The 114,986-nt window shown below is 46.4% G+C and overlaps 2 protein-coding genes and 1 long non-coding RNA gene across 32 annotated transcripts; all 3 read right to left on the bottom strand.

Annotated features, from left to right (window-relative positions):
- Positions 1–947: 947 nt before the first annotated feature.
- On the bottom strand, positions 948–66,276 carry LOC125739825 (supervillin-like). 12 transcript variants are annotated; one of them, XM_049010295.1, is made up of 43 exons: positions 65,528–66,276; positions 59,333–59,554; positions 42,573–42,636; positions 41,849–41,931; positions 41,298–41,352; positions 40,837–40,964; positions 39,897–40,593; positions 34,589–36,358; positions 34,078–34,236; positions 33,450–33,487; positions 32,215–32,279; positions 31,120–31,256; positions 30,745–30,840; positions 29,534–29,810; positions 28,991–29,068; positions 27,202–27,820; positions 26,250–26,412; positions 23,579–23,705; positions 23,383–23,430; positions 22,861–22,947; positions 19,994–20,062; positions 19,312–19,459; positions 17,852–17,947; positions 17,662–17,748; positions 17,388–17,565; positions 17,104–17,276; positions 16,721–16,876; positions 15,176–15,312; positions 14,286–14,433; positions 13,204–13,349; positions 12,768–12,943; positions 10,875–11,022; positions 9,903–10,179; positions 8,439–8,593; positions 7,658–7,763; positions 7,358–7,565; positions 6,842–6,975; positions 6,310–6,465; positions 6,075–6,218; positions 5,782–5,903; positions 4,774–4,929; positions 4,004–4,024; positions 948–1,835 (listed from the first exon to the last, which is right to left on the bottom strand). In XM_049010295.1, the coding sequence occupies exons 5-43, from the start codon at positions 41,303–41,305 to the stop codon at positions 1,749–1,751; spliced, it is 7,725 nt and encodes a 2,574-aa protein (XP_048866252.1). In that variant the 5' UTR covers positions 41,306–41,352; positions 41,849–41,931; positions 42,573–42,636; positions 59,333–59,554; positions 65,528–66,276; the 3' UTR covers positions 948–1,748. The 12 variants fall into 12 exon arrangements, with proteins under 12 accessions (XP_048866252.1, XP_048866243.1, XP_048866248.1 ...); XM_049010286.1 differs by lacking the exons at positions 59,333–59,554; positions 65,528–66,276 and adding an exon at positions 44,885–44,950; XM_049010291.1 differs by lacking the exons at positions 30,745–30,840; positions 59,333–59,554; positions 65,528–66,276 and adding an exon at positions 44,885–44,951.
- A 7,103-nt stretch (positions 66,277–73,379) lies between these two features.
- LOC125739826 (junctional protein associated with coronary artery disease-like) lies at positions 73,380–83,592 on the bottom strand. Its single transcript, XM_049010299.1, has 3 exons — positions 83,262–83,592; positions 74,487–78,307; positions 73,380–73,485 (listed from the first exon to the last, which is right to left on the bottom strand). Exons 1-3 carry the CDS (start codon positions 83,495–83,497, stop codon positions 73,451–73,453), a joined length of 4,092 nt encoding a protein of 1,363 aa, XP_048866256.1. The 5' UTR covers positions 83,498–83,592; the 3' UTR covers positions 73,380–73,450.
- A 5,505-nt stretch (positions 83,593–89,097) lies between these two features.
- On the bottom strand, positions 89,098–93,074 carry LOC125739827 (uncharacterized). 19 transcript variants are annotated; one of them, XR_007397325.1, is made up of 10 exons: positions 92,984–93,074; positions 92,717–92,808; positions 92,465–92,630; positions 92,087–92,178; positions 91,841–92,000; positions 91,468–91,598; positions 90,718–91,002; positions 90,562–90,639; positions 90,477–90,515; positions 89,964–90,032 (listed from the first exon to the last, which is right to left on the bottom strand). It is a non-coding gene; the product is annotated as an uncharacterized LOC125739827 (long non-coding RNA). The 19 variants fall into 19 exon arrangements; XR_007397324.1 differs by lacking the exon at positions 92,984–93,074 and adding an exon at positions 92,855–92,917; XR_007397328.1 differs by lacking the exons at positions 92,087–92,178; positions 92,984–93,074 and adding an exon at positions 92,855–92,917 and having other exon boundaries at positions 92,545–92,630.
- Positions 93,075–114,986: the final 21,912 nt, after the last annotated feature.

The raw sequence follows: 114,986 nt of genomic DNA, 5'->3' as shown, positions 1-114,986 counted from the left end.
GAGGGAAATTTAATTCTATACCAAAGGATGAAAACATTACTTAGAATGTACCTGATTCTGCATGGAAGCTGCAAATTTAACAGTTTGATAAATATTTCTTAGTTACGTTAAAAAAATGAATAAATACGCCCACCTGATATATCTGCCCTGTGAGTCATCTTACTTTGTTGACATTTTAAAAAGTTAAGAATAATACATAGAAATGGCTTATCAGCTGTGGAATAATAATGATTTATTTTAAATGCAAGCCTAGGGAAGCTTGTAATGTTTTAGCATTTCCCACTGAACTAAAGTGATGCTTTTAACATTAAAGCATTAAACATTAAAAGGATGTGCAGTATCTCAAACAAATATAACCATGTGACCTTCCTCCCCCCTGGGCTATGTTAGGTAGGACACTGATTTTGTGGACTTCCAATCAGAATATCTTGTCATAGAGCCCAGCAACATTTTTGTTCGACAATTCTTTGAGCTTGGCCCTGTCAATTCTGCCCACATACCGCAAGTTTATACATAAACACAGAGGGAAATTTCTCTAAAATCACTTACGTGAAACCCAGTCATCAGGGGTAAATTTTGACCTCGCTTGTGCTCACACTGATCGTAAGCAATCGAAGCTGTTAAACTTCTTCACACAGGGACTAAATAAAGCTATTATGAGATGCATATTGCCCCCTGCTGGACCTTAATCGCCCTGCAGGGTGAAAGTGGAGCCGGCTGTAGGCGTGACAGACTGGTGGTGTGGAACAGGCCAACGTGTAATTAAATGTTAAATGAGTGCCTTGTCACCTGGAGACAGGCGGTGGGTTTTTCTTTTTAAAAAGTACTCTCTTCCAGAAAGCGGCCATTTACTCTTCAATTGTCAGTCGCGATGTGACCGTGCCATTAGTTTAATTTAGATGCGCAATGCGATTTGACTAAACAAAATTGCAAACAGTACTCTAACGGGGATTTAAAGATTTTATTTTGTCTCATTTCCTTTATATCACAAAGAGGTTCTTCTGAAACGCAGACTAAAATCCTTCTGTATATAAACTGTACACAAAAGCAAGGCACTATACATGGTTTAAACGCACAAGGAAATTTTAATTCCATGCCTTTAAATTACAAATTGGATCTTAGCACCTGTAAGCAGAGGGTCACAGACACGTCAGAATGCAAAATAAAAAAAAGTAAATCCTTGGCATGAATATATTTTTTTTCTCCATTGCTTCCATTTAAGAGTCAACAGAAAATTAACATTCCTATCAACATATGACACAACATATGACCCCTCAGTATGAACACATCTGTTTTTTCCTTCATTATTAGGTGTTTACATAAATACAAATTATTTATATATTGCACAAACACACAAAAGAAAATGCTTTGGATAGACAGGCTGTACGTGACTGGTTTGTTTGTTACTCGGGGGTATATGGTAGATGGTACTGGTCAGTGAAAAGGACATGTGCATGTTTTAAAAGCAGCTTCTTGACAGCCCCTGGAAAAAAGCGTCTCTAAAACACTGGGAACCCTTCTACAAAGACATAAAATTGAAAAAGAAGAACACCCAAAAAAGCCCCCGGGGAACAGATGCCCATGTCTCCAACTGCTTCCTGGAGGTTTGACCGATTCTGTTCCATGCCCATTCAGCACTTGCGATTCCCTTCGTGCCTTCCGGTGGGAGGTTGGATCGACGCCAGCGGCCGGCTGGTGAGCTCCTCCCCTCTTCGACTGCACCCTGACCACCGCAGACTGCATTCTCTCTAAAACAGACCCTTGGTCTTCTTCACGTTCACTTGCTTCCATCCAGGCAATCCTTCAAATTCATCTCGGCTCATCCCCAGAGCTCTCTGCCAAAATAAGCGCTTCAGTTAATCACAGCCTTAGCAGCAGAAGTCCAGAGGAGCCAACATCGGAGTCATCAGAGAGGGTGACCGGATAATCGATGTCAGGTAGGACACTTCCAGCTAGGATACGGTTTGTAAAGTACCATTTCACTTTAAAAGACCTTCATTTCACTTTAGCACTGAGTTCTTGCTGAGTGCTGACTGGTCAGTCTCCTATAAGTCATTTGGTTTTCAAGTAGCTTGTAAAACTAGAAGTAGCTCATAGTTTCCCCCCTGACATTGACTAGGTGCCAGTCCTAGACTCACCTGAATCTGCATGTTGCACTAAATGGGCGCCTAACTTTTATGTATATTCAAGTGATTCAACAGGTTTGAATGATCAAAGTAGTATTTCGAATCACCTGCTTTCAAATATATTTTGTGTTGGTACCGCAGCACACCCAAAACCTGGTCAAATCTCGGATTGTGAGTAATTTGGTTTTTAATAAATTTTGACTTGATAAATGAGCAAGGTCTTGCAATACGATTATTATGTATATGCTTTGTCTGCCTAGCGTCATGTAATCACTCGTATAGTCAAAATTTTGTAGAAAAGCACCACCTAATAAGGGTGCAGCAGTGCGAGCGATGAATCTGTTTAACGACAATGCAATGTCACATTTCCATGAAATCGAAAAGGAGGCAAAAGCAGCTGTCATTGGATACGTTCCTTGTTAAACTCGCTGAAAAAGTAAAAGATTCCAGTGAGCCAACAGATAGCAGTGATTCCGTTAGTTATAGTGAACGTTGCTCTACAAAATAACCCTCCTCTTCTCCTCTCTTTCGTCTCCCTCACACTATCCATGATTCTTTTCAAAGGTAAAGTGCAGGTTAATTTGTTTTATGTATTTTTACTTTCTATTTTGTATTAATCATTTTTACATTAATATTTTTGGTTTGTGGAATGAATCATCTGAGTTTCCATTATTTCTAATGGGAAAATTCGCTTTGATATATGAGTGCTTTGGATTACGAGCATGTTTCCGGAACGAATTATGCTTGCAATCCAAGGTTTTACTGTACACAGAAATGCCTGTACAGAGATGCCATATTTAAAAACACAAATATACTTCAGTGGTTATCAGGATTCCAGTATCAAGCAAGAGTCTGCTGTTAACTTCAGTACGAGTATTTATCCACTGCTGACATGGAGATGAGGTTAAATTACCAGTATAAAGGCAGATAGATCCTGCAGAGCATCTAATAAATATGAAGCAAATAAATACAGACATATATACAAAAATTAAATATATTAAGTGACACAGTGGGTAGCACTGTAACTTCAAACCTCTAAAGCCTGCAAAGAGGTACATTGGTTTTTTCTTGCAGACCAAGAAATGTTATTAGGTGAACAGGTGTCTCTAAATTGTCCATTGTGTGTGTGCATGTGTTTGTGTGGGTTATGTTTATGTTACATTTTGGGGACCAAATGTCTCCCACAATATAATAAAATCCTCTTATTTTGATTATGTGTGCCCATTTTCTGGGTCCCCACAAATATCTGTGAATGCAATAAAAAAAGTATTTTGTTTGGTTACTTATGGTTAAGGTTAGGGCTGGGTAGGGGTTAAGGTCATCATGTTGCGATTAGATTTCTCCCCATAGAAATGAATGGAGAGTCCCCACAAAGATATAATTACGAACATGTGGTGTGTGTGTGTGTGTGCCCTGTGATGGAGAGACATTCCATCCAGGGTGTATCCTGCCTTGTGTCCTGTTCTTCAAACTCACCGTCTCTCTGTAATGGGTGAGTAATTTGGAAGATGGACGAACAACAAATGTGATTAAATAAACAGAACACATACTTCGCTGTATTATGCATTTTAAGTTAAATGGTCACAAATGGGGGAAAAAAAAACCGAACATTATCATGCTTGTGCTGATAGTGAAAGAATAAATGTGAATTAAAGTTAAACATAAACCAAAAAAAAAAAACCACATTGGCGTAAAGATCCCTTGTGAGAGTCCATGTAGTGACAGGGAGTGAGAGTCATAGCTGCACGCAGAACATCAGAGGGCCATGTGCATTAGGGAAGCCTGTGCATTAGGGTGGGGACATAAGCAGGGGGTGTCAGGGGGGAGGGGGGCGGCAGAGAGGCAAGGGGGCCTGGCAATGCTGGAATGGGACTCACCCGTTCAGGAGCCCCTATATCCTGGAAGGCGGAGCTTAGAGTTAAACCACGTCTCAGCGCTCAGAACACAAAACAGCATTTTTGGTGACCAAAGGAGAGCAATGTCATAAAGAGCCCTTTGTAAAGTCAGCCCCCTCCCAAGCCCGCTCACTCAGTCGTACTGAGGGTGGATTTATCTCCCCTTTGGCCCTCGTTGGCTTTGGGGAATCAAGACACGGAAGAGCTGGGTGTCAACAGGAAGTGGTCACCCAGGAAACACTAGGAGTCGTCATGAACATGGTAAAGGTGCATGATCAAGCTCTGCTCTGACTAGCCTTTAAAGTCACTACTGCCCTGGGCAGTTACTAATATCTGCTCCAGTCAGATGCGTAATTAAGCTGGAGGACACATATTTAGAAAGTACACCCCTAGTTGCTACAGTAATATGAGCCTGAAATCTTCAATAGCTATTAACTAATACCCTTAAGTCTTCTTTCGTAATTTTTTATTTTTTTTTTTTTGGGGGGGGGGGGGGGGATTGGGTTGTTTAATGCTCGCCCTTTCTCATTCTTGGATGTGATGCAAACTTGGAAGGGAATTTTAGATAGATTTAGATAGACGGATTTAAGAGCTTCTCAAAGAATTCATATATAGCAAGGCTGCCACTGACTAACCCAAATACAGACTAGTACATCACAGTGGGAAAGTCAGATTTTATTTCCACCCTGAGTTTTTAATCTAAAAAACAAAACATGTTCCTCCTCATAGAGAGGGAGGGGGTGCATCCTCACCTCAAAGTCCTCATCTGACAGGTAGATCTCCAAGCGCAGTGGGTCCACCCCCTCTGGAAGGGGTCGTGCCAAGAGTTCCTCCAGCGGGTAGCAACTCTTGGACAACCGTGCCAGCACCTCCTCGACTAGGATGATCTGGTTGCATACCTCAGCTTCCTGGAGCATGGTGAGGGTATAGGTGGTGAACAGGAGGTTGGTGGGTGAGTCATACACATGTATATATCTCATGGCATCGATTCCCAGGAAGCCATTTTTCAAACACGTCATTAAAATGGTCTCCCAATTTAAGCTTTCATGGTGGGGGTGTGTGGCTCAGGGGTTTAAGCTTCTCTGCCTGTGATCGGAAGGTCATCAGTTTGAATCCCATCCTTGGCACAGTAGTCATGTGTCTACCCCCCCCCCCCCACAAATACCAAATAAATTGCTGACCCTGTGCTTTGACCCCAAGCTTTATTCTCGACTGTATGTCTGCTTGCATCAGAAGTCGTGCACTTTCACACTAAGTAGTGCACCAAAATATTACAGTGTCTAAAAGTGATAGCGTCCATTGCTTAGTGAACAAAAAGATCCCAGATGGCTCCCTACATCCAGTCAAAATACAAAGTGTGCGAACACTGTATACTTTTCAATCCCACAATCCTAGACGTGACTTTTGAGGTTTGTTCGGTACTTGTCATGCAGGACATTCATCAGTAAAGTTCGAAGTGTCCGGAAGATGTGCGCAGTTTTGTACACGTGCACTGAGGAATCACACTAAGTGTCCTTTGAAGATGTGTATTTTTTGCTAATTTAAGTGGAAGGTGGGTTTCAGATGCAGTCTGTGTTTGTGTGTGTAGGGGATATGTGAAAACTAAAGAATTCCAATGTACCAGTACTTGTGGAAATGGTAAATTAAACATCATATAGAAACACATGCACCTTGAATACGTGCAGTGCTGGCTTGCCTGTGCGGCTGCCTGATGAAGAGAGGGGGCCAGTGGCAGCCAGGGGGCGCCAGAGAGAGCTCACCCGCTCTGTGATCTCAGCGATGTCCTCCCGATGCTCCCAACTGGGGAACATGTTGGTAAAGGTGAGGGGCTCCAGGCCAGCGTGGATCAGGTACGACTTCTGCGGCTTCTTCTCATTCTTCTCTGTTGAGGGGGAGATTTTTTGCTGATGACACGTGTGCAGAATCCCATCCTCACAAACCAAACCAGGAAGCCACCCCATTGATACAATCTAATCCCTTTAAGAGGCCTTCAGCTTTCTGGTAAAAGAAACAAAGTCCAGGCTTCAATTGGTGAAACCAGACCACAGCAGACCTTTGCAGTACTGCAGCACCGTTTCCATGGCGCACTTTCTGTCTGCGTCCCACCGGATGCGGGCGGAGCCTGTGTTCTCGCAGTCCTGGGGCCACCAGCCCTGCCACAAGTACACCTCGTGGAAGTTGTCCACCAGGAAGAGGGCTGCGTCACAGAAACGGCATGTATGGTCAGAACAGGAAGTGACATCACATTGTGCGTCTGTTGCAGACAGGAGCAGGGGGAGATGGGGCACCTGGCTGGGAGGCGGCATACAGGTCCTCTTGCAGGAAGGGCAGCGAGCTGACCAGCTCAGCCACCCTGGAGGGGTAGAAGAACTCCTCTGCCAGAAACTCCCCCGACGAGCTGGTCAACTGGAAGAGCCGTGGAGTGAAGTTGAACTTCCCAGGATCTGGGACCAGAAATGAAACCGGTTACTATTGCTTATGCAGTGTCACTGCTTGTATGTGTCATATATACAATAGAGACATAAATGCTACCTGTTAATTAATTGTGACCACTAGATGGCAGTGATCACATTATTTCGCACATTTAAGAATGGATTGTGATGATTCATCAGTATTATGTAAGTGTAGGACAAATCACAATACAGTGATAATCTAACTTTACCTGGCCTATCCAGTATGGAGTTGCCAGATGAAAGAACTGTTCACTTAATTTTGAGAACAATAAATTCACTGATATGTGTTTGTGTTCGACGGGACTCAATCTGGACTCAAGGACCTGTACCCCTGGAAAGCCAGTACATACCACAGCACCCAGGTTACCTTGCAGCATGCAGTCGTAGGCCTTCCTATCCCTCCTTCCCACCGCCTCCCAGAATCCCGTGGGCTCCGCCCCCTCGTCGCACTCGTGAATGGTCACTTTGCTGCTGCTGTGCAGGCCCGCCTCCAGGGGGCACCTGTGCAGACGGAGGTCACGAGCTGCGGTTACCGGTGAGGGTCACTATTGCGGTGCAGGTTTCAGACCTTCTGGTCCTCCAGGAGGACACTAAGTACAGCTTCTATAAGGTTTACTTAACTTAAGACTTAGACAGCAACGCTCTCCATTTAAGAAGGCCTACCACCACTTCCATGTCATCAACACTGATTATGTGGTAAGATGCCCAGTGAGAGAGTGGAATCAGTATGAATCTTCTTTCTTAGTGCAAACCAGAATGTAAAGCCAGGAGAACTGAGAACCTCCAAGAAACATACCGGCTTCCTTTGTTACGAATCAAACGCACTGCGACGCACATATCCCGAGAACCCCGCCCAGAAGCCTCCCCATTGGCCCAGACTCACTGCTCTTTGATCCGATTGGCCGCCGTCCGGCCTACTTGGCGCGTGTGTGGCTGGGCCTTGCAGCCGTGCCACAGGTAGATGACTGCCTGGTTGACGCTGAGGAGGATCATAGAAGCCCGGGAGCGGAGGCTGCTGCAGTGGCAGGGCACCTCCAGCAGATGGCCCTCCACCGGCACCTCGCCGCGGACGCAGTACAGGCGCCACTCACCTGGACTCGCATGGAGGGTGGTGATTAGACGCATGTGCAGACATGCACACACACGCAAGCGCGTCACGCTCACAGGCGGCGCCGGTGCTTACTCTGCGTGTTCTCCTCCTCCTCCTCCCTCTTCCCCGAGTGCACAATCATCCCGCCGCTGAAGCACTGCAGGAAGCACGGCAGCTCCTTCCCCTGCTGCACCTGCACCTGTAGAGGGACACACAGCCACGGAGGTAACCTCACCTGTCGCCGGGAGGTTGTTGGTTCTCTCATGAATTTCTCTATATAAATATCTGGCTTGAATGAATAAAATTACCTACTGGGTTAAAACTGCCTATTATGAAACACCATTAAGATTTTATAATAAATAGCAAAAAAAAAGTATATATACATTTTGAAAAACAGTAAATGAAATGATGAACGATCATAATAACAAAGGTATATGCGCACCCACAGACGCATATGGCCACACTAAAATAATGCCAGATTCCCTCGAATATGCTCCTGTTAATTATGTGGTATGAGTCAACACAACACAGACTGCACAGTTACACCACTCATTTTTGTTTAAAATAGAGGTTCCCAACATTTTAATGACCATGGATTTGTTTATGGTTTAAAAGTTCACGCACCAGTAAAACTTCAGTAAAGGGGAGAGAGGGGTGGGAGGGGAAGATTTAATAAGTTTAGCCGTTTTCCTTTTTTTCAGATTTCATGGGGGGTCTTTTAAAACGCTGTGGCTTGAAGATGATTTATTTTTGGAAACTGGCCAACCCCTCCGCCACACCCTCAATGTTCCGGCCTGGTGGAATCCTGGTTATGGACCTGAGATTAGGAACCACTGGGGTGAGAAGTCGGGGGGGGAGGGGGGGGGCAGCTTACCTGGGCGCCGCGCTCCTGGTCCAGCTCCACAGTCATCAGAGCCGATGTGCCCTTCTCGCTCACCGTGGAGTGCCGACCCTGCCAGAAGAAGTAGCAGCACTTCTCCTTGCCAGTCCCACCCACACGGATCTGCTCGGGGTTCTGCCTCCTGCCCACTGCAGACACACATCACGCCAGGAAATGTGTCACTGCCTCTACTGCGGACACACATCTCGCAGGAAGCGTGTCTCTCTGCTCCTGCCTCTACTGCAGACCCACATCACGCCAGGAAATGTGTCACTGCCTCTACTGCGGACACACATCTCGCCAGGAAGCATGTCTCTCTGCTCCTGCCTCTACTGCAGACCCACATGATGCCAGGAAATGTGTCACTGCCTCTACTTCGGACACACATCTCGCAGGAAGCGTGTCTCTCTGCTCCTGCCTCTACTGCAGACCCACATCACGCCAGGAAATGTGTCACTGCCTCTACTGCGGACACACATCTCGCCAGGAAACGTGTCTCTCTGCTCCTGCCTCTACTGCAGACCCACATCATGCCAGGAAATGTGTCACTGCCTTTACTTCGGACACACATCTCGCAGGAAGCGTGTCTCTCTGCTCCTGCCTCTACTTCAGACACACATCCCGACAGGCAGTGTGTGACTGTCTGTACTGCAGACTACATTTCACCAGGAAACATGTCACTGCCTCTACTGAAGACTACATTTCACCAGGAAGCCTGTCACTTGGCTCCTGCCTCTAATGCAGACACACATCCTGCCAGGAAATGTGTCACTGCCTGCAGACTACATTTCACCAGGAAGTGTGTCACTGCCTCTACTGCAGACTACATTTCACCAGGAAGTGTGTCACTGCCTCTACTGCAGACTACATTTCACCAGGAAGTGTGTCACTGCCTGTACTGCAGACACACATCATACATGGAAGTGTGCAACTCTGCTTCTGCCTGAACTAAAGCCACACATCACAGGAGGAAGCGTGTAACTCTGTTCCTGCCTCTGCTGCAGTTACCATCCCCAACACTGAACTGTCAGCACTCACAAACTGGACATCTGGTTATTAAAACAGGGTTATCACTTAAAAAAAGATATAAACCTGACAAAAGGTGATGTTCATGCAATGATGTGCTAATCACATTATTTCTATCTCTAATCTCCCTTTTGCTTGCACAATTATCTTCTTCTAAAACGAGGGCATCACCCCCAGTGTAGTACCAATTTCTTAAAACACAGCATCCTCAGGACACACAAAACGATTCATCGGCCCTTCAGGATAAAAGTAAAACCTTATTATCCATAATTAATGGCAGAGCTGCCATGATGGAGATGTGATGGGGTGAAGGAGGTTAGCATGTGAGTTAGAAGAGGGTGGGGCTAGACTGTCATTGGCGGGGGTTGTGAAGTAGTAGGCGGAGCTACAGGAGATGGGGCAGCGGAGTGGTAGACGAGGGGTGGCACTGACCTGCTGCGCTCACCATGTACCGCCACTTGACCACGTACGCGTCGCCCTCGTGGAACTGGCCGATGCTCTGTCGGGGCAGCCGGCTGTAGTCGAACTCCAGGATGTGCCAGACATCCACGCCCAGCGTGCTGATCTCGAAGCGCCGGTGGTCGTCACCCTCCAGCAGGCCGTAGCCCCTGCCCACGTCCACGCCCTCCAGCATCATGCTGACCGGTGTCTGCAGCACGGGCAGCATCAGTGATGCGTTGTACGGCTGGCACGTGTAGCCCCGCTGCTCCTAGGACGGCAGAAAGACGAGGAGCACAGGCAGGGTATAAAACACGCACGCACGCATGCTGCATTACACCTGGTGCTCGAAATTGGCATCCCTGCTGTGGTCGTGAAGCAAACTGGACGGCATCCAGCACGTTTAGACGTTTCCGTGACACTGCGGTTGTCATCATGCCAAGGAATTAGCAGATATCATCAAGCCGTGCATGGCCCCTGAGATGCCTACACCTCACCCACAGACACAAACACGGACTTTTGTTTTGTTGACAGAATGCTCCATGAAATTAACTCCATTTTGCAGCCTGCAACATTTAAAACTGAGGGAAAACAGGGCATGTATACCTGAGAACACCTGGGACATGAAACGTCAGCCCCAAGGGATTGTGGGTGTTGTGTCATAGGATTAACGGGGCATCATTGGGTCACAGACTTGGATGTGAAAGTTGTCAGTTTTGGCCCAAGGAGGGGGCCTGCTGTTTTACCGGGGTTCGTAACCAGGCAAAAATGCTTAAGGGAGTTTATGCACATGCTATTTTGGACATACCAATGGAAAAAGCACACAGAGACATATGGGAAATTAACTCAGGATATAAAAGGACACATTGTCTGTAAAACTAGGAACGGGTGATGGATGTGTTTGTGTTTGGCTCATAAAGAGGTGTAAAAGACAAAGTGCTCAGGCGTCACACAAAAATGCCGTACCTTCTGCTCGCTGACTTGCTCATTGTCGTTCTGCTGTGCTGGTTTCTTAGATTCCTTCCAGTCCAGGAACTTCTCCTTGAACAGGATGGTTTCGTTGTGCTCCGTGAGCCGGCCAAAGACCGCCCAGTCAGGCCGCCCCTGGCCTTTCCTACGTGACGGAACACACAAAACATCAGGCCTCCTGACCAGGCGAGAGCTCCTCACGAGCTCTTCCAGGGGTTCTGTCTGGAGAAGGGCCTTGTTTGGTTCGAGGCATTGCGATTGGTCTACGGTTCAGAGTTGGGATGTTTGCTACACACTCGCCTGTGTTTATGCATACCAACAGCTTTACGTCAAGCGCGAAACATCCGGACAGGTGGGAACGAGAATCTGGAAGAGAGCTGGCTTCCAGACTAAGGCTACAGCAGTTTGGGTTTGCGGGATAGTAAATATTTTCACATTTTTTAATAAAACAAAAAATCCATGGTTTATCAGGTTGGATCTGTGTAAAAGGCCACACTCTTTAAATATTATGTGGTGTGACCACAGGCTGGTCCAGGCTGGAGGTGCAACGTGTTGTGTAATATGGGTGAGACAGGCAGTGCAGGTCATCTAGTCTTCAGTGAACCTATGGTAGATATCATATGTCTACGCACCCTTGAGGTCATCACGTGCTCTGCATGTAGACAAGAGCCCTTGTCTTAACCAATGGGGTAGGAGATTGCCTTTTTAAGGGGAGCTGCAGAAATATATAATACCTGACAATTTTCGGGTTCACTTCTTTAGAACGGGGATATTTCTTTGCTGTCAACTACAGGGCGCCCTGCCTTAATAAAATCAATTTTATCTTACTCTTCATGTCAGGGAAATTTACTTCATGCCTAGTGCCAAGATGAGCTTAGAGAAAGGGAAGCACGTCTAGGTTTTTACTTCCACAAACCCAACTAAAGACTGGCTGAAACAGAAAGTTCAATGGCTTCGAATGGCCCAGTCAAACCCTCTGGCCTATAAAATATATTACGGAGACATATCCAAATACATTTATTGCATTAATCAAAGCAAAAGGTGCTTCAACAAAGTATGACTTAAAGGGCGTGCATACTTATTAAGTCAAGGCATTCGAAGTTGTTTTAGAAAATACTTTTCCTAAAAATGATAAGCGGATTATTGACGATATTGACATACATTGTTTTTTATTCTCTCCCGTTTGTTTTGAGGTTAGAAATAACTCAAGTGGCCCACTTGAGATGAAGACTGCCTAGCCAGTAGCTCCCAGGTTACGTAAGTTTGAGACCTCTGGCGTACATGATGTTATTAAATGCAAATGCAAAAACTCACAGAATGGCGTGGTATCATGGTTTGTCTTCATTCCGGTCTTTACATCAATAAAAGCTTAAGTATCATTAAGACTGTGTAGAGCTTATCCACACACAGCATGTATAAAGGGGCGTGAAATCAAACCGATACTTGAGATCATTTGTTCCGACAGCTGATGGGTTTCTAAAGATGCTGTAGGTTTTTGGCTAAATACTTTTCAACAGGACTAATCGATTTTTAGTGTGTCACACTGATTTGTAATTGGATGCTGTACCTATTTATGCTGTTGTTGTGTTGTCTTTTTAAAACAGCTTATATATATATAGGTCGTGTTGACTGCAGTCTGCAATCCACAATAAAGCCAATCTACTCTAATCTCATGTGGGTTTTTTTTTTATTTTATTTGACGCTTTTATTCAAAATAACTAACAGTAAAAGAGTTATAATCTATTCATGCTGCTGGGGATTTGAACCCATGACCTTATCATCATTAGCACAATATTGTATATCTCTACATGCCGAGCTACAGCTAACAAGAATACGGGCAGTGGGGGTGGGGGGGGGGCGCTGAAGGACCCCAGGGAGGCCAGATCTTGCCTGGGTATGAGCGCATTGCAGCCGCTTGGGTCCAGAGGGTTGATGTCACAGTTGGTGTAGTCGAAGGTGCCGTTCCACAGGTGCTTGGCCAGCTGGAAGGCCACCTTCCTCTGCGCTAGCGTCACCTCCTTTCCGTGCCACACGTAGACCTCGCTGCCGAAGTCAAACACCAGAACCTGCGAGGACAGAGAGGTCAGCCGTAAATCACAGAGGGACATTCTGGGATACATATGTTTGTCTTTTAGCTACATTCCTGAATTGATTTCCATTAAAGGTTCGCCTAAATACATCATAGATGCCTTTAACTAGATATGCAGTTAAAATACAGATACATAATACAGGAATAACAGAACTAACAAAGGCAGCCTTGCATGAATGGAAAAATAAGGACGTACTGTACGTTTCAGATATGCTGGGAAATGCTCGAGTGACTGACCTCTTTGGAGTCCAGCAGAGAGTATTTCGGAGCCTTTCCCCAGAAGTCATCATCAGGGACCAGCTTGTCGTCCACCAAGCGATATGTGCAGTTGGTCTCCACTATGGCGCTTTCGTATAGCTCGTCTTCCTCAGGGGGTCCAGTCGCTTCAGTGGGTGTAAATGCAGCAGACAGAGTCGTTACACCCAGAGGCACATTACCATGGTCAGATACCTCCCTATTATTTTCTACGATAGTGCAGTTGTCGACCGGGACATGGGTGGGGGGTGGGGTGGGTGGTAAAAGTTGTCCACTGCGGGGGAAAGGTTAAGCTTTAAGGACACTTTTAGCAGAGACTTCTGGGCTTCAGACCAAGTAAGCCCATGCATTACAGCACCCCTGGTTACGTGTAATGATGTGCTGCCTCTCTACTTTCTTGTAAGAAGGTCATTTTAATCGTTAACAGTCAGGCTCCTCCAAAAAGCCGTTTATAAAAGCAAGAATTGCATGCTTCTCTTGGGACAGAAACTCCCAGAAGACGACAATAAGAAATGACTGCAGCAAATCACCATGACACAGATACAGAGGGACACAGATAGATGCACAAATAGACAGACACGGCTAAACATGCATAGAATGAGACAGACACTGTCAAACGCACAGATAGGCACACACAGAGAAAGGGAAGGCCACAGCCAAATGCACACAGAAAGACACAGACACGACCAAACGCACACAGAAAGACACAGACATGACCAAACGCCCACAGAAAGACACAGACACGACCAAACGCACACAGAAAGACACAGACACGACCAAATGCACACAGAAAGACACAGGCAGACACACAGGGAGACAGACAGGGTGAAAGGCAGACACAGAAACACTCTTTATTTTATATGTATTCTTTGTAGAGATTTCAACTTTTAGTCAATCAACCCCAAAACTAATAAAATTAGTAGAACAGACTGAAAAGTGATCTTTGGTCTTGTGTGAATATTTCCCTAAATATAAAAATACAATAATCCTGATGAAAATATGTACAGAAACACAAACTCACACATACACACGCACACACCACTGTGAATCAGGGTCCCCCTTACGTTGGTAACTGTCCTGTCCCCCGAGAATGTTCCAGAACTCGTTGAGCACATGAGCCTGGCTCTCAGCGTTCTCCTCGATGGTCTGCACTTGGTCTGCTCGGCAGCCCAGGTCATGCTTAGTCTGGATGAACATGGCCAGTTCAGCAGCCTGATGAGCAATATTTTTTTAAAAAAGGGCAAAGATTAAAAATGCAGAAATACTGCTCCAGCATATAGCACATGCACTAAACGCCATGAGAAACGACATGTGCTGAAATAACCTTCAAAGTGATTCGGGGCATTGTGCCTTACTGCTAAAGGCTCATAATAAAGTTAATAGTACCCTATTTTTTACCCTTTATGCCCAGTTATGTTGAGGTGTCCTGTGACTTTTTTACAGGAAGTCATACGTGTATTTTTATAGATAAAATTATAAAATATTTCACAGGGAAGTATTTGTGGTACTCCTGCTGCAAGAGGAACACCTGCTGCTGGTGAGAGATGTCACAATCCTGCTCTGATCAACAAGCAATCGTTAGTCAAAATGCAGAAGAAATAAAGGTCGAGAGCAACATGCAAGGTGTTCTGCAACCTCTGTAAATGCAAGACGCCACCACTAACGCTAAGAACAATCCTTCACAAAAAAAAAAAAACTCACTAAGAAATCTAGATCAGAAAGACAGATGGAGGTGATTTTCTGCTTTTTCCAATATGCAACTTAAAACCGCTGGATGGAATCAGCATCTGGCCGTCTGGAAAGTTCAGCATTTATATTGACCTGTGCTCCAGCAATGCAGACCAGGGAGCGCAATTAGCACGAGCATCCATGCGTAAAATCGCATTAGTATCAAAGGGTGAGGCAGGCGACCTCCCGTTGTCTCGTCGCGAGCCGGTTCCGGCTCCTGACTCACCTTGGCCTTCTCGATGACGTTGGCGAATTCTCCGATCCACAGGAAGCAGTGCTGGGGTGTCACTAGCAAGAAGCAGTCGCCGCTGTTCAGAGAGGAGGACCTTGGCTCCACCAGCCGCGTCTGCACGTGCCTCCGGCCTGGACACAGAGAACAGAGTCCGGTCGGGTTTCCGTTCGTCAAGAGAAGGACAGACCTCAGTAGGGCACCCGGGACTTTGAGGACAACCTTTATGGTATCCAGTTCTAAAAGTGGGCGAAATACAAAACTGTAAGCTTGTTAAGTCATTCTGCTTAAAGGTTTTGGCAAACAACAAAGATGGCTACATTTCTCTGCCTCATGCTCTCTGCATGACTGACATAAAAGGCAATTAAATACAATCTTTGTCAAATATCAGGACCTGAACACACATGAACCAAACAATCAAGAATGCAAATGATCATGAACACCTGTGGGAGGAAGCAAAAATGTCTGGGGGTCCCGGAGGGTTGGGTTGAGAAACTCTATCTAGTGAATCTAGAACAGAGTCTCCAAATACAATTCTGAATAGTTACTATCCAAGAGGATTTATTCTGCCTGGCTTCTGATGAGCCACACCTGTTCCTGGTATTTACTTGATAAAGGTGTGGCTCATCAGAAGCCAGGTAGATAGAACACCTACTGGACAGGAGCTCTCTAGGACTGGAGTTGGAGACCCTGCTCTACTGACAAATGACCAAGATCTGTTAACACAACTCAAAGGACATGCTTCCAAGTGCTAGTCACACCGAGCCTTGTTAGGCTGACGTAGCTCTCCCGGACTCCAGAATCTAGTGACCCTATCTAGTTGAGATATTCTATCTAGAGACATGGATTGCTCAGTAGAGCCGTGGAGTTCTTTATTCATAAATTAAAATATCTTCGTTAAGGAGAACGAGCCAAGAAAATGATAGTGGTTTCTTTTTTCAGCATCTATGGTATCCAGTTAACATCCCTTACTAACAAAGAACCATAGATATAACATTACTGCGTATCTATAAGGGGATCTAAAGCCAAGAGAAAGGGGAGCAGAAAAATGTCATAAAGTGAAAGCCCTAGAATAGTCTCCACCAAAACCTCAACTGCAGCAGATGCCTTATATGTGGCCAAAGGACCACTAAATATGTCTCTTAAGCTTCCCCTAGCCTGCCCTCAATTCCACATATCTAGGCCAACGTTGACGTCGATGTTCGGACACTGTCTGTGCAAGTCACTGCGCCTAAGGAGCAGGACTTATGCAATGTTTTTCTTATAAACCCTAGACAGCTCCTCACCATGGAAATTGGCTCAGAATTGACATCTTTCTTACATCTATGTGATGACGATAGGAAGTCCTGATTAAATTGTAACGGTCGACCATTGTGTTCTATGGGATCGGAGCAGGTGAGAGCAGCGAATAGCATGGTGGTTAAGGACTTTGGGACAAAGAGCTTGCATCCTGCTTTTAGGGCACACTTGACCTGAATCGTTCTCAGGATAGCAGGCCGCTAAGCATGGACATGAAACGGACAAAAAGATCAGTTTGGCTACCTTTGACCTGCATGAGCATGAGCGTCTTGTAGGGCACGGCACTGTTGTTGGACATCTGCTCGGAGATACTGACACTGCGCAGGCTGATATTGCTGAAGCTCTCCTTGCTGGCCAGGCCCGCCAGTGCTGCCTCGGAGTAGCTGGAGGATTTTGACACTGTGGTACAGACACGTACACGCAGACATATAGTTGAGTAGGCTAAGATTATGAAGCAGTGTTTCCCAATCCGGTCATAAGCGACCCGCAGACAGTCTATGTTTTTGCTCCCTACCGGGACTAAGAGGGGCTAAAAACATGGGCAGATGGTGGATTGGAAAATATTGTTCTAAACTCTAAGCATGAGCAGCAATAAAAGGGAAATGAAATAAGAAGAGGCTGCTCACTTTTCTCGCTCTTCATCCTCCTGGATTCCAGCACGCCCACATTGAGCCGCTGCTCTGTATACTCTTGCCGGATATCCTCACGTGCCGCTAGCATCTTCAGCGGGTTGCGCGATGCCTGCACCTTCCGCAGTGGCCGGACCTCCCGCTTGTGTTGCACCATGGCAGATGTTAGCCTGATGAAGGCGACAGGAGAACCAAGGAGACGGAGAGGTAGACATAAGGCAAAATAAGCACTCTGTCAATCTGAGGACCGAATGAGAGGGTTTATAGAAACCGTAGCCTACTTGGGCGTATGTGTGCCAAAGATGGCGTCGAAGTCTTCATCGATCTCTATCCTGCCACTCATTCGAGGAAAATCAGTCATGCATTTGTAGAACTTAGAGAAGATCTCATCGTCCAGCTTCATCACCTCCTTGACGGCCTTCTCCGTTACAGTTAGAGTTGTCTCCTGGAGGCCTGCCACTTAATCATAGGGAATGGGAGCCATTAGACATGTCAGAAAGTGGAAAACACTGGGAACAGCCATTGCATCACCACCTAACGGGCTATGACACCTACTTTTACTGTTTATCCGCCCAAGAAAGGATTCCAATTTGTCAAGCTTTCGATCAGATTCCAGGTTCATATCTGGTCTCACCTCAATTTCTGCAAGAGAGAGAAACCCTTTTGGAAACCAAGAAACTGAACCAGAATCATATAGAGTCAAGTTCAAAGGATAACAAGGACATAAAGCTGCCACGTGACTAACCTTCCTGGGGTTTGCTGATGGCAGCCATGTTGCCACGCGTATGGATACCCAGGGGGGAGATTATCGGGGTTAGGAGACTGGCGGGCGCAGCTAATCCTGCAAGGAGCAGAGATCTTAAGTCATGACACTGATCACAGTCAAGACAAGATCACCTGACCTGTGTCAGGTTCGTCCGATGAGTCACATAACTTTCTGTCAACTGAATTATATAATCTTGTATTATACATCTGTGGCCAGTTTACAAGATGCACTTGCTGGATAACAGGCGTAGGGGAGAATTTGATATGGGGGGGGGGGGGGGGGGCAGCTTCATAATTTAAATTTAAATCTGTTTATTAGGAAGGGGTGAATTAAGCCCCTTAAGATGGGATATGTGTAAACTGAAGGATTCCAATATACCTGCACACATATTTCTGCAAATGGCAAATAAAGCATCATTTCATTTAATTTAATTTCATTTCAAACAGCCTACTCCTCCAAACAGAAAATAATAAATAAAATAATAGTAATAGGGTCAAACGGTTCACTTTGGCTAAGCAATGGATGAGATGCGTGATGTAAGTGACTCTGAACATTACAACAAAATATGGAACAGTGTTCATTTGTTACAGCTGGACATTCACTTACTTGAATAATTACTTAAATTCTGGGCATTAAACCAGAACAGAGAGACACAGTAGGTTTTGGATTCAATTATCACAGCTTAGCTTTTTCTTCTATTACTCTCTTATGTCATGCTTACAATAAATGGGAAACTTCACACTCCTCTCTATTCCTTGGATACATAGAATATCAAAGTACTCAACCATTTTATCTTTAATTTTATTGCATCAGTTTTTCTGTTAATACCCCTGAATGTAAAGCCCCATGATTCCTGAATCAACACACCAAAAGAAGTGAATTTCTAGACAAGGACATACTAGGAATGCAATGAGGACCAGCCACCATTATTTTGTAAGGTTCCCCCTTAATTGAAGGTTTCCCCTTCACTGCTTTTCAATAGACTCTGGAGGTCAGTGGTACAGGATGAATGGATCATACCATTAGGCTAGAGTTGTCATCACAAGGAGTGAGAAAGAAAATGGTTTGAGCCAGTAAACAATCACTGTTTGTTGCCAATGCAAACTGCATCAAGGCATCTAATCTCAGGATACCTAGTTTTAACCCCTAATTCTGGCAGTTTTGATGCCAGTCGCTTAGATCAGTGGAAATTACACTTGACCGGGAATTGCACTACCAAGAAAAAGTGATTGAGAAATACTTCCTTGCCAGAGGTTCAATGTTCCCTCACAGAGATCAATCCATGATCAGATTAAAGGGATGTGGGGGCAAGATCAGGGGTAGAAGGGGCACGATAGGGGTGGAGTATGAAAGGGAGTAAGTAGGGTAATGAAATGGGTAAAGGTAGGGGTAAAATTGAAGGGAGGAGGCGAGGGAGGTAGGCGGGGTTATGCCCTGACCTTTCTTGACCATGCGCGCAGCCACAGTGAATTGAGAAGAGTCGTTGGCTGCCCCCTGGCCAGTGGATTTCCATGTCTCCTCCTTGGAGCTAATTAGCTGTTTCCTCTCCTCGATAGTCATCTCGGCTTCATTCTCCTCGCCGATGCGCTGGGGGGGGGGGGGGGGGGGGAAAGTGGAGCGAGGAAAAAACATATACAGAAATGCCATCGTCCTTTGAGATGAACCGCGCCAACCACTTCTCGAAGTGCTCAATTTATGGACTTAATGTGCCTGCATGAATTGGAAATGAATGTCACTACCGGTGTAATTAGAAAAACCAAAGACACAGGCATTATCTTGGGCTGTTCGGTGTAAATCGTGCGGCAGCTCAGAGTGATGTCGTAACAGGCATGTTAAATTCACCAAGCCAATGCCGGCTAAAGAGGAGTGGTCACCACATGCTTAACGTCCCACCAGCCTGCAGGGATTGCAGAATGAAAGGGGTTAAATGCAGAAGCCGCATATCTCGGATGTTGTCGGGATGTTGATGTGACTCTTGATGTTTGTTCTCCGATAACCAGAACGAAGCATTCACATCAGGCCTGTCATGCTTTGTAGGGTACGCCCGCACCACGTCTGACCGCGAGGCTAAGCTGCATTTGGTCCCACACCGTCACGGTGGAAGCCTGCCAGAACATTCACCTTCCGTCTCCATGGGTGAAGGTGATCCACCTGTCTGGTGGGAGGCTCTGTGGTACTGGGGGGGCTGGCCTTTGGGTAAGGAAGTGGGGGGTGGGAGGCAGCAGGTGGCAAGAGAAGAAGAGGAGGCGAGAAGTGAGGAATAGGAGGCAGGAGAGGAACCGCGTGGGGAGGAGAAGCGGTCCAGCCAAGACTCACTAATGACTGAAGCGGAAAGCAGGGGTCTATGTGAGCTGGGACTGGGGATCAGTCACGCAAACAGGCAGGCAGGGCTCACACATCTACATGGGCGCTTCTGATTTGCTTTACTGTAATCACCCAGCACTAATCTCAGACCAGCAAAATACCAGGAACCGGAGAACAGAGGAGCCGTCAAAGGAACTGATTTTCAAAAAAAGTCAATGTCTCTTTTTCTTATAAGTAAAAATAAATTACTTGAATTCCCATACGGACACTTTGACGGTCCACCTCTGACATCCTGGTATATACAATAAGGACAAGCCTGCTAAGATTGTTGATAGGTTTGCGTTTCATAAAGCCTCAGTTTCTGCTAAAGAATATGCTTCCTGTATTGTTGGGACAGAGCACTATGATAGATAGTCAGCTAGCCCAGGACTGGCTCGAATGCTCAGATTAAGGGTCTGCTTTTGACTTGGTTTTAAGATGTACTAACTGCAGTCCCTGTAGCTAATAGATGAGAATCCTAGGGTTTAAAAGCTCAAAGATTAGATTCCGGGCACATCGCTAACCAGAAGAAGGCACGACAAACAAATGTCTGCAGATGATAACGTGCGGCTTGTCATTTGCGACTCAAAAGTTAAGGAATATTTAAATTTGTAATTGCAGTAATTAAGCAGTTCCTGTGCAATACTTCTCCCAGTCCAGGTCCTTTGACATTAATATGACGCTTTTGCTAGCAGTACGGTCTCCACTGCAACTATCACCCAAGCGCTAATGAAATATGACCCCAACAGTCTAAGTGAGAATGAGATTGACGTCATTATAGAGCTCAAAGAAAGTGTTAGAATCTAAAGGTCCATTAACAATGGTGTACAGAGGGGATGTAAACTCCGGTAAGATACACTTCCCAAACCGTCTCCGTAAGCCTTGCAGAATTCTTGCCGTGGTTAACAGATAAGGCCCAGTTACAGTAACAGCCCATCTTTATTAGTGAGTCCTTCTCAAAATACGCACTGATACCAAATTTTCTTCAGTTATAATATCCATCCTCACATATCAGTTAATTTGGACAAAAGAGGAATCCTGGGGTTTTTTGTTATATACATTTTTAAAACAAACCTGGTAAAATGCTTCTATCCCTCTCTGCCGGTATCCCCCCAACATGTGACCCCCAACAATGGGTGTCGCTGCTATTAAATCAGGGGGGATGTGTTATTCGTTTTGACCCCCCCCCACATTTAACATAAAATATTAATTTTATGCCAGTGTGCCCCCCCCCCCCCCCCACATTCAAAATGCTTCTGATGCCCCTGCCCCCAACACATTTATTTTTATACATCAGACCTATTTATCATTGCCGGAACTGATGTTAACACAACATCACACAAAAAGTGATTAAATGGACAACATGTAAATGTAAGTCGGTCCTGTTCTGATTCTGATCTCTGAAATACTGCAAGAATGAAACAAGGTCTTGCCGTGAGGATACAGAGATATGTGCATTTCTCTCTGTAGCAGATTACACCACTGCTAAGTCCTACTTTCAGGCAGCAGGAATCACACACGTCCTGCAGCCAAATCTGCAACCAGAAGCATGTAAATGTGAACATGTCCTGCCTTTCTGTCTCTTTATTATCCTGTCATTAATTTAAGGAATGACCTCATAATTCTTCTCCTCACAAAACACTGAAAGGTCAGGGCTGTTCATCAGACTGCTAATTACTATGTAAAACCTGGACTCAGATAACAAGATAAAGGTCTTAAGTGATTCCTTGAATAAATAAAAATGCTTCTGGCAGTAAAGTCTTCAGCTGTAGTCCTCCTGGCTCACAGATGAGCTTGCCAGCCAAACTAAAGAATGGTCCTTTGGTTCTACAATCAAGATCTACAATTCTAGTGCATGATTAGTACGGTAAGTGTACGATTCATAAGATTTGTGTTTGATTAGCCGCACCTGGCTGCTACTTACCCTCTTGGAGCTTAATTTTTTTACACACTGCTTCTGCATTTTGGCTTAGTTTTTGTTAAATAAGTAATAATATGTTATGTGTTGTTGCACATCTACTTTTAAGACCCGCTAAGGACCAGATGATTTTTTAAATTATGTCTCGAAACGTAAAACCTTAGAATTGACTTTCTTTTTCACATGACTGTAGTTTATCCTACCCTTGGACTCCCAGAGATTTTTTTCCCTACAAATACTATACAGGTTTTTTCCTTTCCCCTATCGTCTTTGCTCTGAGAATATCGGTACTGTGCAACCTGAGCTGCTGTTATTTCTATCCATGATGCTATTTCTGTGCGTTGTGGAAACTGTGCTTGGAATTACGTAAAAATGCATTGAACAGAACAACTTTTAGGAGGCTATTTTAATATTAGCAGATGAATTTGGAAAGAAAAAATGTGTCTCTTGAATGTTTTTTAGGTTTTTGCATATTTTTGTAGCTGTCCCAGCAAGACAGCAAAATTCATTCCCTGTCACCTACCCCGAGCACACACACACACACACACACACACACACGCGCACACACACACACACACACAACTGCGTAGAAGCATCAGTTCCCAATGCGATTCTGACATTCCAAAAGCGCTATGGCAATGAAGCGAACAGAAGCTGAAGGAACAAGGGGTAGGAGGCAGGCAGGATGCTGAAGCAACACCCTGGGAAGGTACGTGGAAGAGCTCACCTGGGGCTGGGAATCAATGAGCTGGCTCATTTGCCCAGCAGGGAGAGGAGGAGGAGGAGGAGAGTATGTGCAGGAAAAGACAGGATCCTACGGGCAGGACCAGACAGACAGCCCCATAGGATAGATGGACAGACAGGGAACTAATTACAAAAGGACCGGGGCAGTGTTGGAAGATGCTACGAAGACTGGGACCAAATAGACCACAATCAAAAGGTCATGCTTTGATTGTTTGTTATATTGATCGGCTGTTTTATTTGTTAATGCAATAGCCTCGTAAAGACAGCTGCTACTGCCAGGGGTCATGTGAGCACACACACCCCTCGCACAAACGGAGCGAGCGGATAGACCGGCGCACGCTACGCTCAAGCGTCAAGACCAGCGCGAGGGGAAGAGGAGCTTCACCACTTCAAACCCAGCCTGAGGATGAGGGTGAAACACGGAGGCATGACTGCAAAAAAGTGTCACAGGGTCACGATCTCCCCCCTGGGTGACCAGTGCCATTAGCGTACGTGTCGGGCTTACCCAGAATTCATCAGACACTGCCAAGTCATCAATCACCCTCCCTTCCTCCTACAAACAAAAACAAGGTGGCAAGTTGGAGCCATGTCGAATCAATCCTCCATGAGGTGTACATTCATTGGTTCCTGACGGCTGCCACTCAAAATCAATCCGCTTCTATTTGTTACTTAAGAAGGCGGGCCTGGTGGGAGGGGCTTACCGTTTTCTTGAGACTCTGCTCCTGCTCCCACAGCTGTGTCTCACTCTCTGCCACCTGTATCGCCTCCTGCTTCTTGTTAATCCTGTTCCTCCAGTCCTCCTCCCCGCTCTTCTTCAGCAAGGCCACCCTAGGATCAGAAGAAGGAACCACTCTTGCCATCTATGTTTCATGGCTGCTTATTCAGTAAAGCAGGATTTCTCAATCCGGTCTTCGGGGATCTGCAGACAGTCCACATTTTGCTCCCAGCTCGAAAAATGTGGGCTGTCTGCTACGGGGCTGGAAGGGAGCAAAAACATGGATCGACCGTGGGTCCCTAAGGACCGGATTGGGAAACACTGCAGTACAGGGTCTGACACAGGTGTATAAAAATGCTGCCTTCCATTTTAACTCGAATTTATTTCATTCTGAGTTCCTAGTTGGAAATTACACCTGGAGCGTCCCCGGAGTTAAAGTGCCTAATCGGAAAGGAAGAGGAATCTTCACAACCCCAAACTCAGATTTCAAAATGGCTGCGCCCTTTATCAACAGAAGTTAAAGCTGTAGTTTTATGCTGTTTATTAGCACTTACATCTTATTTGCGGCTCATTAAATTGGTCGTACACACAGTTCTGTCCAACCACTATCCATGGACATGTTGCTGCAGTGATTTTATGCACAGAATACCTGCGTAATGTGTTGTTATTCACTGATATTGCTAACACTGGATAACCTGGTTAGAACTGGGACCTGTTTCACAAAGCAGGATTTCTTGCTTAGCCGGATAACTTGTCAGATTTAAGGTAGTTTGTGCTATATGTACGTGAATGAAGATAAAGGCCATTTAAACTGGGGTAAATTAAATCCGGCTAACTAAGAAATCTTGCTTTTTGAAACAGGTCCTTGTTATTACAAAATGACTTTTCGACTTGCTGTACTGGAACGCCGTTAACTCGGGTGTGACGTCAATCCTTGGTCTGACTTATGACCCCCGAAGTAAATGGAATCCAAGATTAAACACACAGTCACACAACTTCCTACAACACAAATCAGCAGCGGAATGGGTAGTTGTACAGGAGACCTTAGTGACTGTCCTCTGAGCACCATCAAAGTGACATCAATTCACCAAATTTCTGGACTGCTTTGCCTTGGTCAACTGCATGTGAGGTGATCGCGAAGTGGAAAACGTCTCTGGGTGAGTTCAGCTGCGAAGTGGTCGGCCACACAAGCTCACAGAACGAGATCTCATAACCCAGCACCAAAACTCAAACTTAGTGGCTGCAAATCCCACCAGCAATGTTCTGCTGTCTAATGGAAAGCCTTCCCAGAAGAGTAGAGCCTATTACAGTGAATTCATATTAATGTCCTTGATTTTGGAATGAAGCGTTGGACAAACTGGTGTCCAAAACCACCCTATGGGGCACAGAATTTGAACCAGCAACCTTCTATTCAAAGACACAGCATTCTAACTTGCTAAGCCACACAGCACCTCATGCGTTTACCCTATGAGGGGAAACTGAATAAAGGGAAGAATATGTACACTAAAGAGAATAAATCTACATCATTAGGGGTGTGGGGTCATGGATATACCCCACTGAGCCACCCCTGTTTCAAACGAATGCGATTAGCTATCCATAAACCTAAGGAAAAATGAAAAGTTCTGTTACTGTAATGGGGACAGCCCCATGTGGAGATGGATGGATTGGGTCAGCGCCCAATGAATGCGGAACACAAGCTTATATAATGACCCACATTCTATCATAGATCTGCAGTGGCGCAGTTTACCGGCACGTCCAGTAGGGGGTGAACTGCCAAACACTGCCCTGGCAATACTAAGAACTTCAGCGAGGGGACGAACCTCAGGATACAGCAACCGGCCCAAGAAAGCCTCGGGTGTTTCAATTGGTCCTCGTCTCGCTCAGACACCCATTGACTGACCAACAGGAAATGCCGCCCAGCTCTTGCTTTTAATCCGAGTGTGTAAGACTGTCCTCCTAACCAGCTGATGCCATGTATCACCTGACTAGCCAGATTTTATGGCCCTTGTAACCAAACTGACATCACACAGGGCTCGCTTTCACTCACAAGATTGACAGTCACAGGGAGGGGTCACTTAACCTCTAGGGGTCCTGAGAGCTGCCCCAGCCTTTCGGTATAAATGCCCCGATGACAGGCACACGACCCAGTCCCCCCTCCACCTGACACGCACCCACAGAGTCTCCCGGAGCCAAATCTCTGCATTCTGCGCTTCCAGAAATAAATCCCATCTCCTGGACAACAGTAACCTACATTCCTCAATGTGATCCAAGGTGAGACCTGTGTACCCGTGTCACCACAATCAGCCCCCCCACCCCACCCCAGGAAGGGGGGCCCTGGGAACAAGGGGCGGTGCGATTAAATGACATAAGAATAAAGAATCGATTGCATCTTCAATGGGGAAATCATAGTGTGAATCTCATTGCTGTAGACAGCATTCAGACAATGACAATCTCACACACACACATACACACACATACCCACACGCGCGCGTGTGCACACCCCAGTGACACACCCCTCTGCCTGCCACCACCCCACACTGTCTCCACAGCACAATAGCATGCTGATTGACAGTGACACTTTCCCAGGAGACGGCCACCGTTCATTGCAGCTGTCGCTAACCACTCGCACCCCCCACCGCCGCTTCCTCAGGACTCACCTCTCCTTGATGGACATCTGCCGCGATGACATCCCGTCTGCGTCCTCTCCCTGGCGGTCTGCCGGGGTCGCCTCGCCTGACTGCTGCTCGGGCGGAGGCTGGGAGCCGGTCCTGGGAGCCGCTGAAGCCGCTGCTCTTGCAGAGACACTGCTCTCCTGCAGCTCTGCGTGCGCGCACACACACACACACACACACACACACACACACACACGCGCGCGCATGTGCGCGCGCACACAGCCACGCAGAAAACAGGACAGGCGTTACAACCCCAGAGCGATCAATGACTGTCGGCTGGCAGCAGTGTCTGACACGCCCACGTGAGCACAGAGACACGCACACACACACACACACACACTCACGCGGGATGGAAATGGGGCCGCAGGCTGTGGGAAAGCAGCTGTAATGAGTCTCTGAGTTTCTCGCAGGATTGTGTGCTGATTACCCGGGCAGACGTGCCGCCTGCTTGTGTCTCCCTGCACGGGCGAGTGCAGCCTCTGTGCCGGATAGGCGGTAATAAGCGTGATCTACCCCCCACCCCCCCCCCCCCCTGTCTGTCAGTGAGCTGAATACAGATCAGCCCCGGCACACCCGCCCCAGAATTCCCCCCCCCCGAATCCATCTCCGCACGCACATGCTCAGAAAAGATTAGACAAAAAGGCAGACTGGGGACACAGGGATGGCATGGAGGGAGCGAGGAGCTGGCGTGGTGAGAGACGTACGTGCAGCCATCTCACTTGCTCTTAAAAGTAGTAACAGCACAAATCATGCCAGCAAACATGTTATTTCCATGACAAAGTGAGTGCATGAAAAGCATATAGATGAGACTGAGCCCTCCGAGGGGCGCTCTGCATGACAAAAGCCCTTCTGGGCAGCTTGAGGTCCCCGTTGAGGGCTCGTTTGCAAGCTGTGGGGGTATCGATCGCTTCACACCAGCACCTGTGCCCCCCCTTACCTGACACCGTGGTCTGAGAGTGCACCGCTACCGTCGTCTCTGTCTCGTACAGGTTCTGTGAGGACGTCCTCAATTCCTTCACAAGGCCCCCATGTTCTTCTGTTGCCGGGGCGACTGTGCTCTCGGGTCTCCGTGGGGGGGCGCCTTGCCTTGAGGGCGGGGTGGGGCCACATTCACTGCATGGGCTCGGCTGGATGGCTGGTGGATGTTTCACTTCGTCCTCCCCCTTAGGGGGGCGGGGCTTCCTCCAACTAGCCCCGCCCCCTGCAGCTCCACAGCTGTCACCAAGCTCTGCTTCTGTCCCCGCCTGCTGCCGCAGCCCGACCAATGAAATATTGTGGGAGGAGCTTTTGATTTCTGTCGACCGATCCAGGTGGGGCGGGGATGGTGGTTTGGGGGCACTGATGTCACTGATACGGGCGGGGCTGCGGCGTTTGGGCGGAACCGGAGTGGCATCCAACTCGCTGGCCCCCACCCCCGGGCTGAATGCAATGGTGGCAGATCTGCTCAGGTGGACATCACCCACGTGGGCAACCGAAACCGTGGTGGTATGTGCTGGGCTCTGCCGGACCAGCAGGGCCGACAGAGGTTCAGGCTTGACCTTTCCTCCATTCTGAACCTATGGTAGGGGGATACGGGTGAGAGCAACGTAAATCACAGGAAAGTGCCACAGGTGTACAAAGGCTGCCAAATACACTGAACGGTGAGGTTGGCGTCATGGTGACTCACCTCCTGCCCATCAAAGCAGCATGTTAATTCACCTCTAATTACCCACTAATTAATCCCATTAGAACCCATGCTTCCTGGGCCTGAAAATGCACCCCAGAGCATGTTACACATGCTGACACCATGCGATTCCCACACGCTCGACTGAGGCCGAAGATTAGGACCGATGGGGGAGACATGAGGAACGCCTAATGTGCAGGGAGCATCTTCACTTCCCCTTGGAGCAACAGGTCTCAGGACACATCACTCCCACCGAACTTCATCAGACCTCATCGCTATACGTCAGAAGAGCAGTTATTGTGAAGGCCCATGTGGAATGTCATGCAGAATTTGGAGACCATACAAGAGAAGATCGCGTCAACTGAGAACAAAAGTATGATCCTCTAAAATGACAAGACGTAGACAGTTGTTGAGAAAACGCAGACAACACAGATCGAAGGTGCAACTTCAATGCCCTGACAGATCCAAACTCACATGTTTATGATGCGAAAATAAGAGTGGAAGACATTTCATTATATTTGGCATCTCTGCTGAGGCTCTTTTCCACTGTAGATCGCCCCCTTTCTGCCCGGAGGTTACATATCATTCCTTCAACTATGGCCATTCCGGCGTCCTTGGGTGAGGGGCCACACGCCGCAAATGCTCACATGCCCACGATTTTCTTTAGGGAAATATGCCGCCACCCCAGTCCCAGCTTTTCAACAGTCATTAAGACTATTTTAATACTTAATATTCTGTTCTTTGACAGTGACTCAGTGTGTGGCTCTATAGCCACCTCCACAACAGAAAAATGTGACATCTCTAGGGTTGGGGATTCAGTTCCTGTCAGCAGCTCTGCATGTGCATGTTTCCAACTACTGGAAAATAATCTCTATAAATGTCCAAATGACAGTTCGCAAAAAACATGTTTGCACAGATGCAGTAAACTTGTTTGTAGAAGCAGGCAAACATCACCATGACATATAATCAAACTTGATGCAGTTTGAATCATCATCTCAGGAGACACAGCAGGTCAATAGGTTAACGCGAGCTCGGGCAGAACAATGCAGGTGACCCCCCTTACGCTTTCAGGCTGAATGTCTTTCTGCTGCTCCTCTACATCATCTTTTGGCACCAGAGGAGCACCCGATGTAACCTCTTCCTGTACCAGAGACACGTTGGTTTCACCACGGTGGTACGAGAAGCAGAGTGCTGCTGCTGTGCGAGATCTCAGACACGGTCCAGAGAACCTGGAGGTCTGTCCGAGTCCACTCCTAAGCCTCAGCTTGTAGGAAAAATTTGGGATTGCAGGACCGATGGTTCTTAAGGAAGCTCGTCATTAACAGAGATGTGCAGATATACTTGAGACTAGAGTATGCTTAGCCAAGAACCGTGAAGTGCTGGGAAATGTCCCTGAAGTAGGACAAGATCTCAAATAACATCCCTGGGTTGCTTTCAGGTTTGTCCCTGACGAGGAACAGGGGAATCTGAAAGGAACCCACTGTTATGAAATGACTTCTTTTTTTTTTAACTCAATGAAAGGTGCTGAAGTGGTTGGTTGCCAGGCAACCCCTGTGAGGTTCTGATAGGTGCATTGCATTTATGATTGTACCGGGATGCTCCGTACCTTCTCCACCTCCCCAAGGGTGATGGGCTGGGTCTGATAGCGGCTGGAAGCTCTGCGCTGAGCGACCCCACTCACCACCCCTTCCGTCAGCCATTTGGATGTTGGCTTCTGTGCTAATCGGTTGAAGAGCGCCATCTTTTCTGTCAGGCTGAGGGCAGACAGGTCGGGCTCCTCTGGTACCTTTTCTTCCACTGCTATTCGTACCGCTGATGTCATCACCGCCTCAGTTGAGTGAGTCTCTGGAGTGACGGGGCTCTGCTGCGAGGACCCTTGTAGGCTGGGAGGATGAATTACAGGAAGAGATAGCAACCTGTCACCGACTAACTTAATTTCCATGAGAGAAGATGAAAGGGCATGTTGTTAAATACCGAATTAAATGAGCTAAATCAAATGTGCTGGTGGGAAATGGACAAAAAGGATATGCATACAATGGAATAACTGGCAATAAATACGTGAAACAGCTGGTGATCTAAGCAGGAATGGAGAAAACCAATGCAAATAGCTTTTTCATCAAAGTCAGATTTAATTCACACAGATAATGCAAAAGCTTGTAGCAATATGTCAGGTGAATTTAGTTTTTTCTTTACAATATTTTTTTTAATAAAGCTTTTTATTACTGAATTATGTTGCATATTAACGTATTTGTCCACTTTTGTGAGATCAAGTTCTTTAACAAAACACACATCTCGAGGTTAAAGCACATGTCTGTCAGCGTGAAAGCACGCAATTTCAACAGGCAAACATGCAAGCATCATTGACATTTACACACTCGCTACCTCATTGAAGCAACACAAATGCAGCCCCAGGCCGAACAAACAGTGATATGACGAGGACTCATAAAACGAGATCAAAACATTCAGCTAAAGACTGTTGCTGCTGTCTTCTTAAAAACACACAGCATTCCAAATTTAGCAAAAAATAGCGCCGAAACAAGAGAAGACCGAGCTGTAGTGCTCCAGACAGCAGAGGGCGCTGTGGTGCCAACATGAGACATACATGCACTTCAAATGAAAAATCATTCGTATCTCACTCTAACATAAATCATACAAGACCCTTATGCAGTGCACATAGAAATTTGCATGCCTATGGTCCTTAAGTATTAAAGACATAACTCTGGATCTTTAGAGTCAGGTGGCCAGTTTAGGCTTAGGCGAAGGCTGTCAAGCGGCGCTGTGCACTCTGTGCGTGTGCAGAAGCCCCGTGTGAGGTACCTGAGGCGTGTCACTGTGCTGCTGACTAGTGTGGGGGTCGGGATGCTTGGGGCGGCGGTGTGGGCGGTCACTGCTTGCGAATGGGGGTCAGGGGCACTTTACGTCACATCGGACAGAATGGAGAGAATGAAGAATGTAATTCGACTGACAGTTAAGCTAAAATAAATCAATTGAAATGCAAAATAAATCAAACACAGAGAAGAGGAAACTTATAGAAGAATCTGGAATCGTCTTATTCATCTTAAATCTGTATAGACTTCCGAATTAAGTTTTGAATAAAATCACAGTCATGTTTTTAGGGTGAATGATCACCATATCAGTCAGAGGAAGAGCCTTTCTTGGCAACGGTACTCAGTGTGATGGAAGGTGACCTACGTGGTGGCGATGACCACCTCCTCAGAGGTGACCGGCTGCGTGTGGGAACGCTCCTGTAAACGCCTGAGCCTCCTCTCTACTGCGGCGTTGCGGGATACCGGCTTGGGCACACTGCCATCACCGGTCTTCTCCAGCTCCTGGGAGGTGAGAAAGAGAGACACAGAGCTCTGTACACAGCTGGCATTCTGCCCTGCAAAATGTAACATCAATGAAATGAATACAATACAATACATACAGTTTTTCTACACTAGCTGCTGAGGTATGTTTTTTGTAATACAGTGGTAACAGAAAGGAAATGAATGGGAATGGAATGGAGAGGAATAGAACAGGAATAACATGGAACAGAGTGGAAATGGAGAGGAATAGAACAGGAATAACATGGAACAGAGTGGAAATGGAGAGGAATAGAACAGGAATAACATGGAACAGAGTGGAAATGGAGAGGAATAGAACAGGAATAACATGGAACAGAATGGAAATGGAAAGAAAAAAAATAGGATAGAAATGGTCCAGAATGGAAACGCGGAGAAATAGAACAGGAATGGAATATATCAGCACAGAGTGAAGATGGAATGGGAAAGAACGTAATGGAATGGAATACAACGTTAACTAAATCTGATAGAAGAGAAATGGACTGTAACAAAATGAAAATGAAATGGAACAGAACAGGAATGAAAAGGAGCCAAACGGAAATGGAGAGGAACCGAACAAGAAAGGAATACAAAAGAATAGAAATGGAGTGGATTGAAACTGGAATGAAAAGGAATATAATTGAAATGAAGAGGTATAAAACAGCAAAGGGATGTAATAGAGTGGAAATGGAGAGGAACAGAACAGGAATGGATTCGATCATAATGGAAACTTAGACGAATTGAACAGGAATTCAATGGAATGGAAATTGAAAGGAAAATAAGAGGATGTGATGTAATATAATGATATAGAACAGGAATGAAACAGAATGGAAATTGAGAGGAATAGAACAGGAATGGAATAGAACAGAATGAAAATGGGAGGAATGGAATGAAACATCTCATTTTAGATTTCAGCGCTGTTGTTGAGATGGTGCCCCACTCTGCCCCCGCATGGGGTGCTTACCCTGAACAGGGAGCGCTTGGCAGCCACACTCAGCTTGGCTCTTTCATCCAGCTTCTCCTCTTCCCCTGAGAAAAGGACAGTATCAGAGGAGGGGTGTGAGTAAGTGCACTATAACACGAGTTAATGTACAATCTCTCACACAGAAGAGGGGTGTGAGTAAGTGCACTATAACACAAGGTAATGTGCAATCTCTCACACAGATGAGGGGTGTGAGTAAGTGCACTATAACACGAGGTAATGCGCAATCTCTCACACAGATGAGGGGTGTGAGTAAATGCACTATAACACAAGGTAATGTGCAATCTCTCACACAGATGAGGGCTGTGAGTAAATGCACTATAACACGAGGTAATGTGCAATCTCTCACACAGATGAGGGCTGTGAGTAAGTGCACTATAACACGAGGTAATGTGCAATCTCACACAGACGAGGGGTGTGAGTAAATGAACTATAGCACGAGGTAATGTGCAATCTCTCACACAGATGAGGGGTGTGAGTAAGTGCACTATAACACGAGGTAATGTGCCAGCTCTCACACAGATGAGGGGTGTGAGTAAGTGCACTATAACACGAGGTAATGTGCAATCTCTCACACAGACGAGGGGTGTGAGTAAGTGCACTATAACACGAGGTAATGTGCAATCTGACACAGATGAGGGCTGTGAGTAAGTGCACTATAACACGAGGTAATGTGCAACCTCTCACACAGATGAGGGCTGTGAGTAAGTGCACTATAACACGAGATGATGTGTAATCTCTCATACAGACGAGGGGTGTGAGTAAGTGCACTATAACACGAGGTAATGTGCAATCTCTCACACAGACGAGGGGTGTGAGTGAATGCACTATAACACGAGGTAATGTGCAATCTGTCACACAGACATGCAGGCACAGATTTCTTTGATCCTACACACAAGCAGCCTCAAGAACATGCAGACAAATTTACACAAAGGAACACGACAAACAGTAAGACAAAGGAACAATAGGGCTAAAGACATTACAAATCAGTCCAGTTATCCAATAATCATATCTGAATATTGTCAGATGTATTGCTCTGTTGCTTTATATTGTATTTCAGCTATCACTAATAACACATTTTCAACAACCTTGTAGCCTTCATTGACAATAAGTATCAAGTTAAACAAAGACAAAACAAAACTTCTAAACAATATCGATTCAGTTTCTAGAATAAGGGCTATTTCCCTCTCCTTTTTACTTAGCTCTTTGGTACTTGCCTTCCGTCTTCTGTAGCTCTGTAGGACTTAAATGGGTCCTGATGAGGAAAAGAAAGGTCACCAGTTAAAAGTGAACTTGGGGTAAAATCTCAGAATGAACAACTGCGATACTGATCTATAACTGGGAAAGACCAGAGAATGTGAGAAGCAATTAGCACACGGGACAGGCGAGGTAGCAGTAGCAAGATGTAAAATCGACATAATTAAGCTTCTCCTCTGTTTTCTGTGCTATGGAATCAGAGCAGCAGAAGGTGGAAACAATGGGCGATTCACACGGTCTTTGTGTGGCCTTTCCCCTCCCGCCCCACAGAGGGCACTCACAGCCCCTTTTCCTCCCACTAGATCCATGACCATTGTGTGAGGAATATCATGGGAAATTACATAATATCCACAATAGCCTCTTTCGTGTAGCTATTCTTTTCATTCAAATGTGAAGCATCTGCTTGAAGTATATTTTTGGAAAATGGCCACAGCCACATTGAAGATGGGAATCCTCTTCTCATTCTCATAACAGAGCATCACATGTTATTTTTTTTTACAGCATGCCCGGTCTTCACAGTCAGTTCTCACTCCCCATTGGCTGGGGGCAAGCTGCCCCCTCCCCACCCCAAATACACACCCCGCCTACCTATCGGACTCTAGTCGTTCTGCAGAGGTGATTGGCTGAGTCCTGAACCTCTCAGAAGTCTTTCTGTCGTCACCGGGGACGATATAGCAGCGGGGTCTCCGGGGACCCCCTTCGCGCTCCGGCCTGACATCCAACGCTGCCAGCTCTACCTTAGCCTCCCTGCAAGCACCCCCACCACAGAGGCAGAGGGGGAGAAAAGGGGGATAATATGAATGAGGAAGACGGATGGCCCGTTGGAAGAAAACACAAAATGGTGAGGTTTACTATGACAGCGTCTAAACTCATGTAACATGCGGGCGCACGCAAGCATGGGCGCAAGGCTTTCACTGATCAGGCTAGGTGCCAGACTCGGATTAGGACAGCATTAGTATTGGGAGCACCCCGCTTCTACCATATGCGTCATCAGGCAGATTTCCAAGTGTTAGAGGGTGGGAGACGTCACCAAAAGCAGTTATTTGAGGGTTTAGACAAGGTCATGGATGGGTCAGCCGTCCGGCACCGCTCCACCTACGGTTCTGGCTTCCTGATGTTGGCATTGACATTCTCCAGGTAGGAGTGGCGGAGCTGTGCCACAGAAACCCTGGTGTCCAGGGTGCTGAGCTCCCCATTGGCCACGCCACCCTCCCAGCTCTCCCGATTCCGGTAGACTGTTGCGCTCTGGGGTACCCCAATGTCAGACATGGACCGTACGCGGGTTTTGGGCTTCATGGCCATCGAGGGCGCCTCCGTGATTCTATGCTGCCCTGCTAGGAACGATGAGCCCCTCTGGAGGTACATGGACCTCCCATCATCCAGGTAGTTGTCCCTGGTTAAGCCCTCGGGTAGCTCTACCTCTTGCTGGTCAAGGTTGTGATCCCCCAGCTTTGTGATGTGGCTGGCCCGCCTCGGTGTGTGCTCCATGGCTTTGGATGTACGCTCCACAGGCCTGATGACCACATCTCCTGCCCTTGATATATGATCCGCCACCCTAGAGGTGCTATCTGCGGACTTTGGTATGTGCTCCATCGGTCTCGAGATGCGCTCCTGATTGTATGCTGCGTGGGTCTGAGGCCTGGTGTGATCACCCTGTCTGTGGATGGGCTCAGAGGTCCTGGAGATGTGCTGCACGTCTCTTGGGGTGTGCTCAGGAGGACCCGGGGCATGCTGCACCTGATTCGGGGCTTGCTCCATGAATCTGGGTGCGTGATCCTCCATGTTCCGACTGAACCGTCGACCTATGATGCGAACTGACTGCTCCTCATCCTCTTCCTCCTCTCCTGGCCCAGCCATATAGGGAGTGTCAACACTCTTCTCCCAGTGGCGCACCTCTGAGGGCAGCACGGCCTTCCTGCTCCGCAGCAGCCCCTCTGTCTTGACTGGCGAGCCGCCCGCCACTTGCATGTCAGGGTTAAACTCCATGCTGGCTCTCCTCTGAGGACTCCGGTACTGGCCGACGGGGCGGCTGGCACTGGGTGTCTGCTGGGACCTTATACCGTGGTGGGAGGCGGCCATCCTGCTGTGCGTGGGTTCTGGGTGGGCGGCGGCCATCCTGCCGTGCGTGGGTTCGGGGTGGGCGGCGGCCATCCTGCCGTGCGTGGGTTCGGGGTGGGCGGCGGCCATCCTGCCGTGCGTGGGTTCGGGGTGGGCAGCGGCCATCCTGCCGTGCGTGGGGTCGGGGTGGGCGGCGGCCATCCTGCCGTGCGTGGGTTCGGGGTGGGTGGCGGCCATCCTGCTGTGCGTGGGTTCGGGGTGGGCGGCGGCCATCCTGCCGTGCGTGGGTTCTGGGTGGGCGGCGGCCATCCTGCCGTGCGTGGGTTCGGGGTGGGCGGCGGCCATCCTGCTGTGTGTGGGTTCGGGGTGGGCGGCGGCCATCCTGCCGTGCGTGGGTTCGGGGTGGGCGGCGGCCATCCTGCCGTGCGTGGGTTCGGGGTGGGCGGCGGCCATCCTGCCGTGCGTGGGTTCGGGGTGGGCGGCGGCCATCCTGCCGTGCGTGGGTTCGGGGTGGGCGGCGGCCATCCTGCCGTGCGTGGGTTCGGGGTGGGCGGCGGCCATCCTGCCGTGCGTGGGTTCGGGGTGGGCGGCGGCCATCCTGCCGTTCGTGGGTTCGGGGTGGGCGGCGGCCATCCTGCCGTGCGTGGGTTCTGGGTGGGCGGCGGCCATCCTGCCGTGCGGGGGGTTAGGGTGAGGCACCACTTGGTGAATGGTGACCTGGGGGTGTTGCCTGGGGGGTGGCGCGTCAAACCCCCACTCTGCACTCCTGTGTGAGAGGTCATCTTTCATCCGTCTCTCCCTAGCTCTAATACTTCAAGGAAACAGAGGGATTAACGCTCTTAAGCTAGAGACCAACACCCAACTGTACACAGACAAAGAGACAATCTTTATATTCATTATTATTATAGCTAGGAGGAGAAATCTGTATTTAAACAACAAGCTTTATTAAATCTAGACTATAATGAGTAAAATAATCACATCTTAAGCTCTAGGCGACAGTTGCACAATATACAGCATTTTATTTGTTTATTATTTTCTTGTGTGTTTAACTTGACATGATCTGTGCAGAGCTGGTATTAAGCACACGGACAAGCGCTCTTTTGGTTCACTGTATGCCTGCTTAGTTTGAATGAATAAAGTTTGACTTTAAACATGAAAAATGTACAATAATAGATCAAACATATTGATAAATAGATCAATAATATAAGTATGTTATAGATGAATAGATCAAAGGTGCCGCAGACGATCGATCAGTCAGGGCCATGTGATGCGGGTCAAATCCAGGACAGAGCCTGAGAGAGTGACTTCACAGGGATAGAGGGCAGAGGAACATCCCATAAATTCAAACGGCAGGACAGGTAGGAGACCTGCTCCTGGAGAGATGGAGAGGGTTCAACAGAGGTTACCTTTTTAGGTTGCTGCGTGTCTCTTTGTCACTTTGAATGAATTCCCCTCCACACATATTATTATAGGTGATTCTATAAAATTCTTTTTTCAGCAACCATTTTGACATGATGGTAAAACGCCTGCATATCCTGTCTAGTGATCGGCGTAACTCATGGCTCCGGTGCCCGCTATCTGATCCTGGGCACCGAGGTGCAGTCTAGACATCAGCATTCCCAGACAGGTACCCAATATTAATCAATTTACAGTTTAGACCTCCGTTGCTTAGCAGCCACACATGACCAAGGGACCGACACGGCCTGGGGTTGTTTCCGAAAACACGAGCTCATCCTGCCTTGTGTCTGGAACCAGTTCAGGTCTTACGCCACCATGCTGTCTCCCAGCCCTTGGGAATGAGCAGCACAAACATGTCCCTTGACCTCCTTACTGATCCCTTAGGACCCTGCAATGGCCGCCACCCACCTGTCCGTGCTGCTCAAAAGTTGGCCCACCCCATTCTGATCCCTCCCCTTAGCTTGCTAACCACTGCTAATGAACAAGATTCTAGGCCAAGCCCTGATCCAAAAATAACTATGGATATAGACCTTAAGCAGCAAGAGCCCCCTGGCTGACTTATACTGAAGCCTTCGTCTGGCAGAACCTTTAAGGCGGCGCCAATGTCAGGACACGTTTTGAAGATCACGTTTTGAAGATCACGTGGACGACACACGTGGACGAGACATCGGCTTGCCTGAAGATACTGGCCTAGTCCTGTCAGGCTAACTTCATTAGCCAGCTCCATTAGCCCATCCAATGAAGCTGTTCATTTGTTTATCAAGCAAAAATCTGCCCCAGTACTGCGAATACCATGTAATTAAATCTGAAACTGTGTGGACACAGATACTGGTAAATCTCAGCCCAGGACTGTTCCTTCATTATTAATTGATAGTAACCTTCAAGTGTTGTAAGTAATTTTTCAATGAAAATGAAAAAGAAGTATTTGAAACGACAGTTTCCTGAAATGGGCCTAAGTGTCCCTCAGATGCTAGAGATGAATAATGAGTCACACGCACAATATGGCGGTTTTCCAGCGACCCATTGGATATGGTGGGTGTGGGTCATGACCTGCTGATCGGTTTCCCACAGTAGAGTCGCACAGTGCTCTCCTTGTTGCACAGCAGTCACGTGCTGACATCCTCATCTCTCTTCATGAAGCATGAAACAAACCCGCGCACATCCTGTAGGCTAAGCAGCTATCGCACCGTTCCAGTAATGTCGCTCCTGGCTGAAATATTCTGCCGCTTATTACCGGTGCCAGTGGGCTGGGCTCGTTTATCAGCTTCCAGCGAAGTCTGAATGGCAGCTAAACGCTAAATGCCACAGCAGGTGTGTAAAGTACTTCACGGTGGGATCAAGGAGCCAGGGTAGGGAAATTTATGACAATAGGGGAACGTTGCATAATGGATCCAGGCTCCCTGGCGACCTTTCGCTCCCAGACTGAGGCTAATATACAGTAGGAAGCTGCTGCTGTCTTTGATGTGAAATCGTACCTGGCTGCCGGGTTTACAGAGTGGATTTGTCAGGCAGCGGCCCCGTAAAGCTCACAAGGCCGGAGATGGGTGGACCCTCCTAGTCTGTCTGTCTATGGACTGGCCCTTGCTGTTATTTAATAACAACGGTAATAATAATGTAATACATTTTTTCCACTATGTTCATTGCACCCTTTAGGCTGCTGTATTCGTTGTTTCCATTGCCCCCTCTTTTGCACCGTCTCGGGTTTTGCCATTTCACTGTGCAAACTCCTTCCCCATGTCACTTGCTGCTTGTACGCTGCAGGTATGTAGGTAGTTACCCACTAGCATGAAATTGCATGGTTAGTTATCGAATTTAACAGAAGGAAGTTAGTTGCTGGTGGAAGGGCAGATAATTACAGTATAGAAAGAGTAAACGTAATTATCGATCGAATGAGTTAAAGGTAATACTTGGATGGTGCTGTTTAGCTAATGAATTTACCCAACCCTCATACCTACCCCGGGGTCAAATTGACCCCAAAGGCACGTGTCTCATAGTAACATAATTATGTGCTACACTTTTACTTTTTGCATATCCTGTCTTGTTCTCCTATAAGACACACACAGACCGAGAGCAAAACTTGGGTCAGCGTGCAGGATCAGCCATCCCAACATTGCTGGAGCATTTTTTTAAGCGTTTTCGACCTTAAAAGTGATATGATCTCTCTGCCAAGCACAGGAATGGACCTGGCAGAGTCCTAAACTGCAGGACCACACTAGACCCCTATACTATACTAGTTTGCATGCCTAAGAAACATGCTCCTGCGTGATGGATGACACTGGTGATTTTATAGCCCGAAAAATGACCCCAGACTGGACACAATGTTGCTACTGCTTTCAGTTTAAGTATGTTGATCCTCACATGATACGATTTACCCCCACATGACGCAAGTGACCCCCCCCGTGATCTGAGTGACTCCTCTCCCAGTGATGTGATTCCCCCACACAATGCGAGTGACCCCTCGTGATGTGTGATCCCCATGATACGAGTCACTTCCCCCCCCGTGAGGCATGTGACCCCCCAGTGATGTGACTCCCCTCCACATGACGCGAGTAACCCGCCTCTCGTGATGCGAGTAACTCCTCCCCCAGTGATGTGAGTGACCCCCTGTGATGCGAGTGACCCCCTGTGATGCGAGTGACTCCTCCCCCAGTGATGTGAGTGACTCCCCCCCGCATGATGCGAGTGACTCCTCCCCCAGTACTGTGAGTGACTGCCCCATATGATGCGACTGACTGTCTGTGATGCGAGTGACCTGCCCGCCGTGATGTAACTCCCCCCCCAGTGATGTAACTCCCCCCCCAGTGATGTAACTCCTCCCCCAGTGATGCAAGTGACTCCCCCCCTCCATGAAGCGAATCAGTCCCCCCCCCTCCATGATGCGAGTGACTTACCCTTGCCTGTTGAGGATGTTCTGCGCCTGCTGCTCGATGAACAAGTCCCCGGGGGAGATGCCGTACCGCGGGGTGGGCAGGGAGGCTCTGCGACCGGGCCTGGGGGAGCTGGGCACTCCTGCTAAGGGTGGCTCTCTGGGAGGGGCCTTGGTGGAGGACACTGGCGGGTCTGTGTAGCTGGGTGGTGACACAGGCTGGGCTCCCCTCTCCCTGTCTCGGTCTCGCCTGGAGTTCTCCAGATTCATCGCTCTCTCATGCTCCGAGGAGCCGGGGGCAGCCACGAGGGGTCCTGGCTGTGCCGCCATGAAGACCCGGCCCACCCCAGAACTGCTGCTATGTGATCCCCCTGAAACCCGTAAGGAGTGTCTCTCCTGTGGCCCCTGGCCACAGCCCCTGCCCCCCTCCTCCAGCTGCATACGTGTGCGCCCGTAACCATGGCGAGGTGTGCTGGGCTCCACCTCCGTCTCCTGATCCAGGGAGATCCCATAGCGCTCGGCCAGCTGCCGCCTGCGCTCTGCCTTGTAGCGGGCGATCCGCTCTGCCTTGGAGTCCAGCTCTGCCAGCACCGAGGTGGAGCTGTAGGGCGGAGCCTGGGTTGTCTTCGGTTCGGCTCGCACTCGAACTCTGGACTGCCTCTCTGGGGCGATAACCTCTACAGCCGGCGGGACTGCCAGCTCTTCCCTGCTATATCTCCGCACTGCAGGAAGACAATGAGAAATGAGACCCATCAGACCATGGACAAAGCTCAAAAATAAAATCTATGTCATCCCTACCATTACAGTGGTATCTAAGCCACCGCAAACCTGGCTGATAAAAAAAAAATTATACCTTAAAAATCAAACAGACCTCAGTGATTGTCTTCTAGTGCGAATGGTAAAAAGCTTCTGCTGTTACTCTATGTTACTTAGCTGGTGTCCAGCTGCTTGACCAAAATCCTTACCCACAACACACGGCTCACAGAGATCGGTGGCACGTGTGTAGCGTGGGGTGTCCTCCTCCAACAGGCGGTGGGACACCAGGCCAGCATCACCCTCGATGCCCTCCAGGCGTCTGGCGATGCGCTCCTTCCTGTGTGTCCGGGAAGTGGGCAGGGCATACAGGCTGGTTAGGGGTGTGCACGGCCAGTCTAGAATAGTGGTGATGGTCAAATGAAACTTCACGAACCATTTACTGTATTTTTTTGACTCCACTAAACGGTGTTCTTAATTTGCTATGGCGTATGCTTTGAGCACGTTAATAGACGCAGAGCGCCATCTGCTGGGCTCAGAAAATACGGCAAATGGTTCATGAAGTGTTGTTTAGCCCATGCATAGAATAGGCACTTTCAGAATCGCAAGCGCCTTCTTCGGGCTAAACTGGAGTTTGCGGTTGTCTACAGACACAGTTGTAAAGGCCTCTTACCTGTTCATCTCTAAATCACGGGCAACACGCTCGAAATACTTCCTTAGTTCTGAAACTGGAGGGGAACAAACAGTTAACTATCTGGAAGGGAAAGAACACCCCATTTAACATGCTACAGGTAAGTAGGACCCTGAGCTCAAGTAGAAGGCCATGTAGGTGAACTCGACACTGCAGAAGCGTCTAAATAACAGAGGATATTTATGCAAACATCTCCAGCAAGCATCGCCGCCTCTTCCATCCAGATAATAAGTATGAGCAGTGTTGTTTACCATTATGCAAACCATACATTTGCATAGGTGCCTTAGATTTGGGCCAGAAACAGTCACTACACTGGAGGGGGGTACGGTGACTTTTTCAATGGGGGGGGAGGGGGGGGGGGGGTCCTAAACAACAAACCTGCTCCTGGTAAAATTGTCCAGAAAATTAGGGAGGTATGACTGTAACCAGTTACTGAGGTCTAGTCTGAGTGTCCAAGAAATATTAACTTGATACACAGTAATGCTACATTCAGATTGATCAGTGTTTATCAAAGAAGCATATACAGTACTCACCCCTGGGAAGGACGGCTAAAAGATTAGCATCTGTATCCTTGACCACGTCGGAGTTGTCGTCAGAGGAGAACTCCTGGCGAAAGCTACCGCAACGGAATGGTCTCTTTAAAAACCGCTGGAAACACGCACTATAATTTCCGACCATCATACCAACCCACAACCTAAATAATTGAAAATAAACGCCATCATGCTCCCAGATATCTAAGACAAATGCATTAAGCACGCCGAGAATCTGTTGAAGCAATTGCAACTGATGTACAATCATTCTGACAACTCTTAAGACTCACTTCGTATGTAGAGAGCTTTTCTGATACTTTATACCCTGAAAAAGTTGAGGCCCTAAGCATATATATGGTAAAATAGGCACACATGGTATACAACCAGAAATAAAGATTACGGTCTTCTACATTTTAACTGGTCTAAAAAGTCATTTGAAGAAGGCGTGAAGATACTAGGGCTGTACTTCAACAGACTCTGTCCCCCCCACTGGTTGTGACACTCCTGATAAACATCCCAACTGATTAATTATAGATTTTAGGGTACCTAGCTAAACCGAGCTTGTGGCTGCTGAGGACCAGGGTTAGGGGCCCTGCTGATGTAAAACGATACGAGTGGAAGCTCAGACCGCTGGTGACGCTGTTGAGCCACGGCTAAAAGTGAGGCTACGTGTCCTGCCTGCCAGTCAGGCGCCCAAATCTGCGCCACTCCTCAGCGGCGATGGTACCTTAGAGTTTTCCCTTCCGACGTCGTCCAGCTGCCAAGTCTAATGGGAGAACCGGGTCCAAAATCTATAAAAGATAAGATGACATATGAAAGATGAGTCAGTACAATTAGTACCAGAGAGGAATGGAGGCATTGCATGGTGCTGTGGAGTTCATACTGCTTTTGGGTTAGTTTGGGTTAAGATGCTGCTAACAGCACATTGGGAGTCCTGGGGGGAGAGAAGTACTACAGCTGAACGTTTATTGAAACGCATTCATTTGTTCAGTTTAGATTAACATTTAATGGTGAGCTAATTTCAACATTATTGATGAGTCTCGGTTAACAAAGTGCGCAGAGGACTGTCCCTCACCCTTTCACCAGCCCAAGCCTCTACTCCAAGCACTTCTCAAAGCCTCCCCGAATTTTCAAAAGCACTCCACTGACACGACTGCATAGTCATTCAATTTCTGCCAACTCCTGGGTCACACCCCCAGAGTCAAAGACACGGATGCTGTACCAGGACAGCCCACTGAAGATGGGGCTAAAACCTAGAGCAGGAAGCAGAACAACAGCTACGACGCTACTTGCTGTGTAAAATCAAACTGTTCTGGAACCACCACATGAACAATCCATGTGGTTTTCTTATTAATTTTCCAGTCAAACACTGAATTACTACCATTCCCAGTCACCTGCATTAACTACAAGTGAATTATGTTTTAGGATCAAGAGTTAGACTAAAAAAAAAAATAACAGAATGATGGACATCTTTTTGTTCCCTGAAGCCTAAATCATGATGATCCACGATTAGTTGCAATGTTGGGCATTTCAGTTCTAGAAGCAAGAAATCCAGACAAAGATTTTGTTTTTACAAAGCGGTTTAGTGCCTCTGTACCTGTGACTCTTTATGCGCACCTGGTTGGTAGAGATAAAATCCTGGTCTGGATTTCTGTCTCCTGGACCTGAAATGCCCAACACTGCTTGATAGTTTGATATCTTGCAATATTGCCCAATATTACGGTTCTGGAGACAAATTAAGTCATCACAAAGCTAGTTGCACAGTTGACACTTGAACAGTTCTACTTATATGTAAAGAGGTCTCTGTTGCAGAGGTTGGATTAAGTATCCTCCTGGAGAGTAAGAAGGTAATCCCACCCACGAGATATGTAACTGACAACCTGCTGGTTATAAGCCTAGATCATTACCCTCTAGACCACATGTGCCACTTATAGAGGTAATACATACACTGGCTGACAGGTAAACATGGGCCAAGGGTGTGACCATTACCATTTCCTGAATTCCGGAAGCCTTGTCTTTCAGGACCTACACATGTAATGGCTAGCTGGCACCGTCGTTATCCGTGCGTTCAGTGGCAACAGCCTTATGAACGAGCCTCACTGGGAAATAAAGCAGGAGTTTGAAATTTCACAATAAAACCTGTTGGCAATGGACCATATCATCAGTTCCTTCATTATGAAAACACAAACTGCTATTGGTCCCATAGATCAGTGTTCCCTAATCTGTTCCTCGGGAGCCCAACAGACAGTCTAGATTTTTGTTCTGGCAGCTGGGAGCAAAAATGTGGATGGTCTGGTAGGGAGCTGGGAGGGAGCAAAAACATTAACCGACTGTGGGATCCCGAGGACTGTATTGGAAAACACTGCTCTAGATATTCAGCAAAGTGTAGAGTAGATCGCATAGTCCTGTATCACTCATCAGTACAGTGTCGGAGATCATGCTCCCTTTAAGCATAACAGAATAATCAGAAACTAAACCTCCGTGCAAACACATTCACGCAATTAACATTACGGATCATTTAAAAAACAAGAAGATATTTCAGCTTGGACGTATTTCTAGAAGAAACAAAGTGATTTATCAGTAGAATTTGTAAGGCAAAGGTTAAGGTTTAACCAATTACATAAAGATACGACTGAATGGTGAACCCATAACTGCTAATGTTTATATAACACATCAGCAGCACTCCACTTTATATAAGTATCAAGATGTCCGTGATGCTAACGTTTTCGGCCGACGTCGGCACTTAGCCGCTAATCTGAGACGCTGAGAGCGCTGCTCTTACGGAACATGCCGGCAATCTGGAGACCTGGCTCCTCCACAGACGAAACCGGCTCGGAGCACAACTTGGACAGCGAGCAGATCGATACTACCTCAAGAGCTTTTAAACTGCCAGCTGAGCTCCTTACAGGGGGATAAACACAAGCACGATACGCAAAGTACTCCACTATAAGCGCAAACTTCTCTCCCGCTTTATATCTCAGCTGTTTGCTCTCGGGCCGAATGGCAGGGGACCCCCAGTCCGGATGAGGAATACCGTACTTGCGTCGCATCTCCTCATGGCTGGTGTCTCCCTCGGTGAGCTAAAACAGGATGCGGTATGCCGGTCTCCTCGCCGACAGACGCTGTATTCTATAGTCAGTGTGGAGCTTGGAGCTCAGCGCATGTCTGTGATTGAGGGATTAGTCAGATTCGGGGGGGGGGGGGGGTGGGGGGGTGGACTGAAGCTCATAAGACAGTGAATGTGCCAGTGTTTATTTACAGGTCTGGGACAAATCAGAAGCATAGCTTTAGCTAAAGCTTTGAGACTCGAGCCAATCGCAGACAAGTGAGGGACTCACACTCAAAGAGGGTCACACACACACACAAACACATGTAGGGTATACCTATCCATATGGGGACCGCTCATTCACTTCTGTGGGCAAAATGCTAACGCTAACTATGACAATCTTAACCTCCACCCAGCCCTAACATTAACCATAAGTAACCAACCAAAATACAAGACTTTTGGCACTTTTACTTTTTTGATCGCATTCACAGATTTTTATAAAACTGAGCTTATCCAAATGGGGAGCTAAAGAAGTGTCCCCTAAAGTAAGGAAGTTTCAGGTTTTATCGCACTTTGGGGACATTTTGGTCCCCAAATGTGATCTATGCAAACCCACACATACATACACACACAGAGGTGTCTCCAAAACATAACTAGTATGCATGGAACGTGGCTTGATTTGACATAGAGCTGGTTATGAAAATGATAAATGTCAAGAACCGCAGGCATGCAAGAAGCGACAGGACTCAGAAACACCGCTTTTCCCCTCAGAGTACAGGCATGGTGTCCACGCCCCTGCAAATCACTGCAGAATCATTCAAAGGCACTTTTTGGTGCCACTGGACACGGCTCAGGTATCCAGTCTCCAAGGGTTTCAGTAAACAATAACAGGAGCGATGGAGCCCAACAGGTACACAGTACAAACCCACCGAAGACCCACTGCCCAGGCTGACTGAACCATGACAGAGACCCACTCCTCTGCCCTGGCGAGACTTAAGAACAGACTGCAGGCAGATGCTGCAGCCAGCTGCGCAGCCATGCAGACGCTGACATATCTGCACTTGCGGCACGCCCTCGCGCATACGCCCCCGCATAACTCAGGGAGCAGCCGGGCTAAAGGAGCAGAAGACGATAATCTGATTACCGGCAAAAATTAGAAGGGGTTTCACAGGAGTCAGGATGGGGGTGGGGCAGGAGTGAAGTCCCCCCCCCCCCCCCCCAAGACAAAGAGCAGAGCTGCAAATCCCCGCATCGACGTTAGAAGATGCTGCCCTTTCTTTCAAGCCTGAATTGCCACTCATCTGTGTCGTCAGAAAGCAGAAACGCGAACGGCTGCATGAAGAGGCCACGGGGACGGCTGACGGCGAGCCAGGAGCTGCCGATCTCAGTGTGCCGCAGGGAGCGGGAGGCATGCAGTCCACAAAAACACCCTGATTTATGCCGAGCTCATGGGCCAAAAATTCACAGGCGCTCACAAAGGGGAGCGGCGGGCTGGATTGTCTGACCATGACAATAAACGAACAACATAGAGCTGCTCAACAAAACAACAACCTAAGTCCCAACCTGCAGAACTGACAGAAGTATGACCTCGATGGACCTTGTTTCCAGAAGAACAGACGTGGTGGTCATGCTGAGAGCACTGCCTTCACACCCAAACTCAGCAACTACTTCAGCACCAACATCAACCACCAGAAAAACATTTCAGCCGCCTGCACGAATCTCCACGATGCTTCCTGTCCTGGCATTTGCTTTCTAATTCCTTTTTGATTTACATTGACAATAACTGTTCAGTGCTTGCCAGACTGTTCAGATAGTGGAATCCTTTTTAGCAGATGTCAAGGATTGACATGGTTGACCTTCCATGGGTATGAGGGGATGCCACAGCTTGGATCAGTCAGTCGGCTGGCAGAGTTGTCTGTGTAAGATAAATACTCACAAAAATTCACTGTAAAAGAAAGATGATTTTTCCAATTCACTTACTGCTCTTTAACAGCTTTGGCCGATATACAAAAAAACCAGAGCATGTCAGTAGTACAGCTTGTTTTTTAGATTATCCTAATCAAGGCAGCTTGCTGTACTGATCTCCTGGATATAGATATTTTGGTGACCTTCCAGAATTTGACCAATGGTTTAATTTTCAAGAGAATTCCATCTATATCTACCATAAGGAACACAGCTGGGCAAAGATCAGCCCCCTTGTTTTAAATACCCCCCCCTGCCCCAACTGCCCTGCTCTCAGCCTTCTGGACATGGGATCTCAGTCGTAGGGCAGGAGGGGAAAGGAGAAACCTACATTTCACTGACCTAGCAGATTCTAGAAACTCTGAGCTTGGCAGTTCACGATGCCAGTTCACAGAATCCCCTGAAATTCACACTTCACAGAACCTCCGATCTTGGCTCTTCACAGAACCCCCTGACCTTGAGTCATCACAGGACCTCCTACCCAGGGGGTGAATTAATGAACAGACTTGCCTAGGCTGTGGCATAGAGGCCCAGACTGATCAGGGGGGGCTATTGGCTGTCTAGTTTTTTTTTATTATTATTTTTTATATGTGATCCTTTATTGATCACTCATTTGTCTGTGCATTGGTGAATGGTTAAAACTAAATGGGGAGAACATTTTCGGCTGTATTTTTATACTGCTGTTTACTTTCTGATATGCGTCTGCATGGTCTATTTCAGTTACACGGGGTATAACTGAAACAGTTTAATGTTTTAAGGTTCCCGCTATTGAGATGTCTTTATTCAGTGCTTACGTTGCGCTCTGTCTGGTTGCTGCCTATGACTGATGCAAAAGTAAGTGTAAGTGACAGGCCCTCCTACCTCAGCTCCTCATAGGACCTCCTACCTCAGCTCCTCACAAGACCTCCTACCTCAGCTCCTCATAGGCCCTCCTACCTCAGCTCCTCACAGGCCCTCCTACCTCAGCTCCTCATAGGCCCTCCTATCACATCCTCACAGGCCCTCCTACCTCAGCTCCTCATAGGCCCTCCTACCTCAGCTCCTCACAGGACCTCCTACCTCAGCTCCTCATAGGCCCTCCTATCACATCCTCACAGGCCCTCCTACCTCAGCTCCTCACAGGCCCTCCTACCTCAGCTCCTCATAGGCCCTCCTATCACATCCTCACAGGACCTCCTAGCTCAGCTCCTCACAAGACCTCCTACCTCAGTTCCTCATAGGACCTCCTACCTCAGCTCCTCTCAGGACCTCCTACCTCAACTCCTCATAGGCCCTCCTATCACATCCTCACAGGACCTCCTAGCTCAGCTCCTCACAAGACCTCCTACCTCAGTTCCTCATAGGACCTCCTACCTCAGCTCCTCTCGGGACCTCCTACCTCAGCTCCTCTCGGGACCTCCTACCTCAACTCCTCATAGGCCCTCCTATCACATCTTCACAGGACCTCCTACCTCAGTTCCTTACAGGATCTCCTACCTCAGCTCCTCACAGGACCTCCTACCGCAGTTCCTCATAGGACCTCCTGCCTCAGCTCCTCACAGGCCCTCCTGTCACTCCTCACAGGACCTCCTGCCTCAGCTCCTCACAGGACCTTTTTCCTCAGCTGCTCTCAGGACCTCCTACCCACCGTGCCGCTTTTCTCACATATGCAGTAAAACTGAACAGTAGTAGTATTGACCCTCACTGCTAAAGCCTGTCGGGGACTAAGAGAGCTGCTGTCTCTGATGTTAACAGATGCCGTGGCCACAGCACACAGTCCCTCAGAGTGATCTGCCCTTCGCAGGCATTCGTCTAAGGCTGAGTGTGCTGAAATTTGCTCTGAAACATTCCTTCGCCTTGTGGGAAAAAAACCCTTTATGGGCAAACTCTGTATTGAGGGAGCAGCACCTTAAAAGGGTACAACAAGAAGGCAGCGCAAAATCCCGAGGTGTTTACACTGCACTTCCCGAGCTGCCCCCACCCCCTCAGAGCAGCACAAGGCCTGTGACTTCAGCCTAAGACAAGCAGTTAGTCTAAAAGCTCCAAAAGATTCACCTTCTTCGATTAAGGCACTGATATAACACATGCCTGTGCCACCAATAACTATTCAGATGCAAGTATTTATTCTTTCTTTCTTTCTTTCTTTCTTTATGACATAACAATGAATTAACACTCACCATTTCCAGGCACCTTGGGGCGATTACAAGTCCTGTATTGTCTTTTGTTGGCCTGTCATGTCTTTCCTTGCACTCCCCTTTGCCCTATTGTCCTTCCATGCACCTGTCCTTGTGGCACAAGAATTTCATGTGTGTGACAATAAGAAACTTGAAACTTGAAGATCCTTCATGTTATTCCGTCAAGGTTTTTATGCGCAATATCAGGGGCTGATGACTTGCATGATTTTACTCAATATTGCAAAACGGCGCCCCCTGTGGATCTATACACTAAATGCTTAACATTTCTTACATTATAGAGAATAAACCATAAGCACGCAGTCCTACTCCGCTGGAAAACACTGCCACGCTCACATGCTTCAAAAACACATGCAAACCTGACTGACTAGGAAAGATCAGACCAGTCTGCTTACCCAATATGACATTTAAAAATAACTTTCAGCTATAGTGTAGGATCCAAGTTGCTGGACGCATGCAGGAGACAAATACACTGGGGCTTCCTTAAGAGTGCCGTTCCGGAACGAGACCCCCTGCCAGGCCTGGTCATGTTTCCCCAAAATGATGCCTGCCCTCCCAGTCACATGCTGGATTATGATGACCCAGCAAACATGCAACAACACCCCCCCCCCCCATCCCTGTACACACACACACACACACACACACGGACCTGTAGTCATATCTTTGTGGGGACTGCTCATTCATTTCAATGGGAAAATGCTAATGCTAACTATGACAACCTTAACCCCTACCCAGCCCCAACCATAACCATAAGTAACCAAGCTAAATACAAGAGTTAGTTGTATTTTTGGTTTTTTGATTGCAGTCGTAGATTTTTGGAAAACTGAATTTTCCCTTATGGGGACCCCACAGGGTTAAAAAAAAATCACGTTGTAGGCACATTTGGTCCCCACAAGGTATATCTGGACTATGCACACACACATGCACACACACACACACACACACACACCTGCACTCATATCTTTGTGGGGATCATCCATTCATTTCTATTGGCAAAAACCTAATTCCACTCCCCCACACACACACCCACAGACAGGCACAAATGTCATTATAAGTAACCAAACACAACACTTTTAAGTTTTTGATTGCATTCACAGATTTTATTTACTTATTTATTTTATAAATAAGATTGATGCTTATATTGTGGAGACCTGAAAAAAGGCTAAAAAGTGACAGGCTTCCCCTCCGACCACGCCACCGACACACACAGTCACCCATCCTCACCCTTATGTGGACACAGAGAGCTCTGACAGAGCCCAGATCCGCAGCTGCCGCCCTTGGCCCCACCCCCGGCCTGCCTTTCCCTCTCACCATGCGCCCTGCAGACACGCTAGTGACGCTTGGCCCCACCCCCCGGCCTGCCTTACCCTCTCACCATGCTTTCTGCAAACACGCTAGTGACGCTTGGCCCCACCCCCCGGCCTGCCTTTCCCTCTCACCATGCGCCCTGCAGACACGCTAGTGACGCTTAGCCCCACCCCCCGGCCTGCCTTACCCCCTCACCATGCGCCCTGCAGACACGCTGGTGCCGCCCTTGGCCCCACCCCCCGGCCTGCCTTTCCCTCTCACCATGCTTTCTGCAAACACGCTAGTGACGCTTGGCACCACCCCCCGGCCTGCCTTACCACCTCACCATGCTTCGTGCAGACACACTGGTGCCACCCTTGGCCCCACCCCCTGGCCTGCCTTTCCCTCTCACCATGCTTCGTGTAGACACGCTAGTGACGCTTGGCCCCACCCCCTGGCCTGCCTTACCCTCTCACCATGCGCCCTGCAGACACGCTAGTGACGCTTGGCCCCACCCCCTGGCCTGCCTTACCCCCTCACCATGCGCCCTGCAGACACGCTGGTGCCGCCCTTGGCCCCACCCCCCGGCCTGCCTTTCCCTCTCACCATGCTTTCTGCAAACACGCTAGTGACGCTTGGCCCCACCCCCCGGCCTGCCTTACCACCTCACCATGCTTCGTGCAGACACGCTGGTGCCACCCTTGGCCCCACCCCCTGGCCTGCCTTTCCCTCTCACCATGCTTCGTGCAGACACGCTAGTGACGCTTGGCCCCACCCCCTGGCCTGCCTTACCCTCTCACCATGCTTCCTGCAGACACGCTAGTGACGCTTGGCCCCACCCCCCGACCTGCCTTTCCCTCTCACCATGCGCCCTGCAGACACGCTGGTGCCGCCCTTGGCTCCACCCCCCGACTGCCTTTCCCCCTCACCATGCGCCCTGCAGACACGCTGGTGCCGCCCTTGGCTCCACCCCCCGGACTGCCTTTCCCCCTCACCATGCGCCCTGCAGACACGCTGGTGCCGCCCTTGGCTCCACCCCCCGGACTGCCTTTCCCTCTCACCATGCTTCCTGCAGACACGCTAGTGACGCTTGGCCCCACCCCCTGGCCTGCCTTTCCCTCTCACCATGCGCCCTGCAGACACGCTAGTGACGCTTGGCCCCACCCCCCGACCTGCCTTTCCCTCTCACCATGCTTCCTGCAGACACGCTGGTGCTGCCCTTGGCCCTACCCTCCGGCCTGCCTTTCCCTCTCACCATGCGCCCTGCAGACACGCTAGTGACGCTTGGCCCCACCCCCTGGCCTGCCTTTCCCTCTCACCATGCGCCCTGCAGACACGCTAGTGACGCTTGGCCCCACCCCCCGACCTGCCTTTCCCCCTCACCATGCGCCCTGCAGACACGCTGGTGCCACCCTTGGCTCCACCCCCCGGACTGCCTTTCCCCCTCACCATGCGCCCTGCAGACACGCTGGTGCCGCCCTTGGCTCCACTCCCTGGCCTGCCTTTCCCTCTCACCATGCTTCCTGCAGACACGCTGGTGCTGCCCTTGGCCCTACCCTCCGGCCTGCCTTACCCCCTCACCATGCTCCCTGCAGACACGCTGGTGCTGCCCTTGGCCCTACCCTCCGGCCTGCCTTACCCCCTCACCATGCTACCTGCAAACACGCTGGTACTATCCTTGGCTCCACACCTCGGCCTGCCTTACCCCCTCACCATGCTCCCTGCAGACACGCTGGTGCTGCCCTTGGCCCTACCCTCTGGCCTGCCTTACCCCCTCACCATGCTACCTGCAAACACGCTGGTACTATCCTTGGCTCCACACCTCGGCCTGCCTTACCCCCTCACCATGCTCCCTGCAGACACGCTGGTGCCGCCCTTGGCCCTACCCTCCGGCCTGCCTTACCCCCTCACCATGCTCCCTGCAGACATGCTGGTACCGTCCTCGGCTCCACCCCCCGACCTGCCTTACCCCCTCACCATGCTCTCTGCAGACACCCCTAAAAAGGCAATGTGCAGATGCACTGGCCGAAAGGACACGCGGTGTTTACCTCTGCTAGCTCATGTGCATAGCCGCCGAGCACGGTCTGACACACACTCACACACACATTCCAGGCATATAAACACACTCACAGATACGAACACACACAAGTATGAACGCATATTTAGACTCATACTTTTATGCACACAGAAGCCCCTTTAAAAAGAAAAGACGAGTGTGCAAGTCCAAAATGATATCCTTCAACACACCCTCCTCAGCCTGGACCCACTGATCTCAGGTCAGCACATCACGTATAGAGGACAACGGGCGCTATCCCATACATTCTGATCTTAGGTCAGTGCTGTTGGGGTTTGGTCGCTTTCATTTCAACGGCGGGATTTCAGCACCAATTGAGGGATTTCATTATGAATCTCCTGAAAATCTTTGTTTTCAAGCTTTATTTTGGTGCCTAATTTAATGTTTCTTGTAGGCTTCTGTGAGAAAATTGAGGATGAAACCGACTCATATTTTTGCTGAAGCTTTTGGGGAAAAAAAATGATTGCATTTCAATGGATGACATCGGTGCTGTTTTTGAAAAAGATAACGACGACTCTTAGATTTCCAGAAAGACTACGAAATATCCTTTATTTTCCAGGAAAAAAAAGTATGTAATTGTGATATTTCTGGACAGAGAAACAATCAATGAATCTGAAGTGTTTTGAGTGAGTTTTTTCACTTGCCTCTAGCAGAGGTGGAAAGTTTCGTTTCAACCAACCAGCTGAGTCTAAAGCGTCACAGTCACAGAGCCCTCAATCCTTGGTCTGAATTTGTACTTTTCGGACCTGAAATTTCCACCTCTGACCTCTAGTCAATGCATGTACCTGAGGGTACCTGTTCACAAGCTGGAAAATCTGATTATTCTCATATATGGTCACATATGGTTTTATATAAATAAAACCTCATCGCTGACCCTTATCATTACATAGACCTTATATGTGGTCATTAAGATGAAAAATCATTTCCCTCCACACGCATAGTGATGCATGTATTCCCAGACAGAATTCTGGCTGATAAATGTTACCGTCCATTTATTTGTAATCGGGAAAACCTGCACAAAAGTCAGCAACATGATGCTTAATGGTGCTCTGCAACAGCAACCTAAAACCGGCTCTAAGGGAGCAGCATTATTCTGACACTAAATTTGGAGACAAACATCAGCTCATTAAACCTTTAACTTGAGAAGACTCAGATAGGTCTGCTGCTTTTAGAAAGGACATTTTCATTAGGAAATGACTGACACCTGAAACACCAGGTTATATTACTGATACCAAAATAAGTAATTCTGTACACCAAGCCAAAGCAGCGGCTTAATGAAAACTATAAAACGTGACCCTAGATGAGCGTCACCAGAATGCTTGGAACTGTCTTGTGATGTAATGGTAGAATACTGTGATTGCACAGATTTTAGTCCTTACACATGTTTTTTGGGGTTTGTTCAAATGTCTTAAATTTGGTCAAGAATTTGGCTTGTAATCTTTGCCACAATATCTGTCTGTGCAAATGTTTAAACCTCGGACCTGTAGCCTCTCCTTCATTCCAACGTGCCAGTAAAAGGCAATGCGATAAATTGCCTGTAGAAAAGGTGCCACCGTGTTACTCTGTCTTCCAGAGGTGTCCATACATAGACCACACGCCCCCTTACAGAACAACCCTTTGCTTGGTAATCAATGGAATTTCATTCCACAGAACAGGAGGCCTTCACACAGGTTGGAGAGCCATCCATCCATTCTGCCGTTTTCTAAGCAGGGTTGTGGGGATCCAGAGCCTGTTTCAGGAGCAAACACACGCCATTCACGCACATCTTCACATATAGGAACAGTCTGGTAACTCCAATTAACCTCCGCTTTTATTTGTGTCAAGAAGACATTTATTTTCCATCCATCCATCCATTTTCCAAACCACTTATCCTACTGGATCACAGGGGGTCCGGAGCCTATCCTGGAAGCAATGGGCACGAGGCAGGGAACAACCCAGGATGGGGGGGCAGCCCATCGCAGGGCACACTCACACGCCATTCACTCACACATGCACACCTACGGGCAATTTAGCAAGTCCAATTAGCCTCAGCATGTTTTTGGACTGTGGGGGGAGAAACCGGAGTACCCGGAGGTAACCCCATGACGACATGGGGAGAACATGCAAACTCCACACACATGTGACCCAGGCGGAGACTCGAATCCGGGTCCCAGAGGTGCGAGGCAGCAGTGCTAACCACTGCACCACCATGCCGCCCCAACATTTATTTTGCTGATCTAATTTCTGGCGTTTGATCAGGATTTGCTCTTAGAATGGTGACACTAAACCACTACAAGCAGGGAAGCTTCCAGCAAAAAACCTCCTTTCAGGAGGCAGTCATATTGATTGCATCGTGAACATCTCCTCTTCATAGTCACTTTCAGAAAGCATTCAATAAGCAGCCCAATGAAAAAAATATGAGAATCTAAATCGATATTCAACCAGTGATTGAACATTTATATCCAGTTATAATGGACCAGATCTTACAGCGACTCCTGAAGTTCGTAAAGCTGGTTTGGCTTCTCTCCTGGGTCGCACAGGAGCTTTGACCTTCCGGAAAGGGATGAAACAAGGAGGCATAATCAGATTAGGCTAAGACTAAGAAGGCAGTAGGTAGGCAGACTATTTGGGCTGGTCTCGGCACGGGTCCGGCGACCCCTGACTGCTGCCTCAGGTCTTCACTTCACCCACTGCTTTAATATGAACATCTGGGCCAGAATGAAACTGAATCCAGACTGCGACTGATTCCTCCGATCCGTCGGGATCCCCTGATCGATTTTACAGATTCGTCGGGACCCCCCAGTTCATTCCACCGATTTGCCAGTTGATCGATTTGTCAGCACTCCACCCCCCCCCCCCCCCAAAGAAAACCTTGGTTTTGTGTTGCTGCTGGAATTTGCTTCACATTTCTGCATTAACACCATGCTAAATGAATACAGTACGGACTGCGAAGAACATCAAAGGAAAAGCTTGAAATAGCTAAATAATAAACTAGTTAAATGAGGGCTGGGGATTAGGATGCCTCCAGGTTCTCATCACGCAGTCCAAAGGCCGTCTGTTACACTGACTGACATCTCTAAACTGCCATCATCTGACTAGGTGCGTGCATGCACTCATGTGCCCTGCAATGGACTGGCATCCCATCCAGGGTGTACCCCAGCTCTGTGCCCTGTGCTGCATGGATGGATAGCTGTGCTGCTGTGCTTCTAAAGATGATTTTGGCATGTTTTGTGAAAAAAGCATGAAGCTTCAGAGCACCAAGGTTGCTCAAGCATCAGATGGTGAAACGGTGCAGGTAACGTACTGTATACTTGTGCATTCGCTCAAACTATATTTTAATATAGTAATAACTATTCATCTGCAAGTAATTTTTTCCCCTGTTGTAGTTAATTATATCTGTACATATTACCTACATTATGGCCACAAGTAAATCACATGTGGAAATTAAATAGATGTACCACCTTTTCACCTTATATCAGACTAGGTTAAAATCAATGTCACGGGTGAAAATTAAAACAATCGCAGGCAGTTGGGTTTTTTTATTATGGGAAAACACAAAGTATAATCTGATTATATCTGCTTGTTTCATCCCTTTTCCGGAAGCACAAAATAACATTCTGTCTAAAATATAAATGATAAAATGGAGAATATTTCTCATCAGAGTAAAAATTGCCCAAAGGGAATCCCCCAGAGCAAGAATTATTCATAGGACTAGAATTATTCGCCTTCCTTTGCGTTGTCAGATACATCGACCCCGCCAACGCATTTAGGGATGGTTTCATACCATATTGTGCTTATCTTCGGGAAGTTTTTGGTTGGAAATTAGCCAGGACCTGGCAACCCTCTTTAGGGTCATAAAAAGTAAGCGAACACCTGTTTCACTGCAGCAACTACAATCCCCCCCCCCCACCGGGACGATCATTTCAGTTCACAAATAACTGATGTTTACATGACTGCGAAACAAACCACCTGCAACTGAATGAACGTTTAAATGACCTAGCGGAAAGGTAATCTAAACAGAAAATACATGATGGTGCATTTATGCGTGCTTGCTGGACAGGAGCCTGCCTTAAACAGCAAAGGCAAGTCAACAGATCGTAGTTGCTTGTCAATGTTAATTATAAGCAAGAAAATCTCTAGACCACTTCACGCAAATACACATAATAGGGAAAAGTTTTCTGAAATATGTTCCCCAAAAAATCAGGCATGCATTTGTATAATATAATATAATATAATATAATATAATATAATATAATATAATATAATATAATATAATATAATATAATATAATATAATATAATATAATATAATATAATATAATATAATATAATGAAACGCGTTTTCTTATGCCTGCTAATTGGGGATTCCTGTTGTTTTGTTTCTTCCTAACCGCAGTCATCCTCTACTGATCAGTTATAAATCCAATACGTGCGTCGCCTTGTGTCAAGGTGCCCAAATGTCTCCACGGGGCAGAATATGGAAAGTCTGAGATTTCTTATTAAGTACTGTTCACACTGTTAATCATTCTAGGCCAGCTAATAAAGGATCATGTGTTTCATCCTATTTTATAACAAGGTCTTGCAGCCAGACATCAGAGGCGCTCCCGTCAGACCATCACCTTGCATTAAAACTAGCAACGCACAGGCACAGTGTTTTTGTAGCTCAGCTCAGTAACCACACTTCACCATTAGCCTGAGCGGTCATGTGTTCTACACACACGCATAGAAGATGGTCATCATGAGGGCAATAGATAATCTGGTTCCATGGCTAGGATTATAAGACCTGTGAATTAGATTGAGGTCTCAGTGCTTCAACCCCAAGCACTTGCTTATACCAGTGATTCTGCAAGTCAACGTAGCCACTCGTTAGCAAGTTTAGCGTTGACAGGCTGGAGGCTTCCAGCAATGAGAGAAACCAGAGGCTATGGAATAAAGCAACAAAATGTTTTGTCCAGAATCTAAAAGCCCAAATGAAAGTGTCAATATTCTCTGTCTCATTTAAAGTTACGCTCTTACAGTGGATTTTACTGCCCATTTAACGATGCTTACCTACCTTACCACTCATGAAAATGCCTCCCACTTGTGTAGCTTCATTTTTATGGACAAACAGAAGGGACAGCAGCTTATACTGTGCATGTGAAGGTGGAGATGTGGGTGTGCAAAGGTTCCATGATCCCCGATGTGCACTAAATGATACAATTAAATAAAGTGAGCCTTCTGGGCAGTGGTTAAGGACTTTCACCAGAAGGTCATTAGTTCAAGTATCCGGAAGTGTCCTATTGTAGTACTAAGTGCTAAGCACTTAACATGAAGTGCTCCAGATAAAGTATCAACTGTATAGATGGGTACAAAGTTATTGTGGAAGGAAATGCCAACTGCCAAAATAAGAAATTATGTAGAGATAAATAACAATTCTTACCCCCCCCCCCCCCCGCCCCGGGCCATAACCAGGATAAGTGTTTGCAAGCCGAATGAACAGCAAGATACTGCTTGATAGTATTATCCAGCAGAGTTAAAGAATTCCATCCACATCCTGCACCACAGCCTGCAAAGCAGAAACTCTCAGGAGTCATGAAACCACAGGATGAAACTCAAGGTTCTGTCTGAAGAGCAAGTTTCCAAAATTCACTCAGTCAATTTTTTTTGTTGTTTTTTGATATGAGCCAATGAGTTATTGTCAGGCTTCCTCAATACTCAATATTCATGGACTGAGTGTGTTCCGAAGATTTGACCTTCAATTAACGTTATCTTCCTTCAGAGGAGTAATGAGAGCACTGAGTGAAGCCACACTTAGATAGGGACGTCATCTGACCACTTCGGGGCCTTTTGCTATGCAAAGTGAAGTCACACTTAGATAGGGACGTCATCTGACCACTTCGGGGCCTTTTGCTATGCAAAGTGAAGTCACACTTAGATAGGGACGTCATCTGACCACTTCGGGGACTTTTACTATGCAAAGTGAAGTCACACTTAGATAGGGACGTCATCTGACCACTTCGGGGCCTTTTGCTATGCAAAGTGAAGTCACACTTAGATAGGGACGTCATCTGACCACTTCGGGGACTTTTACTATGCAAAGTGAAGTCACACTTAGATAGGGACGTCATCTGACCACTTCGGGGACTTTTACTATGCAAAGTGAAGTCACACTTAAGATAGGGACGTCATCTGACCACTTCGGGGACTTTTACTATGCAAAGTGAAGTCACACTTAGATAGGGACGTCATCTGACCACTTCGGGGCCTTTTACTATGCAAAGTGAAGTCACACTTAGATAGGGACGTCATCTGACCACTTCGGGGACTTTTACTATGCAAAGTGAAGTCACACTTAAGATAGGGACGTCATCTGACCACTTCGGGGACTTTTACTATGCAAAGTGAAGTCACACAAGTTCCACAAGCCGAAAAACAACAGTACAGGACAGAGCCTGTGAAACTGATTATGCATTTGTTGCATGGCTTCCTAAGCTAAATCATTCAACACAATTAAGGTGAGTAGATTTTCTTACTGCAAACTCTAGGGAGTAGATTTGGGTGTGGATGCCCTACCAGTACTGTGTGAGTACTGTGTGTATTTACCAGGCCAAGAGATTTGGGACTGTTTTGCAAATTCAACCAGAGCTTTCCTCAAAAAGAGGGCAGTGGAGTCACACATGGTTAACTACAGTCTCAAAACTGCATTCGCCGACCCAAGCTGACCCAACCTGGACACGGACCAGGCGCCAAATATAGCACTTTCTCAAGCTTCGCAATGATTGATCTACAGCGTTTCATCGGCGTCTCCATTCACCACAACATCCCACGAAGGGCTTTGTGCATGACAGCCCATAAAGAGTTTTAACGTGAATCGATGTAGATCATACATAAGCAGCAGGGCTGTTTCTCAGCTAAGAATGTTAGGATTCCCTGTACTGCTTTGGTTTTGCTTCCGGAACTAGATGCCAAAGTGGAGGAGAGACGACTTACTTTGCTGTAAGCTTCCTGTGCTCACCGGTATATCCAAACGTCAGGCAGCAGGTCCCCTCAGAGCTTCAGGGGATCTGCGCAGATGAGGAGGGTCCGGGGGCCTGGGAGAGGTGGAGGGGTCCGAATCGACGGGGGGGGGGGGGGGGCACCGCTACAGACCTCTCAATCCAGCAGGGCCACTGTGGCGCAGACTCTGAGGGAGGCAGAGTTCAGAAGCTCCGTCTGTAATGGAGACGGTTCAGAAACTTACAAATATAGAACGGTGCTTTCCTATTGGGACATCAAGTGCAACATGAAATGTGGGGAGAGGAACAGGAGGGGGGCAGAAGGGGGACCAGGAGAGAGAGAGAGAGAGAGAGAGAGAGAGAGAGAGAGAGAGAGCATGTTTGGGAGAAGAATGTGTAACAGGGGAGAGAAGTTTGACGGGGGTTTAAGAAAAGAAACATTCATGGTGAGTATCAAAATATACCATAAGATATGCTGTAGGGGGCCCAAAAATCCTCTCATAAAATGACTTCAGCCCCGAGTTCTGGCAGATTTCCGGGGGTTAGTGTGGCTCTTTTCCTACTGCAGGAATGACCAGGGCGGACCGTAAGAGAATAGCCCCCCCCCACAGAAGGAGCGCCCATGTAAGGCCTGAAGACAGGCGCCCCGACACCACACGGGCCGCCATAAATAGCGTACGAAACGCTCAGCTGTCCGAGTGACAGGCCGCTGCGGGCCGCTCTCTGCATCCCTGCACACGCCTGTCAGCTGTTATTTCATTCTAATTGGCGCTTTTTAGCAGTAAAGTGCGCTAAAGTTCTGGGGCTGTATCGCTGGATGTAAATCTACGTTAACCTGAACCACATGGACATATGGCGATATACAGTTCCCGTACTATCCATGGGCTGTTTATTTGGCATCCGTTACACAACTGGAAGTTCTCTGAACATATTCACAGAGTCACAGTTAGGAAGCTGATTTTCTAAGCTTGTCTGGGAGCACAGGGAAAAAGCCAAACGGTATACAACAGGTTACAATGGAACATGTCGGTGTATATGGACTGAACCAATTATCAACGACAGGGGGCTCTGTAGTAAGGCTGATTACAGGGCTGGTACCTCACCAGTGGGCGGCAGTGGGATGCCCATAAGGCATTCCGGAACATTTTATAGGGCAGGACTGAGCTCATGTATCCTGTTGGCATTTAACACTTGAGGCAAACCATCAAAGAATATTGCCAGTAATTTTTAATGCCGCCTGTATTCTGATGTCAGCTACATAATAAACATAGCGTGGGAGATCATTTATGGCTTTTAAGGGCGTCTTCAGTCTGCTGGTCTCTCTTCACCAGGTTTTTCAAGTCAAAAAGGGCATCGAACGAGCAAAAATTGCACGCTCTTGAAGGACAATGCCAGCCACCAGATCTCACCTGCCACAAAGCCACGCAAATTATATTTGTCCTCCAAACCTCAGAAGGCAGCGGTAATCCAAAAATCTCCTCCTCCACGTCGTTATCCCTGGTCCTGGCACTCTCCCATGTAGGCTGGTTTTTCTTACAAAAGAGCTCTCAATTATGCATGAATTGACAGCCGATTTGTTGAATCTCACAATTAATGTGACAATAAAGGCTTTTGGTGACAAAGGTAGATAACAGTCTTTCAATCTTTCAGCTCTTCTTGCCTTTTACTCCCTATTTTACATTTAAGAAATCAGCTACATAATTTAATCATAGTGTTAAATATAATAACAATTTGTTTCACAAATGACCAAATGAATGGCTTGTATTTTATAAGCATGGATGCATGTGTAAGATGACCTTTTGCTAGCGCGATGTACACTTTTGCAAAACTTGATGTACATATTTATCATATTTATTCTTTATGCTCAACTGGTTGGTTGAAACAAAATCCTGGTTTGGATTTTTACTTTCTGGACCCGAAATGTCCGCCTCCGCTATTTATACTGATACAGTCTGAGAGTAGTAAACTGATTTTAAGGAGCAGTTCAGATTCAGATACCACATTTCAGAATGAGCTCCGTTCATTGGACAGGACAAGGTTTACTAAAATATTTAAAAGACAAACGAATAAGAAACACATACTTACACATTTCTTCTATACTGTTTCTTTATACAATATTAACGTACACCTTATAAATCATCTTAGACACAACTTAGGCAAAAAATTAACAAATCCTGCACACCGTCTGGGTACTGTCAGAACCACTGGCATGGGTTAGGAGTTCTGGCTCTTACTACAGATGGGCAAGACAATGCTGGCAGCAAAATGCTGGTGACTGAGCATGTGTGGGGACCTGGGTGAGCAGCACCAGTTGGCACTGGTCTGGCAGACCTCTGCAGGCTCTGGCGGGCAGCTTGCAGTTCTGGACAGGCGCGACATTGTCCCAGACAGTGTACCATCGTCCCAGGCACAGGGGGACAGCTGATGGTTGGGGAGGGCTGGGGGGGGCAGGACGTGCAGGCGGAAGATGGAAGACATTATTCACTCGCTCACCCGAGGCGGCTCAGGACTCCACACAGCTTCATGTTTCTCATCCACACGGGAGCCCGGCCTCACGGTTTACCTGTGAGGTGCCTGTTATTTGTGTTATTGAGGCCCTGGTGCCATCTCACGGCCACAAGGAGTAAATCTCACGGGTCATCATGCACCCAAAGCGAACAAAGACAAAATTATGACAGGCTGGGATGGGAAAGGAGATTCAATCTGGCCGGCGGGTTTCACCAAATCATTCACGTTTTTTTTTTTTTTTATCACCCATCTCACTGCATTCACTGCAGCTACGTTGACATGTACGTATTTTTAAAGATCACGCCCCACATATACTGTTAAAACCGCCATAAATAAATCAATGGACGATAATTAGATAACCGATAACAACAATCAGGGATGATATTTCCAATATGCTTATCTAACCCAAGCGAGTGTTTGGCCGTCGGTTTTTCTATAAAAGGACAAATACTAGCAACACTGGGAGCAGTTTCGTCACCCCCTACTAAAAGCCCACACGTGCCACCAATCCTTCCAAGGAGCACCAATACGCTGCAGTCTTATAGCACGTGGCTGGTGACTGCTGGGTGTCAGCCTGATTTCGATTGGCTAAAGCAGCATTTGGGAGGGGCAAAGAAGAGCAGGTGCTGGTTAAGGCAGCATAGCCAGGAGGGCTGCAGGAACAAAGAAGCCCATGTGCTAACTCATGTCATCTCTTTAAAAGATAATCTGAACAGTAATATGCTGAAACACAATTGTCTTTCACAGTGGCATAACATTAACTCAACAGTGTTCACAATAAATCCACTAAACAATGGGTTATACAGACACCTGCCGGTAGTTATTTAATAATATTATGTCCCACCCAAAGACTGTTTTCCCAGAAGTCCTTTCTGCGTCATTGATTGCTATGGATATGTTTGTTCTTTACATCCAATTTTTAATATGCATGTATTATATGTGCACCAATAATTCATAAAAATACAATACCACTTTTATTAAATGTACAGTATTACTACCATTAAATTCCTGCTGTTTTGTTTACAATGGTAACTATGTAAGACTTCAGAATAAAACAGACCACGGCATTTCCTGAGCTCAGTGGTACCTGGACAATGAAATGAGTGTCAGGCCTATTTGGGAGAGCATGGTACCGCTGCCCATTCCTGGGTGATTTTTCTTTGTTCACTGCCCAAAATGCTGCTCATATAGGACCATGGTGTGCTACATACCACGTGCTACTTGCTTGCACATTGTTCACCTTCAATCAGAATTTAGATGTTTTTTTTTTAGGTTTGCTATAGTACATGTAAACGGCCTGAGAGAAAAAACAAGCAGAGGCCAGAATTCTGTTGAGGGACACATGGAGGATTCATTCTTTCCTGGGATACAGGGTGGAAACCATCACTCAGTAAGACCACACATATGGGAGTTTTACTTAGAGGGTAGAAGGAAAAATGATTGGTTCAGAGAGATAACCAATCAGATTGTAGAGGAGGTGGGTCCAGGCAACTAGAGGAGGGGAGACCAACCAATCAGATGTTGGTCTCCCAGTGCCATGCGTGTCCGCTGGGACATCCTCTTTGGACTGATGAGGCAAATGCGATACTTGTCATGAGTTATTTCTGATGGAATCCAAATTCTTAACTCTGCACTACCCCTCAAGTATGGCGGAGGCCATATTTTGGGGATTGCTTGCCTGAGCCAGCACTGTGACCATCAATGAAGAACCATCAGCTATGGTCAGTTTAGCTGAGCTGGGTCGCAAAGTACACCAGTGACCCAAAATGTCACTGAACTGGAGCAGTTCTGCTTGGAGGAGTGAGGCTGGAAGATACAGAACAACAACTACAAGCAGTTGTATGTGGCATAAAGTTGAATGTGCTTAAAAACTTAAATTACATCATGCATGTATTATTTTTAAGTTTCAAATTTAGATTTCAAATTAGGTGGAAGATGTGATAACATTTAGTGTCAAGTATGCAAACACGCAGAGAATCTGACATCACACCCCTCACAGTTCGGAACAAGATGTTTACCCCAACAGGGACATTAACACCAGCTGGGATTTTTAATTAACACAGCAATGATTATTTGCAAGTCATTTATTAACCCGGAAGGCGATTGAACCGTCAATATTTTGATCCAAAGTCAGACGCGTTATTGGCGAGGTCATGCAGTCAAATGTAAACCACAAAGAGGCCAGTGGCTATGCTATGCTTCAGTAGTAAATCCATTAACCTAAATACATAAAGACTAATGCTTGGAAAGTTGCACTCCAAATAATCTGAATGCCTTGAGGTTAGTGGCTGGAGTCAGGCCTACGTATACATCCATATAGCCACTGCTTATCCAGCACAAAGTTGAAACAAGACAACATGCGCCATAATGTAAACAACTCACTGATTTTTGGCTTATTCCCAGTGTTGAAAGTGCTTTGCCGTCCGGTCTCTCTGCAGACACTACATTCAGCAAATTAGACATCCAGCACTACTGTCAGTTAAAGGCTTTCAGGTCCACAATGGGAATCATTAAGATGCATCAATTATTTATGCAGAATACCACCTTAATTAGAGGCACCCTTACATGCCTGACAGTATTGTTTTTCAGTTAGAGTCATTTCTTGAATACTCATTGATACCCGCTTTCAAGTCTGAGGACAGGTTCAGAATTGAAGGACACTCTAGGGTAGGTCGGGAGAAAGATGCTGGATTTACAAGCTGCACAACTACAAACGCACTCACTCCAGCTTGGATTTTCACACCTTGCATGCAAACAGAATGTGTTCGTCCCCCAATCCAGGAACCTGTGAACTTGTAGGGAAAGTTAAATGCGTTGTATCTGGACAGCGTCGCCAACCTGTATTGGGTACGTGCTTATAGAAGATGAATGGATGGATAGAAGAAAGGGGGAAATGTCCGTTACATGTTTCACAATCTGTTTTACATACATTATCCAACAGACGTATTGAAAATTGGCAACTCTTGTTACCTGGATAATGTGCTACAGTTCCAAATATTCTTCCGAATACAAACAATTGTTATGTTTCATAGTTGAATAACAGACCATCACAGAAAATTTAGTATGGAAACGGAATGATCATCGACCGCTCAATACGTTGCGACGGACTTTTCGCGTTAATTGCAGCGCAAGTTAAGTGCGTGTGACCGGGGGATGCGCGGTCACGAGGGTCTGAAATAGTTCAGCGCCTTTGTCATTGCTACCCTCATGGCCCCTAGACAATAAGGATTGAATTGCTTGGGGTAACATTATATCACCTGCAGTGTCCTGTCTTTTCGCTTATCGGCTACGATTGGTGTTTCACAACATCGGGGCTGGGAATCGCATTAAATTGCATTGGTAACTAATTGTTGAACTGTTACAAAATTGAAAGATTAGTTTTTTTACATTTTACTAACATTAAACACTTACATATAATACAGGTTAGCCATAGGTTAACTAAAAATTAAGCTACACCTGATCACCACTCTGTCATACCAGTGCCGCCAGTGTTTCCGTTAACAATAAGTCTGCCAGCTGTCCTTATTTATAATAGTCTCGGCAAATTTAACACAACAAAAAACGCGTTGTGCAGTATTACATGTAATTTAAAGAAGCTTAAACAACGTCTAACAACGGCTCTTTTTAAAATAAGTCGCACCAAAATTATTTTAATAAATATAACTATTTTACAGTCACTTACATTTTTCTATGAATGTGATCTCCAAAAACGAATCCCTGCCGTAAATCGTACAGTTCGTCTTCAGCAGCCTTCTTTGTGACAGTTTGGATTGCATGTAAGCCAGGACAATACAGCGAGTATATCAATATACGATCAAGGGTTAAAAGAAATGTTTTATTCTCTTCTTTTCAGCTCTTTATCCTCTGTACATTTAGTTTGACGTATCGACAAGGGCTAGTGGATTAGGGTCTCACAGTTTGTAACACCTCTGCAGCTTGAATTAAAAACTTGCATGCGTTTCCAGTGAGATCGCTCTGTTTATTCCTCCGGCGTACATCCTCAGCCCCGCAGCTTCCGGACAGCGAACACGGGGCGTATCCTCCGACCACTGGCAAAGGTTCAGGCGCTCACTGCTGGCCAGAAGCTCGCAGGTAAATGCATCCCGTCAAGCTCCACCGACACGCTCTTCAGATATTGAATCCTGATGAAAGCTGCTCACAACTGTTGAATTTCTTTATGACACCGGGTGTTTGGTTGTATTCTGTTTGATATGATCGCACTACAATAACACGAGTATGCATTACAGTATGCGTTAGACGTGCGATTGCATCCTTCTTGTAACCTCGTGCTTATTGTCATATAAAAGCCTGGATCCTGAAATCGTTACGCCGATCAGTCTGTTTCGCCTCAATACTGGCCAGAGCAGACTATTTGATCAGTCTCTTTGTCGGGGTATTGCATAGTTTAAGCCCTTGGAAAAACAAAAACAAATCCTAAACCATTCATCGTGGTGCAGTAAATTAAAGACAGCCACATCCCATCATCTAATTTATCACCGTAGACTTATTTTCATCACTAAGAACGAGTGGGTGGGGAAAAAAATCACTAAACCCGAATTCTACCTAAAATGAAAATGAAATAATGCAATTTAAAAATATCTTAAAGGAACCACGGAAAATGTGAAATATATCATCAGTTAATTTTAAAAATCTAAACCGGCTGTCCACATGATATTGCCTCCGCGAAACTTTGATGAGAGTATTTTTCCATTGAATTTCACACTAATGGAATACATTTCAACACAGTCTCTATTTCGTTTTTTTGGAGTCTGGAGTACATTTAGGTTAAAGTGACATGGGTACAATGCTCCCATTGGCTAGTTTTGCAAACGATTTCCTTTTTGAGTTGAGGCATCACAGGAGCCGCGCTACCAGGACGGTCCTTACAGAGGCGACAGTACTCACTCATCAGTCACTTTGTTTAACATGGCCGCATGCAGGCTTTGTTAACTACATTTTCTCCCTCTGGGATTGGCCACAGTCGCCCTGTCTTTACCAAATATGGACATCTGCTGGATGCTGTAACGTTTCCAAAGACATCTCGCGCTGAGCAAAGGTGTGTGTGCGCGTGTCGGCTAGCGTGTGTGTAACAAGGAGCAAGACAATATGGAGGGAGCGAGTGGGAGTTTGCATATTATAACATTCAGCGTGTATTACATTTACGTCCATGCATACTACAAAAACAGCGCAAATTATATTTTTGGCTAGGCAATGAAGCACCTCAGATATAATATCTTCTCATATCAATCTGAAGTGCACACCTAGAGTACAAAGGCTTGTTCTAAGACAGAGGGACTTCCCCAGGCGACCTGGAGGTTTGGCTAGTGGATAGTGGAGGAGTATGTGTGTGGACCTCCCCGAATGCTCTGTCCATCCCCACAGGAGAATCTGCAAGCACCCAGAGGTGAAGGGGACCAAAACTGGGATGAATAACAGACCGTCCACTCACGGCATTCCAAAAATATCACATTATTTGAGTTTTATAATCTGATATTTCTGTAATTTGATTAATTTCATCCCCATTTTTGGAGCTTGTGATCTTATCTACAGAGAAATATATGCACGTTGTGGCAGGACAAAGGTATAGAAGCATTTCCCACCAGGTTTTAGCCAATGAGGATGGATAAAGCAGCCAGTGAGAAATGAGCTGAACCAATAGCTGATCGGGAGTGCCGCAGTGACCCGCCCATCATGGGTTAGGTAACCTCATACCTTAAAACTTGTGTTTACTGTTAGCCTGTCGGCTCACCGTGATCCGTACTGCATAAGAGGATTTGGAAGGACTTGAACAATCACAGTGTTTGAGGATTTTTTAAATTTAGTGGCACCCACAAGGGGAACTAGGCTGAACTGGAAGCACAAGCTAACTGAAAGTACCTATCTCCATATTAGCTCAACAATTACAGGCAGCCAAATCATTTTTGCCCTCAGTGTAATGTAATTCCCAGGGCTACGGAGGTGGACCTTTAGCTCAACTGACCTCATGCCTAGTAACTGCGGTAACTGCTGTAGTCTGATCCCTGGTAACTGGCCCGTTTTCCGGCACTGCACTAGAGCAGTGTTTCCCAACCCAGTCCATGGGGACCGCCAGACAGTCCGCATTTTTGTTTCATCCCAGCTCCCAGCCAACACGCGTGTACCAGGTGTTCAGTGTTCTTGATTGGCTGGGAGCTGAGAGGGAGCCAAAACGTGGACTGTCTGGGGGGTCCCTGAGGACTGGGTTGGGAAACGCTGCACGAGAGGAAATAGCTCAGGAAGAGAATTAGGAAGCAGAGACTATGAAAGATGCTGCGCAAGTTTGTGCCAGAAATAACCTCAGGGACCCCTGGTATTGAATCATGTCTGGTAGCAGAGCAGTCTGCTTTACTTTGGTCTGACTTTGTGAGTTTGTGTTCTGATGTGCGTCATAAGTGCCTCTTTCCTTGTCGTCTATTTGTAAGCAAGCAGGCTTTGCCCATCTCATGCATTGAAATACCATTATCGATTCACTATTATCTGTTACATTTCTGGCTTATTATAATATATCCATTTTTCAGGAGCATCGGTACTCGGGTTCCAGCACAGCATCGGTGGAAGTTCATCCATCAGAGTGGGGGGAAGGCAGGTGGTGCCCTGTAGCAGAGATGCGGGCCGTTCTGCAGAGCTGGCTCACTTTGCGGCTTCAGAAGATAACATGTAGTCATAGGACAGGGCGAAAGAAGCACCGACCCAAAGAGAAACATCTGGACAGCTGTTCAGAAGAAGGTGCTTAAAATAAACAGCCGAGAGATCTTGATTTCTTCAAATTGTCACCGCATGTCAAATTCCTTGGTTGCCCTTTAAATACGCCTGTGCTCTACATGAGTTCTGTGGCCTGTGTTCTCTGCTTCGCATTTGATGGTACTCTGGCGTTGAGTCTGACTGTCTTCGTGATCGTGCTCTGCATTGTATCAAGCAGGAAGGGCTGCCCCGATGTGTCAGGCAGAGAAGGACATGCTGAATGTTTTGTATAAATAATCTCGACAGATGAGTAACACTGGTACATTGTATGGAACAAAAAAATACACCACGGGCTAAAGCATGATTAAATTGTAGTTTAATTAATGCCAGCAATTATAGGAAGCATGTAGCACGTCGTTCTATAGAGTAAATCTTTCCGGTTTGAATGCACTGATGTCTTCAAAGGATAGATTCCTGTCGGCGTATGAAGAGGTTTTAAAATTCGTCTTGGAAACATACAATATCTGCGCGGCCAATTACCGAACAATAACTTCTCGGAAAATGATGTCATAAACTGTGAATGTGACTGTAGAACTTGAGGTCCTCTGAGCTTTCACATAGGGATACGCCCAGCAATCTGCAGGGCTAGAGACACTCGCAGCCCAGCCTGTTCCACTAGAATGGACACAAATCCATTGTCATTTCACATTTTCCTACTTGGCACCATTCTGCTGCCTCAATGTGAATGCAGACTGCATATTTCAGTTATTACACTAAAAAAATAATAGCCATGTAAACATTTATTCATTTATTTTCTGCTACAGGCACATTCCACAGTTCACTGGATCACAGGGACTTGACTTTTCACATACACCTGAAAGTCTGCTGAATGTTGGCTGTTGTGCTTAATAGATCATGTAAAATGTTTCACGCACCCGAGGTACCATGGATGGTGCTTTCAGGACAACGGGAGGGAGGGGATGAGCAGCTCTGCAGTCGTCAGCGAATGCGCTCCCTACACGCCCTCAATGCATCCCCGATAATGAAATATACTCTGCCTTCCCATTCATCAAACGTCGTGTCCGTCGCTTAGCAGTTTTTCCGCATCTCTATTGTCCATTGATTTCTCGTCACTCATGCTTGTCAGTGAGTACTGCGGGAAGTCTATTACCTCAGTATAAACATCTTCTCACGCTGCTTCACATTTTTCTAATGAATTTCCGGTGCTGGCATTTGCTTAATCTGCATGGTCAGTGACTCACTGATTATAAACGTTTAGGGCTACAGTCCAGGTTGATGAAAGAGGTTGATTGTGAATAGACTTGAAACCATATCAATCTGGCACTATTTCGTCCTACTAGTTACACTGATATTGGACTAAACATGTTATCTAAACGTGTAACAAACATGATCTATCTCAGGTAGGGACACTGGGTAGTTAGGCCACTTCCAGATCGCTACTGTGGCCTGACAACGTAATGAGAATTTAAGCTTTGATTAAGGTTAGGGCTGGTTTCTGCGAGATGGACGATTCATATCACTGGCTTCATATTTTTTATGGCTTCCAAGAAAACAGTTCTTAATTAAGGTCCCGACAGACATAATGGCTTTCCGGGACCATCTCCGTGATGTCACAATCGGATGATTGTGTAAGGAAGCAGAGCCCCCCCCTCTGGACTGAGATCTGCTTGATAATGTCCTGCTTAACCAACACACAATGTTTTCACAGAGGTGCAAGAGATTTGCATTAGCAGAATACCACTGGGCAGGGACGGATTACGGACCGGGCCAGCGGGGCCGCTGCCCAGGGGCCCTTGGGGTGCAGGGGGCCCGTGGGGCCCCTAGCCCAAAACAATTTGCAACGCTTATCAACAATGTATTTTCGTTTGTCTATTTTAGAGGGCCTACATTCTTTGATCCTCTGTCTACAAGGGCCCCTGACCCTATAGGGAGGGCGTTTGGCTGCCAAGGGCCCTTGAATTGTGGTGGTTGTGGTGTGGGGGGGGGGGGGGGGCTCGCGAACGTTTTGCCCAGGGGCCCACACAACCCATAATCCGTCCCTGCCACTGGGTGATTCAGAAATGTACATTCTTTGTAACGATGAGCTTTGGAAGTCAGCCTGTTTTGGCAAGGAGAGGGGGCATGTGGGTTTGGGGCGCAGGTAATACCATCTGAGTTAACCTTCACCAGTGACTGGCAAGCTGCCGGTGAAACCTGGACACCCCTCTGCCGACAGCACTCTCCCAGTGTGAAGGTTCTGCAGCCACCAAGTGCGACACAGGCAGGGGCTGCGCGCTCAGTCATGAAACAATGCACAGGGAAGAGACTCTGAAACGGCAACTGCGACGTTACGGAGGGGAGGCAGACACAAAGCCTACATGCAAAGAGTTTATTCGTGAACCTCGTCATTTTACAATGGTAGCACATCATATAACCATTTCAATTCGCTTTGCACGTTTTCTGAATATAAAAGGTATAGATGTGCCTCAAAGAAAAAGAAATGACTTCCATTTAATATACTCTAAAAATATATTTCGCTTTAAGTACTTGGCATATATTTGTAAACAAAAATATGCGATATGAAAAATAATGGTTAGTTATCTGTTAGATCAACAGCGTACCAAATGTAAATATATATTTGTCTTCCCCATGTTTCATGCAAGGAAGGGGTCAAATCTGCCAGTGTACAAAAAAAGCACTAAAATTTCATATGAAAATAGACAATATTACTATACGGTGTGTGCAACAGTCTATGCTGCACGTAACCTTCGATATAAAAGATTAATGATCCGTAAAGTGAAATGAAAAAGAAAGTATACCCTCTTTCAGTTGTCTGGCTTTACTTTGCAAAATAACAATCGAGAGATGTGTCATTTTTCACATCACTGTAACTCCGATGGCTGACCTACGGGGCCAGAAGACTGCAACATTTGGTGACCATGGGGCAACCAGCAGATTCCGCAGCAGTGATGGTTAATGAGCTAACTCACATAAAGCTCCCACGAGAAGCAGTCACCACGAAAGCCCTGCTCCTACTTCTTCCTCAATGAAGTGTAGTGGAGACTGTGAACCGGGTCAGTTAAACCAGGGGTTTTCAACCTGGAGTCTGGGGACCCCCTAGGGGTCAGTGTAGGAACTGCAGGGATGTGTCACAAATTGAGGAAACTTAAGTACAGTCATTTGGTTTATGCAGAATGAAAAAATATTCTAAGGAACCCTTAGAAGAAGAAATATTAAAGTCCCTCCTCCCATCCTTAGTTCATAATTACATAGCTACCATTAGCGGTAGGCATCCCAAATTGGTCTCTCGTTTAAATTTAAGGCTGAAAACCCCTGAATTAAACCCTTATACCACAGGCCTGTTTGCAAAAATATGGGATTAATTTTTATATGCGTAAGTCCGACTCATTTGCTAGATTGGTTTTTAAAAGGCTGATCAGATGTTTGTGATGGCTGCAGACGAAGACAGCGAACACTGCAAATGCAAAGCCTTGCATATCAATTTCAGAGCATTCAGCTGCATGTGTGCTCTATATATACAGATCCACAGCTGCGAAAAAGTAACCATAATATTCCTACAGGGTTAATTTGGCAAACAGTATTGCACAAAAGTCTCGAATCTATTTCCTCGTTAATGGAATTTATGAAATAATTACTCTCGCTGTATTTGACGTGAAGGGGCTTCGTGTAGTATAAAGACCTAAGTTAATTACCTATCACAAACACAAACCTGTACAGCTTACTCAGCGTTATCCATCTTCATTCCACGCTAAATCGTTCCTTCAAAAGTACTTACATGTGCCATAAAAATAATTTGGTTTTCAGAAAACAAAGGAAAGTCATTAAATCACTCATATATTCAGATTCATTCTAATGATTTCTGAGATGCACAAATCTGCACGAATGTACAGGATTTCTAACATTAATCACTTTCTTGTGCCTAATCAAATCACGTCAGCACAGATTAAAGGCCATGAACTGTCAGGGAGAGACAGGAGGGTGACGGAAAGCACACTGCAGCCATCCATGCATGCAAAGATTAACATCACCTTTCCCCATTCACTGCTCTATAACATTATATATTTCATAATATATAACTACTGTAATATACAGGCATAATGTACTTCCAGCTTGATTAAAGTGGGTAAATAAAGTATGGTTAAATACAAAAATAGTTAAAATATCCTTTAATTTTTTACATTGTATAGCTTGATTAGGATTTAAATGCAATTAAAATAAATACTCTGTGAAAAGTAATTTGCTTGTCATGTGGGTGCCCCCCCCCCCCCCAACATTGTCATTTATTACAGCCAGAGTCATAAATTCCACATTCCCTAAGTGGCAATACCCTCACACCCCGCATCCCCCACACTCAGGATTGGCTTCAGCTTCGGTGGGATTTGTGATACAGAACTGAATACCTCACATAACAGTGAGGCATGATTATTATAGTTAATTAAAAATAAACAAACAAGAATCCACAAAACGTTCCAGCTCTGTCACTGGTAACACTCTGTAACTGACGCGGTCGGTTCGTCTGCAGAACTGGGGGCTCGCGGTCTTGCTGCAGACGAACTCTCTGTCATGTTGGCTTCAGGGAGATTAGGGCAGGGGATAAAGGACATATGACCGTGCAGTGTAATTGCATAACGCTGGCCAGTCAACACGGCCATATGTCAGTTGGGGGGGGGGGGGGGGTGGATCTCCCCGGGGGCCTACTCCGTGTCAGCTGTGGAACAGTTCTTAAGACTGGAGAGGAGCGTAAACATCGCTTATCTTGAATAAGAAGGCCATTGCTGAACCGTGGGGATGAGATGGTATGGGGGGGAGGGCGGGTGGTTCTTGTGGGGAGGAAGAAGCGTCACAGTGCGGGAACTCCATCTCCGGGTGAGGTGGCGTTTTGGGGCTAAACTCTCTCCACGTGGCTGGGGTCATACGGGTCTGGGGGTACAGCACACAGTTAGGACAGATCCTGCGAGACAAACCGCAGCTGAAACGCTTGCAAAAGGCAGGCAGAAGCCACACAAAGCACACGAAGCATGAGAAAAAGAACATTATGAGTCATCTATATCAACTCTGTAGACATAGTCAAATCTGCCAAGAATCAGTCTATCTGTTTCTTACTGGTCCAACAGCAAGAACAATACAATCTACCACTCTTGTCAAAAAGTACATTCTCTGGCTAGGTTTATTCCAACCCAGCATCAAGTTTACATGCACCCGTGAAAGTTAATGCCTAAACGACCACGGGAACATGAATTAACACTGAAAAAAAATATGCTTGACTGCGATTAGCGTAGGAAAAAAAAAGGAGAACATCCCCATCTAGTGACAGAAGTAGCTCACTACAGGCAAAATTTCAGAACTATGACAATCATTCCTTTTGGTTATGGATACTGTATCAGTCATCTGACCATGAGACAAAACCAAATACTATGTAAAGCTTAAGTAATATTCACAATGATACTTCCTTTGTCCTTCTCTCCTCCCAATGCACCTATTTCTAAAACCATTTGCTATTACATATTTCATGTCAGCACAGAAAATGGGACTAATCAAGTTAGACCTACCTGAAAATGTATGTATGTCTGGTTTACGACTTAATTATTAATTTTCCCCATGTACACCTTGTTATAAAGCAATGAATATCCATAACTTTGTTTGTTATAAAGTTTCCTTTCATAAGACTTCAAAAATCTGATCTTATATACCAGTGTTTCCCAACCCAGTCTTTGGTGGACCCCAGACTGTCCATGTTTTTGCTTCCTCTTAGCTCCTAGCGCACGTGTACCAGGTATTCGACGTTCCTGATTGGCTGGGAGCTGGGAGGGAGCAAAAACATGGACAGTTCGGGGTCCCCGAGGACTGGGTTGGGAGACACTGCTATATACAAAAAATAATGCAGCATGAATATTGACGCGGCTCATGTTGCCTGTTCTGACCTGAGAAGGATGGCATTTCCATGTCTTGCATCAGTGCACTGTCAGGAGGGTAACAGAGGTCCAGTGTGATCTCTCGCTTGGTGACCGTGCCCCCACGGGACGGTCGACGAGTCCGGGAGAAGTCCTCCGACACCAGCTGCTCTTCCATCTTGGTCCCATCTGCCACGTCATCTTCAGAGCTCCTTAAAATGAGGTGTCTTGACTGGGCTTGATGGGGTTCCCTGTCCCTCTCAGGGGTCTCTGTGTCTGTTTGGCAGGATAATGTGCTGTTCGAAACCTGTAACATCTCTGGTGTCATGGAGAGGCCACTGTGGTTCCGGGAGATGTCGCCATCCCTCTGAGGCTCGTTGTCATCACTGATAGCCACGCACATTTTAATTTCATCCCCCAGGAGCTCATCTGGAAGTGCTGGATCGAGATCCCGGCAGTTCCCCGAGCTATCTCCATCTGTCAGTGTAACTAGGCCGTCTTCACCGGTGGGGACGGTCAGCTCCACATCCAGCTCCTCTTCATTAGCCAGTGTATCTTTAACCTCTTTACTTTGTGTGATCAAGTTCTGGTTTTCATTACCACTTGTCTCCGGGACTTCTTGGCTGGGGAAAGCCGCACCCTTCCCTAAACGTTTGATCAGCTCTCTCTCTCCTTTCTGGTCCACCACAAATAAAGACTCCGCAGGCACTTCTATTCCCAATATCCGAGCCGCCCTCTGCTCTATCGGTTCATTCTCTGGAATGCCCTTAGCACATTTTACTTCATACAGAGTGCTCAGATCCTCCGGCATGCTATTTGTTTTCGCTTTGATATGGAGACTCTCCAGGTGCTCCTCCGATAATGACAGTTGACTCCTCCAGTCACTAGTCGTAACATTTCCTCCTTCTGAATTCTTTTCTTCGGTTAGCCTGTTACTCACAATCCAGATGGGACCCCCATGGCCACGAAGCCTGTGACTTTTTGGCACATTCACACTCCTCACACCGCTGAATCGGGGAATACGGTTCTTTCCTGTTTCTTCTGTCTCTGTTGTAGGAAACCAGCTCTCCTGTTTGGAATCAGAACTAAAGGCCTTGCACGGATCCTGAGATATTACATCCATGTCTAGAGGTCTTGATTTCACTGGATTCGTGGGGGTCCAGGTTTCAGATTCGTGTGTCAACTGTAAGGAATAACAAATATCCTCAAACTCAGGAGGGTGTGACAATGTAGAGACATCGTGCACTGGTTCCTTTGCGGCCCACTGCGCATTACTGGAAGGCAGTTCGGTAAAACCGACATCTTTATTTAGAGACACGGGGACACTTGGTTTAGAAACCCATTTGGGTTCAGTCTTTTTTATCATCTGACCAGGAGTTCTATAGTTTTCAGAGCTACCTTCTGACTGGATAAGAACATCATTCTGCAAATGGTCGCTAAAGCTCACTGCCTTAGCCACAGGTCTGGAAAACGCACTCTTCCCCTCCCTGTATTGTGGATCGCCAACCGCAGTCTTGCTGCGGAATGCGGATGTAGCTTTCTTGTGAGATTCCCCAGATAAGTTCCTGATTTCCTTTGCTAGCTTGCGGACCGGCATTTTGTTGTATCCAGTGTTACTGCTGATGGTCCTGCACTCCAAAAGGTCTCTGCATGCCGCGTCGATGTCCTCGATGCACTTGTCAACGCTGGCTTCTTGGCTGAACTGGTCCTGAAGCTCCTTGTTGAATGATTCAAGTTCCTCAATTGCATCCCATGGGCGTCGGCCAACTGGCTTCAGCATGAACTGACCGAAGGCTTCTTCACCATTGCATAGAGCAGGCACAGCCTCTATATTTCGCACCAAGAGGCTGTCTCTCTCTTTCTGCTTCCTAGTCGGACGTCCCATTGGAACTGTGCTCCTGTTAAGCCAATCTGAGTATGTTGAGGTCTTGGAAAAAGCACTGTTACTAGAGGGCTGCAGGGTCTTCTGGCCCTTCATGGCATGAAAACTGTACATGCTGCTACAGTCTGTCCTAAGGCTGCCTTCCACATTGGTGTCAGAGACAGGCTGGCCCTGGTCTTGTGCTTGCAAACTCAAGCAGCTGTGAGAAGAACCCTCAGGGGCCTCTGAGGAGGAGGTCTGTGTCTCCTGGTCTCTGTACTGATCTCCAGGCCAGGAGCTGGAGTATCGCAGGCCAATGTGTTTGCTGGGCTGGAGAGACTGAGTTAGCACGGACTCTTTCAGACTGGACTTCCCTATAGATATCCTATTTGTCACACCATTTAAAGGTGGTGGCAGCTCCAGACTTGTTGAGCATGTAATTTGGAGACTTTGGTTTTGCAAATGGTCCATGCTTTCAGTGCTGGGAGCACTTTGTTCTGCTGCCTCTGGCAGAGTTTCGTTGTTATTCTGATCAGAATTTTTCCTATTAGACTGCAAATGAACAGGAACTGAAACCAGGCAGAATATGGTCTCGGATTTCCGTTTCACTGGTTTTGTGGTCTCCAATGCATCTGGTGAAATGTTCTTCAGCGGTGTTGTCGAATCAGAGAACTCTTGGTCTGCACTTCCATTCTGCCCGAATTTTGCTGTCTCTACTTCTGTGCGATACTCGTTACAGTTTTGGTCAAATGTGATGGGATTATCATTCCCACTGTGCAAGCCACCATACCACCCACTGCTGCTGTCATTCTCATTAACTGATATTTTGCTAACATCTGTGTTGGGCCCCTCGTTGGGTAGAAAGGCACTATCATGAGAAGACTGTTCTAACACTTTAGCATTGGGAATCTCTCTGTGGATGTTTCTGATCTTGTCTGAGTCGGTCAGAGAGTTCCCGCACTGTCCACCTGAGATGTGTCGCAAACGTGGGTCATTGAACGGCAAGTACTGCACGCATCCTGGATGCTGATACAAGTACTCTGGGTTAGTCATTCTTTGGCAAGGAACACTGTTTCCCTGGTAGTCTATCCAAGAACCTCCCCTCGGCCTAGAGTACCACTTCAATGCCTCCCATGTGCCTGGCTGCAAATCCTCCTTCAAGCGGAAGTGGGAAACTTCATTGTAGTTTTTTTGATCCCTCTTCTGATTCAATGGCCTCTTGTAGGAAGGTGGAGGTATATAGCCTGGAGGCCCTAATCCAGAGCCTGCAGGCTGGTGTGTTAAGCTATCCTGCCTCATCTCGCCAGTCTTCGACCAACCGCTCAACTTGTCCCTGGATCTGCACCTGGGCCCTTGGTCTCCGGCGAGCATTTCGGAGCTGTTCCGCGTCTGCTGGTGGGCGTCGTAGGAAGGTGGCTTGACCGGTCGGCCGAACCGGGGCAAGAGGGAAGCGTGGACAGCTGGCCGATACCTTTCTGCTAGCAAGCCTTCGCTGCTCGTACATCTGTTGTGTTTACTGTAAGGTCCGAGGAAGGTGGTAGCATCGATGTGCTGGCTGCCTACGATGGGCATGGCCTGAAGGCTCTCTGATAAAAGCTCCCTGGGGAGAGATTGGGATTTCCCTTTGCTTCTGGAGTGGATGGAACTCTCTTCAGCCTTGGTGTAGTGCTGCTCTCGAGCCCACCTCTCGCTTTCTCCATCAAGCAGCTGCTGCCCCAGGCCTACCGCTGGTCTCCATTCTTCTGTCCCCAAGCTCTGCCACTTCCTGTCCGCCACTGTCCTCCGTGGCTCCTGTCCCTCCGCCACCTTCGTCCTGGGCCACCCTGCCTCATCCCAGCCCTGTGACTGAACCCTGTACTCTGCCCCCTGAGGCCCCCGCACATCGGCATAGTTCAACAGGACGCTGAAATCCTGGCCCCTTCTTCTCCAGTAGTTCAAGTCTCTTTTGGGTTTTGGCTGGCAGGTCATTCCAAGCTTACCGTCACAAGACCTGCAACGTAGGACCAAAAGTAAGATTGTTTACATATTTATACTAATGATAATTTTCAGTAAGAGGTGAGGTTCTCATAAATACAGATAAATGGGGGACATACAGCTAGTGCATAGATCTCAAACTGGGCTACTTGAAGATTAGGAAGCTGATCGTGGGTTAAATGTCACCCTAATCTGCCTCCTGGTTCCAGTATGACACAAGGTACTATTCTGTTGAACCTTTTGCACATTACACTTCAAAGTATTTATTTACTATTTTTCTATTATATTGTACCTGGGGATTTTGTGTTGACAACAAAGAAAGAATTTCATTGCTCAGAGAAATGCACTTTTCTACTGTACATATGACAATAAATACTTTGAATCTTGAATCTCTTGTCATGAAATGTCAGAATGTGTATTTTACTTGTTTTTTTTTTCATTTTTAAACACTTAAAACGCATCCTCCTAGATCATTCGTCATCAAAATAATGTTGAAAAAGAAACGTAAACCAAATTTTGAAATTTAACCAAAATAGTCATCCCAAACTCCCAAAAAGTTTTAAGCATCAGTCTTACCTAATGTATATCAACGTGTCTCCAGAACAGGGTTTAGTCAGAGTTGAATCAATGCCGAAATTTTGACAATTATACTGATACCAGCACTGATACTTTGATATCAATAGCAAATCAATACTAAATCAATACTGTAAAACATTTAAATATTTTATTGCTTTGATATGTATGTATTAAACAGCAAAAGCCTATAATATAGTTTTAACATTGCCAATGAAATATGCATAGAATAATTAAACTTCATTCATTGCAAAGATTCTGATACTAATTTGGCCTCAGCTGTTATAAAACCTTATCAATAATGAAGTAACGTTATATATATATTTCTGTGTCCTCGCCGCCATTTATCCTCACCTACTTTTTCTCATTGGGAATGGGGATGCGAATGAACAGGCTCAGTAACAACCGCTAAATTACATCACTAACATGTATTAAAACTTATCAAGCAGACGACCTTTAAACTCCTTATATAAATCAGGGTGAGCGAGAGACGGATCCTTTGCCAGGCTGGACATGCTGCCCCCTCGTACCCACGACTGCATACCGTTGGGTCTGCAACTTCACCCTTGTCGTTCTGTTAAACGCCAAAATAACACTATGTGTCACTTCTGCCGCCCTGCTTATTGGCTAGCGGTGGGTAGTGGGCCTCCACCTGTGTGGCGTCTCCCCACAAGAGACACGTGGACTGAGTGTGACTCTCTCTCTCCCCCAAGCACAGGCATGGCACAATCACTATGTAACATAACTTCTTAAATATCGACATTTGTGAAATGATGGTATCATACCACTTTTTGGTGTTGTGACACGATACTGATACCGGTATTTCAAATGATCACAGGGTCCCAATATGCCTGGGCACCTGGCTGGAGAAATCCTGGACAGGTTACACATCCATGGCAGGACAACACACAGTCACGTAATGCAAACTAAAAAAACACTTTGTTTTTTGTCTGCATTAGGAAACCTGAGGACCGAGCAGATAAATGTGGGGAAAACACGCAAACTCCAAATTGCTTTGGGAGAGAATCGAAGCCAGAGCGAAGGAGGTGTGAGGCTGCAGTGTTGCCCATCAGGCCAGCGTGTTGTGTTACTTATGCTTAAATTTAGGAGAAAACCTGAAACCACAAGACTGGCTACCAAACCAACTGAGAATCTCTGGTTCTGTATTTCACAGTGGGCTTCATGTAGGATGAACTATTGGCTTTCCACTGAGGAAGAGTTCCCAGCTTCTCTTGGTCCAAGCTCTGACGGGAGGTGGGATTTGTCACCCACCTCCATAGCAGTAACAACACAGAATCTACTTTCTGGATATTATTTGTTTCTGCTTTGCTTCAGAAGTTGCTAAACATCATACAAGAGTCTACAAACACTTTGACATCAGCCACCTGTTCTTTCTCTGCTTGAGTGGAAGTGCACTTCACTGGTGCTCAGTTGAAGGTGTCTCCTGTAATTAACTGCTTACCGAAGTAAGTGCACAGTGTCATATAAGATCAGCCTCCATGAAAACCCCAGAATTCAAGGAGGAAGTCCTTTCAGTGATCTGTAGGAACAACAGAGGTTTGTGCCCTGTCTCTAGTGTACACTTCAGACTGCGCAGATAAGAGGATAGATATTCAGATGCTGGAGTGGTTGTTAAGGCCTCCTTGAGAATTACTGAGGGAAGATCTTGCAGTGACCTCATAAATGATGCAAAGGGGGGGGGGGGGGGTAGAAACCTCTTCTGGTAGTTGCCATGGCCATCACTCCGCAACACCAGATTCCAATCTCTCCAAAGTGACTCTGGGAGCTACCGCTGCAGAGGTGATTATGTAGCCCACAAACATTATTTTATCTTTGGCAAACCATCACTTGTCCTTCAGGGTTAGTTGTACCCAAGTCTTTGGAGAATACAGTATAGCCCGGTGTTGTCCTCTTCCAGATTCTTGATGTACACAAAGTTCATACATAGCAGATCATGCGCTCTCCCCCTGCCGGTGCTTGTGCAGGATTATTTGATGGCAGAGAAATTAACTCTTTTCAAAGCAAGGTACCAAAAGAAGCCAGTGAACGCAGTGGTCAGGAAGGAAATGGAATTTTCCAAAATCCAGATCTAGGGTCCAGTTTTGCAAAGACTTTTCCTCCTGACAGCATTGCCAGTCTACTGTTGAAAGGATGTGAATTGGTGACCCACTGGGAATCCACCACCCACCAACAATCCTGTTTCAGAACCACACCAACTAACAGCAGCAATAGGCTTTACATGGTTAGCCCAGAAACCACCCATGGGGTAGGCTGATGTCTATTAATAGTCTGGTGTCTATTAATTACCCCAATCAGGGGTGGTAACTGTTTTCCCCAGTGCGACATAAAGCATCAGGGAGAAGGCCCAGGGTATGTTACCTGCTTTTGCTGTCTCACCAGCACCAAGGGCAAGTACCTTAAGGGGAGCACCCTAAAACAAGCATGCTAAGGCAAGTACCCTAAAGGGAGCACTCAGAAGGGAACCCCCTATGGAGAGTACCCTAAAGGGAACACTCTAAAAGGAACACCCTAAGGGGAGTACCCTAAAGGGAGCACTCTAAAGGGAACACCCTAAGGAGAACACTCTAAAGGGAACACCCTAAGGGGAGTACCCTAAAGGGAGCACTCTAAAGGGAACACCCAAAGGAGAACACTCTAAAGGGAACACCCTAAAGGGAGTACCCTAAAGGGAGCACTCTAAAGGGAACACCCTAAGGAGAACACTCTAAAGGGAACACCCTAAGGGGAGTACCCTAAAGGGAGCACTCTAAAGGGAACACCCTAAGGGGAGTACCCTAAAGGGAGTACTCTAAAGGGAACACCCTAAGGGGAGTACCCTAAAGGGAGCACTCTAAAGGGAACACCCAAAGGAGAACACTCTAAAGGGAACACCCTAAGGGGAGTACCCTAAAGGGAGCACTCTAAAGGGAACACCCTAAGGAGAACACTCTAAAGGGAACACCATAAGGGGAGTACCCTAAAGGGAGCACTCTAAAGGGAACACCCTAAGGGGAGTACCCTAAAGGAGAACACTCTAAAGGGAACACCCTAAGGGGAGTACCCTAAAGGGAGCACTCTAAAGGGACACCCTAAGGGGAGTACCCTAAGGAGAGCACCACCTCCCTAATCTATCACCAAGGGACCCCTGCCCACCCACTATTTCTGAACCAGGATCCACAGCCCCCCATTTGGTGATTTTCCCAATCCTTCTTTCTGCATATTCTTAAATAAACCGTTCCCCTCTTGGACGTCCTGCATATCCGCATCTCCCACCATACTGACAAAAACTGTAGTTTCCCCTCTGTCTTGGGCACACTTGGTAACCTTTGAAACATTCCCATAGTCTCCATGTGTTATACCTTATCTCACAGTGGAAGGCAAACCATGTATGTTGACAATAGAGCATTTGAGACTGCTCCAGGTGCCAACTCAATTCTGCAGCGGTCTTCCTCAGCCCTTTCAAGACTGTGAGGTTACTGGCAATAAAGTATTCCTGATTAACCCGAATTTTGTGAAAACGCCTGGTTATTTGTAGAGCTGGCTGTAAGCCGAAGACACGGCTTTGACAATCTGGTTACTATACTGATGTCTTGCTTGGCTGATCTGTTTTTAATGCTTAACCTTGCCCTCTTAGCTCCCTAGCTTGTCATCCATGAGCTGCTAAACTTCGCAAAAACTTGTTTCCAATCAAACATTTCCAGACAAATCAAACCTCCGAGCCCGGAAAGCATACTTCTGTCTCTCCTGCTTATCCTGACAGCTTGTCATCAATGAAGATACAGCATCCTATCAGATCTTTCCAGAGCTTTATGTGAGAAAATGGGGAACAACTTATAAATGAGTTTGGAATAACTTATAAATGAGTATAATCACACTCATTTATAAGTGATTAATTACATAACATTTTCCATTAATTGAGCATCATTCCTAAGTAATAATGAATTGACTTTATTGTATGTTACAAGAGGCAGTTGGTTGAAGCAGCCTGACAGAATGGAGAAATAAAAGATCCTGTCCTATGCAGAACAAACAGAAATATGAGTACTGATTGAGGTGTGCTTTGAGGTCATGGTACTCATGATGTTCATCTACTGCACGTACCCCTTTTGGCTTATGTGTCGTCTGCAAGCTTCTTTCCACACGCTCCAACAAAATCCCAATTTAATTGTTCATGGTCAACTCACGGACAACCCAAACCACGAGGATCTGGGGGGGGACTATTAAAGACAATATCCTCTTTTTTTGTCTGAAAAACTATCATTGTCAGTGGTCTCGTCACCCCCCCAAGACCTTCAGAGCAATGGACTCACCTGTCATTGACGGTATGAAATGGACTCACCTGTCTTTGACGGTATGAAATGGAATTGCCTGTCATTCACGGTATGAAATGGACTCACCTGTCACTGGTGGAAGGGAAGTCTCCCTGGAGTTCCACCTCACTGGATTCCTTGCTTTTCCAGTTCCTCTCCCCATATTCGCCGGTATGCTCTCTATGGCTGTCCACTTTCCCATGGATGTCTGAGTTATACCCGCTCTCTGCGACCTCAAAACGGCGTCCCTCACTGGACAAGGGGGCGGTGTTCCTCGGTGGCTTGTATCCATGCGAGATCAGGAGATCCTCCACACTGTACATGGTGAACTTACACCCTTGGCAGAGTGGAGCAAGAGGTTCACACCGCCGCTCTCAGAGCTTAGGGACGGAGCGGCTCTGTGCACTGTCGGCCATCACTGAGGAGAACACAAGAAGGTAAATGAAGACAGAGGGGCACTGCCAGACGTGGTAGATTTTCATACCAGAACTTCTGTTGACCTTTCAACCATACAAGCAAATCTTGAGTTGAAGCACAAAATCTGCTACCCATATTTCCCTACACATCAAAGAAAATCATCCGTAGATCTCCTAATTACTTATCCAGTAACCAGGAATCCAGCATAGAGTTGAATAAATGCAAAAATTTTAACTTTAACCCCAACTTCCGTACATAGGTATCAATACCACATCGATACACTAAAACATTCTCATTTAAATATTGTATTGCTTTGAAATAAACAGGCCAATTCATGGATTAACCCAAAAGCAATAGCCTATAGTTTACTTTTAACATTATCATTGAAATATGCACAGATCATTTAAGGGCTATTCAATGCATGAATTCCGATATTAATTTGGTCTCAGCTCTTATAAAACCTAATTGATAATACAGAAATATTAGGGTTATATTTCTGTGTTCTGTTTGTCATTTTGCCTACTTTTCATCACTGGAGAAACCCGCTAAACATGTTTCTGGGAGTAACGTATCACGACACCGCTGCGTATGGGGCTACGTTGCTGTCTATCGGACTTGCCAGCCCAATGGATCCCACGGACTCTCAATACGTACTCAGCTGTCCACGTGACACATCAGAAAATGAGATTCGCTAAACCTTCTTCCATTGCTCCTAGGCCCAGTTCCAACATTTGCGTGCCCCTTGTAGGAGTTTTCAAAGTTGGACAAGGGTCAGCATGGGCACTCTGGCTGCTCTGCAGTTGCATAGGTCCGTACGCAACAGGGCTCAATGCGCTATGTCAGAAATGGGGACTTGGACTTGGACTCGAGTTGCACTCAAGTCACTCTTAAATCGACTTCCCACTCGATTTGCAACACGTTATTTTTTGACACAAGCTGAAAGACAAATCAGTTTTATCCATTAATTGGAGTTTTGTTTTAGGACAATGTGTTAAAATAAAAACCGGGATTTACTTTAACATGCGTTTACTTTAGCAGCACGAGAAACAGGTCTGGGTCATGCTCATTCGGTAGCCAATCACATCACAGTAACGTATCTGAGGGCGGAGTCTGGCATGGTTCGGTCTGGCTGCCTCATACACAGGAAGCTTCCCTTTTGTTAATCATGTCGGGAAAAGTTTCAGCTGTGTGTGTGTGTGTGTGTGTGTGTGTGTGTGTGTGTGTTTGTATGTGTGTGTGTGTGTGTGTGTCTGTGTGTGTGTGTGTGTGTACCCAATTGATTGTTTCTTCCAAGATTGGACCCTCTTTGGGCAACGTTTCTGATTGTTCACACTAATTAAAGTTTTGCTTATTAAAGTATTCGGCTCAAGGGATGTTTTCGTCAATGTTATTTTGGAGAAAATAGTTTTAAAATCTACATTATAAAAGTGCTTAGGTTCTTCCTAAAATTGTATTGCTTCAAAGGCATTTGAAATAGCAATTACTCTGAAAATGTATATAAGCCTGATGAACTATAAGCCAAGCAGTTTTTTTTAACTGGTCAAGTGGTGATACCAATTCAGTCTCATCAGTTACTAATAGAAAAAAATCAAATTGGCGGTTAAATTTTTGATAAATAGTAATGTCAAATTGGAACCACAATGGCGACTTCGGACTTGACTCGGCCTCTAACTTTGTGACTCGTGAACATCTCTGTCCTGTATGCCGTGATACATTACTCTGGCGATCATCATGAAAATGATCTCCCATTTGTGCCACAGTAGCCCTTCTGTTGGTTCGTGCCAGATGGGACAGCCTTCAGTAACATTCCAAACTGGCAAATTCTGGTTGCTCAACGTCCCATTAGCAGTTCACGATTTTTCCCTGGACCACTCTTGGTAGGTACTCACCACGGCTGACCATGAGCAGCCCGCAAGCCATGCAGTGTTGCAGATGCTGTGACCTAGTCGTCTGATCATAACAATTTGACCATTGTCAGAAGCGCTCAGATCTTTATCCCTGCTTATTTTTTCTGCATTAAGCACGTTGACTACAAGTACCAAATGTTAGCTTACTATCTAGTATATTCCAGACCTTGACACGCAAAGCACATTATTCGCTTTAGGCTTCACATAATATTTTTTGTCAGGATAGGTACCTGTCTGGCCTTGTTACATGTAACATCTCCCCGTTTTGTCCAGCAGTTCTTCCTGGCCTGGCCACCCCGTTTGGTGTTACCCTAGTGGGTTTCCTGGCTCCCCAGGCCATCGAGTGGCTATGCAGGCTGAGTGTGCAGCTATAGACCAGACATCACCACCATTGTGCGTTTGACGCTGGCCGGAGGCCAGCCTCAGTTTTGTTAGAGATTCTGAGTTTGGTTTGCATTGTATTAGGTTTCTGCCTTTGTGTCCTTGTGTATGAATTACTCCTCCTGTGTCTAGTTTAGTTATATTCTGTTTTACCTGTGCTCCATGTGAGTATTTTGAATTTGTAGTGCTTGATTGTGATTACCCTTACCTGTCCCTTGTTACCTAAATCCCTAATGGCTGCCCTTCGCGGACAGCTTACTCTACAATGAGCAAGTTGAGAGGATTGATAAAGTGATGATTATTATTATTATGAGTGCTTGGTTAATTGTCTATGACGCAGACTTGCTCCTCCTCATGTCTCATCAATATTTATAATCGCCTGCCTGTGTCATGTTCTTGAGACGGTTATTGTGGTGGTGGTTACTGTGTGTGTTGGCAGGTGTGGTACTTTCCCGTGTTTGCTGTGGTTGTTCCTGTGTTGTTCCCTGTCCTGGTTATCGTGGTTTACCCGTTTTGCTTTCGACCCCTCGTGGTCCCCTTGCTTTCTGCTGCTCCCTTCGTGTTCTGTCTTGTGTAACAAAACCTTGTATTGAGAGTCGCTCCATGGATCGTCTCCTCATAACAGTTTTAGCACATTGGGGATTTAAAGCTTGAGTTTGGCTGAGTTTGAGATCGAGTATGCTATGCAATCTCATTAAAGGGAAGGCGCATTACTTTGCTTGGCTACTGTGCAGTTATCTGGTGATCTGCTGAACTTCGTGCAGTTAACATCTCGCACCAGTCAGCCACAATTTTTTTAACACTGATTGTGTTTGTCGCGATATTAAGGTCATCCGTAATGAAAGGCCATACATGAGTCCCGGTCAACAAATCAGCACTTATTTTTGAGTCCTGTGCAGTTCCCAGTCACCACTCGGTAATCCCTGTTATGTCCTCCAATACAGATACACATGAAGAGCCCTGTGGTTCGCTCAAGGCAACAGTTTGTGTTGTCTGCATGTAAATAACAGTTCTTCACAAGCTTATGCTGGCATCTCCTTTGAGCTTGGCTACAGTAATGGGGGAGGGTATGATATTCATGCCTTTCAGGGTGATGGTGGGCTCCAATACAAACTCTATTTATGGAAATGTTTAAATACTACCTGTGATGCATGGAACTGCAGAATAAAATAGTGATACTTTATTAGTCCCTGTGGGGGAATTCCCTTCATGCCTGGCAGTTAAGGGCCTTGCTTAAGGGCCCACAGACATGTTACTGTTCTGCTGAGGCCGGGCCTCAAACCAGCGACCTTCTGATCACAGGAACAAAGGTTTAGCCCGCTGGGTCACACACCATACACAGGTCCCTGCAAATGACTCCTTGAACTGAATACAGTAAAATCCCGTTACAGTGGGCTCGCTTATAACGGAATATCGTCTATAACTGACGAGGGCCGCTGGTCCCGGCCATGCGCCTTTTACGAACATGCAGAAAAAGCATCGGATATAGCAGACTCGCATATAACGGAATTTCGCTTATAACGGACAAACAATTTGGTCCCCAGGGCCACTTTTGGCTGTAGTTTTGTTCGCTATAACGGACATGCAGGCTCCGCCTACAAGGCAAGTGACGTGCCAGTGATATCCAGGGCAGATATGTATTTGGCATTATTAATAGTCACGCATCTGGTCAGGTAAAGTTGGATTAATACATGTACAATATAATAATCTATACCTCAAGTGTGTCTGCTGGGGTGTGGCATGAGTAAATGGTGTCCTGTAGTTGTGTTCTGGGCATAGAGCAACTCTGGATATACACTGCGGACTGTTTTGCCAGGTCCCTTGATGTCCGTTATAATGGGATTTTACTGTATTACTTATAATAAACACTCATTTGTCCACCTTGCAGAAGAAATTCATCCAAGTTACTAAGCTCCTCCCTTTTCTACAGCGCCTAAGCATTCAACAACAAAACCGTTGACGCTTCATAGGATAAATTGTAAGGACAATTACACAGAGCGGTAAAGCAGTAAAGCCCAGGCTGGAAGTTTCTGGGAACGTCAGCGTTTTACAGTCCAATCTGGTCGAGTCAGGACATCCCACATACTGAAGAGGGAGGACCTGAGGCCTGCAATTCAGCTTTTGGGGGACTGTGACATATCATTAACATGGTGAGGCATTTTGATTTGTGTCAAGATTTCCAAAAATACAAGTAGTCACTTCTAAAATAGAAATAATTCCAAAAAAAAACATTGCTTGGGCTAAAAACCAGATATGCTTTTTCCGTAAAGGCTGTCAAACTGATACACGTCAACTTAACTGCAGTGAAAACAGGGAGTTTGATGATGGATAACTTGTGCATTTTGGTGAAAACCATGAGCCATCAAAAAAGGACTCCTTTTGCTCTCAGCTTACAAAATTAAACTTGCAGTTAAATGGGCACTGAAAAAGCAACAATCTGAGCAATAATGTCCGAAACTACAGAATATAACCGTAACCTTATTACCAGGCACATTCGTTTATGACCCGGGAACGAATGCAGGGAGGCAGCATATATATTTATATGAATTCAGATACGCCTTCACAGCAGGTGATTTCCGATACTGAGGTAAACTTTTTCCATTGGTTTAAGCACATCGCGATCTGTGAGATTTACATCTCGCGGTCACAAAGACAAAAAATAAAGCAAAATGTGAGAAGAAGTTGAAATGTTAGACTTGATAAGAAATAAGTTTGGTTAAAATGCATACAGCTCACATCGTTTACACGAGAGTTCAGTGCGACGCACGTCCCCGTAAAGTAGCTGAATGTTCTGTATGCGGCTCACTGATGTTTTCGTGGCTTCAGTCTATAAGACTCACCAAACTGCCAGCCGAACTCTTTAATCACAAATTGTACATAAGTGACCGAGTAATTAGTAAATGAAATTTTCTTCAAATAAGAAAATTTCCTTGGGCAAAATCTGAGATGTCCTTCAGAAAAGTTGTGGGAAAATCTATGATTCATCATACCATGAACTGTTCCACTCAGTAGATGCTGCAGAAGTGAACCAAAATATTTTCTTTTTAGATTTCAATATTACTTAACTTGAAACTGAAATAGGTAAAAAAATGCATATTTATAAACTGTTTAAGCTACCACTCCTACAGTGTTTGAATCAGACTGACATCCTGAGTGTTACTGGGTTGTGTGGAAGGTAATTTGCAGAATACCTATGGCACCAACACATATTGACAAACGCTCTGAGTATCTTACTGGTTGCCTGTAGTTGATATCTTATTGGTTGCCTGTCGGTTGGGATTTTATTGCTCCAAAACACTGGATAATCAGTCACAAAAAGTGCAGAAGTGCTCACAAAAATTAAGAATGTCACCCTGGGCTTGTAAGGGGTCTCTTGCAGGGTCAGTCTCTCTCGCAGCCCACACTCCCCCCAGGGCTTGGTCTATACCATGTTCATTAACGTGCATCACAGGTCTCCGGTTCCCAGACATGGCAGCATCATGGCGTTTAAGACAGAAAGTCTCAGATCAAAAGGGTCACTGCATGTCTCTGATTTCCCAACCGAGCTTAGACTTGACAAGTCAGTCAGGAATGCATGACAGCGTGGTTAAAATTAACAAAAGGAATGACCTTTGGAAGCAGTATTAAATAATGCAGCTTTCTCGTAGTGTTAGAAGCTCATCGGAATACTACTCAGAGATGAGCTGAACAAAAGCACTAATATGCCACAAACAAATTTCAGACAGTAAAATACCCCAACCCTAACCCCTCAGTGTCGACAGAATGCCCCGTAAAATACCCCAACCCTAACCCCTCAGTGTCGACAGAATGCCCCGTAAAATACCCTAACCCCTCAGTGTCTACAGAATGCCCCGTAAAATACCCTAACCCCTCAGTGTCGACAGAATGCCCCGTAAAATACCCCAACCCTAACCCCTCAGTGTCTACAGAATGCCCCGTAAAATACCCTAACCCCCCAGTGTCGACAGAATGCCCCGTAAAATACCCTAACCCCCCAGTGTCGACAGAATGCCCCGTAAAATACCCTAACCCCTCAGTGTCGACAGAATGCCCCGTAAAATACCCCAACCCTAACCCCTCAGTGTCGACAGAATGCCCCGTAAAATACCCTAACCCCCCAGTGTCGACAGAATGCCCCGTAAAATACCCTAACCTCTCAGTGTCGACAGAATGCCCCATAAAATACCCCAACCCTAACCCCTCAGTGTCGACAGAATGCCCCGTAAAATACCCTAACCCCCCAGTGTCGACAGAATGCCCCGTAAAATACCCTAACCCTAACCCCTCAGTGTCTACAGAATGCCCCGTAAAATACCCTAACCCTAACCCCTCAGTGTCTACAGAATGCCCCATAAAATACCCTAACCCTAACCCCTCAGTGTCTACAGAATGCCCCATAAAATACCCTAACCCTAACCCCTCAGTGTCTACAGAATGCCCCATAAAATACCCTAACCCTAACCCCTCAGTGTCTACAGAATGCCCCATAAAATACCCTAACCCTAACCCCTCAGTGTCTACAGAATGCCCCATAAAATACCCTAACCCTAACCCCTCAGTGTCGACAGAATGCCCCATAAAATACCCTAACCCTAACCCCTCAGTGTCGACAGAATGCCCCGTAAAATACCCTAACCTCTCAGTGTGGGCAGAATGATCCAGTAAAATACCCTAACCCTAACCCCCCAGTGTCGACAGAATGCCCCGTAAAATACCCTAACCCCTCAGTGTCGACAGAATGCCCCATAAAATACCCTAACCTCTCAGTGTCGACAGAATGCCCCATAAAATACCCTAACCCTAACCCCTCAGTGTCTACAGAATGCCCCATAAAATACCCTAACCCCTCAGTGTCGACAGAATGCCCCATAAAATACCCTAACCCCTCAGTGTTGACAGAATGACCCACTAAAATACCCTAACCCCTCAGTGTCGACAGAATGACCCAGTAAAATACCCTAACCTCTCAATGTGGACAGAATGACCCAGTAAAATACCCTAACCCCTCAGTGTCGACAGAATGACCCAGTAAAATACCCTAACCTCTCAGTGTGGACAGAATGATCCAGTAAAATACCCTAACCCCTCAGTGTCGACAGAATGACCCAGTAAAATACCCTAACCTCTCAGTGTGGACAGAATGATCCAGTAAAATACCCTAACCCTAACCCCCCAGTGTTGACAGAATGACCCACTAAAATACCCTAACCCTAACCCCTCAGTGTTGACAGAATGACCCACTAAAATATCCTAACCCTAACCCCTCAGTGTCTACAGAATGACCCAGTAAAATACCCTAACCCCTCAGTGTCGACAGAATGACCCAGTAAAATACCCTAACCCTAACCCTAACCCCTCAGTGTCGACAGAATGACCCAGTAAAATACCCTAACCCTAACCCCTCAGTGTCTACAGAATGACCCAGTAAAATACCCTAACCCAAATCCCTCTATTTGACAGAATGACCCACTAAAATACCCTAACCCTAACCCCTCAGTGTCGACAGAATGACCCAGTAAAATACCCTAACCCTAACCCTAACCCCTCAGTGTCGACAGAATGACCCAGTAAAATACCCTAACCCTAACCCCTCAGTGTCTACAGAATGACCCAGTAAAATACCCTAACCCAAATCCCTCAGTGTTGACAGAATGCCTCATAAAATACCCTAACCCTAACCCCTCAGTGTCGACAGAATGACCCAGTAAAATACCCTAACCTCTCAGTGTGGACAGAATGATCCAGTAAAATACCCTAACCTTAATCCCTCAGTGTCGACAGAATGACCCATTAAAATACCCTAACCCCCCAGTGTCGGCAAAATACCCAGTAAAATACCCTAACCCCTCAGTGTCAACATAATTCCCCGTAAAATACCCTAACCCCTCAGTGTCCACAGAATGCCCAGTAAAATACCCTAACCCCTCAGTATCGACATAATGCCCCGTAAAATACCCTAACCCCTCAGTGTCGACAGAATGACCCAGTAAAATACCCTAACCCCTCAGTGTTGACAGAATGACCCAGTAAAATACCCTAACCCCTCAGTGTTGACAGAATGACCCACTAAAATACCCTAACCCCTCAGTGTCGACAGAATGACCCAGTAAAATACCCTAACCTCTCAGTGTGGACGGAATGATCCAGTAAAATACCCTAACCTTAATCCCTCAGTGTCGACAGAATGATCCAGTAAAATACCCTAACCCTAACCCCTCAGTATCGACAGAATGACCCACTAAAATACTCTAACCCTAACCCCTCAGTATCGACAGAATGACCCAGTAAAATACCCTAACCTCTCAGTGTGGGCAGAATGATCCAGTAAAATACCCTAACGTTAACCCCTCAGTGTCAACATAATTCCCCGTAAAATACCCTAACCCCTCAGTGTCCACAGAATGCCCCGTAAAATACCCTAACCCTAACCCCTCAGTGTCGGCAAAATACCCAGTAAAATACTCTAACGTTAACCCCTCAGTGTCAACATAATTCCCCGTAAAATACCCTAACCCCTCAGTGTCCACAGAATGCCCAGTAAAATACCCTAACCCCTCAGTATCGACATAATGCCCCGTAAAATACCCTAACCCCTCAGTGTCGACAGAATGACCCAGTAAAATACCCTAACCCCTCAGTGTTGACAGAATGACCCAGTAAAATACCCTAACCCCTCAGTGTTGACAGAATGACCCACTAAAATACCCTAACCCCTCAGTGTCGACAGAATGACCCAGTAAAATACCCTAACCTCTCAGTGTGGACGGAATGATCCAGTAAAATACCCTAACCTTAATCCCTCAGTGTCGACAGAATGATCCAGTAAAATACCCTAACCCTAACCCCTCAGTATCGACAGAATGACCCACTAAAATACTCTAACCCTAACCCCTCAGTATCGACAGAATGACCCAGTAAAATACCCTAACCTCTCAGTGTGGGCAGAATGATCCAGTAAAATACCCTAACGTTAACCCCTCAGTGTCAACATAATTCCCCGTAAAATACCCTAACCCCTCAGTGTCCACAGAATGCCCCGTAAAATACCCTAACCCTAACCCCTCAGTGTCGGCAAAATACCCAGTAAAATACTCTAACGTTAACCCCTCAGTGTCAACATAATTCCCCGTAAAATACCCTAACCCCTCAGTGTCCACAGAATGACCCGTAAAATACCCTAACCCCTCAGTGTTGGCAAAATGCCCCGTAAAATACCCTAACCCCTCAGTGTCGGCAGAATACCCCATAAAATACCCTAACCCTAACCCCTCAGTGTCGGCAGAATGCCCCATAAGATACCCGGGGGTCCTCCGAAACCATAAATATGACTAAATGCACTGTCAATATTATCCCTAGTGTAAAATTAATTTTAAATTAATTTAATGCAAGCTCCCCATGCCCAAGAGAGAGAGTTAATGACTCCCCCCTCTCTCCCCCCTCCTTTAAGTCCTTAGGTACTTAAATGATCATGCATTACTGAGAGGGGGTCCCTCCCTCTGGTTCATTTTTATCTTATTTTTAGTCCTAGTTGTTTAAGAGAGGCTGAAAACAGGTGTGTTAGAGTTTGGGGGGGGGGGGGGGGTTACTCTGCATTACACAGGTCACAAGTCGCCCACCACACCTGCTTCTGCTCATTCATAAAACTATCCCCTAACAGGACAGTGCCCGACACCAATGCGCCGTGTGCATCTCCCACAGGAGGCTTTTTGCTGACGACGATGTTAATGGCCTCCTGCTTGCATGCGTCACACATGGCCCTACATGACGGCCTGCCCTGGTCGGAGAAACAGTCAGCCTCCCAACACTGGCAACCAGCCGCGGCTCCTCAGAACTCTGGAACTGACTACATGGCACCTACCTGATCCACCCTGGCCAGCCTACAGCCCCCCCTGGTGGCAAATGGAGGTCATTTACTGCCCAATGCAGAGTCCTCCAGCAATAATCAGTGGCACTAATTTAAACCCACAGCCTGTAAGATTCCGTGCCTGGGAGGATCACTGACTGACCCGCTTGGAGAGGATCCACTCAGACATCCCGTTAATGGTGAATTAAAATAATCTGGTCATCTACTTATTTAACAAAAATAATGATAAAAAATGACCCTCATTCAAGTCATTGTCTATCAAAAAATGCACCCCTGTGATAACCTCACTAAAATGAGGACTCAATCCAAGACTTGTTTAGCCATTAGTAATTTTGTGTAGGAAAATATGACAGTCACAGGGAATTGAAGTGGTTGGTGTTTACCATTTCTAACCCTTAATATCTAAGATGTCACAGTTAACTGCTCTGTATAAGAAATAAAATTGAATGTTTTTTTATCTGGCCAGTTGAGTGTCTTTTCAGTGTAGCTATTTGGTTGATATGCTGTGAAATTAGTTTTCCTCAGCAACTAATAATTTACCGTCAGAATAGCCCTGTGATTGTCACTTGTCACAAGGCTTTAAAAAAAATATATCAATGACCCATTCTGGGATCCTGACCTTAATGGAAAATTAAATCCCACACGAAAGCCTGAACGTGACTGAAAAATCTGAAAAAGTCATTAAAAAGTTGCATGTAGACTTTTGAAAGGTTGAACTTGTCTTCTCAATAACGTTCAGACTTTACCTGTGCGGTGGCATTGCATGAAAGTCTGGAATTTAGCAGAGAGCAAATTATACGATGATATATCGAAACTGCAGCACATTTCAGAATTTTGCTCATAATGTGATTTAATCCAGACGTCATACTTTTTAGGTTTGTTTTTAAGCTCCTCTCAGCGGTACCCAGAAATTCTGCCGTAAATGTTTGCTGAACTTTGTGCAAAAATGAGAGCTGTAAAACAGGATCCCACAACTGGAGCCTTTCGGGAGTAGAATTCGACATTGACGTCACCCTTGGCCTGTTCCCCATTTAAAGACATATGTGTTAACAGACAGGCTACGCGGTGCTGAATCTCAACCTGCCTCTAGGGAGTGATGCGACAATGCTTTGCTCCAATCGGCATTGGAATTGCTCAATCAAAATAATTTAATGAGCTCTGAGTCGCAATTTAACTGTGCAGTTTAAGTACAGTTTAAGGCCTGCCATCCAGCTCATTCGCTTCTATTATCAAACAATCCTCCCCATCTAGAAAAAATATTTAACATTACCTAATCAGTTGCTATTTACTGAAAAATATTTTGCATACAGAGCATCGTGTACCATGCTGGCTTAGTAAAGTGTACAGCTTTCATGTATACAGAGTTACGACCCCCACCCCCCCCACCCCCACAAGACGCCACGGATCACAAACATCTTGTTTCAACTTAGGCTGTCTGGCCCGCTGTGGACCAGCGACGCCTGCCGTAATTATGACTACAGAAGAGAGATGATCTCAACACTTAGCATCCCGAGCTGATGACACCAGTCAGGAAATGACTGGAGCGCGGTTCTCGCTTCGAGCCGACCGCCTGCCAAACTAAACGACCCGGCACGAATGGCGACTGAAGTCACCGGACGCCACTCCGAAGGAAAACCGTCGGGCGGGAGAACGCCGGGCTCCCCATTTACCGGAAACGGTTGCCTTGGTGCCATCTTCCCTTCTGGTGTTTTGTTTACTGAGGAACGGGGGCCAAAACCCGCGCAGCAGAGTGGGGACTGGCCACACTAGTCTGTGAAAGCTGACAGAGGGAGAGAGAACGATAATCAGACAAGCTGAGGTAAGTGGGCAGAGGTGACAAGCTCTGAACTGAGATCCTGCACTAGTGCCTCTCCATCACAACAAGGTCAACCACAGCAAGCGGAACTGCATTTTGGGCACAGGGACTTCCTAGTACAGCAGTAGCACCACACACACACACACACACACACACACACACACACACAGAAAGAAGGAGGAAGGGAGAGAGAGAAAGAAAGAGAGAGAAAACTTTGTTGATTTTGGGCCAAGTAACTGGCAGTTACTGTTACATTGCAACCCGAAGTTGTTGATCACGCACCTGCGCTGCTCGCCTGGTCCCTGCCGTTGAACGGCTATGCCAGTTTGGCAAAACCTTTACAAATTACTGCAATTCTGTTGCTGCAAACAACAATCATCGCCATTCTGTGAGGCTTACTGGGTGTCACATCCCAGTTGTAAGCACCCGCCCTACGACTCCCCTCCGAACTTAGTTGCGGAGAGTTAAGGCGAAAACTCCCGCATTTGGGATTCGGAAGACGCCGTATTGAAAATACTGCTTCACCACAGTTAAGAACAGCAACATCTGTCAAATGCATACGTTTAAGCGACATATCCAACATTAGTATACTACTTAAATTGCTGCACTTAGTATGCAGGCTGCAGATAATGTAAAAAAAATAGGCTTGATCAATAAAAATATATGCAGTGTACCTGTCCTGTTGGATTTTTAACCTACATGGACCCAGTCAAACCAAGTAATTAAATTACTTACGGTACATACGCACCACTGCAGGCAAAGGGACAGCAAGAGACGATACTCGCTTCCTGGACGCCGTAACTTGAAAATCTGTTTGTAAAAACGGTGCCTCCCAGACGAAGCGACAGCGTACGATCACATCCCACTCCGCGGCGCACGCACGTCCTTACCCCAGCGCAGGGGATCGCAGATATGCGCGCACGTCAGGGAGGGGGGGTCCATAAGCCGTAACTAAAAGGCTTGAGACAGCCGCAACTTTAAGCGTTGCGATTTTTACGTGCACATTCTCCAACGCGAATCATCCACTTGCATTTTAACCCGATCTTGCACATAAAAAAAAAAATCCTTCACCCCCGCAAGCATAGAAGCCGGGATGTGAGAAACGCCGCCTAACGATCCTTCAGCTAATTTAAACAAGCCCCGAAGCATAGAGCGACCCACGTACCTGAAAGGCGTTTGGCGTCGCTGTCGCAGTTCCCCCCACCCCCTAGTGCTAAGCTTACGGTCGCTGGGAGCGGAGCAGCAGCCCAAGCTGAGCATGTCTATTACTGGGGCCGGCAGAAAAACGAGGGGGGGGGACGGCTTTTTCCTCACCACTGTGCACTCCTCGCTGTTGGTTCGTCCCAAAGTGGAGAAGGTTGGGGGCATTGATAATTTCGTCTATCTAAACCTCAGCTGTGTTAAAAAAAGGGGAAAAAACAATGATGACAATTTTATCATGTAGAACTGAATCTACAGTAAAAAGTGTCCGATGTGTGACAGCGTAAGACTACTCCGTAAATAAACTTTTAAAATATTATCAATACGACACTTCGTTTTGTAGATAAAGCATGCATGGATGAATGGAAATGTTCTGTAATAGAAAAGTAGTTCCCGTCCCCCCAGGCTACAACACATGACGGGGGGGGGGGGGGGGTTCCGCAATATTCACACGTCTAGCCAGACATGAGAGAGACGAAATCAAATAATCTGCTGTTTTCCTGTTTACACCAACTATAACTTCTCAAGCTCAAAGTTACTGCCAAATACAGCAGTCCTTTATTTAGCGCTTGCTTTATGTGAAATGGTCTCTTTTAATCCTATTAATTTCATTTAGGAATTTATGGAGGTCATTGCTTACATCTAAAATAACATCTCCAGTGAATCTTATTTGTTAGCATATTTATATTGAGATGTTTTTAAAAGTGCAGTTGCGTCTGCATCTGACGGTCTTACTTATAACGCATATGTGACTGGGCCCCCGGAGAGTAATTACTCTGCAGAAATGACACGACACGGTGGCTATAATGATTCAGACAACTCGGCCTTAGAAATAAATCTTGGAGAAGAAAGTCTCCACCAGCAAGTTTGCATTTATACACTTGAAATTTAAGTTCAAAGGCAATGTAAGACAGCACGCAATGTCTGCATAAAAGAAAGGCATATTTATCGTCTGGTCCGTTATTTATTAATGATGACATACACATACTGTACTGTACAAGCGATTATACACATACAATCAAGTGTTCTGAAACGGAAGCTTCAATAAGCAAATCAATAAAACTTATTACTATTATCTTTATATTGCCACATTATCCAAAAATACCGTGAACCCTTAACGAACTGTCAGGAACATGAAGTTAATTAGGAATGTTGGACAGGTCTTTATGAAATGCTGTGCTGAAGCTGAATTCGCTATAATGACAAACCTCTTTGCTGCGCCTCCTTCACGAACTGTAAAACTTCGTTCCAAATATGCAGTTGACGACAAAGCCTGTAATTTGCAGAAACTATTCACGGATTTGGCAGGATTAGGCAATCCTGTGGGCTCCTATGATACACACTTTTTTTTTCATAGCGTACCGCAGGATGTCCAAAATAAAACGATTTTGGTGACATGAAATCTAAGTGTTTGTGTTCTGGGCCTTAGACGCTGAAAGTGACCCTTTGGTCACACAAAACTACGCATGCGATCCAGACTGAGGATTTCGGCAGGAGCCAGTGTTACTGACACAGAATTATTAATGGAAAATAACCACGAAACAAATCACATCAATTAATGAAATTAATTTGGCAGGAGCATTTAATATAATTTATCCTTAAAGAAAGCCATTCTGCAGTAGTAGACATTCCACCCCCCTTGACAAAATGACATCTTGCCCCGCCCCCCCAGGTTTACGTTATATTATTTTATGTATTATTTTACAGGCCCCCTGTACAGTGCTGTGGCCCCCTGTTTCTGTCAGTGTCCCTGCCCCGCCAATTCCCCTGCTTACAGATATTACATTCAACCACACTTTCATTATTTTTTTAAATATTCAGAGGTCTGATTCACCCTGTGTTTGCCAGCCGACTGTCTTTTAACATGAACTGTACTATTGTCGTGCATAAAATTTATGGAGAATTTTTTTTTAAATCTATAATTTTTTTTTCTGCTTACCGCGTGGCTCGCACATGCATTTTTTACTCTCAGCATACAATCTTTGGAATTCAGAATTTGTCATAGTTTTCTCCTATGCTAAAAGATTTCCACCCATGACACGGTTAAGTTAACTTTGATCCTGTGCCCAGTGTCTGTAGAAAGGTCCACAGATTAGGGTTGTGTGTTTCAGATAGCGGCCTGACTTAACTGGCAGATGCTGGTTTTTCCTGTTCCCTGTCCAGCATATCATGCGGCTCCTTGGAAGCTGAGTTGCAAGCACAAAAATAGGAGAAATGTGTATATAAACGCAAAAGCGCTATGTTTTGCAAGGCAGTAATACATGGTAATAGAGGGCAAATTAGATGTGCGTATAGTGAGAGAGATGCAAATAATAAGTACTATACAATATATATTGATTTGATGCAACTTTGGTCAGTTTCAAATATACTGTATATGTGGAAAGTTGATCTTGAGCAAAACCTTTTCTTGTATGTCGCAAACAGAAGGTTCAGCTACTTATGCAAAATGTTTTTGTTCGGTTTAATAAGTTTAAAATTGGTGACACGGTCTGGTTCAGTCCCCAGAATATTGCTGGTTTAATTCCCGGAATTAGGACTGCTGTTGAACCCAGTATAACTCTTCTGGAATGCTTCTGCGACGTACCCCGGTACTCCAATGGGTTAAGTCGCTTTTAATAAATCTGGTTAGCAAATGGAATTTTTCCATGTCACGTCTGTCTCGTGTTGGTTTATAGGTAAAGAAAACAAACAGCGACTCCATACATACATCCATACATCTGCTAGCAAGGACTTCCACTCCAAGTTCTCCAGTTACCTTTGGAGCAGACAGCTAGTGGCAACTAGATCCCTGCGGTTCCCAGACCACCACATTCGCAGCAAGCCCCAAAACACACTTCCTGTCATTTCCAAAATAAAACCTGGGGTTACAGCAAGTGCTGCCTGTAACTGACTACAGATGTGCTGTTGCTGGTGGCCAACCTAAATGTTGGGAAGTCCCAGTATCGAACCAAAAGCCATGCGGATCACGAGCCCGGTGGGCTTCACTTTCAGCAGCTTTGGAATGACATTACAATTAGACGGCACCAGCCCATGTGACAGCGTGGGTACGAACCGCGATTTATAGGGCTTTCAGTGTTTGCCGAGATTTCAAAAGGTGGAAAGCGGTATAAACGGTATCCTGGTTAAAGGAGCACATGCCAGAGTAAATCAAAACACATGCTCTCCACCAGGACTAGGAAGAGAAGGTTCTTGTGGGCTTCTGGCCACGTGAAGACGTCTCTCGTTACATTCCCCGAGGTTTAATAAAAGTCACTTGATTGATTATAATCACTTCTGTTGGCAACTGTGAATTCTTTATCATTTCAATTGAGTTTTAAATCTGAAATGAGATATTACAGCCTGGAATAAGTATCTCTAGGATTTTTATACAGAACTACAGTATGACTTATTTCACACGGAATCGGGGGCTCTGGGTGGAAAAGTTTGACAAGTTGATATCATATGGATGCTCTTAAGATCAAGCAATTATATATTCCAATTTTATATTTCAACTTCAGTTTGCAAAATCAAAGCGGCTGACAGAGTGGGGCAGAGATTTAAACAGACCGCATCGTTTGAATAATTACCGTCGGTCTCATTCCCAAATGGCCACGCGGTGATTTTGAGCTGCCCGTCTCTCCCCTTTCTTGTCATAGAAGAGCTTATTGCTCTGGATGGAAGATTAGGGACTAATGTGGAGATCGAAAATCCCTCTATGCAAATGCTACGGCCCTGTAGACCCTCCAGCTGAAGGCTCATTCCGATGTACTGCATGACTTAACATATTATGTAATAAGGAACACAACACCTAATATTCACAGTGGTATTATGAATACGGGGTTGGATTCGATGTTTTAATTTTTAATCCAGTATTAGTCAAAAGGGAGACACTAGAGCAGGGCTATTCCAATCACGGTCCTCATGGGCTATATGCGCTGCTGATTTTACAGCCTTCCTTTACCTGTGAGCCTGGTGTGAAGCCTCTGGCCAATCAGAACCAGTGATTATTAAATGAACCCGAAAACAAGGCCTGGATTTGGAATGAACTATGACGAGAGCTATAGTAGTTTGCGGAAGGGACAGTGTTTTATGTGATGGTTTCCTAGTGATGGACAGAATGAGGACTCTTCAAATGGAAAAGTCTTGTCATCTCTGTGCGATATGTAGCGGGATCTTCTTTATGAGGCCGTCCTCTCCAGTATGAAGTGGTGACATCAGCTGTTTCCTTACTTGGGATTGGCGGCTACGACTCAGCATCAGGCGCCCAATCAGATCGCGGCCCGGCGCTGAATGGAACCATTGTCTGCTGTATCTTTTCTCCCTCTCCACTCATTGCACTGACACAATGCAACCGGACAGCAAAATTATTGGCTTCCAGCGGCTCTTCTTTCTCTCAATGGGAGCATGAAAAGAACTCGGCAATCAAAAGTCCAAAGTTTCCCTCATACTTCACTGACAGTGTATAACAACAAAAAGAATAATAATATTACCCTTTAAAATTCAGCTATCGTGCATAATGGCTTATGCAGTGCAGGGTCGTGGTGTCACACTGGAGTCTGTTCCTGGAAGCAGAGGTCACGAGGCAGGGATGCTGGTCCCTCATGTAGCGCACACACTCTGGGCAATTTAGAGACACTGGTTCAACTATGAGCATGTTTTGGGACTGTGGAAAGAAAACCATCCCTGGGGGAGACATCAGGAGGACACTTCACAAAGTGGCATTCAAACCAGCGACATATTGGCGTGAGCTGTAGCAGCTCCTCACTTCCCTTTTACACGAAAAACAACTTTGGGTGACTAAACAATGCAAACCTGTGTAGTTGCCCCTTTCTGTGTCGGGGCTATTGTTCTACTCCGTTTGTGTATCGGACTCTTAGTCACAGTCGTACATAATGAAGGTTGGCCCTGTATCACCTGGCAGGCCTATGACGGCTGACAGACATGTGTATAAGCGTCTGTGGTTTATAAGGACACATAACACACCTGGTGATGCTACCCATGATGCCGCACCGTATGCAGTGTGACCCACTGTGGAATCAGCTGCCCACACGAGGCACCAGGGAGCCAGTTACACCAAAGTACACCCATCAACCTGGAACTCTACCTGCCATGACTTTCTTCCACTTGTGATGGTGCCGTGAGATCCGTCCATTGCAGGCAGCAGATTTAGTGACTCCTTAAAAGCTTTCTCATGACAGGAAATGTCTGTGTCCCCTCTAAACATGTCACTAAAAATGTGAGCTAGCTTGAAGGAAGTTCTTACAAGTCAAAATACTGAACAGACCCAAATGTATGAGAACCCCTGCATGAGACCGGATGGTTATTTTCCTGTTACTGTGAAGCATTACGTCAGTATGTAGGCTGATGGACATGTCTGAAGGTGCGGCCTTGCTTTGTCGTTTGGGGAGGGGCTCTTTTTCACCCAGTGAAAAGGGCTTGAGGTTCTGTCCCTTTGTCTTCATTGCTGTTCTTTTGTTGGTTTGTTTTCATTGCCATTTAAAGGCAGCCAGCCCCCTGACCTAAGGTACAAAAGCAGGCACATATACAGTTTCAGTTTCTCACCTGAGGGAATGCAAATGGTCATCAGTTCTTCCTTGATCTCTGACTATATGGTGAAGCACTGTGTCATCTCCCGCTCGTCTGCTCCTCCTGTGTGCGACGCCCCCTCATTAACCTCGTGTGGAATCCTGATGTCATCGGCTGTTTACAGTTGTTTGCATTAGTCCTGTGTATTTAAGTCCGTATCTAAGTATGTTTCCCCAGTCCCGTCGCTGAAGTCGCTACCTCTATTACCCCGTGTTTCCAGCTGTTTTCCCCAATAAATCCCTTGTTCCCCGATTCTCCGTCTCCCTGCTCCTGCCTCCCCGATCCGTGACGTGACACTCCGCTCCAGCTGTGGGCTTCCAAGTGTGTCTGCACACCAAGGAGCTGCTTTCATTTGACACTGAGAGAAGGAGGGCTCTAATGTATAGGCTCTCTGGCCTGAAGCCCAGAGGCCTGTGCTAAAAAGAGACCCCCCACTCAACATCTACAACTTTTACTGTCACTAACCCCCCGACCCCCGGTCAAACACTTTTATCTTTGCCACCCCCCTGGCCCCTAACTACACCATTGTAGAAAATAGTACTGGGGGCTCCTGACAACTGAAATAGCCCAGGGACGTCTGCTAAAAAGAGGTCCCCCAGTCAACTTCTACAACTTTTATTGTCATTAACCCCCCCTCCCCCCCACTCCCGGCCCCTAACTACACCATCATAGAAAGTACTAATAAAGCCTCTTACCATGTTGATGTACCTCTGACTGAGATATTTACTAATATTTACATCAACGAATAATATAATAAAAATTGTAAAAAAAAAAAATTCACTGTGTTGCAGCAATTGGGTTTCTCAGTTCTTTAGGGCTGAATCTTTATTTCTTGCAATCATTGATATTTTTTTTAAGTTTCAAGCTTCATAATGACTTCCTGACTATTTCCTGGTCAGTTTTAACTTGCAAATTGTATTTCTTCTTTTCAGCGACCAACATGCACTGCCAGTGAAAGGTTCGGAGTGGACCTATTCGAAACCATAATTATCCATACTTAAAAACAGTGGTTCTCAACCATTTTCATCGAGTCATGGATTACGTGATTAAAAAATAAAAATAAATATATATATATAATTCTTTTGTGATATCAGACTCTTGTGGTTGCAAATGCTCAAAGTCATTTCGACAGTGATTTTTTTTGTTTGACTGTTAGCACACCCCTCCCAAATTTTTGATGAAACAAACAAACAAACAAAAACACAAAAAACCTATTGGCCAATGAATAACGTGGGTCCTTCCAAATCCAGTGGAGTATCACTGCTTTTAAATGCTCATTAACAGGAGTGGATGTTGGTTTCCTGGACCATGGAGTCAAAATTTGAAATATATTGGTCTAACTGCCATGTGTGTGTAAGACACAGGGAGGGCGAGTGAATAAGGTCAGCCTGTGGGGTTCCCGTAGTCAGGCTCTGCTCCGCTGATAACGGAGGTGCTGCTCTCCATCACAAGCAACATACTTCAGAGGTCATCCCATCAGGAGTAAATCTGAGCAAGATAGCGACCAAAACCTCTCCTCAAAAGCATACAAGAAGGAATTGACATAGACGGAGAGTGAAGGGTAAAACAACTACTCAACATGGCCAGTCTCCCCAGTCTCCCCATTTCAGGCCTGTAGGACAATTTTCTTCAACCCAGTCCTTGGGACCGCCCAGATGGTATGTGTTTTTGCTCCCTCCCAGGTTCAGCTTTCTACTGGAAGGAAGTGATAATAGGTGTCCCCAAGGGCCAGTTCGAGAAACACTGGTCTGGTCTATGGGATGAACTGGACAGAAGAGTTAGTGCCAAGAAACTTACAAGCACCCTGCATCTCTGGGAATGGAAGATGTGTAAGTAGTTCATGGAGCTTTTATCAACAGTGACTCTTTTGAGAAATCCGCTTTACAGTGTTCTTCGGTACTGCTGTGCTATCCCCCTTCTGTTTGGTTTTGAAAATTGTAATATGTTGTTTAAATTCTCATATAATACCTGAACAAATAAAGTCTTAATTCCAGTTATTAATTCCATGTCTGCTTACATTTATGTGGTCTATAGTAAATGGTATACACTGATGGAGAGATGCCTGAAACTGGACATTGTAGGTCAGGGATGCCCAACTGCTGTCCTGGGGGGCCGGAGTCCTGTGTGGCTTAGTTCTTTCCCTGATCCACCATAAATGATTCAGCTCAAGAGCTGTGTGGTAATTAGCACAAGGCGGTGAATCAGGTGTGTTAAATGAGGGGAAACCCAAAGATGTGCAGGGCTCCCCTGTTGTAGGTTGTGTATCGCTTATTGTAACAGTTGCAGGACAATGGGCAGCGCTGCCAGCTGCATAATGACCCACTGTCCATATCTAACTTGTAATACAGTATACATGCTGTAGTGTATATATGATGGACGGTTACAATATCAAGACATGCCCAGACTTACTGTCCAGTGGTCCTGCTCCCAAATGCGAACGCAAGCTGATGCAAGGCTGAATTTCGTAAAATATTAGGAAGTACCCTTGTTTCCAGAAAGTGTATTTTTGGCAGATACCGTCTTTACCTCCAAATCTGGATACAACTGAGAGAAGACATTACTAAAGTAGTATCAGTACATTACTAAAAGGAAACAATCCGATCAGAATATCACTGACAAGAGAATACCCAATCAGGATATCACTGAGAGGAAACAAGCCAATGGGGATATCACTAAGAGGAGACTAACCAATCAGGATATCACTGAGAGGAAACAAGCCAATGGGGATATCACTAAGAGGAGACTAACCAATCAGCATATCATTAATACCATGAAATGAGTAAAATTTGCCTCCCTGTTCCACTGTAGTTACACTCATTCATAATTTCTTCACTGTGATCTGTATTAAACTTGCTCCATAATGCTCTACCACTTTGTCCCTTATTTGCCAAACATTTGGTATCTTTGTCTTTGAGACCTTGCACATGCAGAGCTGGATTAAAGGCTGTGGTCTGAAGGCCACATGGCTTCTGCCAGTAAGTCGTGGGAATGGCATCCACAGCATCCCAGCTAGGATCATCTAACTATTATCTTGAGTCACATTCCAGGCGATAAGTCAGGTTTCACTCAGTGTTGATGACAACAAACACTGAGGGAATATTCAGCCCGGTGACAAATTCCTGTTTCTGCTCCCTGGTTGACAGGCATATAGCATCAAATATCGGCAACAAATTCAGGTTATTAAATAAAAGTTAAAAAAAAAATTAAAGTTAAAATATTGTTTCCTTTTTTAACAGGGGCAGTAAGAGCAAAGCTAAATTAGCACTCTGCTCCAACATACGATTCGGTAGAAGCGATAGTTTCACTGGCTTCCAGTTTGAGGGCACCAGTGAGCCCAAATGCTTTTCATGATTAGTATCTGGAATACTTCAGTTGTCTTTGACAGTGGGCATGTGCGACATGCTACGGAGAGGCAGTATCCATGTCTTTATGGCCTATTAGTGGCCTGACCGGTGCCTAGTGGAGGTGTTCACATCCCCAGCGTGATCCCATGACCTCTGTCGCCCCCAGTCTCAGATTCATGCTCTCCACTATACAGAGATGGGCTGGTTCATATCACTTCGCGGTTCAAAACCCTGAAAACAGACAACCTAGCATCACCGCTAACAGGCTAAAAGCTGCTGTACTGCTGCTTTTACCCCGAGAGAGCAGAGCCAGTCAGTCTCCGGAGCAATTTGGGGTTGAGGGCCTTGCTCAAAGGCCCAACAGTGACATCGCTCCATCGACCATGGTATTTGGACTGGCAACTGTCCGAACACATAGTATTAATTGGCTGAGCCAAACACAACCTGCGAGTTATACTGTATGTAAGATGCATGGGGAAAGGTTGGGGGGGGGAGTGAGGTTTCCACCCATTTAACCCAGGGGGTTTTATTGACTGGTTTTGATTATCCGGGAGGGGGGGTTTACAACCCCTCATCCGCTCCATAATTTACACCCATCTGCGTGGGGGAATCACAGGTCATGACTCTGTAAGAGAAACATATCCAAGAATTGCTATAAATTTAAATCTTAGAATCTCACCATACAAATACTGTTTTGTTAACTCGCTGGTCACCATTAATTTGCCCTTATCGACAACATTTTATGCTGATGTCATGTTGTGTACAGATGCTGGCTTGCACAGCTCTGTTACTACGAGCACCGGAATGCCTGGCTGTCGGCTATTGACTCTGAGGACACAAACTTTTGTTTTGCTGACTCCACCTGAAACCTCATTCGGTGTCATTTTTCATGCAGACCCGTGCGTTAATAGTCACGTTGACCCTACATCCAAGATCTGCTTCTTACAGCTTAGAGACTGTGCAAAGACAAAAATGATTGTCCAGCTCATGGGAGTTTTACTTGCACAAAAATGTTCTGAGGGCAGAACAAAAAATTGATTGGTTCAGGGAGATAACCAATCATATTGTAGAGGATGTGGGTCTAAGCAACTACAGGAGACGGGACCAACCAATCAGATGTAGCTACTTGAACGAGGTCGTCTACAATCTGATTGGTTTTCTCTCTGAACCAATCATTTTTTGTTCTGCCCTTAGAAGTAAAAGCGATTATCTGCAGCCCTGAAATCGAATACTGAATTAAAAGGTATAGCAGGTTAGACTATTGCAGTGTCCTTCATAAGACGTGCAGCAAGATGCCAGCACAGCATGGGTAGATCATCCAAAGGCACCACAAACACCACGAAGTTGGGATTTGAACCCACAACCCTGGATGCTTGAGTAATTGTGTCACGCCTAGAATTATATGTTTTGCACTAAATTTAAACAGCAAATCAATCCATCCATCTATTCAGCTGCCACTTATCTAGAACGGGTTCTGAACATGGCCAGTTGACGGGGGCGGGGCGGGGGGGGGGGGGGGGGGTGGAGAATGGATTCTACCCTAAGCATCACATGGCACAAGACTGGGAAGGGCCATAATGCCAGGGCATGCAGAAAAACACACTGCCGAGAGCATCTTCACGACCACATTGTGTGGCCTCTGTAATTAGGCCGAAAGTAGCTGTGACACATCCACCTATTAAGTAGTGTGAGCGTCACGTTATAAACCACAGCGTACATTTAGGAACCGCGGCCGCTGTCCTCTGCCTGCAACTTCCCATCAGAATTGAAATAAGGCAGCCTAACTGTGCATGTCGGAAGGCGCTGTGCCAGTTCAGTGGAAATTGTGGGAGGCAGAAATGGAAATATTACTGCCCCCCACCCCCCCTGGCCGGAATTAAGATTTTGGGTTCGGGATTCACGCTCTACTTCCCTTCAAAGGCTTTGACACGTTTCCTTTTCTCACATTAACAAACAACGCTGCATGTGTGGGCCATGGATGGACCGTCATCCGGTCTCCCACGGAAGTGTCTGACACATACACAGATGAGGGGCCATGAGTTTTATGGGGGGGGGGGGGGGGGTGGCACGTCTGTCATTATAGCACAAGGCGAGAGGATGAAGAAGTATTATAAATAATCCCCAGCTTCAATAATTAATGGTGCTGCTCCTTTTGAGTGTTTCCCAAGGATCTAGGATAGTACTCCTCTTGCCCTGTAAATACAGCAGCTATATTTATAGGAGGAGATGGGGGGTGGGAGTGGCGTGGGGGGTGCATCTTCTGCCCCATCCTCCACATGAAGATGCTCCTTTAAAACGGGCCTCCAGCACACAACATGAAGACAGTGAGGGCTGTCATCACTAACTCGATCATCAAGGGCCCCGAGAACTATAGCAAATGACAAGGCCTTCGAGAATCCCAAAAAGTGTCTTAGCTAAGCTTCTTAGCGGTTCATCTCTAGATCTTCAGTTTCAAAGCTTTTAAAAATAAATCAATCGTGAAAAAAAACATAATTATTTCTTTAGTGAATACGATGTAGTTATTTATGATTATGTTGTTTTGAAGTGTAATCTGGATGTAATACAGTTTTTATCTTTTGAAAAAGTTTATGAATAAAGAAGCATATTATTTGTGCAATAGACACCCTTCAAATCTGGTACCCTGAGGCCATGATATCCTTAAATAATCACCTGGGAAAGGTAAGAAATCATAAGTTCATGTCTGAATTGCAAGAGGAAACCCATGCAAGCTAGTGAGGAGATACAAACCCCATACATACCCCCAGCCCTGGAGGAGTGAGGCAACAGTGCTGCCCCTACAGCCACCTTGCTGGCCCTATATGCTAATAAATATACTAACTTCCAGCTAAATGTCCCCTTAGGACCTGCTGAGGTGATCCACCCACTAAATGTCCCCTTAGGACCTGCTGAGGTGATCCACCCACTAAATGTCCCCTTAGGACCTGTTGAGGTGATCCACCCACTAAATGTCCCATTAGGACCTGCTGAATTGATCCACCCACTAAATGTCCTGTTAGGACCTGTTGAATTGATCCACCCACTAAATGCCCCCTTAGGACCTGCTGAATTGATCCACCCACTAAATGTCCCCTTAGGACCTGCTGAATTAATCCACCTACTAAATGTCCCGTTAGGACCTGTTGAGGTGATCCACCCGCTAAATGTCCCCTTAGGACCTCCTGAGATGATCCACCCACTAAATGTCCCCTTAGGACCTGCTGAATTGATCCACCCGCTGAATGTCCCCTTAGGACCTCCTGAGATGATCCACCCACTAAATGTCCCCTTAGGACCTGCTGAATTGATCCACCCGCTAAATGTCCCCTTAGGACCTCCTGAGATGATCCACCCACTAAATGTCCCCTTAGGACCTGCTGAATTGATCCACCCAGTAAATGTCCCCTTAGGACCTGCTAAGGTGATATCCCTACCAATAGGTCATTGAGGACCAGCTGAGGTGATCCACCTGTCAAATGTCCACTTAAGACTTGCTGAGGTGATTCACCAACTAAATGTCTACTTAGGACCAGCTGAGGTGATCCACCAGTTAAATGTTAAGTTAGGACCTGCTATAGCTGCTGACCCTCCACCCTCCCCGCCCCCCCCCTACAGTGACCGCAAAGACTTCTGTGAGCATTCTCCGGTTTCTCGCTTCGCCAAATCCTCACTGGCGACGAGTGCGTCTGAGCAAACACTTTTGTGTGGAGGCGGAACATTCCGGAGCGGTAAGCTAACCTTCCGCCGGGCTCCCCTCCCCTCAAATCAAAGGCATGTGTGCAAACCTCGTGCCAGATGCAGATGGGGAGTGGGAAGGGAGGCTGCCTAAGCACATGTCCTCCCCCAGCCCACACACACACACACACACACCCGCTCGCACATGTAGGGTATACCTATCCTTATGGGGCCCGCTCATTCACTTCTATGGGGAAAATGCTAACGCTAACTATGACAACCTTAACCCCCACCCTGCCATAACCATAACCATAAGTAACCAAGCAAAATACAAGAGTTTGTGCATTTTTAGTTTTTTCATATCAGTCACCGATTTTTATAAAATAGAGTTTTAAAAACGGATATTTATCACGTTATGGGGACATTGTGTCCCCATAAGGATAGGTATACCCGCTCGCGCCCACACACACACACACACACACACACACATGCACTCACACAGATGTCCAGTATCATAGTCCTGCTGATTCTGGAGAAGTCTGCTGCCTGTAAATGTGGAATGAGAAGCCCAGGCCCCAGAAGCTCAGGGTTAGGAGGCCCAGGTCCCATGGGGTCAGGGATAGGAGATCCAGGTCCCAGGGGGTTAGGATTAGGAGGCCCAGGTCCCAGGGGGTTACAGTTAGGAGGCTCAGGTCCCAGGAGCTCAGGATAGGAGACCCAGGTCCCAGGGAGTTAGGGTTGGAGGCCCAGGTCCTAGGAGCTCAGGGTTAGGAGGCCCAGGTCCCAGGGGGTCAGGATTAGGAGGTGCAGCTTCCAAGGGGTTAGGGTTAGGAAACCCAGGTCCCAGGGGGTTAGGGTTAGGAGGCCCAGGTCCCAAGGGGTTACAGTTAGGAGGCTCAGGTCCCAGGAAGTTAGGGTTGGAGGCCCAGGTCCTAGGAGCTCAGGGTTAGGAGGCCCAGGTCCCAGGGGGTCAGGATTAGGAGGTGCAGGTCCCAGGGGGTTAGGGTTAGGAAACCCAGGTCCCAGGGGGTTAGGGTTAGGAGGCCCAGGTCCCAAGGGGTTACAGTTAGGAGGCTCAGGTCCCAGGGGGTTAGGGTTAGGAAACCTAGGTCCCAGGTGGTTAGGGTTAGGAGACCCAGGTCCTACGGGGTCAGGGTTAGGAGGCCCAGGTCCCAGGGGGTTAGGGGTAGGAAGCCCAGGTCTTAGGAGCTCAGGGTTAGGAGGCCCAGGTCCCATGGGGTCATGGATAGGAGATCCAGGTCCCAGGGGGATAGGATTAGGAGGCCCAGGTCCCAGGGGGTTACAGTTAGGAGGCTTTGGTCCCAGGAGCTCAGGATAGAAGGCCCAGGTCCCAGGAAGTTAGGGTTGGAGGCCCAGGTCCTAGGAGCTCAGGGTTAGGAGGCCCAGGTCCCAGGGGGTCAGGATTAGGAGGTGCAGGTCCCAGGGGGTTAGGGTTAGGAAACCCAGGTCCCAGGGGGTTAGGGTTAGGAGGCCCAGGTCCCAAGGGGTTACAGTTAGGAGGCTCAGGTCCCAGGGGGTTAGGGTTAGGAAACCTAGGTCCCAGGTGGTTAGGGTTAGGAGACCCAGGTCCTACGGGGTCAGGGTTAGGAGGCCCAGGTCCCAGGGGGTTAGGGGTAGGAAGCCCAGGTCTTAGGAGCTCAGGGTTAGGAGGCCCAGGTCCCATGGGGTCATGGATAGGAGATCCAGGTCCCAGGGGGATAGGATTAGGAGGCCCAGGTCCCAGGGGGTTAGGGGTAGGAAGCCCAGGTCTTAGGAGCTCAGGGTTAGGAGGCCCAGGTCCCATGGGGTCATGGATAGGAGATCCAGGTCCCAGGGGGATAGGATTAGGAGGCCCAGGTCCCAGGGGGTTACAGTTAGGAGGCTTTGGTCCCAGGAGCTTAGGATAGAAGGCCCAGGCCCCAGGGGGTTAGGGATAGGAGATTCAGATCCCAGTGGGTTAGGATTAGGAGGCCCAGGTCCCAGGGGGTTACAGTTAGGAGGCTCAGGTCCCAGGGAGTTAGGGTTGGAGGCCCAGGTCCTAGGAGCTCAGGGTTAGGAGGCCCAGGTCCCAGGGGGTCAGGATTAGGAGGTGTAGGTCCCAGGGGGTTAGGGTTAGGAAACCTAGGTCCCAGGGTGTTAGGGTTAGGAGGCCCAGGTCCCACGTGGTCAGGGTTAGGATACCCAGGTCCCAGGGGGTTAGGGGTAGGAGGCCCAGGTCCTAGGAGCTCAGTGTTAGGAGGCCTAGGTCCCATGGGGTCAGGGATAGGAGATCCAGGTACCAGGGGGTCAGGGTTAGGAGACCCAGATCACAGGGGGTTACAGTTAGGAGACCCAGGTCCCAGGGGGTTAGGTTTAGGAGGCTCAGGTCCCAGGAGCTCAGGGTTAGGAGGCCCAGGTCCCATGGGGTCAGGGATAGGAGATCCAGGTCCCAGGGGGTCAGGGTTAGGAGACCCAGGTCACAGGGGGTTACAGTTAGGAGGCTCAGGTCCCATGGGGTCAGGGATAGGAGATCCAGGTCCCAGGGGGTCAGGGTTAGGAGATCCAGGTCCCAGGGGGTCAAAGTTAGGAGGCCCAGGTTCCTGGGGCTAAGGGTGCGGAGGCCCAGGTCCCGGTGGGTCAGGGTTCGGAGGCCCAGTTCCCAGTGGGTCAGGGTTCGGAGGCCCAGTTCCCACGGGGTTAGTGTTAGGAGGCCCAGGTCCTAGTGGGTTAGGGTTAGGAAGCCATATTGATATCACCAGAGGGTAATATGTAGGGCGATTTGCCGTCTAATTCGTTGTATCAAGCAGGATTTAAAAGACAATTAAGGTGCAGAACTTTCTTCCAAACGGGAGCGACAACATAGGAAGATTGGTCTATGAATTTATGCCAAGATTAAAACATAAAACTCATTTTGTAGGTTTAGGTGGCTGTAATTTTTTCCTGCGTGAAACAAAAAGAATGAGGAATAACAATTATGGGAACGACAAAAAAAGTTGGATGGGTGAGCAGGCGGGCAGGAATGAAGCCCACTAAGTGTTTTATAGGCTGAAGAGCTGTACCAAACAGACCTGTGGGTGTGGGGGGTTTGGTTTTACACTTTCTCTGGGTTTATTTGTGCCTATGCTGACAGAAGGCAAAGCAGTAATGCCACCTGTTTTGGGGTGAGGCATAAAACTTTGGGGCAGCTGACAGCTCAGAGGGAGGCGGGGAGGCGTTTTTCCCTAGGAATGTTAAGCAACTGGCCCAACCTCACCTCCCCCCAACCAACCTGAATGGATCATCCCAATGTCAGCTTGTAGCTGCATTGTTGTAAGAACATTGAACTGGCCTATGGTACAAGGGTTCTAAAACAGATGTTGCCCCATATGATCAAGTGTCTTATTCAAATTCCACTAACCTGGTTATGTGGCAATAAAAGGAATATCAAATGCCTCCAGGACTCATGGCTTGGCTAACTCCTCACTCCACGTGTCTCTTTGCTGGCCTCTGCTACAGAAGACTGACTCAAACATGATGTGATCTGACTTTAAAGAGCATTACGCACTCAGCTGGCTCTGAGTTTGCATATTTACTTGCACATGTTCCATTTGGTGGCACAAAAACATGGAAGTAGGCGAATTAGGTCTTTAAACTGTCTATAGTGGGGAATTATGTGCGTGTCCAGTGCTGGTCAACTCATTAGCTGACAGGGGCAGCCACCAAGGGTGCCATCTTCTGAGGGGGAGCCAACTTCCCCCCCCACAAAAAAAAAAAAGGAAAATTGGATGGTTCTTCCCTGCCTATGCTGCTTCTGATTGGCTCCAGGCCACAAGCAGTGCACACACACCACAGTGCATATTGCAGCGTTTAAGGGAAGTTAGAATTGTTACAATGTGGAATTGTCAGAAAACAGTGAACACTTTGCATTTACATTGAATCCACTTTTGGTCCATGGTAATATAAGATTGGTGATGGGACTGAGCAGACACAAAGGCATCTCTGCGGAAAAATAGCAATCGCATTAATCCATGCATCTTCTACATGTTTATCCAGTACAGGGTTACAAAGTGAAACAATTACAGTCGAGATGTGCAGTGCTTAGAGATGTGCAGTGCTTTGAGATGTGCAGTGCTTCGAGATGTGCAGTACTTCGAGATGTGCAGTGCTTAGATATGTGCAGTGCTTAGAGATGTGCAGTGCTTAGAGATGTGCAGTGCTTTGAGATGTGCAGTGCATCAAAATGTGCAGTGCTTCCTGTCATGTAATGTTTTAAAGGATCATCCCTGCCAGTGTAGCTGTGATCTGCTGTGATGTTTATCAGCCACTGATTTTGCACGGTGTTTATTTTCACGCCGTTACCGGTGTGCTAGTGTGATTATGTGTATGTCTCCACCATGTTCCTGAGCAAAAAAATTAGAATAAACATGTGATCACTATATCAATACAATGTATTAATACAAAACAAAAAAACTCATACGAATAGAATCAAGGTGTGATATGTCTCTAAGCATTTCCTTCACATGCTCTCGGCTAAAGTTACGGTTTGGAGTTGCAGGAACAAAAAACAAAACGGAAAAATAAAACAAGCAGAAAGAACGGCACTGTTCCGGAAAATGGTTAGGTAACAACCAAAACAGTGGTCTTTCCATAACACAGTTAGGTAACACAACATTAATTGTGGTTTTCTGCAACACAGTTACGTAACACAACTGGTCTTGAGAGTCTCAGCCGGGGGTTCCACTGGTACAATGGTACAGAATCTGTATTTCCACAATATCTCCCATTTGCACAAACCCATGTCAGTGATCATAACAATGGGGTCCTGAGCAGCCGGAAGATGCAGATGCGAAGCGTAACTTTGGCCAGTGCAACAGCCTCCTCCTCCGCCAGCTATGAGCATGAAGATGGGACAGTGCAGACACAAAGTTCAAAGTTAGAGAGGGAAACTAGGGGAAAGGTGTCGCCACCTAATATGTATTGCTGTATGACTATCAATCCCACAATCCAGCCTTTGCAAGGAAAACTCCAACTTAGGACAGGTTGTACCGCAGATAAAATTATAGAAACTCCCATGAAAAGAAAGGGGCAGGTTGTGAGCAGATGAAAGTTTGTAACATATTTGTGTTTTGGCTAATTTCATTCTGCAATAATAATAATAATAATAATAATAATAATAATAATAATAATAATAATAATAATAATAAGAGCCCTGCGATGGGCTGGCCCCCCATCCTGGGTTGTTCCCTGCCTCGTGCCCATTGATTCCGGGATAGGCTCCGGACCCCCCGCGACCCAATAGGATAAGCGGTTTGGAAAATGGATGGATGGATGGATAATAATAATAATAATAATAAGAAGAAGAAGAAGTAGAAGAAGAATCGGGGCGGCATGGTGGTGCAGTGGTTATCACTGTTGCCTCACACCTCGGGGACCCGGGTTCGAGTCTCCGCCTGGGTCACATGTGTGTGGAGTTTGCATGTTCATGGATGGATGGACATATTAAACATTTTAAAAAGAAATCTAAATAAACCACAGAACTTTCCTGGGGGTGCTAAGGCGTGCTATAACTACCATAGGGATACCTACAGCACCCCCCAGCCCCTCACTGGCCCTACCCCTGAGTTGGGTGTAAGGTAAAATAAGTTTAGATTTAAGGAGAACTGGACAACTGGGAAGAGGTGGGACCCG

The sequence above is a fragment of the Brienomyrus brachyistius genome, chromosome 4, assembly GCF_023856365.1.
Source record: "Brienomyrus brachyistius isolate T26 chromosome 4, BBRACH_0.4, whole genome shotgun sequence".
Classification (NCBI taxonomy): domain Eukaryota; kingdom Metazoa; phylum Chordata; class Actinopteri; order Osteoglossiformes; family Mormyridae; genus Brienomyrus; species Brienomyrus brachyistius.
Note: the sequence above shows the minus strand (reverse complement) of the source record. Positions and strands in the feature narration are given on the sequence as shown.

Excerpts from the sequence above, each read along its gene's own strand:
- LOC125739826 (XM_049010299.1), bottom strand. The coding sequence starts at position 83,497 with ATGTACAGTGTGGAGGATCTCCTGATCTCGCATGGATACAAGCCACCG. Across the intron at positions 78,308-83,261 it reads TTCCCTTCCACCAGTGACAG|GTCTTGTGACGGTAAGCTTG; the intron begins GTGAGTCCATTT and ends CCTACGTTGCAG. Across the intron at positions 73,486-74,486 it reads GGAAATGCCATCCTTCTCAG|ACCCGTATGACCCCAGCCAC; the intron begins GTCAGAACAGGC and ends CTGTACCCCCAG.
- LOC125739825 (XM_049010286.1), bottom strand. Across the intron at positions 40,965-41,297 it reads CGTGATTTAGAGATGAACAG|GAAGGAGCGCATCGCCAGAC; the intron begins GTAAGAGGCCTT and ends CCGGACACACAG. Across the intron at positions 6,976-7,357 it reads GCCAATCGGATCAAAGAGCA|GTGCCCCCTGGAGGCGGGCC; the intron begins GTGAGTCTGGGC and ends CCGTCTGCACAG.